The sequence below is a fragment of the Vanellus vanellus genome, assembly GCF_965231255.1.
Source record: "Vanellus vanellus genome assembly, chromosome: 3".
Classification (NCBI taxonomy): Eukaryota; Metazoa; Chordata; class Aves; order Charadriiformes; family Charadriidae; genus Vanellus; species Vanellus vanellus.
The window spans coordinates 15,199,128-15,343,306 of record NC_138907.1 but is presented as its reverse complement, the minus strand read 5'-3'; the positions used below and the strand labels follow the sequence as shown (position 1 = coordinate 15,343,306).

Here is a 144,179-nt window from a genome sequence, read left to right as displayed (position 1 = left end):
CCTGCTCTTGTTTTACTCTTTCTGCCAACTTTCCTGTTATCTAGTCTCAAGGTTAAGGCGTTCTTCACAATTTGCTATACACACGGTCTATTTTCCAAGGACTGGCTCCCACAGGCCAATACCTGTGAGAGGAGAACAGGAGGACAATGGGAACAGCCTAATCCACAGGGACGAGAGACCTGAAGTCTCAGAGGAGGTGACTGTAAGACACTGAAGTGGCTACCAGCCTGGACTCAAAAATACTCTTTGAGAAGCTTGTGATAGATCACCTAGCATCTCTGCGTTAACAGCGCTGCAAAGCATCCCCTTCCTTGGGTTGCTTCTCATGGCTTGTGGTACAGATTAAAACCTGGTCCTCTCACCTTCCTTCACCTTCCCCCAATCCTACTGTTGCCCCAGAATACGAAAACACATTGCTTCATTCCTTCCAAAACCTTCTCTCTGTACTTTTCCCAGGATGAGAGTGCGCTGCATGTAGTCTAGGATTTAGTGGGGAGGAGTAACACAGCCTTCTTCTGGACAGAGCACCCTGGTGAGCGCCTGGCTCCTCACACAGAGCTTACTTTATGGAAAACCTGTGTAAGCCTCTGCAATTTTTCACTCTGCAAATGAAGATAAAGCAACAGCCTTCCCTGCTGCCCAGATTCCCACAGCACATCTCCTCTTTTAGTTGGACTGGCTTGTTCTGTCTACCAGCCCAGATGTCCAGGAATGAGACAGCAGTGTGACAATGTTGACACTTCAAAGCCTTTCCAACCCCTTCAAGAGGGATGCCTGAAACCTCATTTCTTGGTATATCTGCTGGGGAGTTGCCTAATCTGGCAGCCTGACAGAGGCGAGGCTGCTGCAGCTCTGAACCCCCAGGTCCGGCTGTTGGTGGGGCTGGGCATCTACTCCCAGCAGGCACACACACATGCAGCACACATATACATATATATATGTGGCTTACCACCCAGACAGAGATGCTCAGCACCCACGCATGCACAAACAGCACCAACGGCCTGGACTCATCCCTCTCTGGCTCATTGGGATGAAGGTCTGTTAGTGGGAAATATATATATATACAGAGAGAGACAGAGAGACAGACAGATATGTACCGCGTGGAGCTCCTAGCAGCTGGGCTTAGACTTGCAGTCCACCCAGGAGCCAGTACTGGATCCTCACTCTGCCCTGTTGCCTCACACACATGCACAAACGAGCAGGTCAATCAACCCTGGGCCCCACAGTCTCTCCAGCAGTTGACCCTCTGGTCCCACTGTGGCCAGCTCCTCCCATGGTCTCACCCCCAGCAGCATAGACCCACACCAGGCTCCCAGGCCACCTCACCTGCTCACTGGCTGGTCTGGCTTGGAGCTTTGCTACAGATCACTCACTTGTACACCCACACTCGATCCCATTGCTGCACCACGGTCACACAGATCCTCCAACCCACGGTCTGACTGCAGTTGCTGCACTCAGATTCCCATGCACACATGTGAACACAGAATAGACAGCAACCCCTCCTCACCGAAAGTAGCTATAAATGGAGTTTAATGCCCATAATGTGTCTCGTAACCCTGCTTAGTCCAAAGGGTGCTCTGGAGAGCTGCTGACATGGACTCCCCAGGATGAGCATCACCCCTGGACCACAGGGCTGAGGGTCTGCTAGGGCAGCCCTGGAAGGAGACTTCTCTGAGTTTGTAATTTGGATTTCCCCCTACCTTTGGGACTCTGTGCTCTGCTGGGCTTGTGCAGATGGGCCTTTGATAGGCTGGTGGACCCCGGCATGGGCCCAGGAGAAGCTGGGACAGGTTATTACTTGAGATCCCCCTCCTGCCATTGCACCCTTGTGCTCCCTTGTGTGTGCGAAGACATAAAGCTTTTTATCACATAACCTAACAGAATCCACACAGGGACAAAAGTTTAGCCAACTATCCTTGTTGCTTTTTTAACAAGAAGAACCTCTGGTTCCTAGGTCATACATCCACAGGTGAATCAGGTGTGCTGGTTTTGCTTTTGGGGACCTTTTGCTTCAGGATAAACCTCAGTGGTACACACAAAGGTGTCAGGCTCAGTGGACACCTTTTCTGGGTTGTGTCTGGAGCTACTGCCCAGCACTATGGTGAGGACAGGAATGACTGTGCTGAAGTCCTTGCATGAATTTGACCAGCCTTGGGATGCTCTGAGGCTCCACCTGCAGATGAAATATTCTATAAACGGCTGGGAGAAGTCTCAAGATCGCGAGCTCTAGTCCTCGTGGGAGACTTCAATTTGCCGGACATCTGCTGGGAATACAATACAGCAGGAAGGGAACAGTCTAGAAAGTTCCTGGAAGGTACTGGGGATAACTTCTTAACACAACTAGTGAAAGAACCAACTAGGGAAGGTGCCCTGCTGGATCTGTTGTTTGTAAACAGGGAAGGTCTTGTGGGGGATGTGATGGTTGGAGGCCGTCTTGGCAACAGTGACCATGAAATGATAGAGTTCTCAATTCTGGGAGAAGCAAGGAAGGGGGTCAGCAGAACTGCCACCTTGGACTTCCGGAAAGCGGACTTTGGGCTCTTCAGGAGCCTGGTCGACAAAGTCCCCTGGGAGGCAGTCCTCCACGGCAAAGGAGCCCAGGAAGCCTGGATGTCTTTCAAGACGGAAGTCCTAAAGGCGCAGGAGCAGGCTGTCCCCGTGTGCCGTAAGACAAGCCGTCGGGGAAAAAGACCGGCCTGGCTAAGCAGGGAGCTAGTGTTGCAGCTTAGGGAAAAAAAAAGGATATACGGCCTTTGGAAGGAAGGGCAGGCCACCCAGGAGGATTACAAAGAGGTAGTAAAGCGATGTAGGGAAAAAATCAGAAGGGCCAAAGCTCAGCTAGAGCTAAACCTAGCTTCTGTTGTCAAGGACAACAAAAAAAGTTTCTATAAATATATTAGCGATAAAAAGAGGACCAAGGATAATATCTGTCCTCTAGTAGATGGGGCTGGTAACATAGTAACCAAGGATGAGGAAAAGGCTGAGGTACTTAATGCCGTCTTTGCCTCAGTCTTCAGCAGTAGGACCAGTTGTTCCTTGAATTCTCCGACCCCTGAGCTAGAATACAGGGATGGGGAGCAGAGTGAAGCCCCTGTAGTCCAAAGGGAAATGGTGAGGGACCTGCTTCAGCACCTGGAGGTGCACAAATCTATGGGGCCGGATGGGATCCATCCAAGGGTGCTGGGAGAGCTGGCGGAAGTGCTCACCGGCCCACTGTGCATCATTTATGAACAGTCCTGGATAACTGGGGAGGTCCCAGCTGACTGGAGGTTGGCAAATGTGACGCCCATCCATAAGAAGGGCCGGAAGGAGGATCCAGGGAACTACAGGCCAGTCAGTCTGACATCGGTGCCTGGGAAGGTCATGGAGCAGATCATCCTCAGTGCCATCACACGGCACATGCAAGAGAACAGGGTGATCAGGCCCAGTCAGCATGGCTTTGTGAAAGGCAGGTCATGCCTGTCAAACCTGATCTCCTTCTATGACAAGGTGACCCACTTGCTGGACAAGGGAAAAGCTGTGGATGTTGTCTACCTGGATTTTTGCAAGGCTTTTGACACCGTTTCCCATAGCATTCTCCTGGAGAAACTGGCTGCTCATGGCCTGGACAGGTATACTCTTCGTTGGGTAAAAAACTGGCTGGATGGCCGTGTCCAGAGAGTGGTGGTAAATGGAGTTAAATCCAGTTGGTGTCCAGTGACGAGTGGTGTCCCCCAGGGATCGGTGCTGGGGCCCGTTCTCTTTAATATCTTTATCAACGATCTGGATGAGGGGATCGAGTGCTGCCTCAGTAAGTTCGCAGACGACACTAAACTGGGGGGGCGTGTTGATCTGCTTGAGGGTAGATTGGCTCTGCAGAGGGATCTGGACAGGCTGGACAGATGGGCTGAGGCCAACGGTATGAGGTTCAACAAGGCCAAGTGTCGGGTCCTGCACTTGGGTCACAACAACCCCATGCAGCGCTACAGACTGGGGGCGGAGTGGCTCGAAAGCTGCCTGGCAGAAAAGGACCTGGGGGTGTTGGTGGACAACCGGCTGAGCATGAGCCAGCAGTGTGCCCAGGCAGCCAAGAAGGCCAACACCATCCTGGCCTGCATCAGGAATAGTGTGGTGAGCCGGACTAGGGAAGTAATCATCCCCCTGTACTCGGCACTGGTGAGGCCTCACCTCGAGTACTGTGTTCAGTTTTGGGCCCCTCACTACAAGAAGGACATTGAGGTGTTGGAGCGTGTCCAGAGAAGGGCTACAAAGCTGGTGAAGGGTCTGGAGGACAAACCTTATGAGGAACGACTGAGGGATCTGGGGTTGTTTAGCCTGGAGAAGAGGAGGCTGAGGGGAGACCTTATCACCCTCTACAACTACCTGAAAGGAGGTTTTAGAGAGATGGGAGCTGACCTCTTCTCCCTGGCGACAAGTGATAGGACAAGAGGAAATGGGTTCAAGTTATGTCAGGGCAGGTTTAGATTAGATGTTAGGAAGCATTTTTTCACTGAAAGGGTTATTAAACATTGGAATAAGCTGCCCAGAGAGGTGGTGGATTCACCATCCCTGGAGGTGTTTAAGAAAAGGGTAGATGAGGTGCTTAGGGACATGGTTTAGGAGTGGTGGTGTTTTTATCAGGGTAGGTTAATGGTTGGACTTGATGATCTTAAAGGTCCCTTCCAACCTCACTGATTCTATGATTCTATGATTCTATGATTCTATGAATGGTAGGGAAGGGAATGTCTGCTAAAGTCCTCTTGCTCCTGTGATTTTGTCCTCAGCTACTTGGTCCACCTCTCTCGTCCTTTCCCTCCTGTATCTGAGCCTCTTTCTCTCTTATCAAAAACACTTGAACAAAAGGGAAAGAGGACATTTACCTCAGACTGACCTCCAGCATGTGTGGCACTTCATGGACTGCAGATGGACTTGTTTCAATTTTACCAGATACCTTTAAGTCACGACCTGCCAATTCTCAAAGCTGTTAAGGATTTCTCTGTTATCCCCTTCAGGATGAATATAAGGACAGAGCTTTCCACTCCTGTGGGAAAAAGTTATTAGATATTTTTCCTGAGGAGAATTTGGCAGAGGGAGTATAACTATTTCAGTGCCCACCTCATTCCTCCTTGGAATTTTCCTTTTGAGCTTCCCATCTCCCTTCCTCCTCACATCAGTAACACACTAGTTCCATATTACCAGACCGGGCCTGATCCTGCTGAGCCTAACAAAATCCTCACCCTAGGACATGGCAATTTCCTGAGTTTCTAGGCCATGCTCCCTCATTCATTCCTGCAGGTTATCTGGCAACATGGGCAGTGATCACCTCTCCATCCAAGCAGGGGGACAAAGTTCTTGAGGACCCATAGGTGTTTTGATCTGTGCCATGGGTCTTGACAAGCTGCTTTAGAGGAGAATGAGATGGAGTCATTCAGGCTGAGTGCTCCACTAAACTTAGTGCTTTGAAGTAGTTCTTGTACCATCTTTGGAGAACATTTTTTGCATAGGGAAGTTTCTCTGACTCTTTGCAGATGTCCCATTTGGCTCCTGTATCCATGGAAATGCAGTAATTGGGAAGGCAACAGACCAGCCAAGTACTTCTTCCCCAGGTAAGGCCTCCTACCCCATCATTCCCAGGAGGTTCATAGGTGGTCGCAATGCTAAAGCAGGGGTCTGCAACACTGTGCCAACAAAAGTGGGTTTGTGTAGTGTCCTTCCATCTTCCTTGGAGCCTCAAGGGACCCGTGGGTGTTCAAGGAAGGATGTTGAGACTCCAAAACATCATCAGATCACATTAGTTTACTGACACAGAACTAGAGTGATGGCATCGTTCACATTTATGGCATGTCTATTTCTCATTCTGGGAAGCACAGCAAACAAATTAATTGAATTTCACTGCATCACTGGCGTGTAATAAACTCATTTGATTGTTAGACTCTCTCATAAGGACCCAGTCCCTAGAGTCAAGATATGACAGAACTAATTCAACTTTTGTTAACCAAATAATGTGTTTTCAGCCTTTGGCTAGGCAATCAGGCATGAAAAGGAGGTTCCTTGGACGTCACAAATCCCAAAGATGCAGAAAAGACCTCACCTTTTCTATATATTTATTTTGCAATCCATAACTGGTTAAGCTAATCTCACTAGTTGGGAGGCTGACTTGTTATTGGGGTTACGAGTACTCAGGGGAGCTTAGGAGAGCTCTATGCTTATTTGGAGGGACTCATAAACAAACTGAAGCCACAAACAGTATATGCTGACACTATAACCTGTCCAAAGCTCTGAAATAACCTGAAGGCTCTGGCCAAAACCAGAAACTGCAACAGCTCTTGAATCCAGACCTCCTGAGTCAGGATCTCAAGAAATAGCCCAGAAAGCACTGTGTACTTCAACTCCACGTTGCTTATTATTCTCCTTCCCAAAGGAGATGCTGTTATATGTGTCTAGTTTTGTAATATAGCGGGGAATTCCCCAGGAGGGAAAAAAGGAAGGGGCATTAGGTCAAATTACATTTTCCACCGGTCACAGTCCCACAGTCCTAGGCCAAAACAATCTGGATTTTTTTTCACCAGAAGATTTTCATTAGAGTTATTTTAAAAGGGAACATATACCCTTTATGAAAACATAAAAGAGAGAAGAATGGGACAGTAGAGGCAAATCACAGCTCCTGGGAGGCATTGCATTTGTCAATGGTCTTAGCCAAAAACGTCAAGCAGATTTAACCCCTTAGAAAAGAAGTACATGTGCTATCTCAGCAAAACATTTTAAACAGAAATCGTGCAATCAGCCTTAAAGGAATGAAGAAAAAACCCTAGCCTTTGGAGATTTCTGTGTCTGACAGAAAGCAGTAGCATTAAACTCCTCTTCCTCCATCCCTAGATCCACTCTTTACCACTCAACATTTCCCCAGCTAAGCAGCAATCCAAAAGTAAGAGAGCTCACCGTGGGCAGCATGACCTGGGAGCCAGGATACATGAGTTCGTCTCTCGTCTCATGGAAAAGGTGGCTTGTGAAGACGGTGAGACCCCGGTTCCCTACACTGATGCATAACAGCAAAAGAGGGGCAGGACTGGGGGTCAGGATGCCTCGGCTCTCTGCCAGGCCCTGGCAAGGAAGCAGTGTGGAACGAGCAGGAAATACATCTATGCTCGCAAGCCACCTACAGCACTTGCTAAAGTCGTTGTGAAAGAAACATGCCATGAGCACTGGAGCCTGCTCCCCACAGTTACCAGAGGTCCAGACTGAGGAGATGGAGAGGGCTGAAGGAGATGCTGATCACATAAGATGACTAGAAGGCTCTGAGGCGGCTGTAACTTTGAGTCACAGATCCTCAGCACAGGGTGGCCATAGTGGCACCCAAAAGCCATGAGTCTGCTGGGACTCATCAGCCCCAAACTGTAGCTGCACTGCCGTCCTGCAGCCTCTGCTCCAAACCAGAGTACCGAAGTCCCTGGAGAAGTGGGTGCACCACACACCCTACCAGGAGTCCTGAGCCAAGCTCTGGGGGACAAAGAGGTAGATTCAGGTGAGCTGGGACTGCAGAGACAGGCGTGGGCAAGAAGGAGGGCCAGGGAGTCTCTCCACAGCACTGAAGTAAAGGGAGAGGGTGAAGAACAGGATCTGCTCACATCCAGGGCATTAATTAACCTTTTCTGGTCCTCATCACAAATGCATCACTGTCTTCTAACTGCCCCCATGGAAGAAGGATTATTTCTAAGGATCTTTGTCCCTGTTATCCAGACCTCCATCGCCTCCTACCTCTCTACCGCCCCAAGTTTGATTTTGTTGACAGCAACAAAGGACAAGTACTGCTGTTCCAGCAGCATCAGTATGGATGTAGCCTTCAGCACCTTCGCAGGGGTGGCCGTAGTAAGCAAGAGGAGGGCAAAACTGTGGGTGGCACCCCTGGGGTATCCTAGATGGAGAGGAGGGGCAGCATGAAAAAGCAACTGTCTTGGTTGGTAGAACAGAGCTTAACAGTGGACCTAGGCAAATGGTGACCATGCCAACCACAGCTAAATGTCAGCTGGTAACTGCACCTTCAGGTCCTGTTGCTTGCTCCAGCATAGCTGAGTATCTTGTGGCTTGGGTATCTCAATAATGGTGTTTGTAAACCACATGATTGCATCTGTGTCTAGTCCCCCCACCCATAGTCCGGCTTCTGATTCATTCCAGATGTTTGTAACAGCGAGTCCCAGTCAGGTAGCACAGAGGACGTACCTCTGTCCAACCCTGAGGTTTCACTACTGGTTTCAGCTGCAGTGCACCCTCTCTGAGGCTGCATGGCAAATCAGCAGCCAGGCAAGAGTCAGGCAGGAGGGGTGAAAAAGAGAGATGAGGAGCCTTTTGTTAATCCGACTTGGAAGGACGTGAGAATTCAAAGCAGGACCTGAATTGTCCCTCTGTTTGCTTATCTACTGGCCTACTAGAGGGACTGGGCCAGAATCTGAAAATATCTGTTTACCCAGAGGGATCAGCAGAGAAACCAAAATTATTTATCTAGCTGGCTAGGTGAGGAAGGTCTGCAGAGATCAGTACTGAACCTGAAATTGACTGTCAGCCCATCTGTGCATCACCAGGACAAGGGCCCAGAGGGATCTGTACAGAATTCAAAATTACGTGTCTATTCACACTTCAGCCTATTTATTTTCCCAGGTCTGAGACACGAAGCAGGCCAGCAGAAACATCAAGTTCATCTCTCAGATGGGGGGTCAGTCTGCTCTTGAGCGGTATAAAATGTTACAGATTGTCACGGCATCACTGCAGTTGTTGAAGACTTCATGATTTACAAGGGAATTGCTAAAACATACTGTTTCAACAATATCCAGGACCATTATGTATTAAAGAAAGGTACCATATGGGCCCATTCCCTCAACTGGCTGAAATGTTTGTTTATACCAAACCACTCCCTCCACCTCATCCTATCATGAATTCCTCATGTGTCTCCCTGGCTGGATTGCATGCAGGGGGTGGGGAGGAAGGGGGATTGGGTCTAGTGGTGAGTTTTTTAGTGTAAATAAGAGATCCTCTTTTTCCCATGGGATATTAGTGGCTAAGCCCCCAGAGCCCTGTTTCCTGGGCTCCTCAACTACAAACACACCACCTCACTCTCTTGCTGGAAGAGAGGACAGGAGTCTGGGGCAGCAGCCCTTCAAGGGGTGCAATGAACCGCCGTGAGCCTGTCGTTTTCTTGGCGTTTCTTTGTGAGATAAGGGTTTAAAGGTGCTCGATGTCACAAAATGTCTTATTGACCAGATGCCTTACAATAGTAATTCGGCTGACAGGTGAAAAGGATGGATCAGGAGGATTTGTGAGTTGCTCACATGGGATGTGCTGATGGCCACCTCCATCATTCTGTTTCACCGCATTTCCAAAGTGGTGGCACATCTCTCTTTGAGGAGAGCTAAGGCTTATTGCAGTCACCCTCTATCGATCATGTCCAGAAAATAAAGCTGTATTTTTCTTGCAAAGTACTTATCGATGCCTATTTTCAACAATCTTAAGGAAAACTATGCATTCCTGCTCCTGTAAGCGTTTAAACAGCAGATTGCTTGACAGTAAGCAGGGAATTTGCTCTCCCGACAAGGTCCCAGGGGCACTGAAGTGTGTAAGGAGCTGGTGATGCTCTTTCATGCCAGCCAAAAACGTTTCGTCTAGTCAGTGCCGAAAACAAAAGCCATGATAACGTGTTGCTCTCCATGACAACTCTCTGCTCCCTCTCGGCTCTCCGTGACAACGGGCTGCTCTTCTGGAGCCGGTCCCTAAAATCGTGGAATTATGCACACACAGGGATATTGCTGAGATGAGGGCCAGAAAGGTGTGCAGGGCTTTAAGACATTTTTCTTTCTTATTGGAGAAAGCTCTGTGAGAAATGGTCGAGCCCTGGGCAGCATCGAGCAGCTGTTTCAAGGCAAATTCAAATGCAATTTAAGGAGAATAGAAATGACTTCAGAACGGTTCAGCTTTTGTAAGATTCACAGTGAATCAAATCTTTGACAGCAGACAGCTGCAACACCTATTGATCAATGTTTTGAGGGAAAAAAATAGAAAGTCATGGCTGTATCGATTGGCCATTTATCATATGAAATGCATTTTAAGGAAAGCAGAGGAGACAAGCATAGCCTTAGCGCTTGTGTATGGGAAATGGACGCCTGTTTCTCCGATGAACCCCAGTAGCTGCAGGCAGAACGACTGGCAGCACGGCCAGCTGTGCCAACAGCTGGGCAGACCGCCTCCATCCACATTTTTGGAATTCAACATTTGGATTCTTCTCCCCTCTTCCCCAACCCCTGATCACCTTCTGCAGCAGCTGCTGTTTTTTCCCCGTTACGGTTGCATTGCATTAGTGCTTCCAAAGAGTCATAATTTGGTTTCCTCACAGGCTGCCCCTGGTCCAGGCTCCCCAACCCCTTCTGTGCGGTGCTCCTCCGAGAGATTCCCCACTGTTCTTTTTGCATAGGGTAAAAGAAGGTGCAGCAGAGGACATGGAACCATGGCAGAGAGAACAGAAACCCAGAGCATGTTTCCAAGTAGGAGCACGCCAGTTATTAACCAAAACATGGCAATTTTCGGCCGAAATGTTACTGTTATTCAAATTTGCACTCTTCTTTTATTCCCCCCTCCCTTCTTCCAGACCCCCAGATAGTACATCACCAATAAAACATTTAGGAATGAGAGTAAGAAGCATGGAAAACCATGGGGCGAATACAGAAAAGCAACACCGTTATTTTTGTTTAACATTAATATGCCACTGAGACCTGGAAACAAATTACTTCAGCCCCTGCCACAATAGGCATGGTACAGACAAAAAGTAAACGGCTCTTATGTCACGAAGCGGATCCTAGCAGCATGCCGAAGCCCTACCCTCGTGGAAGGGAATACATGCATATTCAAAGCCATTTACCAAAGTAATGAAGAAAAGGGAAGCAATACTTTTCTTTGACTTGGAATTCCCACTTCTACTCAGCTGGGAATAGAAGCATAATTAATCAAAGAGCTTAAATAAGTTTCTCTTTGCCATAATCAGAGCTGTGCAAATAAATCGTTTTTCATTTCAGTAGCTGAACCAAAATAATAATAATTGTGGAAATATTTTTAAGTTGCCTGAAATGAAACTTCAGGCTTCCTCAAATATTTCCAGTGAGTAGAAATATTTGATTTAACTGAAATGAGATGGTGACTCTTCACTTTAATTGCTCTTTATTTATTTTAAACACACAGAGACAAATTTGTCCTTAAAAGGTTGTTTTGAAGGGAAAAATCAAAACAGATCTCTTAAAAGGAGGGTTCAAATTAGCAGTTCTGGCTGTCCAATTTTTTCCCCGCTTTCTGGCTTAATCTTTTCACCAAATTCACACTTAATATCACCACCCCTGACTGGGGTCCCCTGGCAGCCGAAGGAGCTTGTCCAAAACCACTGCCACCCGGCTGTGGCTGACATGTCCCTGAAACACTTTCGCAAAAGGTATTCCAGAACCGGCCACAACCAGAAGCTGTGCAGAGCAAAGGGTAAGAGCGATGGGAAGGGAAACGGATTGAGCTGGAGGGACTGCTTGTTCCTCCAGAGGTCTTTCCTTACAGAGCAATCACCTCTACTGTTTTAACGTGATGCAGAAATCATGTAACAAAAATGCTTTGTCAAAATTCCCCCCTTTGTCTTCAGCTTACATTCACCATATTTGGCAAAACAGGTATTACCAGGGCCAAGAAAACTCAAAGGCAAGTACTTAATTTGGCTGAAGCCAGCTCATGGCTATGGCCCTCGTGGAAAGGACAGTGGTGGATGTACTGGCAGATGCGCTGGGTGCTGCCCGTGGGCTCGTAGCAGTATTGTGAGATGTAGCAACGGTTGTATGGCTGCCCAGCCCTTCTTGGCCCCCAAAATGTTCATTTTAATCATTTAACATGATTCATTTCTATCTGCTCTTCTCACCCATCTTCTCTCTCCCCTGAGGGAGTCCATGGAGTCAAAGGCTGAGGGGCTCAGAGGTCTGGCAGGGTCCTCACCTCGTCCAGCCTCGGTACCAAGGTGACTTAACTTTGACAGAGCCACCCATGGAGCCACCCACCACAGCGGCTGCTGAGCACCCACAGCCCATGAGGCTTCTGAAAAAGCTGCAGAATTGTGTTGTACCTGAGGTATTTGATCACATTTGCGAATGCTGGGTCATGTTTTGCTGGTTATCTTGTGAAAGCTGTATCTTCACAAGGAGCAGGAGGCATCCTGGCACGCCTGGCTGGGCTGGGGGGGCTGCTGTGCTGGCTGGGAACCATCACCATTCATTTGACGGAAACGGCTCCAACAAACCCCCAGCGTTCATTTGCATATGTAGCCAGCCCTGTTTTTAGTAATTGTGAGGCCCAGATTCACACTGTTTAAACTCTGGTTGCCTAACAAAGAGAAAGAGGTCTTTCCAGAGAGGCTGGGGGCTGGCTCAGACCTGAGCATTTCTCTGCCGTTCCCAGGCTCATCGGTGGGAAGAGCCAAGGGATGCTCTGCGTTTCATCTGCCCACGCCCAGTGACTGAGCCCCGGAAGTGAAAATGGGGCGGATCCAGCAACGGGTGTTAAATTCTGCGGTTCAAAGTGCCCAAATTTGGAAACGAGCCCCCATGCACATGCAACCGCCACCCGGGGGTTAGAGAAATCGCCCTTACCGAAAGTCCGCAGCCCAAACATCGTACAGCAGCTCTGTATGCCAGAAAAAGCTCCCAATGCAACCGCCAATTCGCCATACCCACAGGAATCGCACCTGCTTTATTTAGCAGCACCAAGTCAATTTAAGCATAGTACCTTTTATTAAAGCAATCGATGTATTCAGTGTGAAACGAGCTGCTTTTCAGGCACACACACCTGTCTTCGGGTCTGGCATCGACATGCAAGCTGCAGTGCTAAATACAAACTGAGAATAACTGCTTATAGTGTTCAATTTGATTAATTAACTTGGTGACACCTCGGGTGAGAAAAGGTAGTTGGTACCCAGTAAGTTGGGGGAGGGACGTTTTTAGCATGAGGAGAGGTAAAAAAGCCATTCAGTCCTCTGGGAAAGAGAGAGGGAGAGAGAAAACGAGAGCGGCAGGTAATTTATTGCTGGTGGAACAAGAAGCTGTTAGCTGAGAGGAGGGGATAAGAATTATAAAGTGCCGTAAAACCAATATCTCTATAGAGCCCGTGATGTTTAGTGTCCAGAGTTATGAATTTCAGTTCCCTGGCTTGTCTCTTGCTGCTCCTATTTCAGACATGAAGAAGGACCTGGAAGCTCTAAAGCTTGTCCCTTTTATCCACCTCTGTGAATTGCTCACATAAAAAGCATTACCTCTCCTGACAAATCCTGCCTCCAGCACCTCCTCGGTGCCCAGCTTCTCCCAGCATGGCAGCGCAGAGCCGAGGGCTCGATCCTGCCCTGGCTTATGCAGTGACCCAGTGCATCGCAAGCATAAAATGCCGCCAGCGCAGAAGGAGATGGACTGCCCTGCCTTATCCCTCCCTGCACCCTGCTGCGGATCACTGGCCATAAAAGCAGAGCTATGGGGATGCACAACCTGCTGCCGTCTCCTTGTCAGGCTAAATCCAGTTTCTCCTGCAACATGCAGCAGCTCCCTTTTGCTCTGGATGTCAGAGAGTTTATATCTGCTGGTCTACAAGACTGATGTGGGTAGACCAGCAGGCACCAGTGGCCATATAAACCCAAGCCTTCACGCATCCGCCTGCCCTTTTTGTCCCGGGGACAAACCAAACTTTTAACGGGAGAACTGGTTTTCTCCCATGTAGAGCATCCCTGCCACCAAGCCCTGGCCCTCTGGCTCATCTTGAAGGAGAGGAAAGCTGCAGCACGCATGGGAACCACCCCCCGAGCGCACGCAACAGAAGAGGACTTCTCTTTGGATGGGGAAGGCTTTTCCCACCTACTTCCCACCATATGGCCTCGCGCGAGAGCCAAGAGCAGCGCTTACCCGCCGGCGGCACAGCCTAAGGGATCTGCCACAGCAGGGAAAACAGCATTCACATCCCTTCCCCATCCTGCCCTTGGCCTGGCTCCAGCTTGCTCAGAGTGACTCACTTTCTGCGAGTTACTGGCAAAAATGGTACAAAGTCAAAGCAGAAAATATCCTATAAGAAGCAATTATAACAGAGGGAGGGAGGTGTGGGTTGGTTTGGTGGGCTTTTTTCTTTTCCAGAGAGAATGAGAGAGAAAGGCTGCAAGTAAAAAAAGTCTGATGCTGATGGTAGGTAAAACCATCAACCCTTATTAAACTGCTGACAAGTACAGAGGTCTGCCGCCTTCTGCGGGTCTGCAGCTTAGCACCAAGCCCATGCTGACCTTGCGGTGCCCTATCTGGCTCTCTCTGGCTCAGTGCATGAAATCCTTTTCTCCCAAGACCTTTCCTCAATGAGAAAGGTGGCTTCCAGGATGCTTTGGAGCTCAGAGTCAGGCTGTCCCTCCCTCAGGACAGCCTTTCATCACTCTACCTTGGAGGGAGCTCTACTGAAGGACATCAGCTGACAAAGAAGCCACAGCAACTTTCACGAAGTTACTACAGAATCACAGAATCACAGAATTTTCAGAGTTGGAAGGGACCTCTAGAGATCATCTAGCCCAACTCCCCTGCTAAAGCAGGATTGCCTAGAGCACATTACTCAGGACTGCATCCAGGCGGGTCTTGAAAATCTCCAGGGAAGGGGACTCCACAACCTCCCTGGGCAGCCTGTGCCAGTGCTCTGTCACCCTCACCGTAAAGAAGTGTTTCCGTGTATTTGAACGGAACTTCCTGTGTTCTAACTTGTGCCCATTACCCCTCGTCCTGTCACTTGGAACCATTGAGAAGAGCCTGGCTCCATCCTCCTTCAACCCACCCTTGAGATACTTGTAAGCGTTAATAAGGTCTCCCCTCAGCCTTCTCTTCTCCAGGCTAAAGAGTCCCAGCTCTCTCAGCCTTTCCTCCTACTCTCAGGAGCTGAAAACCCAGAAGTCAGCTCTCCAAAATTCAATTAGCTGAAAAACAGAACAAATGTTGGTATCTTCTCATTTTCCTTGGGGCTTTTGTGTCAAACCGTTGCCTGCAGCCAAACAAGCTAGGAATGTAATGCCGAAAAGAAATAAAGTCCATGGCTCTCTCTCAACTGTATGACTCCTTGAGCTCAGAGTAATAGGTAGGGATACCACTGCAGTCACTGGAGCCTGCCACAGGTAGGAAAAGCCCAAGCTGTTTTTTGACCAGGAGGGTTCCCCAAGTCAGAGATGATACATAGGGACAGGGGCAGAGCCTTTCTAGCACTTGGCCATCTAGCTGAAGGGCTTGTTGCAAACAGCAGCAACAGTTGTGAGCAAATCTCCACTCCTGCCTAAATGCAGCCTGGAGGTCAACATGCATTATATCTCTCTTACCTAGGAGGCAGAAGGTGCTTTTGGCCAGTTTGACAGGCTGCAAAGGCTGATCTCCAAGTGATTCAAACCATCAGCCCAGGTGGTGTCCCGGTGCATGCTGTTGTCAGCCCATAAACGTTGTCCTGGTTTTCCATGCTGCTTTTGGTCACAACTGAGAAAAATGGAAATGTCAGGCTTCAGGAGACCCCAAGAAATGGTCTACTCCTTCCCCCTGCTCTGAAGGAAAATCCAACCTATCTGGACCATCCCATGAGAACTTTGTCTTGCCAGCTCCATTGAAATGCCCTGGCACCTCCTCTTGCAATGAATTCTCATTCCCCCGTATACTCTATGTCTGGCTTAAATACCCCCTGATACAACAGGACCACTGTCTTCCAGTCTACCCTCAGTAGAAAAGTCACTGCCACCTACACCCTGAAAAGAGTCTTAGGACTCTAGAAACCTTGACTCACCTTCCCAGTCACTTATCTGGGGTTGAAGTGTTTTTGGGGTCTTCCTTCCAACTTTGGATGTGACAAGAACACCACAACACACCCTTAAGAAAATGAAGATGTAAGTGAATGAAATTCTTAGTTCTCGCAAATGTCCTCTGATATCTATGGGGACACACTGGGCCTGATTCTCGATCACACGAGGAGCTGTTTATGCTGCTGCAGTGAAATAATCACTATCTAGGCTTTGCTGTAAATCCAAATTAGGCTCCTAATGTTGAGAGGATTAAATTTATCACAAGCAGTAGGTACATAATATTTTGTATCCCCCAAGCAAATCCTTCCACAGCAGGATGAAACACTAGACATTGTGCCTGTGATCCAACTGGAAGGACTTTTTTTCTTCACGTTAGGCAAACGAGCAAAAAGAAAGAAAAATATTGGAACCCCTTTCCAACTTTCCTATATTGACAGATGATTTACAATTTATATTCCCGGGGAAAAGGTGCCAAAACAAAACAAACAAAAATAAGTAAAAATAATTACCAAGGATTCCCATGGGTCCGGAGTCTTACTTATTCATTACTCTGACAAATAATAATGTTGAAGGAAGTCTACATAGAACATGAAGTTAGTAAAATGCCCAACAAATCTTGGGCTGGTGTTCAGGCATGCGAAAGGCGCCCACGGTAGAGGAAGGACCAAAGGTAAGGGTAAAGCTTTTCAGCTTGCTTTCTGAGGCCAAAGTTCGGTGGGAGGTCATCACTGATATGATGATGGGATCTCCAGGCATTCACTCACCCAGGCTATAGCAGTGGCCAAGCTACTGCACTTTTCTGCTTAGCAAGGTTGGTGACCACCAAGAAGCACTGGAAAGACTGCTGTGGATGTTTGCAAGAGGAGCCACCAGCAAGACATGGCTGTGCCGTGTGGGATATATCAGGTCTGAGGGGTTCTTTGAACACTGAACACCTGTCTTCAGGCTCCACCCAAACCATGCCTGCAGACTCACTGTCTACCAAGAAGGCAAGCACTGTCTTGACGATGGCTCCAGAAGCACCCTCAGTAGGAAAACGGATAAATATATTTACAAGGAAATCATGAACTCAGGAGAGCTAAACTGGGACGGTCTAGATAATTTATAAAAGGCAAGGGTCTGCCTTCCCTTTTGTTGCCCTCTTACTTTAGCGTACAACTTGTACTGAGCAAGGATAACCGAGCACGGTGTGAAGCCACCACGGTTGCACATGTGTGGGGGCCGCTCAGCTCCGCATCCCCATCAGGCCAACCCCCGGCGTGTATCAGTGGTCTCTGAAGGACTGAGGCTATATGCATGACTTGCAAAGACATCTATTCGGCCAGCTGCTCAGTGACCTGCTAACCGGTCCAGAGACAAGTTCCAGCGTGCTCTTCACTGAGTCCTCAGCCCCTCTGTAGCCATGCAGAGCCCACAGCCCGGCTTGCCCAACCCCCCCCACCCCCCCGCCTTCTCTCGCATCTAAGCAAGTCAAAATAACTCGTTAGCAGTCCAATTGCATTCCACTGCTTATCACTTATTCATTCTGATTTCTGAACCAGACATAACAAATACACCCACCATTAGCTCTGAATACCCCCTCCCAGGATGTAGAGCACACTGTAATCAATAAATATGCAGAGCCCGTTGCTTCCACTGCCAGAGGCTGGTAAAACCCACGTTCGCTTCCCTTCCATTGACTCAGTTCTACTTCAGTTCCCCCCTCTCTTCAAACACCCAGGCTATTGGGAGGGAGGTGCGCTAGAAGGCTCTACTCTGCAAAAGACGGGCTAAACATTTTTGGCTAAACGTTTTTGGCTTTTCATTTTTGGCTTTTTTTTTTTTCTTCTTCTTCTTCTTGCTTCTGGGTTTGACCCTGCACGTATCAATGTCTAAGGAAACATTGCCACAGGGGTTACGACCAGCTCTGAGGGTAAAGGGTGAAAACCGGGCTCCAGAAACCAGTCCATGCTTCAGTTTTGGAAATCTAGGCTCTCTTTTGAGAGCAGTAGCTCAAAGAGTATCTGGCCATCACTCTGAGAAACCACGTCCGGTGCAAATGAGAGTGAAAGTAATGGGCTCTTCAGTACGCGGGGCTATTGCTGTAATGCAAAGAGCCACATGCCTAATGCACCTATTTATCCACAAACTCAGCTCCCAAGCATCGCAGCAGGACTGCCCCTACTGTTTCTCTGTCAAACCTGGGAAACCGCAGTTATACGTGAAATAACACGAACCAACAATCCCAGAAATCCATCTGTCAGCATTTATAACACACCTAGCGATCATCTGCTGCAACATACTACCCAATGGAAGTCCCTAGCTACGCTAATAAAAGTAATTAGAAAACTAAAGCAAACCCCAGATAAACCACAAATAAAACACTCAGGCAGAAAAAGGAAAACCCACCAGAATAATCACTGCTTTTTAAAACAGCCTCTGCACTTGCAGAGGTGTTCTCGGTTCTGTTCCCGGATTTATGCTCTGGAAGAGCTGAGCAGTTTAGCTGGTTTCACCCCTGAGCTGAGGAAAAATCAGAATCAAGCCAAATTCTGAGAGCCCAGAGGACTGACCTGGGCTGGAAGAACTGTTCTCCTGCTCAGCTTGTCTAACCTGGTGCTGGGTGTTACACAGCTAAAGGCGTTGAGCAAAGCACTGTTATTTGCCATTGCAGAGTTCGGGTCTGAGAAATACACCTTCTGATTCATGTAGACTGCAAACAGCTTCAGTTTGAGCTTCAGTGGTTATTAGAGTCAGATGAGTGCTAGAAACTAATTTATATCATCACTATAAGGTGCACCTGGGCTTGGACAGCCGCTTCATCTTCTGTTGTTCTTGCAGAAGTCAATTTTGGGATAAGGCAAAAGCATTTATATCCAGTCCAAAGGGCTTTTAGGCTTACAGCTCAGGTCACGGGAGACATCTATAGATTTGTGGGGTTTTGTTCCCTTGTACCATAGCTGTGGCTGCCTGTAAAAGCCAAGGAACAGAACAAGCTCTGAAAGAGGGAGCTTTCAGAAACGTCAAAGCAGGTTTCATTTTCAGAAAAAAAATCAGTATCTTTACAAATGTCTAGCAGAGAACGAGGCGAGAAAAATGAGAACCCCGCTTCAAATCATGAACAAACATGTGAATTACAGATTCCCTGGTCGTTTTTTTTATCTCACCGTTCATCCATCCGCTCCCCAAGGAGCTCCGTACTGCAGTACGAGCTCTCAGATGTGTCAGGAATACCAGGTGACAGCTGAGCGCTGCATTAACATTCTCCCCTATCGCCAAGCCGGTTGCAGGAGTTTGGAGGGGAGGGAGCAAAGTTTTTAGCCTTTCAATATGCAGCTAGTGTGCGCTCCCGCGTGCAGAACAAAGCTCAGCCACAGAGATTCACACCATGATTAATTCATATGCAGACAGTCCCGCTTCACACAGCTCCTTCGGCAGAGAGCGTGCGAGGTGGGAGGCTCCCATATAAGTCAGCCCACGTACAATTATTAATGGTATTGTTAAAACTTTTGTGTTGTTGTCTGTCTGATGAAGACAGCCAAGTCATTCATGCAAGCGCTAACAGCTTTCATTACCGACACTGTCATTTTGCAACGCTGAGAAGAAAATGAAGAGAAGGAACCTCACACCCCCGTACCTCCTTTATCTCAGGTCTTGCCCAAAGCTCTGTTTGGCACTTCGGAGGCAGGAGGCGCTTGCTGTAATAAATTTGGGAGAGGTTGTCTCAAATGCTGCAATAAAGACTGTCTTCTGAGTCTTACCATACTTATGTTCCCGGGAGCCCCTAGGGCTGCATCTTCACGGGCAATAAGCAGGGGCCATGCCCAACGGGTAAGTGGCACCGCGCGGTCCCTGTCCGTACTGCTAAATTCTCTTTCCCTCCCTCATGCTGCCACTTGGGAATCCGTCAGAGCCACGGCGGGGGAAGTGCTAATGCTGATGACCAGTGAACAGTGCTTAAGCCTCTGTTCTAGCCTTATTCATTTAGACTTAATTGATGTCTCCGCCCCATCATGCTGGATTGGCCTGCCCAGCTAGAGGATGGGAGCCAAGCCACACGTTCAGCCTCCTAAGTTTCAAGCCCGTTACCTTAAGTTTGAGCCTGTTAGTGACACAGGCAGCGCTAGCAATCTGCTAGGCTGCCTCATACCTGCAGCCCGTCAGGGGAGAAGGGATGTGGAAATCAAGCTGGCGGGAGGAGGAGGAGGTATTCCTCCTGTTCCTCTTTCTGTTCCTCCTCTTCCTTGTGTTCCTTATTTTCTTGTTCCTGTTCCCCCTCTATCTCCTCCTCCATCCCTGTTCCCCAAACATCTCCTCTCTTACTGCAGCCTTTTATAGACAGACGTTCGGAAATGTTTTTTTATAAAATTAATGCACTGGGCAAGTATAGCTCTATATTTGCCCCGTCTATACCCTCTTATGAACACCAAATGTCAGCACTGTCGGAGGCAGGGTACAGCACTTGATGTTTTGTGCTGAGCCCCTATAGCTGGTTGTTCCTGTGTTTCATGGAGGAGCATCTGGAGGTCAAATTTCCTCAGTCCACTCCTTCCCTGCCTCTACAGAGCCCCTCCATCAGCCACATCAATGGGAGGCCCTGGAGGTGGGTATCCAGAGGTCTGGGGGCACAGAGCTCGGTGCACTTTTTCCACCCCAGGGTTGCTTCCATAGAAAGCCAAAGCAGTTTAAGAACTTTGGTCCAAACTGATATTAAAAAGCTTGGAAAACTACCTTTGAAAGCTTGTGCCTTTCTTTATGGTGGAGATCCTAGAGCTTTGCCTTGCCAGTCACAAAGAGTTCGTTTCCCAGACAGCCCTTGTTCTAATTATAGTGCAGATAGCTTCCAGCTGGGATCTTTTAGCTTTTTCCATGCCAGGTCCCAAGTGAGAGTGTGTCTGCATCTACATTTGTGCCTCTTCTCCACCAGACAGGCATACGGATTGTGATAGGGGATGGGAAACTGCGCTCCTGTCAGCCTGTATTCAGTCTGACTATAGGCAGGTCAGGTCCCCTCCACTGCCTCCATCCAGAGTACCGGGGCCAGAGGGCAGGGTCTGTTCCCTCTATACCCGTAGTGCTCCTCACACCAAGAAGCCTTCATCTCATCTGGGGACTGAATGATTAGTGGCTGCCTGCAGAGTACCAAAACCTGGACCCGGTAATGGAATGAAAATGAAAATGTTAATTAGGATTTTCCAACAAGGAACAAGACAGACTCAAAGGAACTGAACATAAAAAGAAAATAACAAAAGCTCTGTCAAAATGTACTACACTATTTTTAGCCTTTCTTTATTTTCCAGAGATGATAACATTGCATTAATATAGTGTCTTCCACATATTAATCAATTAAGCCTTCCACTACCAGCCAGGAGTATCGTCGCCGTTCTACAGATGTGAAAAGCGGCATCTTGGCCAGAGAATACCTCCCCAAACAGGGACAGAGCCCCGGTTTTGGAAACTCCACATCCTAAGGTTTCCCCACCCTGGTGTCCTTCTCTTTCTTCCACCCCCAGTCAAAGATATATTATAATGCAAGACAATAAACCCAAACAGCATTACTGCAGTAACCTCCCAGAAGAGTTACCAGGCGGCAAAACAGGGTGGGGACCTTCCTGAATGTCCACTATCATAGAATCATAGACTTATAGAACCGTTTATGTTGGAAAAGACCCTTAAGATCATCAAGTCCAACCATAAACCTAATGCTGATAAGTCCACCACTAAACCACGTCCCTAAGCCCCATGTCTACAAGTCTTTTAAATACCTCCAGGGATGGCGACTCAACCACTTTCCTGGGCAGCCTGTTCCAATGCTTGACAATCCTTTCGGTGAAGAATTTTTTCCTAATATCCAATCTAAACTCGCCAGTCTCACAAGCATGTTTTGTTGTGTGCTGCCCATACAGCTCTCCAGCCGTCCTGTTAGGATGGGATGGTGTTCTGCTTCCCTCCTGGGCTGTCTGTAGCTCAGTGCCTTTTCTCCTCCTGCTCCTACAATGTAAAGACTTCCTTGGCCTGCTCTGTAGGTGATTGATGTGTTGTAGGAGGATGAGGTCAGGATATGGAGAGGCATGGAGGTACCAAACTCCCGCTGACAGAATGACTGGGAGATCCTGATCTGCTGCCCATCTCTCTGAGAGCCAGAGACCTCTCACCTGCACATCTGCTCTCTAACCCCCAAGCTTAGAAATCATGCTCCATCCATATTTCATGTTTTATTGCTTACACTATAGCCTGTCGATGCTGCTTTCACATCTGCCCTGGGTGCCAACACAAAGTTCTTACCATCAAAGGCTCAACAACATGCTCCTCTATGCCACGGTGGCCCACCCACGCTTCTATAGGATGGCTCAATACAGATAATCTCCCAAACGAATTAAACAGAAAGAAAACAATGTAATCAATCAGTATTAATGAGCACAGCCGGATTGTTTACAAGCTCTTTCTATGTGTCAGCCACTGCCTTTGATCTCCTATGCAGATGAGGGCTGGCACTATGTCAAAATGCAAACTATCCCCTGCTCCCTGGGGCTCAGTGCTGTGTCCCTCTGCTGACAGCGGATCGAGCAAAGGGCTTCAATTTGCGGATTTATTGCGCAGTACCGGCCAGTGGTGGCTGGCAGGGAGTGAACACATTTCCAAGGCGAAGCTCTGATCTCAAGACCAAAATGCGGATAAAACAAAAGCCAATCCAGCAGGGCTGGTTTGTTTTGTTTTTTGTTTTTTTTTTTTTTTTTTTTGCACAGGGGGTGGACAAGGGGCACAAATGACTGTACGGCTATGAAATGAAGGCTGGGTTTCTCAAAAAGCTGGGGACCCGTACATTGTTATTGCAGTACTTAATACATGGCTGGATTCCCCAAAGCACATAGGAAAACTTTGGCAAGTGAAGTCTTGTGGGGATTCACCTGCTGTGGCTGCAATGGGGTCACCAAAACTAGCTGGAAAGCGAGGTGGTGAAGAAGAGGTAATGCGAAATAGTCAAGTCTGTCAAAAAACTGGAGAGCTGAACACATCACATTTGGCAGTAGCTTTCTGGTGGGCAAAAATGAATATTTTAAAAGGAGAGTAGGATACTCACAGGAATGATTTCAGAATTATTTTGAACAATGTTAGAGCTTTTTCTTCTTGTCAGGGATCGTCTGTGTTTGTACAGTGCCTAAAGCTGCTTCTCTCCTGGACCTAGCCATTATGGTAATAATGAGAATAACAACAGCAGCAGCCGTGCTGTGTATGCTAATGACCATGTACTCATGTGAGAGCAGGTTACATATTGCTGGGAAAGATTAAGAGAAAAAAACAGGAAGGTTAAGATATGACAGGAATATTTAATCATAACTATATAAACAGTAGAGACCTGACAGGACAAAACTTTGGTGAAGAAGCATAATCCTGCTGGGGGGATACATTAGAAAAACAACAAATGAGGAACATAGCGAAGAACTGTTGGAAAAAGAGAATGTCACAAGGAGAATTTGTACTTTTTTTTCTTTTATTTTTTTTCTTTAATTCTTAAGAAGAAGGTGGAAAACCATGAATAACTTCTCAAAGGAAGGATAGAGAGGGGTTTTTTATTGTTACCACAAGAAACAGGCTGTGAACATGAGATTCTTTAGGGCAAAGATGATTGGCAGAGTGTGAGACACGTGAGCAGGCCATACTGACAAAACTGATGTACTCAGGATACCCTGCAAGAAATAAGGACCAGAAATAAAAGAGAAGATGTAGGATCACAAGTAAATTAAATGAAAATAAAACCCGAACTGTAAGATGGGATGTTTCATTTGTCACTGCTCACGAGGTGTGTAAGAGGCTCCCGCATAAAGAAAGGTTTTGGTAAAAGGCAGGATGCTGCCTGACCCTGGGCTTTTCTTTGCTTTTTGAAGAACCTATTCCATGGGGCACACGGGATTGTAAGAAATGTTGGGCAAATCTGAACAATTTCAGCAGGTGCAACGATGTTCACAAAGGCAAGACTGCAGTATCCTGGGATTTAGTGCTGGAGAGTCAAAACATTGTGTGAATTGGAATTTGACTTTATTGTAAGACCACAGGTCTTTCGAAAGACAAGACTGATGGACAGGGAGGTCATCTGATGTTGAGGAAGGTAGTAGCACTTTCAGGTCGTTGTTGTCTTGGTGCAAGTTAGCTGTATCTTAGCCGTTGTGTTTCCTCTGAGGCTCTGGATGGTGAAGAGAAGGGAGCAGAAGTCAGCAGAAGACATTAGAGCAGCAGGAGGAAGCAAAGCAATTTCTTAATTAATTTTTGATCCTTCTTTCTAATGTTCAAACTTTATCTCTTCTTGGCTTAACTTCTTGAAACCAAGTGTCATTCAGTGTGCAGTGTTACAGACAAAACATGCTTCTCAGGCTGGATACCTCCCTTTTTTGGGAAGGCTTCTTCCTTCATAACTGTCGTGGTTTAACCCCAGCCAGCAACTAGGACATGCAACTGCTGGCTCACCCCCCTTTCCCCCGAGAAGGGTGGGGAGAAGAGGGAGAAAAGGAGGGGAAAGGGAAAAGGAAAAAAACTGGTGGGTTGAGATAAAGGCACTTTAACAGAACAATAACAGAAAAGGAAAATAACAATAATAACAACAATAATAATAATGACACAAGTCACTCTCACCACCCAGTGAATTGGCAGTATCTGGAGCAGTGATCGAGGACCCCCCTCCCAGCCAACCCCCATTTACATACTGAGCATGACGTCTATGGTATAGAATAGACCCTCAGCCATTCCCTTGTTTTGTTCTGCCTATATTCCTTCTCAGCTTCTTTGGGAAGCTGAAAAGAGTCCTTGAAAAGCGTAAACATCGCCTAGCAAGAACTAAAACAATACACATTGTTGACATTCCCTTCACAACAATCACTAGGAAGAAAATTAGCTCTTTCCCGGCTGAAATGAGGGCAATAACATATCAAAAATCAAGCCAAGAACTTGTAGAACTAAAACATATGAGGTGACTGCTCAGGATGAAGAGGTCAAGTCTCAGCACTGGAAGGATGAGGTAGCTCATCTTCTCCGCAGATTGGTGCAGAAGAGGAGTGTAGTGGGCCCTCACCAGTGAATAGCACAGGAGCAGGGCAGCTGATAAAATCCCTACTGAAAGTGGAGAGGCAGAGAGAAGCAAGGGAGCGAAGCAGAGATGTGCAGTCTGATCCACTATTCTCAGTATCTTCTCCTTCAATAGACTGAGTTGGTTCATCATCTTGGGTGCAAACACCCAACAATAACTTGTACACCTCTCTCCCCAGCTAGAGCAAAGTGTGCAAATTTGAGGTCACCACCCTGCTCCCAGACCCTGGTACAGAGCCCACCACCCATACCTGGGGCTGAAGCAGGCTGAAGTACACTAGTCCAGGTCACGGAGAAATCAATGCAGATGTATCTACGTACCTCTCCTGCATGTTCAGATAACCATACTATTCAGAGTAACTCCAAATCTGCATTGTGAGTTAATAGCTAGTGCACCATTAATGCCAGTAAGCATATATTGTAAGGATTACTTTCCCATGTTATCATTTCTTTCCGGTTGACATCAAATTTCCCTTGCCATTTTTCAAACCACTTGCTCAAGAGACACTTCTGCCACTCTTCACTTAATCGCAATCACCATCCTAGGTAATTCCGTATCATCTGCAGTCTTAGCAATTCCCCTACTCACGTTCTTCCTCATGTCCCTTATGAATATGATGGGTAGCACAGGGCAATGAGAAGAAGGGGAGACATCTTCAGTAATCTCCTTGCACTGTGAAAACAGAACCTTACTCCCTACCTCGAGCTGGTCGTGAATCTGTAACATGCTTGACCCAGTTTTTCCTTGACAGGTTTTATGAGGGATCTTTGTAGAGGGACCTTGCCTAATACATTTTTTAAGAAACATAGACCGGGTAAGACTCCCTGTTATCCAGAGTCCTCCCAAGAACATTAATAAATTTGACAACATGATGCTTTGTCAACTTTTCTCTGACGTATCCCACTTGTTCTTGTGTTTACTGCTTCCACTTTGCACTATAGCAACCATATTTTGACCCTTCCATTCCTCTGGGATGAGGCTGGTTCATGCAGTCAGATTACACCAGAGTGAATAGTTCAGCACTTTTGGTACTTTTAGAACTTTTGGGTGGATTCCAGGTGGTTCTGGTGATATCACAAATAAATAACAAAAATAAAGTAATAAAATTATGTTTTCAGTGTATCCAGAAATATCCCATACTGGCCATTGAATTTGGCCTGGTCCTTTCTTTGGATATAAAAAATGGGTTTGGGTTTTCTTTTCATTTCTCAGATGATGTCAGTGACCCGCTCAGCAGGGCTGATAGGGTCAGTTTATTCATGCAAGCAGCCTCTCAGCTAGGTCACCCCAGTCGCATCCCTCCAGATTGGGTCACGTCACTTAGCCGAGGTAACCCTTGGTTGTGTCTCTGTGACTCAGGTCAGGCAGGGGAATCAATCAGATGCTGCAACCACCGCATGAGTGAGTTGCCTCCAGCAGGGACCTCAGGGTTTTGTTCCAGTTGGGCACATGTGTTTTCTGTGTTTTCTCCTTCCATTTGTCATGTCAAGCACTCACCCCGGTCACTCCAGTGCCCTGGTGGCCTGCTGATGTACAGGGTAGACTGGGCACGTCCCAGGAGTGTTGCACACAGGCTACATTTCCTTGCAGATCTTTTGTCTAAAATATGAAAAAACGGGGGGAAAAAGAAAAAAAAAAAGAGTAAATTACCTCTTCATACTCAATGAAAATAGTTAATCTACAAAAATGTGCAGGGACTATTTCAGAGGACGCTGCTTACCCCAGGGCGCTGGCTCGCTTCAGTCACCAGCTTTGTTCTCGTGGGCTCTCTGCTTGGCTGAAGCCTTCAGTGAGCTGCTGCCACTCAGGTCGGACACTCACGCTAACTTCACCCACCACCTCCGTGCCTCATCTGCCACCATGCCAGTGCCCGTCACCGCCTTGGCCAGTGGCTTGGCTCAGCTCAGTGTCCCAGGTGGGAGGTGCAGCCAGCCTTCGACGGCAGTCACAGCACAGTCTCCAGCTCTCCTGGTCTCTCCTGTCAGTCAGGTAGCTTTTGCTCCAAGCATCAACCCGGGGTGGTCGCTGTTGGAGGCGATGCAAGCCAGGTCCTGCGGCTAAGTACAAACTTCACTGTCTTTGTGGAAAGCAGGCAAAAGGCAGGCTTTGCAGATGTTTTTATTCCAGATGATTTCGTAGGTTAATGGTTGGACTTGATGATCTTAAAGGTCCCTTCCAACCTCAGCAATTCTATGATTCTATGATCCTATTCTATGACTCTTTCGTCTGAATAGCTTTTCAAAATGCCTTAATACTAATCCTTAACACTAAAACAACCAATATGCTGTCTACAAAAACAATGTGAAGGGAACATTTCGTAGGTATAAGCTAACAGTTTTCCCTCCTCCAAGTCTCTCTGAAGGCTGGGAGGACCAGGACTCAGACACAGCTGGAAGAGCCTTCCTAGGCTGGTACTGAGGGAGCTAAGCCAAACCCACCTTGGTGCCTGGAGGATAACCCACAGCAGGTTTTGGGATGCACAGAAGTTGCTGTCCCCATGCCTGCAGGCCTGGAGAGACATCCTGGTTTCCCCTCAGTGGACTACTACACAGAGACGGACATGGCTCAGCCAGATCTCTAACGTGGTCCCTGGGGAGCAGAAGGCATCACCAGTTCTTCCAGTCAGTACAACCCAGTTGTTTTAAATATTAACTTTTTTTATACTGGGGTCCCTGTTGCTTCTAAACAACACTTTTTTGCACAGGGGCAATCACCTCCTGAAGAAGTACTGAAGACTCTGCTGTCCCTTGACCCTCAGTCACGAGCTGGAGACTGAGAGAGCTGAGAGTATGAGCTCCACAAAGAGCAAATGTTACAAGGAACTGATTTGGAAATAACTTCACTGAAAATATTGATTTCTGAATAGAGCATATGATGGGGGGGGGGGGGAAATTAACACGATCTGGGAGGGGTCAGTTTTCATCTTGTCAAAAAATGACTTTTCTGCCTAGTAAAAAGTTTCAACAGGTATGTTTTGCCCAGCCCTGCTTCCCATACTGAGACAACTCAGAAAATACTGCCTGACATGGATAAGACTCCCTCCCAATACTCCTTATTTAGAGTGTTGCTTCTTAATCAGATTTATAACTGCAGTCTCATGAAGCTAAACCTTAATCTAAAGATGCACTGGAGAAAGAAACCCTTCACTGCCTAAAGAACAAAAAGTGGGGATGAAAGAAAGAAGAAGTAACAGTTCCAACCTTGATCTCGGTCCTTTTTAGACCCTGAAGGGACCCATGTGGGTAAGGTATGATTTTTAAACAATTGTCTTTTCTGCTCTTGTGACTGCTTCCACTGCTCCGTCAAGCTTCCTGATAACAACCCAAGTGGTAATGGGATTGTGCTGGAGGGAGTTTCTCTTGCTCTCCTGGAGACAGTAAGGCAGAACAGATTCATCATCTGCCTCAAATCCTAATAGAGCAAGGCTGAAAAGGGACCCAGAAGCACTCTTTGGCTAGATGCACTATTCACAAGAGCGATGGGGAGTTCACGTCAACACGCCTAGATCACATCTAGTTATCAAGTCTTCCCATTGCACACACAAACCACATCTCAGTATATGCAAGAAGCAGAAGCTCCCATTTTTGTTTCCAAGCGGATTTACTATTCCAGCCTAGCCCATTTTCTCCCCTTTTGTAAGAGATTTGGTGGCATACAGAGCTGAGATTGATGGCCTGCTTAAGCATGCAGCCAGCACCAGTCTCAATTACTGAAATGAGCTAATGAGAAAAGTTTAAGAAGCCTCCTTATGTTCCACAGCATCTCCGAAACAGCCAAACCTCTCACCAAGAGAAAATTAGTTGGCCCTTCCTCTTCTCCCTGCAGATAGCATCATCAGATTGCAACTTCCCAGTTAAGCTCCCCTTAGAGACAACAGCCAATTACAAATGGAAAGTGTGCCAGGGAATTTCAAACTCCAGCCGTGACACGTGGCACAAATTAAAGGCAAATTCACATTACCAGCAGGAAGCTTTTGTTCTTTGAAGTGACCCTCAGCATACAGGCAGACTAACAATGGCAAAAGGTAGATGAGCGGGTCAGCAGCAAAACGTCCTCTGCCTTCAGTAGCTCCAGGTTTCTACCTACCACAAACGTGACTTCCCAGAGACAGAAACATGAAAGAATTGCACAGACAGTGCTGCAGGGGCTGGGGAAGCTGGGGTGCTTTCCTCCTTGCAGCTGTGCAAAGGGCTGAGGTCTGCCAACACCTCTGTCCGGCCAGGACACTTCTCCTGGCAGGATGCTGAGAAGAGCAAACATCTGTTCCCTGAGGTCCAACTGATGGGCTCTGCCATCCGTCACAGCTGAGATGCTGGCACATGATGTTGGTTGGTCTTTCACATTTTGAATGGACTGTAAAGAAGTACAATAAAAAGCACATTATTTTCTGGAAGAAATGAGCTCTTCCCATCTCACACAACAAAGCTGCCATTTGCAACTCAGTCATGTTTGCCACGCCACCTTTTCTCCTTTCTGAGCCTCCTCAGAGGTTACTTCTGAAAATCTGGCAAGACAACCACCAATCTCATCATGTTTACACAGTTTTATTTCTCTCCTTGCCTTTTTAATTAAAAAAAAAGATGCATAACCACTGTAGATAACTAAGCAAAATTTACTGTCTCTTGTGTGGTATTGACAAGGGATGCTTGTTTTTTCTTCTCCACTAGGACTTTTTTTTCCCAACTGAACATCATTTTGAGCACACACAGGTTTGAAACACTCTTCAGCACATGTGAAGGTGATTTTGAAGACTTCTGCAACAGCGGGTCTCTTCCATCCCAAGAGGAGCCCTTCAATGCTTTTTCCCACCCAGTAATGGTCCAAGTGGACTAGAGCACCTGTCGCTTGAAAAGCAGGAGAGGACCAGCTCCCAGAAGTGGGGAAATACCCGAGAAGACATTATGAGGCCAATAACATAAACACACGTAACATAATGTCCCTCCCCCGTGCTTCCTCAAGTCAGTCTCGGAGGGGAAGGACAGCAGCAGAACAGTTGAGACTTGGCCACAGCCCACAGCGGTGATTTACTGCTGCGGACAGCGTGTGCCACACCGCTGTCCCATCACGGGCCGTGGGGATGGCGAGGCAGCGCTGGCAGCGCGTGGGGCAAGCGCTGCTGCGGCTCCGGTTTTCAACGCAGGCTCTTAAGCCGTTACCGGCACGCAACGAGTTTACAAGCCGCAGCGCCGCATTAGGAAAAAACATCTCTGATCTTACGTAACAAGTCCTGGGAGGCGTGTTGCCAAGTAAGCACAGTTTAAAATCAATCAGGCAATAGCATGAAACATTTAGCACTTGGCTGCGTGTTTCCGCTCGCCCCTGCTCAGCAGCCATCCTGGAAAGGACACGGGACATGTGGGAAGGGCGAGGAAGAGGGAGCCACCGCTTTGACACCGCTTCCCATCCTCAGCCAGGACCATCCTGACTCCCGGCACCAAGTGCGCTCTCAGCCTCAGCATTCAGCTTGACTTCATTCAGCAGCGAGGACAAGTCCATACCCACGCTGAACTGCTGTGACTGCAGTTACAATGCTGTAACTGCTGCTCCTCTGTGTCACCGTACGCTTGCTGGGCCCGAATACAGGGTCCCCTGGGAGCTACAGCTCTCAGTGTCTCAGTGGAAACCATCTCTCAGCCCAGAGCAGGCTGGTGCCAGCATCCCACAGTACGCCCGGGGGCCAGATTAATTCCTGGAGTAATACCTTCCCTCCTGCTGTCCGTTGGCAGGATGCAGCAGCATCTCAGCCGGATGTGGGGCTCCTGCAAAGCCCACCTGCACACATCAGTTCTGCGATAGCACTGACGTGATTTTTACACTTCCTTCCTGAGGAGATATAAAGCTCTGAAGAAATCTACCCTTAAAGAGGGTCAATTCGGGCTAGATATGAGGAAGAAATTTTTTACAATGAGGGTGGTGAAACACTGGAACAGGTTGTCCCAAGAGGTGGCAGATGACCCATCCCTGGAAACACTCAAGGTCAGGCTGGACCCAGGGCTCTGAGCAACCCGATCTACTTGAAGATGTTCCTGCTCATTGCAGGGGGCTTGGACTAGATGACCTTTAAAGGTCCTTTCTAACCCAAACTATTCTATGATTTTATGATTCTTTGATATTCTGGTTTCAGCCAAGGGCCGGAAAGATTGAAATATATGGTTGTAAATTATCTTACCTCCCTTGGTGAAGTTTGCATTAACTTCTGCCCTTTAACCAGTGTGATTCACATTTACCTCCCACGCAGAGGTCCCCATTATTGCAAATTCCAGCAACACCAGTGGCAAGCGGCAGGCCAAGGAGGCAGCTCAGGTTTGCCATTGCTTCATTTCGGCTCCACGGCTGAGGTCTGGGGGGAATCAGAGGGGTCATGGAAAAGGCAAAGAGCCTGGCAAACAGGCAGGGTGAGTGGGATCAGATATTGCCTCTTACTTACACACTTACTCGCTGTTGCACTCAGTGCGACAGCGCATATTATGCAATGCGTATTTTCCTCACAGAGCCAGTGGAAGCAAGTACAGCTTTTATAACCTAACTGAGGCCGTGGCTCATCCTGGACACCCCTGATCTGAGCTGCTTCCCCGGAGGTGGAATTTCTGCTTCACATTCACTCTGCTGTAAAAGCATGGGGCAAGAGCTTGAAGAAGGAGCATCAACTGCCCAGAGCATCTGCTCTCCTTCTGCATTTCCTGCGCAGGTTTCTTACCGCATGCTCCTGGCTCAGAAAGGTGGGTTTGCCCTAGGGGAGATAGCTCTTGAATTACAGCCCGATGGAGAAGGATCATGTGGGACAGTGATCACCAATGGGACATCAACAAAATTTGTATCTTTCATGGCCCTGGCATTTGAAATAGATATTCTTGAAGCAAACATTGATATAAATTCCTGCTCACCTCGGGGGCTCAGAAGACGTAAGTGCTATCCCATTCAGGGAGTGTGCACTGGCCCTTGTACTTCATGCTATGATGTTCAAGAACAAAATGCTGTGTCCTAATGTTAATTTTGGCAGATGAACTCGCGAGGCTTCAAAAGCCCATAAGACAGCTATGGTTGACCAATGCATTAGAACAAAACCCCACAATGACAAAGATAGGGCTGTAATCAAGTTTCCACAGAGACTATAAAGCAAAAGCTAAGTGAAGCACAGAAGTTTTCTACAAAAGGCTGCTTGATAGCATTCATGTTCATCATGTGCTTCAGCTGACTTGTAGACAGTCGCTACCTCTGTCATTTGTTGGCGGTGGCTCCATATCAATCCCCAGGCCAGATGGTTATCTCCACTCTTGTGCTGAAGTGGCACCTGAAGATGGGCTGAGTGCATCTTGCACAGAACAAATCTTTGCCGCAGAAGTGACAGAGATGTATCCGCTGGTGGGAAAGGTTATGTTACAGAAACTCCGGTTTTGTTGAAGAGCAGAGTGTGACTCTGTTTCAGCAGCACTACAAGCCTACGCTGTTGAATCAGCCGCAGTCACACTTTGCGAGCTGCTTCGGGGAGGCAAGGGATCTGGCAAGACCCCAGCGGAGTGGAAGGGGGATGCTGCGAGATCACTGCCAACGGCAAAGGTCTGCTCTCGGACTGCAGCAGCTGTCCTCCAATCGCAGCCCTGTCTGCCCCTGGCAAAGCAATGCCCGGTTTCTCCTGGCCAAAATTCAGCTGCTGCTGACTCGTAAACCACCCAGAACAATCCAGTTTCACTGCTGGTTGATCAGCCATGGGTGCTGTTTGTCCTCCAGCTATTGGCAGAGCGACACCAGCGACTCAGCTGCCCTTTATGTGCTGCCTTCACAGCTAGGAAACTTGCTTTTGATTCCACAGGCAGAGGCAGTGAACAAGGCAGCAGCAGCTTAAATAACCTGCTGCATGCGATGTATGACCTTCACGTGGATACAACAGCAAGATGGGAAGATTTCCCTTTGGGGTCATCATCACAGGAACATCCTTGACTTGGGGATACTCTTTGTGGACATGGCCTGGGTTTTAGAACAGGTATCAAGTAGCCCAAGAACCGTCAGTGTCAGTATGATCTCATAAAAGATACAAATGATGTAGATTTCACTGGCAAGTTGGCACAGCATCTGGAACCCACACACAAATGCTCTGTGACCACAGCTGTGTCTCATTTGGTTGTCTTCTTGAACTCAGACCAAGGTTCCAAACTTGATGTACAAGAAAAATTCACGCAGAACTTGCCGAGGTTCCATTTGGGAAAATACTTATATTAGCCTCAAGCAACGTTTCCTGGGCAAATGTCTGCCAGGCAGGCTCTGAATGATTGCTGTGGCCACACTCCCAGTGACAGGTATATACAGCATATATTGCAGTTGGGCATCACACATGAAGATCTATCAGATGTTATCCTCCCGGTGTGATTATGTGGATCCAAGACACTGAAATGCCAGAGGAGCAACTGGATTAGGCTGGAGACGCATCACAGAAATTACTAATAGCATTGGCCGGTTATAAAGCAGCATGACTGTACTTAACCCAGATTGCAAACCAGACAGCAAGGCTTGAGGAGTTTGAAGTGCTGATCAGAGAGCAGCTCACGTTTCTGGATGACGCACACTTATGTGCATCCAGCCCTGCTTTCAAATCTCTGAAGCTCACCCACAGCACCAGCCCAAAGAGATGTTCTAACAAGTGGCAGAGGCCTTGTGCTTACCTCTCTCCACCTTGGTTATGCCAAGCAGTCAATAATTTGTCTCCCTGGGTGATTCATTTGGAATAAAACTATACTCACGGATCATTGTGGAGCAAGCTACAGACCCCCCCCAGTCCACAGGAATTAAAGAAATTCATGATCCTGCTGTACCACTGCCCTCAACGGGAGGAGGACAGTGTCCTTACCAGCAAGGAGTGCTAGCAAGTGATTTTTGGAGAATACTCCAGCTGGTACTTGAGACACTTGGAAAATCTGTGTTTGAAGAAGCCAAGGCGTGACATTCTCCAGAAGCAAAGGAGTAGTGGGAGGAGAAAGGCCCTCTCACACACACCAAAGGCACACACTCCAGCAAAGTGTGAACGCCTCAGCATTTTTTAAATTTGCCTTTTCAGTGAACATTTTCCTTGAAGCTTCAGATATTCACAGGGATGAAAGATAAGGATTTCCTCGGGATTTTTGCAAGATGTTTGAGTACCTTCTCATACCACCTTTTTAACCAGGCCTAAAAATGAGCCAGTTTGGTTTTCAGTGCATCCCAGAGAACTATCCCACTGAAATTCCTCAGGTGCCTCCAGAAAGACATGGAGTCATAATAACGGTGGGAGCAGAGGTGTTTTCAGACAGAGAAGAGAGATGGACAAAAGACAAACCCTTACTAAAGTCACCTGAAATCACAGTCCCTGCAGTAAAACATATGTGTGAACATAAAGCCAATTTTATGCTTTTATGCCTTTCAAAAAGTAACGTTAGGATAGGGTCATGGGTCATAGGATCCTTAGGGTACTGCATGATGAAAATCAGCCTAATCTCATCAATCTCATGCCAATTCACCCCAGCTGAAGCTGTTTTACATGAAGTGCCAATGTCTCCTTTCTTGACTTACCTGTAGGTGTGCTGCAGTTGGAAACTACAATAGCTTGAAGTGATAGAACTAGCACGCCCCAGGAAGGTTCGACTGACCAGCTCTGAGGTTAGAGCTGCGGTTGTACATACCGATTCTGTAACTCTGCTTCGTCAACTGTCTTGAGCGGACTGTGCTGATTTCTGCATTTTGTATTCTCAGCATAGTCTGATCTAAGTTTTCCTCTTGCTGAGCAGTAGAAAATTTCCCTGTGGGACCCTGCTCTGCGTTTCCCTGGAGTACAGGAGATTTTTCAACTAAAAAAAAAAAAAATATTAGTGTTTGTATATTATTATGATTCATTATTTATGAAGCGATGACTGCTATAAATCCCAAAACTTAAACTCTTTCTGCCTCCCTTCTGATGAGCGTTACACAGAAATGTAAGAAAGAGGAGTGTTACTGTCCCGGTGATTCCAGTAATTTATAGAACAGGTAGATTACAAGAGGTGGATAAAGATGGCAGATTAACTGCTCGCAGGCAAGAGGCATTTAATGGAGTTAAGTTATTTTGTATGGAAGAATCTGCGCTAATCAAGCAAAGAAAAATTTACAAGACGCCCATAAAAACTGGCATAATGTATTGGTATTTTGTCAGTAGAAGAAGAAAGGAAAAGATTGCCAATGATCTAGCTCCAAAGAGCCAGACATTTGGAGTTCAAAAGTATTGGGTTATCTATTCAAAGGATCTTTAATTGGTCAGTCCCATGAACGTAGGAGGAAGTTGCTATTTTGAAGTGGAGGCATGTAAAGCAACTCCAGGGCAAATTTTTCCTAGTACATTAAGAAGCAATAAGGTTAAGAGACTTCTGGTGTTTTATTTAGGCCAAAATGCCTGGGGATGAATTTCAAAACTGTGGATGAAATTTGGGCACCAGCGCCACTCAGATCCTGTGATATTTCTTGTGAAAATATGCCTCAGACCTTGAACACTGCAGCTTTCCATTAATAAAGAAGTGAAAAGTTGGAACACCTAAACATTGTGGAGAGGGGTTCAATTTTCCTTTTAAAAGCAAAAGTTCTCAAGGAAAACCAATGCCTGCTGCAAAGAAAAAAAAAAAAGAAAAAGAAAAAGAAAAAGAAAAAGAAAAAGAAAAAGAAAAAGAAAAAGAAAAAGAAAAAGAAAAAGAAAAAGAAAAAGAAAAAGAAAAAGAAAAAGAAAAAGAAAAAGAAAAAGAAAAAGAAAAAGAAAAAGAAAAAGAAACCACAAAACCCCCCTAAACTCTCAAACAATTTCTGCTGAAAAGCAATTTTAATGGAAAATTTCACCATTTTTAATTAAGGGCCAGATGGTGCCTGTAAAACTCAGCCTTGACTAAAGATGGGTGTATAACCCTCAGAAAATTCTACCTTAGAAATGAAAAAAAAAAAGCCCCAAAAAGTCATCAGGAAGAGGGTGGCTGTTGAACATGCACATGCATTTTTTTGCACCCAGAGAGTAAGATGATGCATGCTTAGTACCTCTGACAGTTTGGGATGCCACGGAAACTTAAGAACAGCCTTCCTGGGTTAGACTAAAGTCTATCTTTCTCCAAACGTGGCCAAAAGCAGATGCTGAGGGAAAGCTACAAGAACATGGCAAACATGGTGATAAATCCTATGCTAGCCCCTGGCCCTTTGCAGCTCCAGGCTTTTCCAAACCAGACATAATCTTTATCTGTTCAATATCCTTCACTGAACCTCTCCCCTAAACCTATCCCATCTCCTCTGGCACCCATATATCTGCAGTGTCTTTGAGCATGATGCTCCACAGATCTGACAACTGTTGTACAGAGAACCCCATCCCTCTGTTTGGAAACTTGGCACTTCTTATCTTCATGTGATGTCAGCTACGGTAGTTAGAAATCAGCCTAATTACATGTCCAAACACACCTTCTTCTGCTCCCCTCTTGCCTGGGGGCTTAATCAGCGTACTTTCCGTTTTCTTCCGTGCGCCCATATAAAGGCATATTTTATTCCCTTTATAAACAAAAAGGGCAGGCACATTCTACATACCAAAATGTGGTCCTTTTCCTCGTAAGCTCCTTCCTTCAGCTTCAGTGGATTTTTCAAACAGGCCTTAGATTGCCCAGGTAAGATTTTGGTTTTCCCCAAATCTCTTGTGCTCTGCAAGGTGCCACCCACTGAATAATGATGTCTGGCATCAGGACACCCACAATTTGAAAAGGCCGTGCTATCACTGCAGTCATCCACTTGACCGCTTCTCCTCTCCATGGGCCAGCCCTGCCATTTGGGGTCATGATGTGAAAGGTGCTGTGGATGCAGGTGGAGTCATTGTGCTGTCGCGGTGGTATGAGCACGTTGGGATCCAGGCTGGAAGGTGGGCAAAAGGCAGCTGCGGCTAGAAGGCTTGAAAGGGGAGGACAGGCTGATGAACTCTACATCAGCTCTTTTCCTGCACATATACTATAGCATTTCTGTCAAAACAGATCTGTAAGTATTTCCGATTAAATTGGTTATAAAAGGAATAGGGTATAGCAGCGACTAAGTGTGCCCATTTGGAAGAAATCACTAGCATGTTATTAAATATGTAACCTTCCAAATTTAATTTGTTAAATCTGCTGGGAGGAGCTTCCAGATTGCTTGCAGTGCACTTTGGGAGCGGTTCCAGGTCAGCAGGGACTTTAGCCCTGCTCACACTTACTCTGGGACAGAAGGAACAACATACAGTGATGATGGTTTTGACTTCATTTTCAGCTCTACCTTTTTAGAAACAATGGCTCAGCTCCCCAACCGGTTGTAAATCCAAGTCTCTGCAGTGGAGCTATTCTGATTTACACCAGCTGAAGGCCTGGCCTCTAGTTCAGAAGAAATGGGCTGCCAGTTTAATTACTTCATCCCAGGTATGGCATTAATAATATGGGAATAAATTTAATGCTGCTAAGTAACAGCAATACAGAGGATTTTGTCGCATGCATGACAATTAATGTGTGGTGCATGGTATTTCTGCTTCTCCTGAGTTCCTTTTTAAATGATGCTCCTTGTGATTTGAATTTCAAAGAGTACTTCTCCTAGTATTTCTCATTATTGATGGTGACTGTTCGCCGGAGAAGCTCAGTGCTGCTTTGTTGGCTCATCACTTTTGATTCCATGCCCAGATGCTAAGGACAGAAGCATGCGATTAATTTGGAAGCACAACCCTTCATTGATTTCAGTTGGGAGATTTTCCTTGAACACCAAAGGCCTGAACTGTCCCTGACTACCTTTAATATTGTCTTTACATGGAAAATGTCTTCCTTTTCCACTATAGATCTTTTGTGAGAAGGGATCTCAAAACTCTGCCTGCCTATAAGAATATACGAAGAGACCTATAAGCTATAGGTGGTCCCCTCACTGTTGTGGGAAAAAAGGGATTGGATTTTGGGGATGCTGCTGAGCAAGGCGAAAAGGACAAGCGGTTTGGGATCCAGACCTCTTCCCATGGACAGGAAGGACAAGAGACAAAAAGTTGCCTTTTTTTCAAGATCATGCCTTTTTATTTCCCTGGAATGATAGGGGTCTTTGAGGGTCCAGACTTCCCAAAGAGCTTCCCTGTACACATCTCTACCCACCCCCAGCTGCCTTGAGCCTGAAAGCTCTGGCTAGGTTAGGACAAGTGGAGTAGGCCCACCTCAAAAGCATCTCCATAGTCACAGCAGGGAGCCACATGAGCCAGGCAGTGAGCTATGGCGCTCTGAAAACAGCGTGTGGACGAGTCCCTCCCAGGCTTCCTGCCTTGCACAGGGCAAGCAGGGAGTCACCAGAGCACCTCTAGGGTATTTGTTAGGACATCTTCTTTGTGGAAAACCTGTCCTCTCTCTTTAACAGCTACTCCAGGGGAAGAAAACACCTCGTAATACATAAAAGGCAGGTAAGCACAATGAAATTAATAAGAAAGATAAATTCATATCCCCCTCTGCATTTTAAGGTGGCATCAGTTAATTCAATGAGCATCCCTGGCAACAAGGTATTTATCAGCCAGGTGGATTAATTCCTTTAGTGAATCTAGTGAAATATTTGTGGGATCATCCATTAAGGAGCATTCAAGCTATCTCTCCTCACATACACTACTTACTAACCGTAATGTCTTATCATTTTGGCCTGTCTCCTGAAGTTTGCCCTTCCACAAGTTTTCACATAAGCGTCATTCTCTCCCCCCTCCCCCCCCCGGAGAACCTGATCATTTCTCATGGAGCTATCCGTAACTCATCAGCTTCTCACTCTGTTAGTTCTCATGTTCAGCATCTTCTCTCATCATGCCCAGCAATTTCCCTATGGTCTGTCCAGGTAGCCAAACCTGAGGACAGGTCCTGTCATCTGCCTGCACGCCTTAACAGGTCTCATCCTCTGCAAGCTCTTGGCAGACATCCTGATGAGTGTTGGGACTGTGTCCTCGCCACGGGAGTTGCAGCAGGAGACTGGAGGTTGGAATCTGAACTTCTCTTTATTTTCATGGCTTATTAGTGCAGAAAGGAAAAGGCTTTTTCATCTGTTTCTTGCCAACCCCAAAGCACTTTCCTGATGTTACAGGACAGGCACTGAGTAGTTTAAACCTGTGGGATGATGGAGCATTTGGAAACCATCATGTCCTTCATGCACAGCCGCCTTTGAGGCTTCTAAGCTATGAGGTTTCACCAGCACTATGTAGGCTGCAGGCAGCAAGAAAAGGGCCTGGCATTCTCCTTAAATCCCAATTGCCAAGGTGGAGATCAGACCCACATGCCTCAGATCTGCTCCTTAACTATTGGGGCATCCTCCTGCCTCCAGCCACTGTTCCAGAGAGGTACAGCTCTGCCAGATGTCTTGTACCAAGTCCAATGACACTACCTGAATGACACAGGGATTCCCCACAGGCCTAACCATCTCTCTTTAAGGGGCTCGACCAACCCAATGTGACAATCTGCCATTCATTAAATTTAACTTAATGTCTGCCCAGTTAGGCATCAACATGCTCATATAAATTAAAGTCTGAGACCTTCAGTGGGACTAGGTGTCTCCCTCCACCCCCTGCTTTTCCTGTGCTGGCTACTTAAATTATCAGATCTTTGGGGAAAGGACTGTCTCTTACCATGTTTATAGACATGTCCCTACATACCTGGAGCATGAGCAATACCGTGAGACAAATAATAGGTCAATTTTCATGGCACCCAGCTCCAAAGGAGTGTCTGACTTAAACAAAGCGGTTATGCTGCAGTTTTGCAGTGGATGAAAAGGCATTTGATGTGAGATGCTGAACAACTCGGGAGATCCCTAATTGTATCTAAGGGGAACCTTTATCATCTCAGGTATCTGTATGATTCTATTCAAGGTCTGTGGCACCTAAATATTGTCACCAATGGCTGGTTCCTTCCCTTATTAAAAATCACAAGGTGGCCTTGGCATGTTTCCTGTCTGACAGATGGCCACATCTCAATTAGCACTAACCTATGCCTTTCCTGGCTACCTTGGAGGGCCAGCAATGCAAGGCAGGAACAGAAATGATACAGTTCCCTCTCCCTTGGAGCCGTCCATACTGGTCAAGGAGCTGCCTTATGAATAGGGAAGCGTTGGTGCCAGGCGCTTGCTGTAAGGCTTCCTGGAAGAATCCCAAAAAGTTCAAACATGAGAAATGCATGCAGTGAGACGAGGCACAGATGGCAAAATAAAAGCAATGCAATTTTTTTCCCAAGCTTCTGAGCCTCTCAGCTCCTGGACATATGAGAAACTGGGCCACTTCAGCTGAATTCATGTAACTTGTCTAGAGCAAAGGAGATACAGACAACCCCTTCCAGAGACTGGGCTGAGGACTTGCGTACGTAAAAAGATGGTCCTGTCTCACTTTTGCTAAGAAGTCCTTCCAAATTAATTTAGTACTGGATGTAAAGTCCTACATCTCGTTTACTTCATCCTCCTAGCAGATGACACCCAGCAGCCGCACTTTCTTGGTGCAGGTTAGGCAAAGAGTGGCAGTGGTTGCATTTAGATTCTTCCTCCGTTGCAAGTAAGCGTGCACATCCAGTTTATAAAAATAGAGTTCAAAGCAATGAAACATTTGATTTTGAGGTAAGCTACATGGTTCACTCAGCCAAAAAATTATATATTTTACTTTTCCACTTGCCATAAATACAGAATAAGAAAAACAAATGCTCAGCTTGGGTTGACCCAAGCTTTCATTTTTATTCTGGTGTCAGAAATACCAGCAAACATATCAACACAAACTTCAGCACAAGCACAGCTCAGCCATCGCAGCTAACCCTTTTTTCTTTCTCAGAAAGTTAAAAGCACTCCTGGTCATGCCTTTGGGGTCTAATCCAATTAAATTGAAAGATTCATCTTGCCTTTGGCAGGAAGAGATTACAGATTTTGGGTTACTTCCCGATTGCTCTGTACCATCACTCTGAATTATAATCAAGCAAAAGGTGGTTCAGAACACACCAGTACCTATGGTGCCAGGATTTTTGACAGACAGAACCCTTATGTGCTGACCTGCAAGCCAAAAGTCCTGCACGCTTTGGAGCACAGGGTCCTAGAGCCCAGTTGTGTCCTCTAAGTGATGACCAATTCTTGCAGTCTCGTAGACCTGTTTGGTGGCGTGGATTTTTTTTTTTTTCCTGGCTCATTATCACTGTAAATACCAGCTCTCAGCCCTTATCTCCCCAAACCTTCTCCTTTCCACCCCATCTATCTCCCCCTGCTAGCTCTGCACCACAGCAAGGTCACCCCATCACCACACCCCCAAGTTGTTAAGGCTGAGCCCATCGACTGGGCTACCTCACTTATGGCAACAAGCGTTGCCATGTTAACTGGGTTCTGTTCCTGTTGAGCTTGAGGTGACCTCGGGGGACAGTCTACCACCCAGCTGTTGCTTTAGAGGCATTAATTGACATTTTATTTCTCCTGCAGTGAAGGACCCTAGATCATAGACAAATAAGGAGCCATCCACAGAGCCAGCAGGAGCCTTTAGCACAGAGTTTGCCAGGAAAGATTTAAACCAGGTTCTTCTGCTGGAAGAAGGAAGTTTCTCTTTGGTCATCTCGAAGGTCTGGGCTCCAATCTTGTCCTGAGAACAGAGAAGGAACAGCACTTTGTCTGTCCTTCCTTCTTCCTTCTCTGGTGATAGGTGGTGCTGCTGCTCTTCCTAGAGCCCGGGGATGCACTTCTTTGTCTTTCCACTTTCCTACTCAGGGTGTCCTGGGCCTGAGAAACCCTGAGACACCAGAGACACTCAGACTTTGTTTGAGCAGCTGGGGACCACAGCCTACATTTCTGCCACCAGCTCCCATGAGTGTTTTAGCACATCAACAGAAGTACCAGCTAACGATGCTCCCCAAACCTTCTTGGCTATCACAAAGCTTGCCCTCACTTCCTGCACCATTTGGCATGTGGTTTCCAGACAGGGACTCTCTCCTGCTCCCACTCTGTGATGCCTCCCAGGTGGTTTTGGCCAGGAGGCTTTCAGAGCAGCTCTGTCTCCAAGAGAGCTCTCACAGAGTGACTGTTAACCGTGGTGCAGAGCACCCAGCGGAGCAAAGAGCAGGCAGTAGGTCAGGACTGTGTGACTCTCCAGCCAGGTGCTGTTACTCACTGTGCTTCCACTGAAGTCAGCGGTCAAATGCTTGGGCAGCGCAAGTCCTTCTAACAGCTCTGATCAGAGCCACAAGCGGTGAAATGATTTCCCTGAAGCTATAATGATATATGCCTGTGAAGTCTCATCCCTCCTCACCTTCTGCAAAAACCCCTGCTGCAGGAAAAGCTGTTTGTACATCCCTGCTAATTTCTGCTTCCAGGTGGCCTTTCCTCTTCACATCCTGCCTTGATGGCTCCCAAACCCCTAGCTCCACAGACAGCAGGAGACCGCAGGACCCATGGAGGCTCCCAGGCCAACCCGGGCTGCCCTGCATCCCTCCCACCTCTCCCTCTGCTCTAGGTGGCCATGCCTTCCACTCTTCCCCTTTGCAAGGATTATTCTTGTTCTTATTATTCATCAGGTCTTTGAACGGTAGCTTCTCAGGAGTTCGGGCCACCGCTGAGCCCTGCTCAGAGGCCCCGGGGAGCAATTACTCAGATCCCTGTTCTCAAAGCAAGACGGGGTCCCCGGCTGCTATGTAGTTTGTCCTAGCAGGTTGCTGGCATAAACTTAGAATAGCAAGCCGCTGCAGTAAGGCTCCAACAGTCATCAGACCCAAGGGAGGTGGACTTTTCTTCCTCCCCTGCCTTGCCCCTTTCAAACATCTCTTCATGCTGCTCTCTGTCACCACAGTGCTTTGCGCTTCTGTCTACACAGAAGCTTTTCTACTGAGCTGCATCTGCATCAGCCCTGGAGGGATGAAAAGTGCCTGTAGAAACAGAAAGAAAGGGTTAGTTACCATTGCTAGACATGTAGCACGAATCTCCCCAATTTCCTCCCACCCACAGCTCTTACCAAGAAGCTGAGAAATGCGTTGGCACAATGCGTTAAGGACGCACTGTGCGTGTTTACCTGGCATCGAAGGGGACTCTCGGCGATGCTGCTAGACCTGAAGAGAAACCCCCAAGTCACAAACTGCTGCAATTCACCTCACAAAAAAAAAAAAAAAAAAACAAAAACAAAACCCAACCCTTTCTATTGGTCTTTGAAAACCCTTCTCCAAAGGCGGCAAGGGCAATGCAAGACGCGGTGTCAATCTGCAGGGTACCGGCTGCACAGCGAGAGCTGCAAATATCAAAATCAGAACAGTCATTAGCTTCTCAGCATAAGGAATAGGCCAATTTATGGCAAGCTTAGTGCAAATAGGGAAGTGGCATGATTAACAATAGTTAGAGCACTGGTAAACGCCTTCCTGGGTGGTTTTTGGCAAGGGAAGAGGTTGACAAGACAACAGACGGTGGGTATGTCCTGGCCTGTAGCAACAGTTACAACCACTGGGGTTGTTGGATTGTGATTGCTCCACTACTTAGATTTTCTTGGTTCTGCTGCAAAACTCAAGTAAACCAAATTAGGCCTGATTTCCTGATGGACACAAAGGCCCATGGTCTTCCCAGACTGAATGAAGAATGTGCTTAGTTTGGTGCCAGGAACATGGAAAAGGTGGAGGAACAGTGTTAGAGAAAATGATTACTTCCCTGATGTCACTGAACCTCACCTTGATAACAGCATGGAAAACACTTCGTTTTGGAAGTGTCAGAGGGAAACAAATAGGATCACAGGATGTGGCTGCCTGGAAGCCAGCAAATTTGACTTGATGACCCAGAAATCCCTTCCCTGCTCCATTCTGTATAAATGCCATTTTTTTCTTCCAAGGAAATATCCAACAAATCCTTTTGGAAATCTTGCCACATTTCCTCCTATTTCATAAATACTTGTGGTCGGTAAGAAACTTTATTTTGCCAGGAATTTACTAGCCATCCAAGCCAGCTGATATCTCCAATCAGGAGTAATTCCTGATGATAAGAATTTGCAACGTAGCAGCTAGAAGGCATTTGGTTGCAAGCCAGCCCCCCTACAGTTTTGTTCCTGTACAAGCAGAACAGAAAGACAGTCTTTTTCCTAAAAGTCTTACTTGGTAAACACATAATGAATGTGTTTTACAGGCTTCCATTCCCAAGAAAGGAAAGGTGAAAAGCACCTTGGAGAATCTGGTTGATCATAATTTGGGGCTATTTTTTCTGTTGATTGCATATTTATTCTCTCCCAGTGCCTATTACATTGAGGAAGAGACCGTTTTCTGTAAGACACAAAACCTCCCTGAAGTCTGGAGCAAGTCAGGAATGAACAACGAACCAAATATTTAGATGGAGAGAAAAATCTTTTGCGAGTATTGCTAGGATATACTGAAAGAAAAGTTTGGAAGAGAACTAAAATGTTGTGAAAGAGGGAAAAATGGGGCTGGAGGGATTTTCTACTGAAAATCCCCCAGACAGCCTCAAGTTGGTTAATGTGTGTTTTAAACCTTGAACATTCTCCTTCAGCAAAGATTTGGCATGGGTTATTGTGGGAGTATGGATAACAACGAGCAACAAGCAAGCAGGGAGAGAACACAGCCTGAACCCAAGTAGAGAAGTAGAGGCAACAAAAATGCACGGGGGCTATAAAGCCCTGTGTTTCCCTCCCTTTCCTGCAAAGGAAAATCGTGATCTAAACCAGGCATGTGATCTTCCAACAGCATTTTGAGCCGTCGATGTTGGAGCATCTAGAAAGAAGTGGTGACAGAGAAGCTTTTAAGCAAATGACTTGGCTAGCAGGCCTGCCGGGGATGGGAAGAGGAATGAATGAACCCTACTTACCCGTATTATGCACAGTTATTAGGAAAGCTGGGAACACCCCCTCAACGCTGCCGCATGCAGCCCGGCGTGCTCGTCACTACGCTCAAAAATAAAACACATAAAAGAAAATAAAAGTTCTTCAGACCTGCTGGAGCTTCCCCATCGCCTTGGGGAGTTGGTGTGTCAAGCTGCGTGCTCACAGGTTCCGGTGTGGGTGGCCGGGGGAGCGGTACCGGTACCGGGTGGCTCTGCAGCAGGGCGAAGTGTGGGGGGCAGCCTGGCGCCCGGGGCGGGGGGGGGACACGGCGACGAGAGGAGACGGTACCCCCGGGAGGGACGCTGAGCTCCGGTGGGAGAGGAACAGCGGAGAGCCCCTGGCTGGGAGGAAGGCCCAGGGAGGAGGAGGAGGAGGAGGAGGAGATGGGGGAGGCAGAGAGGGGAGGGTTTTGCCATGATGCCCCCCCCCCCCCCCTCCCCGGGGTGTGTGGGGGGATAGACACCGGGGGATGTGAGGTTGCTCCTGCTGCAGGAGGAAAGTTGGCCGCGCTGCCACGCAGGGCTGGTTCTCCTGCCTCCCTCCGCCTGCCTCCCTCCCTCTCTCCCTCCTCCTCTTCCTCCTCCTCCTCCTCCTCCCCGCCGGTTAAGCGCACAGTGCAGCCAGGCGGTGCAGGCGGCGCAGCCCCGCCGGCCCCTCGCCCTTGCCCGGCCCCCTGGTCCCCCGTCCCCGTCCCCCGCCCCGCCGCCCCCCGCTACCGCCGAGATGCTGCCGGGCGCCGTGCCCGGGCGCTGAGCCGCCGCCGGCCCGGGAGCCGCGCCGCCCCTCCTGCAGCCCCCGGCGGGAGCATCGCGCTGCGGGTCACCTTGCAAGGAGGTGAGTGATCCGTCCCGTCCCGTCCCGTCCCGTCCCGTCCCGTCCCATCCCATCCCATCCCATCCCCTCACGGAGCGATGCACCAAATTCCTCCTCCCATCCTCCGGAGCGGGGGCGGGGGCCACGGCGGCTCCCGCAGCCGCCGCGGCGGAGGGTCTCCCGGGGGCAGCCCCGGGAGCGCAGGGATTTGGGGCCGCCCCCGGGATCCTGGCGGCGCCGGGCAGCGGGGGGACGTCCGCAGCGCGGCGGTGCTTCCCCGGTGCCCTGCCGAGAGCCGAAATTAGCAGTCCCGGTCTTTGCACCCCCCGCCCGGCCCGGGGTGGTCAGGGGAGGGGATCATGCTTTTCCAGTGCCGTGGCAAGGTTTGTATTGGGAGCAACTGGAAGAGAAACTGCGCGTGGAATCCTCCTTTTCCCTTCCCTTTCCTTCCCCAGGAGAAATCCCCTCCAGCTCACTGTGGCCGAGCATCTTTCCCTCCCAGCACCCGGCCATCCCGCCGGCCCGGGGCAGCCTCTACCCCGGGAGGGGGGAGAGGGGCTGCACTGGGGGGGTGAGCGGCCCCGGGCCGGGGACAGGCGGCAGGGCAGGCTGGGCTCCCGGCAGCCACAAGCTGCCCTCTCCCCTCAGCCCCCTGCTCAAAGGGGCGCCGGATTGAATTTCTTTTCCTTCCCATCCTTTGGTTTGCGGGCAGCGACAGACAAGTTGGAGAGAGGGATGGTTAAGGCGAGGAGACAGGAGTGGTCCTCGGTGGCAGAGAGGGGGTGACCTTGGGTAAGTCCCCCGTACCAACCCCAACCTTCTGAGTCGGATATCCTTAAAGCATCCTGCAAGGGACGAAGGGGAACCCCTTGGGTAGGAAGAGGCTGGGAAATGCAGTGAGACCTTTCTGGAATTGGCACTGCAGGAGCGTGAGCCTTCCTGGAACAGGACTGGTAGCGCTTGCTGGTCCGGAGTACGCTGCAGGAGGAGAGGTGCAAAGGTCCCCTGGGGGACTGGCGATGGTGGTGGTGGGTTTTGTCCCCCCCAGAAGAACAGGGAGCTACCTAGTGGCAGGAGTTGCTCTGGAGAGCAATCTGTTGAACTGTGCCTTCAAAATGATTGGAGGGGGAGGCTGCAGCCTCGGCATGTAATGAGAGTGAAAGAAGCCAAAAAAAAAAAAAAGATCTAAACTTTCCAGGGAGATTAAATATTCAAATCACAAATAATTAGACATTAATCCCTCGTAAACAGGGCATTAACAACAATTAAAAGATGCTTTGATATTCTTAAACCCGAGAAGATGAGTTAACTGGTACTTTCAGGGGGATTATTGTGTATTATAAAATTCAGTCAGAGCAGGGAATGCACTTTTCTACATTCATGTATTTAAATGACTTGCTCTTAATTATAGTTAATGAGCTATCATCTTCAAAGTAGCTGCATTTAGATGCTCTCATATTAGTTTCAAATTACCTCGCTCCAAAGAATATGCCACTTCTGATTTTACTGGCCAAGGTGACATTTTATTGGCAGTTTGGTAACTACAGGTCATGCCAGGGTGTATGCAGGATGAATGCATTTGTAGGAATTAAATGAAGTTTCCTTTTATTAAGTGGGCAAGCAGGCATCTCACACCACTGGTGCCATACGCTCTGGAATAAATCTCGCATGCACAGGAAGGCGCTTCGTTATACAAATGCAGATGTAATGCAGTACTAGTGTATATAGGCACCACCACAACGCATTTAACTTGATGAGCACTGCTTTCCAGATTTTAAATGCTTTTGCTTCTAAGGATATTGTTAGAGAAAAGGTGCAACATAGTTGGATAAGGTTTTTTTTGTCTTTCTCTCTACTGTAAATTCATATTTGCAGACAGCTATAAATGCTTCTGTCCAGGAGAGTTTTTGATACTGCCTATGTGGTTATTAGGATTGCAGATTACATAGTGGGACTTCCAAATTTTGTTTCCTTCACTTTGAAGACTCGACTTTTAACAGGTTATTGTTTGTACAGTGCCATTGGGAAAAATTGGAAAAGAACTGCAGAGATTTAAACGTGAGGAAAATACTCTGCGTGTTCAGTGACTTTGCTTTGACAAATGTGAATGAGAAGTGTCTGTGTGTAAGTGTGAGTGTGTATCTGCTCATGTCTGAATACGCATCCTCTGGCTATCAATTCAAATGTTTCTGAATACTCCTCTAGCAAAAGCTGGAAACTACTTTGAGCAATGAGATCACAGCAAAATGCTCCTCAGCAGATGCAAATGTCTGTGACCCTGAGGATTCAGGTGGAGCTTGTCCAACTTGTAGCACGTAAGAATCAAAAGATCTGATGCTTTGAGTTTGGTGTCATAATATCGGAAGAGTGACAAACTCCTGTTATTTTCATTGCACCATCAAAGACTGCATTTTAAAATAGCGGTGCAGCACATGAGAGGTGTGAGTCCATGCATGCCTTTAGCACTCCCAATTTTATACATGTCATCCTTGTAGATATGTATCTGTGTATGTGTATCTATATAAAACCTGAATGTGTAAAGTTCCATCATTAACTATCCATCCAAATTTGTGCTGTAAAGTATTTCTGTCCTTAAGCTCTGAGACTTCAGTTCACTGAGGCACGAGAAGAATGAACTGACTGTTCACATCAAGTTGGCATAATTCGAGCAGAGGTTTAATGGGGTTTACGTGCTTTGATTGAGTGCTCAGACCCCTTAAAAATCCCCAGGGAGAGGGAAGATCTCTGAAACGGTGCTTGCAATTGGATAACTTGCTCGGAAGACAGTCATGGCAGAATCAAAGAGTTTGTCTCCTTGAGGGGACACCTGCCCATCCTAGGTCCCACGAGACATCCAGCCTGGTGTGAGGTCCTGCAGGACAGCTGTTCTCAGTGTGCTTCTTCAGGACATCTCCTGCAGCAGCTGCCCTCCACATGCAATGGCTGATCCAGTCCTCTGCCAGTGCGTGGTGTCCCCACGCCACCCACCCACCTTCCAGCTCCTATTCTTGTGCTCTCTGCAACAAAACGATGTCCCTTCTCCCCACTGCGTGTGGCTTGCAAGATCACGGAGGCAATATTGAGTTGCTTTGCTGCCAGCCAAATGCTCGTGCCTCCCATATAGAAACCTCCTAGCTCTTATATCCCTTCTCCTCCCAGAGGGAAGAGGATATAGGATTTTTCTTCAGGCTCTGGCAATACCCTGAGTCTAATGGGCCCCATTATTCATTTCAATTCTGATTTCTACAGGGAGGGATGAGCGTGGGGTTAAGAAAGGTCTGTAAAGGTCAATCTACACCCACTGATGCTACTTCTCAGTGTTTCCCTGCCTGCCCTGTCTGCCTCCAGCTACCAGTCTCACTATGTCGAAATCACTTATTTGGTAAAGCTTTTGTCCCACAGCGTATTCCTGGCTCTGCAATTCTTCTAGAGCCTGATGAAGCAAGGCTGATTTTATTGCCCCAGCAGTGGCTGCTTAATCTAATCATCCTTGCCCTGATGAACTGGCACTAGCAATTTTACAGTATCACAGAAGCGTTTTTCTAGCAAAGTGACTTACAACCCTGGGGTGCTTTGCTTAGGGCAGGAGATAGGGAAACCTTCATTTTGTACCAGGTCTGCACCACAAGGCTGTTTTCCTGTCCCATCCTCTCTTTATTTATCATTCCTGCTTCAGGAATACATCAAATCCCAGCCCAGAGCACAGCGTTGGTGTGTAACATGCAGAACAAGCGTGAGACAGGTGTCACGTCCTGCTCTGCTTCCTGCACACAATGTGAAAACGCGAGTGGAGCCTGATGAGGAGGGTGTACACAAGCACCAGGCTCTATGGAGGCATGATTGCCCATCAGGAACGAGACTTGAGTGAGTTAGCAGGGCCAGTCCTGGAGCCACATTTGGGTGTTCCCATCTGTTGGCCAGCCTGGTTACAAACATGGTTAACCAGGGATTTTAGGTCAAAGACAGGCACTGGAGTCATCCTGCAGGCAGACCAAGAGGGCCAGGTGATGCTGTGATGTTGACATTCCTGGGTGAGGCTCCTGGGGTCCATTTAGATGCTCTGTTGTGTGCAGCAGGGACTTTGCTTTGCTGCAGGTTTCTACAGGGCAGAGCATCAGGTAGCTTCTTCTAAACTGGAGAATTTTAATTCTGGAGAATTTTAATTTTAATTCTTTAATTCACCAGGCATTACTAAAATTAGGCAGAGGGTTTTTTTGGTGGTAACTCAGTCCTTTCCGGAGATTGACTCTCCGGAACTATCCAGACTCTATGGCGTAGGGACCAAAAGAACTGAGGCATCGCTTCTTTTCACCTGAGACTGTGGCTTGTCTATCAAGTAAACACGCAGCGAAACAAGCCGTTCAGCTGTGCGTAAGTTTTCACCCAAACCATGGGTCGTGGTTAAATCCACAAAAGCAACAGTTCTGACCCCAAACTTGGCATGATAAGCGTGAGTCCCAGTCAAGTTTTCCCCAGCAATTGGAGCAGCTCTTGGGCAGAGGCTAGGAGTGCTCTTCGCTCCACACAGGAGAGTTTTTGTACTCACTTTGGATGAAGCTTTTCTCAGTGAGGGCACTCTGAACAATTAAGGATGCAATTATACACCCCAGAGAACAGCTGTGTTCACTTGCTTTGAAAGTGAAAGGAAGCACAATTTTCTGCTCTTCGAGTTGGCAAACAGATCCTTCAGCCTGACCACACTGCTGAAGGTAGTGACCTGAACTATTTCATTATGTGTCTCTCTATTTATTATGTCATGAAGGTTAGTTTTATTACACTGGACATAATCAGAGTTTTACAGAACAGCTTTTTGGGATGGATGGAGGGAGAAGAAATGTCAGCTTGGCCTTCTCTTGGGAGAGAGATTTCTTTTAAAGCAAGAATCACCCCTCAGAGTCACAGAATCACAGAATGATTAGAGTTGGAAGGGACCTTAAAGGTCATCTAGTTCCAAACCCCCTGCCATGGGCAGGGACACCTCCCACTGGACCAGGTTGCTCAAAGCCCCATCCAGCCTGGCCTTGAACACCTCCAGGAATGGGGCATCCACAGCTTCTCTGGGCAGCCTGTGCCAGTGCCTCACCACCCTCAGAGTAAAGACCTTCTTCCTAATATCTGATCTAAATCTACCCTCTTTCAGTTTCAAACTGTTACCCCTCATCCTATCGCAACACTCCCTGATAAAGACTTCCTCCCCATCTTTCCTGTAGAACCCTTTTAGGTACCGGAAGGCCGCTATAAGGTCTCCCTGGAGTATTCTCTTGTCCAGGCTGAAGAACCCAAACTCTCTCAGTCTGTCCTCACAGGAGAGGTGCTCCAGCCCTTGGATCATCTTCATGGCCCTTCTCTGGACTCCAACAGGTCCATGTCCTTCTTATGTGGGGGCTCCCAAGCTGACTCAATCTCCCCAGTTTGAAATGGGGGGCTCAGAGGGCTATGATGAGGCTGGATACACTTGGGGTTGTCAAATGGTCCTGTTCTGAGGTATTGGGGACCCTCTGAACAGCTGTGCTGCAAAGGACCCGGTGATACGAGCAAGCGCGAAGGCATCCTTTGCTGTGCCTGCTACTGGATAGCCAGGCTCAGAGTGGAGGGTACATATTTGCAGCCAGGAGAGAAGGAGAAGGCGTGAGAGATGCGTGTGTCAGGCATGTGCACAAAAGGCTTTGCTCGTGAGGAGATGCAGAGTTAGGACAGGATCCAGCTGTTTTAGAGGTTCACACTGAGCTCAGCAGCCACTTGGTGAAGGCTGATTCGTAGCACTCGCGTCCAGATGCAGTTAGGTAGCTGATAATAGCTTTCCGACACTGAGCTTTCCCCGATTGCGTTGTTGAAATGAATTTCTCGCTTAAAAAGGCACGGAGCCTTATTTTTGACCGCTTTCGCTTTGCAAAATAATTGCCGTAAGTTGTGCAGATGGCAAGGTGGTTTTATAGCGGTGCCTTCCACTACAGCCAGGGTTATTTACATTACAGCCAGGTGCTCTTATTCAGGTCAGTTATTTATTAGCTGGAAAGTGCAATTTTGTTGTCAGATGAAAAAGGTGTGAATTTGGACTGAACTCCACAAAGAGTTGAGGCTGTCAAAATTAGTTGGGAAGGAGGATTGTTAGAAAAGCCTGAATACGTCATTTTTTTATTGGAGGCAACTTGAGGCAAACTTAAAGCCAGTTTGTTCGATTAAAAATAAATAAATGAAACATTTCATTTTGGCTCAGGCAAGACGCTTCCATCTGCTCAAAAGGAAATGTTTTGTTGCAGGCATAACATTTTATGTTTTAGGTCAACACAAGGTAATTCCTTCTTTCTCCCCCGCCCGTTCTTCGGTTTAGCTACTGAATCAAGCAAGCAATTATTCAGGCAGATCTAATATGCATATGGTAATTGTTTCCACATTTAAATATACCTCTGGACAGGCAATCAGGAGACCTGGATTTTATTTCCAGCTCTGCTACTGTGTCTGACGTGACCTTGGCCATTTCACTGTACTCGGACTCCCTCCTTTTGAGGGCAGGACAGGCCCACGTCTCACAGTGGATTTGCTGCGTATTGGTAATACTAAAATAGCATGGAGGTATTTTTACTTCCACTGTTAGCAATTAAACATTTAACTATTACTAATGCATGCATTCCTAATTCTCCCAGTGTGAGTTAGTTGCATTGCCTTACGAAACTCCCTGTAGTTTACTTAATAGGTCGAAAGGAATTTCAGCTGCTGAAGTAGCAGCGTTCCTTTAAAACAAAACCTATTTTAATGAGCCCAGCTAAATCAAAGAAGAAAAATACAAGTGGGAAAGGTTTTTTCCTTCCTTTCCTTAAATATTTCGCTTTGTAATCAGCTCTCCAGATCCATACATTGCCTGTGATTTCTCTCAAGCAAAAGGTCCATATGTGTTATTGCCATTTCTAGATGTTTGAAATACCTTAAACCATGTTGAAGCCTATTGCATTCTGGATTACAAACTTCCTCATACCTGAAAGCTTTTACTGGGAAACCTGCAGCCTCCAAACCTCTCACGATGTGGTTTCTATCAGGCTGCAGCTCTCACAATTGGCCTTGCCTGCTCTTCAAGAAAGCTTTCTCCTGTCTTCTTTCTGTGTGCTGCCAGTGGGGGAACCAGCATCAAACCCAGCAGCGCTTTGTTGAATCTCGTAGTCGTGAGGCTGCCTCGGTTTCTGCTGGTGGCACAGCCCTGCAAAGGGTGGTTATTGTCCCTTCTTGCCGTGCTGGCAAGGGTCAGTTTTAGAGTCACTGAGGGGTTGGCGGAAGGATGTGGGAGCAGTGAATGTCTTCTGGGGAGCATGGGAGACAGGTGTTAGGAGTAGAGAGGTTTGGATCATAGGGTAACTCCAGTTGAAGGGACCGCAGGAGGTGTCTAGTCTAATCTCATGCTCAAAGCAGAGTCAACTATGGGGTATCATCAGGTTGCACAGTAGGAGCTTCATGCAGCTGGGTCTCAAAAACCTCCAAGGATGGAGACTGCACAGCCTCCCTTGACAACCTTTTCCAATGCTTGACTGTCTTCATGGGGAAAAGATTCCCTCTTATATCCAAGACCCCCATGCAAAAGCACATGAGCTCTTTGAACCCATTCTCCTGGCTGATGCTCTCCGAGATCTGCAGGGAATGGCAGCAGGTACGTCCATAAGGCTTGATAGCAGATGGAGACTCTGCCTTCAGCCTCCCCATGGCTTGCCTTCATCTTCAAGTTTTCCTGCCAACAAACCAGGCCTTTGGGCTGATGATGTCTGGTCTGCATGAATGAATGTCGTTCTGATCTGTTGTGGGGAAAGGGCTGGGGCTTTTCAACTGTAGCCTGGTATTTCAGAGGTAACGGAATTGCTTGTTTGCACATGACTTTTGGTACTTGGCAGGGGTCTCCAGAAGGCTGAAACACCTCGAGGCTGTGCTAGAGCTGTGCAAAGGGGAGAGCCCCATGGAGGCAGGAGGACAACAGCATCCTGCTGGGTCACAGAAGAGCGAGGGAGTTTCAGGACAGTGGGCAGCAGCAGAGCTGGCTTCTGCTCCTTGTCTGCCAGAGCCTGGGGCACAGCATTTAGCTCTTCTCTCCTTGCCCTCTCTACAGCTTGCATATCTCTGTCTCACACCCTTTGCTTAATTAGCTCGTCAGCCTCTGTCATCATAGCAGGAGTCTGCAGAACACCCAGCAGAGCGTAGCTCTCATTGCAGCTACCGTAGCTGGGCTCTGCTGTAACACAAGTGATAGCTTAATAAACCACAGCATTGCAGACTAAATATCTTGGCACTGGTCGCAGCTTCTTATTAAAATAAGAAAGAGAAAAAAAAAAAAGAAATGCAAGAAATTGGAAAGACGGAAGGTTATAATAATTAATGGCTTCACTTTTAATACCAGAGACCTGGGTAAAAATGTCTAATCCCCAAGGTAGAAATTAGATTGCAGTTTGATGTACTATTTGTCAATAGCCTGAACTTGGTTTTCCCTTCTGGTTCCAGCCTCAAGTCTGAAAATGCAGAATTATTTCTGGTTGGCCTGAGTACCAGTGAGTGATTTGTGGGGAGAAATTGAAATTGCGCCAAGACAAATGAAACCTGAATCAAAGCAGTTAAATTAACTCTGCATCTTGGAGCAGACTGAACAGCTCTCTTATTTAAAGGGCTCTGATGAGTTTCATTTTCCTGTCAGCATCATTCTGAAACCTCACTGCGGTCCTAGGTAATGAGAGTGGCTCTGTTTCGCTGTGAGTGTTGGCTCCCTGCAGAGAAAGCATCCTCCAGTTGCCTCAGGTGGTCTATCAGAGATTATCTGCTCAGTTGTGCTGCCATCCGGGGTGCTCTGGACTGCAGTTTGACCTGGAAACTGGGGCAATCTTAAGTTTAGGACCTGCCTGCAAGTCGCAGACATGTGAGCCTGACCCAAGTCAGGTCAGTGAAAGCCCTTAATGAAAGGATGGTGACTGAGTCCACCTCCACGGAGTCCCTGCAGGCAGGATACAGGCTCTGAGCCACTGCAGAAGCACTTGCTGCTTTTTGCCCCAAGCATCACTTATGGCCACGTGCCACTGTCTGTTGCTTCTCCATCTGAACCTGGGGGACTTATTTTCACCTGCTTCACTCATCTGAAGCTTAGTGTTAAGCTGAGAGGGTCTCCCCTGTATTTTACAGGTGTATTGTTACTCCAAAGGGAGGCTGAGCCCACCAGTCCTGTGCACCTTGCATAACTGCAATTAATTTCTCCCAAGAAACATCCTCAGGTGTCTGCAGTAGGTGAAATGAAGTCCAGCCTTTGAGTCTAATTCTCCCACCAACACTGGAATAGCAGCAGGTTACAAAGGCCTTGGAAATCTGATTTAACTCCCTTCAGCTGGTGGTTGGGGAGAGAAAATCCCAGGGGAGGTTCTCTTTTATCTGTGAGGATGTGAAATTTCATTTGTGTCTGCCAACGCTCTTAATCCTGCCTTTTTATTGATGAAGAGTCTCTGGGTACCTCAACTGTTTCTCAGTTTCCCTAGACAGCAATTGACATTGTTTCAGCTACGCATCAAAATGCACTGGCAATCAAGGTGCTATTGATTTAAACCTAATGGCCAGCCACTCAGGAATTGCACCCGGAAAACAAAAATCAATGCCACCTTATTATTATGATTATAATTATTATTATTTTTTCTGTTAAGATATTATAATGAAAAGGCATAAGAGCCTTGCCAGCTCCTTACCATTAAGCAATACACTTGCGGGGCCGAGAACACTGGGTCAGGCTCTGGTGAGGTTGCCAGCCAGGTACAGATTGAAATGATGCGAGGGTTAAACAATTTTCCTTGATTGCCTGCTGCCATCCGCATCTCTCGCTGCTGACCTTCCCCGAGGCATGCGAGCTGCACTGCGATGTGGGGCTCCTCCGGAGAGGATGTCTTGAGCAATGCATTAGCCCTATTACTGGAGGAGCTCTGTGTGGGAAGGATGCTCCCTATCTTGTCCTTGCCTCATTTCGGATGTTTTCTTCCCCCTCCTCCCCCATCCCAAGGGGAAAGTGTCACTCAGAATCTGCAAGATTGATTTACAAGACTGGTTTAAATGCACAGAAGGTAAGCACCGGCCGGATAGATGCTTAAATCCATGGTAGGACTGAGCCACACCACAGGCTCCCTCCTTATCTAGGAAGTGAGCCATGCCACTAAACTCTCTTACCCGCCCAAGTGAGGTGGTTTTCCCCTTTGGGCTTCTCAGGTGCACGCACGGCACTTACTTACAGCGTAGGTGGTGTCTGGGAGAAGGCACAGGCTGAAGCCAGGCTATGGGGTGTGTTAACGCTTTGCTGGTGTGGGTGGTTAGGGAGGATGCTTGAGCCTGTAATGTAGTTGTTAGTTCCTTGGGGTGGTAGAGATACCAGCCCTACCGTACCAAAGCCATCATGAGCAGTCCTGGTTTAGGTCTTTTGCAGAACCTTATCTGTCCGCACTCCAGAGACTTCAGAGCCAAATCACTTTTCCAAATGCTGTTGAGTCTTGGGCTTCCTTTTGCTCAGCCTTTAGCAAAAGGGGCTTGGCTCCTGCATCACGTAGGCTGATGAACATTTAGGAGCAAGGGATGGCAGTCCTGCCTGGGGCAGTCCTCCTGACAACGCTGACATCCCAGTGACATGCTGAAGTGCTCCTGGGTCTCAGTTCACTTAGGCATACTAAAGCATTTTCCCCTGTGGCCTCTGCTTACTTTTCTGCTCTTGTTCCTGAGGAGTGTGAGAAGAACTGAAGGATGGTTTTCAATTCCCATGATTTTGGACAGTCTCCATGCAAATCAACTTTAAAGAGAAGGGGGTGACCCTTCCTCAAAATCCATCCATTTCAAGATGACCACCTAAAACTGCATGAGGAACATGTACCAGTCTGCAAACCAGCTACCTCCGGTGTCACTATGTCTGCAGAGCCTCATTTGCACCCATTGAAAGCCAGCGTTTTCCATGAAGACAGTACAGCTGTCAGAGGAATGCCTGGGGTGAGACCTGTGTTTCCAGAGCCAAGTGTCATCTGGATGATAGATGAGTGCAGAGACAACATGAAGGGAATCTGACAGCGCAGCTCAAAGGCATGCGATAAAGCTGCTGCAAAACGGCGTTTTCCCGAGTGCTGCTCAAGCCGTACAATACCCATTTGTGGGAATGATGCGATGCATCGAGGTGCAAGGCCTGACCCAAGCTTTGCTGAAGCCATTGATGCAGTGACCAACTATTGACCTCTTCATCCATTTTTCAGGGGAGGGAATCATTTTGATTTGCACATCTTCTTCCAGTTTCTACAGCATCTGCGGCGTATTTCTGCTGACCACGTCAGTTTGCTTGGACAAATGTCAGGGCTAAGAAAGCTTGTGAGGTGGTTTAGTTTTGGGTGAAGTCTTTCCGATTTCAGTGGGGTTGATGGTTGGTGTCACATGTCAGGGAGCTTTGCACTCTTTTCAAGTCAGCTCAGGGGGAACTGAGCAAAGTCTCCTGACAACTTACTCTTTAATTGCTGAGTTTTTCTCAGCTTCTGCTTGTGGTGATTTTGTTTCTTTGGGAGGGGTGGGAGGGAGGGAGAAGAGGAAGGTTTGTGGGCAAGCTGGAGACATAGCAGAATGATCTCCTGAGCAAGTGGTGCCACCCAACCTGGGTAATGCACCAGCTCTTCCCCAGCTGAGGTTGTGGCTGGGTCCTACCCAGCCTCTGAAGCCTCCTAAACAGCAAAATAGGGACAGTTTAGCAGCTGGCAGGAGGTCTTGCAGGTTACCAGAGCTCAGTGGGGAGCGGCAAATGGAAGACTCATGCTGCAAGCACCAGTCCTAAGGCAAATGTGCGACACGTTGGCCTCCCCACCCACTCCCACCTGCTGAACGTGATGCTTCTCCAGAAGCATCTCCACCTCTCACCAATATGTCTGTGCTGAGACAGGCTGATGTTACCTCAGTGGGAGCGGGAAGAGGGCACGGTCCTCTGCTCATTTAGCACAGGCATAGCTGCATATGGAGATGAGTTTTCCTTGGAAAGGCAGGGCGCCTGCTCTCAGTCTTATCTGCTGCAAAGGGACTGAGGGCTTTGGAACTTATCCTTTGGTGAAACTGAGTCCAAGCTTCCAAGCTAACCTGCAGGTTGGTTAATTTTCCCAGCAGGTTCCCCAGGTTTGGGGCTGAGAGCTTTGTCGTGTAAATTCCATGGGATCCCACGGTGGTGTATTTTCACTTGCGTAGCTTTCCTGCCAGTTCACTTAGGACAAGCACCGAACTATTTGATAACACAATAAAACGGGTTTTCTATGTGTTAAACCAAGTGCTGTGAATGCAAACATTGCAGCGTACTTAGTTAAGCTCTCTTGTATGTTAAACAGGTTTCTTGCTTCATTTGTAGCGTAAGAACAAAAGACCAGCTCTTAGCAATGGTTTAAATATTTCTTGCAAGCCAAAAGGGAGACTGCAGATGTTTGAAGTCTGGAGTTATTTAGAGGAAATAAAATTAGGCTTTTGCTAGCCATTGCTGCATTAGAGGATTTCTGATATAAAAGGGAAATAGAGAGAAAGCATCAAGTAAAAATAATACATATGTATGTGTGTTTTTATATGTAATTCTTGTTTTCCTCCAGGCAGCACACTGAGGACAGGTAATCTTACCTTAAGAATTTGGCCTTAGAGGATCTACTATGAAGCTCTTTGAAGCCAGGAGCATTTCTGTGATTTCTGTGGTCAGGCCCAGAAACAAAACCCTGAGCTCATTGTTGCTGTGGCGGATACAGACGTAATTCAGAAAGCATTTTCCTTTGGCTACACTTGAGCAAAACTGGTGTCCTGTTGAGAAAGTGTTTGGGCAGGGAAAAAAAAGTACTTTTAGCCTTCTGAACTGTCCCTTTGATTTCTCACGCCGTATTGCAACCCACACAAAAGAGAGCCAGGCGGGTGGTCTGGTGAGAGACCAGTCTCTGGTCTGCAGAGACTGACAGCTGAACGTCCCAGCTGCCTGCCCTTCACAATTGCAGATTTCTGAGAACAGAAAATGGTTCTTTTATCTTTTATCTTTGTTTTTTCACCCCATCTCTCTTACCGGAGTGTTTAGAGGAGAGAGACATTGTCCCCAGAATGACAGTGGCGTACCTGTGGGAGTATGGAGGAGGCATCACAGCCCCTCTCTGATGGGACACACCATTACCAAGACATCTCAGGAAGTCCTCTGTCACCACACATTTTCATTCACTCCTGTTTACCCCATGGATTTGGGGTGGTTTTTTTTTGCCTCTCCAAGTGGGCATATATTTGGAGAGCTAAGGCAGGGTGTGCGTATATGTGGGGCTGTATTTGCTCATGAGGTGATACCGAAGACGAACTGATTTGGGTGCCTTGATATGTTATTCATTGCCTTTGTCCTCACCTTGGTATCTGTTTCCTTTCTTCATCAGGAAGATGGGAGCCACTGCCCCAGTGTGACCTGAGTCTAAGGTACAACAAAATAAAGACCACCCATCCCACTCCCTCAGACACCTCCCAGTATGGATGGCTTGGTTGAGCAGAACAGCGTGCTAATGCACAATAAGATTGCTGAAGCCGGGAAAAGGAATGGTTTAATTAATACAAGGAACTTAGTGGCAGAGAGCCGAGATGGTCTGGTCTCTGTGTACCCAACCCCCCAGTACCAGAGCCACCGAGCAGGCAGCCTTTCCTCTCCGAGCTGCCTGGAGAATGGCAGGAACGACCCTGTGCAGCAGCTCCTGGACCCCAACATGCTGCAGCAGACGGTGGAGTCTCACTACCGGCCCAACATCATCCTCTACTCGGAGAACGTGCTGCGCTCGTGGGGTGAGAGCATCGGCTCAGAGTGCTGTGAAACCACCTTCATCGAGGACCGCTCTCCCACCAAAGACAGCCTGGAGTACCCAGACAGCAAGTTCATCGATCTCTCAGCGGATGACATCAAGATTCACACCCTCTCCTATGATGTGGAGGAAGAGGAGGATTTCCAGGAGCTAGAGGTCAGATGTCATTTGGGATATGTGGGGAAGGCTGCGGGGAGGAGGGAACATTTGGGGTTAAGCGTACAGGCTCCAAGAGCTGGTCTGCAGAGGATCATCTGCTTTGGAAGCTGGTCTGCATGGGATTAGCTGTATCACTTTCTCCTCTGGCCAGGACAGTGAGCGATCGCTTATCTTTATTTATTGGGTAAAGTCCCAGCTCTGTGGATACTAATGACAAAATTCCCACTGGCCCAAATGGAGATCAGCATTTCCCTCCTGCCTCTGAATGGGCTGGTCAGAAACTGAGGAAGACCCATGTGCTTAAATGCTGTGTAAGGTCAGGGCCAAGAGCATCTGTCCACATACACGGAGCTTGTTTTACTCAGTGGGCCAACATCATCTCTCACTTTCTCCTGATTTGAACTAGGCATAAAGCAGATTATTTTGCATACTGGCTCAAACATAAAGCGTTTCTGTGTCTGAACACAGAATCAGAATTCTTTGGTTTTTTAAGCTGCAATGAATCCCAGGTCTCTGAAATAAAAGATTTTTTCTGATGGAGCGAAGCACTTCATTAGATCCCAAATGCAACGTTTTCTTTTAGGCTCCTGTGCTTCATTGATTGCTTACAGTAAAGTAAGATACATTTTGTTCTCCAAATGGGGAAGACTATGGAAATCAACTTCATTCTTTCTTAAATGATGCATTTTCTACTTTAAAAAGTCTTTTTGTTTTTGGCTGAAAGCAGCTGCCCAAATGCAGCACAGATTTGTGTTTGCCAGTGTGTGTGAGAATGGAGGGGGTACGTAATGCTGCTGATCCCAAAACTTTCTCCAGTGTGGGACATGGACTCCTAACGTAGCAAAGACTATTTGGCTGTCTGGAGCAAAGGTGTAGCTTCAACTCCAGTGTCCAAAATGAGATCAAGAGGCTATTTTCTTGTGTTTCTCTGTTGCAGGAGTTTTCTCCACCGAGACCTAACAAGTCCTAAAACTTCTATTTTCACCTCCTGTAATACCAGTGTCTCACCCTGTCATCAGCACAGGGGCAACCCAACAAGAGCCCAACTTCTCTTTTATTCTCGTTTCTCTCTGTATTGATAAGGTAGGGAGGGAGAGGTGTTTTTCCCAGTGTGTGCCAGTAATGCTGTATTCAATGCCTCCGCAGGGAGACAAAAAGTTTCTCTCTGAGGCATGTGAGGGTGTTAGCTCAAATCACACCCTTCTACAGCATTTCCAAATTGGCTGTGGGAAGCCTCGTTTTCTTAATCAAAACAAAATCCCTCGTTGCTGCCTTTTTGCCCTAGTTTCTCTCATACAGTAGTGATGCAAGTGACTGCAGCAGGCAAGTAATTGCCTACTGGTGTTATTGACACATCTGCCCTCACATTTAGGCAGAAAAAAAGTCTGTGGGTGCATTCAGTAGTGCAGAAAGATGGGGAGGAGAGGAGACATGCATTTCGCAGCTCAAGACCAGCAAAACAGGTGACTGCTGTGTTGTGCTCTTCTGGTTCCCGTCTGGACAGATGCTGTATGTGTGTGGCCAGACGCGTGAGAGCCTCCTGGGCTTGACTGGTACAGAGGTTCACAAGAGACATAGCTTCACATGTTGAGACTCCAGGAATGGAAGAAAAGTATTTGAGGACAGCAGGCACTGAGTAGAGGAACGAACCATGCCAGATTGTTAACTACACAAAAATTTGCCTATCTGACCAAATGAGAAAAAGAGCACCTGAATCACACAGCACGAGTCTGGCCCACTAGAAAGCTTTCTTTTTTTTCCATCAGTTACTGGCAAGAAGCAAATGCTTTTTAAAATCACTAATAGACCTGAAGTGGGGTGGAAAGGGAGCAGAAGTTAAAAGGAGAGCAGTGAGAGAGGATGATACAGCAGAGGTGCGAGGTTTTGCTTCCCCACTGTGAGAGCCTTGAAGGATTTGATTCTGCCATCGAGGATGCACGGCATGTTGCTGAGTACGTTGCCATGAGTACGTTGAGCATGACTGTCATGCTCATCGAGGGATAGGAGCTGCACGGGATAACAACAGATCAGGTCTTAGTTCTTGTAAGGGTTTTTTGTCATACCGTACTTGCTTTGGCACTTCTTTCTGGGAGAATACTCTAAAACCAGCCCCTTTTTGCCAACATTAGCAAGAGGGGAGCTTTGTGCAGAAGAGCTGTTGTCTCTTGAAAACTGGGGGCTACCGCCTGTTATCCACCTGTCAGGGCAAGGCAAGTGGATTCCCAGTAAAATGCCTTCTGGGAGACAGAACAATCCTGGGGTTGTGAGTTGTTTCCTTTCTGGCCTCTCCCAATTCTCTCTGCACTGCCTGTGTTATTGCAAAGCGCCTGCTGAGGGGTTTTTCAGAACTGGGTATTTAGTTTCTTAGAAATGCAGAAAAATCTAACGCATCCCTTTGTAGTAGTCTTCTCCATGCAATACTTGCACGAGTCCATGGGCATGTGCAGAGAACAGCTTTTATGGACCCTGCTGGTCCGTGTGTTTCTGCCAGGGTTTTGTTTTTGAAAAGAATTGGGCTCTTGATAACCAGAAGCGTTGTTGTTTTCCTGCAGAAAACTTTGCTGCTGAGAAAGTTTCTGAAAAACACCAGCTATTTTGGCTGACAGTGATTTGGTTATGGTTTGAAGAGCTGACACAGCCAAGCTGCAGGGGCTGCTGCTCTGTTACCTGTCATTCCCTTCAGGATGGGTCTATCCATCTCACCAACATCTCTGACCAGTTGCCTAGAAGGAGGCACCTCCTTCCCTCCCCAAGCCCAGGGACTCTGAAGAACCTGGGAGATCTAGGAGAGGAGCAGGAGACATCCTAAGCAGGGGTCCTGCACATCGCTGCAACAACGTGGCCATGTTTAACTTATTTATTTTTCATTTTTCACTAGCAGTGTTTCTCAGGTCCTGATGTAATGTTATTCAGACTGCCTACGAAAATCATAATTGTCTGGAGGGAAAAACATTTCTGAAGCAGCTCTGATTAGCATATACAGCCCCACTTTGCTCCAGCAGTTACCAGGCATGAAAGCAGAAAGCTACACATTCTGTCAGAGCTTTAAACTTCTCTTTCCGTGCCCATCCCTGAAATCAAATGATTCCCTATTTAGGTATCTCTGGAATGCTTATAAATATCTTATGAGTTCTTTACACCACAACTAATGGACAGACAACTTGTCAAATGTGGCGGCAGTGAAATATTACATGAGTTGCTAGCTGAAATACCCTCCTGTTAGAGTTCATGTGTAAATGCAGTGCCATCTTTTATCCAGAAACGTCATTTGTCATATTACACTCCTGCTAGTTTTCCTCCTAACCCCTAGATAGATGGCTTATTTAGAGAAACCCAAGCTATTGATGGCAGCAAATTGAATTATTCATATGTGTCGCATAAAAGAATACATCTGAGCTCTCTCTTAAAACCCTTTTTCTCTTTCCCAGCAACGTCTGAAACAGTCTCCGAAAATGAAATAAATAGAATGTTCTGGGGAATGAAAGAAGAAAGGAAATGTAGCGCTTTCAAGCTAAACCTTCTTTCTTTTTTTTTCCCTACAAATTGCTGGATGCTGCTGTGAAACTCATCCCTTTGACATGAGCATAAAAGTGTAGAGACAGAAGGTGGATCCTAAGCCGTGTCCTCTTCCATCTAACCCCTCTTTTCAACATTCCCAAACACCTCCTGCCCATGTCTCTTCTGCAATGTGAAAAGAAGGCCCTGGGGGGGATTTATGCATGTTGAGTCCCACAACATGCATGCTTTCTCTCAATGTGGCCAGCTTCCACAGGCTTGGGCTGTCCTGCATTGTTCTGAGAATCACAGAATCACAGGATGATTAGAGTTGGAACAGATCTTAAAGATCATCTAGTTCCAAACCCCCTGCCACGGGCAGGGACACCTCCCACTGGACCAGGTTGCTCAAAGCCCCATCCAGCCTGGCCTTGAACACCTCCAGAGATGGGGCATCCACAGCTTCTCTGGGCAGCCTGTGCCTCACCACCCTCAGAGTAAAGACCTTCTTCCTAATATCTGATCTAAATCTACCCTCTTTCAGTTTCAAACTGTTACCCCTCGTCCTATCGCAACACTCCCTAATAAAGAGTCCCTCCCCATCTTTCCTGTAGGCCCCCTTTATAGGCCTCCCTGGAGGCCTATAAGGTCTCCCCGAAGCCTTCTCCTTCCGGCTGAAGAACCCCAACTCTCTTAAGAGCTGAGCTGTAGTGTCCTGAGCCTCCCCTGGGAGTAGGTATCCAGAAAGCATATTTGGACACCTCCTGGGGAGCTGAATGTGGTGGGGTTCCCCTTCCAGAGAGCTCTGCAGCATGGGCAGAGAAGCAGTCTAGCACAGACATGGGAGGCTGTAGCACAGATGACATCCGAAGCAGGTCTTGCATGCTTTAGGTATTTGCTTTTATGGCCATTTCCCTTCAGGGTCTTGCACCTTGTTTTCACTAATGAATTCAGTGGTCTTTGCAGGACTCTTATGAGGTGGAAAAACAGTATTTTCTCCATTCTGCACCTGGGGAACTGAAGAAAATGGTGGAATAAATGTCTCACCCAGGCTCACCTAGGGATGTGTTGTGGATCTGGGAATATAATTTTGGTTTCTTTTGTCCTGTGGCACATGCTCAGAATAACACAGGGACATGGGATAAGGTCACAGGGAAAGATGGAGGCATTTGGGCTTTTGCTTCTGGAAACTCTTAGACCCGTCCAAATTAGTGGATTGTGCTAATTTCTCTTGGGTAGTCAGGTGGCATGCCAGTGTAGAACAACTCTGGAAGGACTGCGCAAAACTGACTGGCATAATGGTGGCAGGTGTATTTCAATGTAAATACATGGAAACTAGCACATTTATGGAAAAATAACCTAATCCATGTGAGCTCAATGCTGAGCTTGTAACTGAGCTACAACTCAGGAAAGAGCCTGTGGAGAAACATTGTCCATGCTGTGAAGTCCCACAGAACAGTGTGCAGGGCAAGCCAATAAGTCAAAGAAAATGTCAGGTGTCTTAAAGAACGGTTTTGAGAACGAGACAGAGCACTGGCAGCATTTTGCTGCTGTATCGAAGTTCAGTGCAGCCCATTTTCTTACATGGGTTGGGCGATTGTGGTCTCCACTTCTTAAGGACATAGTGGAGATAGAAAAGGGCGTAAAAAATGATCAAGTGGAAGTAGCAGCCTCCTTACAAGGAGCGGTGAAAAAGGTAGAGAAGGCCAAGGGGTGGTGTATGAGCCAGTGAAGGACGAGGTGAATGCAGACCTACTGTTCCCCAAACCTGCTATATTAGAAGCAGGGGACGCTTGAGGGAACTAGTAAGAGATTGGCTTAACACAGATAACAGAAAATCGTTGTTCACACACGGGGTAGTGAATGCTTGGTGACTGGCCACCAGAAGAGGTTATGGCAGATAAGCAAGTTCAAAAGGGAGTAGACAGATTCATGGATGAGTGATATTATGAAACAGATATTAAAAGGAATCGGCAAAGCTTTTCTTTCTAATATCTCTTACACAACAGTTGTAGGTACTGGACAAGCACAAGGGATGGACTGCCACATGCCCAGGTTTATGTCATGTCCTGCTGCTGCTGTCAAAGGCAGAGCATGGGGCTCAAAGGACCACTGGTCTGACCCCATAGGACACATTTTATGTCCCTGGACTCCTTCACAGGCACATTATTAACAGGTTACAAGAGTGATTACACTTCATTTGCATTTGATTTATTTTTCTCCCTTACAGGAGAAGCCACTGGAGTCTGGAGCTATTGAGCCCTGCCAAGGGATATTAACCTTTATTAGCCAGCCCTAGGTGAAGGGAGCATGGCTGGGAAATCACCTTCAGCAGCCTCCAAGTGTCCTTCTATGAATCTTGTTAATAGCAGCCAGGGCCCAGAGTGATTCCCTTTCTCACCGTCACATCCCTGAGCTTTCAGACTGATACTATGCAGTGAGGTCCCTGGGCTCCAGCCCGTAAGTGGCATGAGCTTTGGATGAGCTGCATGCTGTTATTTGGAGAAGGTGGGGATGGGGCACAGCTCTTTGAGGACTGGACCACAAAGGACTCTGTCGGCAATAAAGCAAAAAGAGGACAATCATGAATGGTGACCCCCCTAGTTTTAGCTGTGTACTGCTACTCTTGCTACTGAAGTGACTCAGTGCAGAGGGGTATCTCCCTAATCTTCCTCCAAAGGCAGTGCTGAGACCATCCGCTCTGCAGGGACCACCTGCTCTTCTCTTCCTAGCAGGAACCTGTGTCTGCAGACTGTGGAAGTTTTCCTCTCCCTGAGTGGGCGCCCTAAAGTGATCCCCCATGCCACAAAGAACAACATTGATGGAGTGCAACTTCACCCTTCTCCACAGCTGACAGCATAAGCTGCTGAGAGCCACTTCTCTGCGGTGGCTGCTGGCCCACCCGTAAAGGCCTGAGAGTGCCGTGATACGCATGTGCCTTCTCCATGAATGCACTGGGTTGTCACTCACACAGAGATTAGGGATATTTATTTTATGGCTGTGATTACCGCTCTCCCAGAGAACGAGCGTGATTTAGGAGGCTGTGGTAGCTGGCCTCTTTTGGCGTGCATCTGTTTGTTGCTGTCTGCAGTAATCCCCTTCCAGTGGCAATGTGTTGAATGCAAGTTACTGATGAGCTACAGGCAGGCTGGCTGTGGGCGTCCAGAAAACATCATGAGGGAGCTGATCAAAATCCAGGGGGACGGAAGGAAGAATGGGTTTGGACAGCTGCGTCCAGGGGGGTTTTCCCCCGGTACATTTTGGCTTTGCAAGTTTATATATGAAAAGCTTTCCAAGCAAGGAGAGACCTCTGTGAGCCCATTCTAGAAGGCTGGCTGCTCGACTGGCAAGGCAATTTAGACTGGGAGTTGGGGAAACAAGAGGAGCTTGGACCAGGTCAGGTTTAATGGATTATGGATCATTAAAATACCTTTAAAATTGAAGGGGAGCAGCTGCAAAACTCAAATAGGTAAAAAGAAATAAATAGGCAAACAAATAAATAAACAATACATCACCAGGACAGAGAATCCGTGATAGCAACAGGTTTTAGAGGCATCACCTCTTAAGTAAGCATCAGCCAGATGCTGCTCAGTGAGGAGTAAGTGTGTTGAGGAAGAGAAGTGATAAACTATAGCCCTTGGTGGGAGAGGTACCATGCGGCATGCTGCCTTCGCCATCTGCTGCATGCAGGTGAACTCAGACTGCTTGCAGAAGAGCAAAGAGATGCAGAGTGCTGGTCAGAGTAGGGCATCATGTTTAACTGCATTACTGAAACAGGCATTGCGTGGAGGGAAACAGAGCACATATTATCTTAGAGTTGCATCATGTTTTGGTCTTTGTCAAAAACAGACCACTGGACCATCTGGATTTGAAGCAGATCCCACAGGGCCACACCAGCAATTAGGTTTGTATGCGGTGTGTGCATGTTGCTGAATTGGTTGCTTTGCAGGAAAAAAGGAGTAATACCAAAAGGGCTGTTTCCTGAATATCCATCAAAGGTTGTTGGCAGCTGTGGTTCACAGCAGATGTTCTTGTCTGACTTCTCCAGTGTGCCTAGCGTTTTAATACTGGAAGGGACTATGTGACCATCAAGTCCAGCCACCGGTATGGTGCAGTCAGCCCACAGCAGGCTGTCTGCAGAGCCTCTGTTCACTCATAATGTCTTGGTTGCAGTAAAGCACATAGCTTTTAGGGATAGCTAGCCTCAATTTAAGGAAAGGCTTTGTGTAATAGAAAATCCATTACAACTGCAGAAAAGTGTCATCACCATCTAAAAATCTGCACCTTGTGTCTGCTCTTCATCTGTTCTGCTTTCAGTTGCTGGGGTTTCTTCTGCTTTGCTGCCAAATGAAAGAGCTGTCTCTGATCGGAAATTATCTACTCATGCAGGCACTTACAGACTGTGATGAAATTGCATCTTAAATTTATCTTACAAGTGAAGTTGGCTTCTCTACTTTCTTCCTGTGTAGATGATTTTTTGTGGCATGATGCGTGTACCTGCCTTCTGATTCCTGACTTCTCCAACATACTTGGGAAATAGCTGTACCAGAACTGGACCCAGTATGTACACGTCTGCAGTACTGTACCTTTTCTTCCCTCTCTGTGCATCACATTCACTCCTTATGTGGTGCATCACAGAGGAGGCTTATTTTCAGCTTGCTCTTGACTAAACTTTCTGGTCTAGAGGCTTTCTCAGAGTCGCTGCCTCGTGAAACACAGTCCAGAGCGCACACCCTACATTCAGCTCTGTGCACAGAGAGCCTTGCTCTGTGCCGGGTGATTCCTGCTCCCAAGCCATGGTCCTTTAAGGAATGAGTTGTCTACATGATTCAGTATGCCTTCTTAAATATCCTCTTCTCTCCCTCCTCCCTTCTGCACTCATTTGCTGAGGAAGCATTACTATCGACCGAAGCAGCTAGTTGCATTTCACGGAATAAAATTCATCGATGTTTCAGCTTCACCCTATTGGTCTCCAGGGTGGCCAGATTTGCGGTTCTGTTCAAGGCTGACTTCTTGCACAGGTCATTTGGGAAGTGTCAGAAGCAACCCCCTTGAATACAGAGGTCAAGGTTTCCTGTTGCATTGTCTAGCACTCAAATTCCAGCTGCTGCAAAATCCCACGTGCTCTGTGTCTGGAAGCAGACACATCCTTTCTCCCAACAAAGTTAATTTCTCCTCTTCATCCTTTGTCACGTCCACAGTTTCTGCAGAAATCCAGTTTGTGCCTTGCCCACATTGCTTGTGCCTATAGGCCTGCAGAGATATGCACCATTGAAAAACATGCGTAAATAAGACAAGAGTCGAAGATCTTGTGTGGGGGTGTCCCAGTTGGTTCCAAGGGAAGGGAAGGGAAGGGAAGGGAAGGGAAGGGAAGGGAAGGGAAGGGAAGGGAAGGGAAGGGAAGGGAAGGGAAGGGAAGGGAAGGGAAGGGAAGGGAAGGGAAGGGAAGGGAAGGGAAGGGAAGGGAAGGGAAGGGAAGGGAAGGGAAGGGAAGGGAAGGGAAGGGAAGGGAAGGGAAGGGAAGGGAAGGGAAGGGAAGGGAAGGGAAGGGAAGGGAAGGGAAGGGAAGGGAAGGGAAGGGAAGGGAAGGGAAGGGAAGGGAAGGGAAGGGAAGGGAAGGGAAGGGAAGGGAAGGGAAGGGAAGGGAAGGGAAGGGAAGGGAAGGGAAGGGAAGGGAAGGGAAGGGAAGGGAAGGGAAGGGAAGGGAAGGGAAGGGAAGGGAAGGGAAGGGAAGGGAAGGGAAGGGAAGGGAAGGGAAGGGAAGGGAAGGGAAGGGAAGGGAAGGGAAGGGAAGGGAAGGGAAGGGAAGGGAAGGGAAGGGAAGGGAAGAGCTACTTGCTTTCTTTGTCATTCACTGCAGTCAACATTAATCTGGGCAGGGCACTGTGCTTTCTGCAGGAATTCATGCTCTGGGGAGATGACCTCTGGGGTCTGATCTCCTGGTAACTCCAGTCTTACCTGCACTCCTGAGGTCACCTCTTCCTCATAACAACCACAAAAAGGTTGTGGATAAACTGAGACCGAGATTGCTTTGTTCTGTGCTGTCTTCTCAGCTGAACTCCAAGTGTGTTGGCGAGGGACACACAGCAGTAGTCAGTGAGAATGAGGAGGGTTTTTGTCATTGTAATAACTGCTTCTGCAACAAAGGGTCCATTCGGAGCAGGAAATCCCCGCTGTGTGCTCAGTAATTTCAGAGATGTGTCATTTCTGCTACAGGGCCATTTGTACAGGGATCTGTTCTCACAGCAGCACCTCGCATGGGCTGCAGAGAGCACCACTTGCTTGGCAAGAGGAATGAGTGTGGAGCTTGCTGAGATTAGTCTTTCACATTAAAGCACAAAGACATGTCTCCAAGACACATCTGGAAAGGCGCTGCCTTCTGTAAATATTCTCTGTGCATTGTGGTTGGAAGTGGTTGTGCAATTGCAGTGGAAACCACTGGAACCAGATGTCATATCTGAAAAGGAGTGACTCCCTCAGTGTCCTGAAGAGACTGTCAGCTGCTGCTGCTGCTGCTTCTTGGGACCCTGTGATCCACCTGTCTCTTGTCACTGAGGTGGTTGCAGCTGCATCAGGATGTATTTTGCCTTGACTCATCCTAAGATTTTTCCAGCATCATGAAGACAGTGATGTGGTCTGACTGACAGGATAGAAGAGCTCTTTTCAAAGAGGATAACTTGATTGTGTCTTTACCACCTCAGCAAAAAGCCTGGAGTAGCTGGGAGTTTTTAGGAGAGTAACGGTTAGGGATCTTTGCTCTGCTGATGAACAGAGTATCTCAACCAAAAAAGGGATGCTCTTTGCCAGGTATTTTTTCTAATGGTTGCATAAGTTCTTTTTTGATTGCTTATTATTTGGTTGGAGGATGCAGTGGTGGTACACCTGTAGAAAGAAAAACCTGATAGTTTGATATTTCAGATTGCTTTTCATCTAGCTTAACATTAAATAAAGTTTGTCTGTGCAGTCTTGCTCACCACCCAAACCTTGAAAATTAATTAGTTAACCTGTTCCCTAACTTCTGCAAGAGTTAAAAACTGTCGGTCAGGTTAGTGAAATTATGATGTAATTGTGAAAAGTTCCATGTAGATTTATAGACTGTTAATCCCTTTCCCCGGGGCCAAGTTTCTCAAGGATCATTAGGCTACCAGAATTTCCTAGGTTCTTCCAAGTCATAGCATGTTTAGAAACTTACCCTCGTGCACATGGGTTTGGTTTTCTGTCTTGCACACTTAGTAGCCTGTTGAGGAATTTCTCACTTAGAGCTCACGGGTAGAGCAATGTCACTTTAGCAGTTGTTCTGGCCTGAAGGCAAAAAACTTGTACTTGCTCAGCAGTGGAGCAGTCAGGTCCCCCGTGGACCAGTTCTAGTAATCACCATGAAGGAAAATTTTGCTAGGTCAAGGTTCCTGCAGCTTGACCATGGGGCATCTAAGAAACATGGAATCATAGAATCATAGAATGGTTTAGGTTGGAAGGGACCTTGAAGATCGTCGAGTTCCAGCCCCCCTGCCATGGGCAGGGACACCTCCCACTAGACCAGGTTGCTCAAAGCCCCATCCAGCCTGGCCTAAACACCTTCAGGGATGGGGCATCCACAACTTCCCTGGGCAGCCTGTTCCAGTGTCTCTCAGCCTCCCCTTAGGGTGCTGCTAAAACAGGGGGTTAGCGCCCTGGTGAGCCTTTTAGCAGATCAAGGATGGAGATGTGCCATGGCCACAGTCCCAACCCTGAAGTCCTCCTGGGGAATGCCACTGGCTGGTGTGGACAGTGCAGGAAGGCAGGCTAACTCCTGTGGTCCCATCACTGTGGGGCCACAGCAGAGCAGAACAGGTGCATGGGCCCTGATGAATGGGGTACAAGTGCCACCAGAGATAGCCCCAACTAGAGACCCCTGCATGGTAGAAACCGCAGGGTGGGTCACCAGAAGCCTTCTACCACGAGTGCTGGAGTGTTGATGTTGAGCAATTGCCCTGGCATGACTGGGTGGAGTTTTATGAGTGGATGATCACAGCCTTGGCCCACGGCAGAGGAGAAACAGTGATATCATTAACCAGCACATCTACATTTCTCTCTCCTTTGTTATTCCAGAGTGATTACTCAAGTGACACCGAAAGTGAAGACAATTTTCTGATGATGCCACCAAGAGATCATCTCGGCCTCACTGTGTTCTCCATGCTCTGCTGCTTCTGGCCATTGGGAATTGCTGCCTTTTACCTGTCTCATGAGGTAATGTTAAAATGTCTCCTGCTAATTCAGAGCTTTGCATCCATGGAGTAGCCATCACCCCACACTGGCAAGGAAAGTTCACCAAGACCCAAACGTGTGGAAGATGCTCTCCAGGGTAGTGGGAGGTGGTTACACAGGGTACTGTGTTCCCCACCTTGATATGTCTCTGTGACAGTGGTGGTTGTCTTGTGAGACACTTTGCTGAGGGAGGAGTCTACAAAATATTTTAGGGTTTAGTTGACAATGGTCAGGTTCCACATCAGTTTATACGATGCTCAGCCACGGATTTTCTGTAGATGTGACTTTTGAGTAGAATACTCACTTGCTATCTCAAACATTTGGATTTCCCATTGGGAAAACTGATCTATTGGTTCCTACACTGATCATGTGTAAAAGCAGACCAGGTAATATCTTTCCAGGATCAGAAAAATTATTTCTGTTCTGCAGAAGTAAATTTGCTTTCCAGGAACCATTTCCTTTCCCCCTGAAAAATTGCTCAGTCTGTTCTTCTTGTCCAATTTTAATATGGGACAATTTTTTACCAGAGAAGTGACAGTGTTTTGGTTTGTTTCCTTCATAAGACGGGCTTGCTGGTTTCCAGCCTGTGCCTAACAATTACCTCATGCCCCATCATTTATTTCGACAAGTATGTCTTCGCAAGGGCCTGCAGAGTAATTATTGAGTTTCCCAGCATGGCAGATAATGTAACGTGACATAAAAGGAGTCACACTGGAAGTCTCATCAGTCACTGCAAGGAAAAGTTCGCTTATATTTCTATCTACTGGTGGTAGCAATGCCTATTGCAAACTACAGTCTGTACTCCACAGCACCCAAAATCATTCACGCTCTCGCCTGTCTTTCTAATCTGCCTGCTCTAAACATCTGCCAGTGCTGGGTATTTGTCAAGCCAGAGCAGGCACTTCAGATCTGAAAAATCCTAGTCGTTGCTATGAAAGAAAGAGATACAGCAGTACCTTTTTTTGCTTTAAATGAAGTATCTGTGATTGAACTTGGAAACCTCTGAGACAATTAAAGTTTGTCCAGTGGAAAACAACCAGTTTCCTTGTTTGAGTGCTATTCATTTCTCAAGTTTGGGTCAAGGGATTTTCCTGATGATGGTGGTGACAGCAAAAAGTAAAGCATTGGGTGGGAGCTGCATGCTCTTTAGTATCCTGCCGTTTGGTCCTTCAGGCGGAGCTATCCTTCAGTGGTTTCAATGGCCACATGTCTTCACACACATGGATTAGGCAGGATTTTTCACCAATGCTGCAGCCAAGGAAGGGTTGGGAGTTTGTCACCATTAGCAGTGTTGTTTGCTCTGTGCTGGGGAAAATAGTGCATTCATTAATTTCCTGCGGTAGCGTTCCTTCAGGAGGCCTGGGTATTGCTAGCTGGTTTTATCTAAGCAATGAAAGCACAGCACAGTCCAATAAATGCAAAATAAACAACGTAATTAAGTCCTAAATAGCAGTAAGGCTGAGAAGCTAAATGTGCTGAGAGCCAGCGTACGAAGGACAGGGCATCCACGTTAGCTGTGAACTGACCCGAAGGACCAGCATGAATCCATGAGACCCTGCTACCTTGACAGGAGCATAAGGAAGGTGGAAAAAGTCACAGGAAGGCAGCAAAAGGTTATGATATTGTGCTGAAGGATTTAGGCCCTGGAAAATGGAAACTGGGGTGTTGGTTTGGTTTAGCATAATGATGGGGAACTGCTGAATGTGCTGCTTAAAATCAGGAGCTGTCAGCAAGGAAGGTCAGGCAGGTGCTTTGCTTTTATTAGGTTGAGAGGCAGGAAATTAATCTTCGTTAATTATTGACCTCTTGGGTTCACCAAGGCAAGCTGTGGCTGAATCCAGCCAGAGGAAGGACTGCGTTTCTGAGGAATTTTGACTTCTGCTTTTTGTTTTTGCATTGGAAGTAGATTTTTTTTCTTCTTTCCCCACTAAAAGATGGTAATAATAATGCCATGCTTGCTCCTTTCCTCCCATCTCTCCTCTTAGCCCTCTCCAACAACTGAATCAGCTGAGAACTCCTTTCCCAAATCTCCCTCAGAAAGATGTTCAAGTCCCTGCTCATCCCAGTCCAGCACAGGCCTGTCAGCCTGTCTGCTCCCCGAGTTCCCAGGCAGGTCCCTCACTGCCTGCGTTCCCCTCCAGCAGGTCCATCATGGCCCCGAGAAACCACCAGCCTTCACTGAAACGGGCACTTCGACAAAACTCCACGCCCAACAAAAAGGCCATTTTTGCAGTGGAAAAAGTAATCTCAAATTAAGGCCAAAACCTTCTATGGCTGATAACTGGCTAAAATAACTGGTATAACCCACCAAAATCTTGCACCTCGCTAAGCTAATACCGACAGTGGTATCGACTCATACTTTGGAGCATAAAACATTCAGAATGATGTTTTATATGTGAGGTAGTAAAACATTACGTCCTATTAAACATGTGATTTCTATTTTTATAGGTCTTCTCACTTAAACTCCTAATTAACATCTGAGATCTCTTGTTAATACAAAAGGGTAGTCTAACATTCCCAATCCTTTATCAAAAGTCAGAACTATAACTAAAAATAAAAACTTGGCACTTGGCGTTCAAAACTTTTTTTGCAGTTGGTTGAGCTCTTCAAAATGTCATGTTTTCAAAAGTCTCCTGGGTAGTTCTACTAAAAACACCCAGTCTGGGAAAAAAAATTGTAACACGTAGGAACTTTAAAGGTGGTGGATGGATTCTTTGTGCCAGAACTTAGGACCTGTGAATTTTTTTTAAAAAATGTGGTCTCCTTTAGGTGTGCAATGCATTTACAGAGGAAGGCCAGATTTGCAGAAGATATATTTGCAGCACAGCTCAGTGCAAAGGGACAGGCGTTCTCAATTTATTCCTGCAGCACCTGGCAGTACATTTGTGCTGCGTATGTCTATGTCACAGTGCAAAAGAATTATACAAGGATCAATCTTGTAAGGTTTCAGAGATGTTCTTTCCAAATAGAAAGATTGTCTTTCCCTGTGCTCCATAAAAGCAACGTGCTTCCTTGCAGGGGCTCTGTGTGGGACTTGGTTTTTCCACCAAAGCTCTTGCCAATGTGCTGCTGACTTAGGGCGTCTTGGGGGCCATCTGTATCGAACGATGCAGCTGTGCAGGGTCTGCCTGCATGGTGGAAACGAAGATGCGCATCAGGTTTAGCTGAGACAGCAGGGAGGAGGATTGGATTCAGAAATGCAGTCTATGAAAGCAAAAGCAGCTCCTTTCCATTGGGATATCCGATTTTCACGAGCAGGGCATCGCCTGGTGATCTTCCTATCCCAAGCAACGCTGAGAGTCGCTGCTTTTCATCCTTCCTTAGTAAAACAGAGAGCCTGAGGCCATCCCTGTGTTGTGTACTTGCTCATTTACTTGCTTCTGTTTTGATCTGTGTTTTCCTTCCCACAAGAGACTTACTTACACCCACTGCTTCTGGCTGCCCAGTCCTTCTCTCTCTCTCAGCTACTGGTAAATCACTGCCAGGACTGGGATGTTTTCTTCCCCCCATGTATCCCATCTTCCATCACGCTTGCTTCTTCAGACCGCCAGATCGGGATGCGACTCCCCTTATCCCACAGGCACAAGGCATCCTCCTGGTCACGCAGGCGTCACGCTAACTGGTGTCCGGGTCCCCGTCTGGCCTGAGCTGTCACAGCTAAGCTACAGGGGCTTTGTGCACATGAGCCATTCGGGGGACCTGTCCAGAGGCCACTGCGTTAGGGTAACCTCTCAGGAGGGGTAACGTCTCCAAATACTCTGATTTTTAACAGTACACAGTGTTTATTGGCTAATTTTGTGCTTTTCTACAAAAAAGGCATATGAGTTCTTGCGCTTGCAATTTTTTGGATTAGCTACTTTCCTAACAGCTTACAGCTGAGTCTGACGGGCTCAGTCAGAGGGGGCTTTGTACAGTTTTCTGGGAAGCCTTTGCAGAGGAAAATGTAAATGTCGTATGCCTTTCACCATAAAACTCTCCTCCACAAATGGTGTCTGGTCAAAAAAAACTCATTATGTTTAGGTTTTTGTAAATCTCCACCCTCTGGAGTCATGCAGGTACTTCACTTTTCATTTTTACAGAAGTTTTTAGCTTTGTAGATTGTAGACAAGTCTGAAGCTTTGTAAGTCAGATAAAGAAGTTAAAAAAAAAAATCTTTTTGTCTACTCAAGTTTACCATTGAACCTATCAGATGATTTATGCTGTCAGGATTTCTGCTTGGTGGGGGTTGATAATCCTGCAAGGTCTTTTTGTCTGAATCCTCTTTTTCTCCCTGTGTTTATTTTTAAGAAAGAGAGTAATACTGTGGCACACATTTCTTTCCCTCCCGTAAAAAGAAATTCATTATCAGAGACCTAAGTCTGTGCTGGTGAGAATGAGCTTCACTTTGTACCTGCTATCCTGTGGGCCATGTGGAGCCCTTCACCCCCAGTAAGTCCACACCAAAGCATCCGAGAGATGCCAGCCGGGCCAGACAGAGAGAAGAGTACATACAACACCTCTGCCCAGCTTCCATGCAGCCTCCAGGCAGCTGTGTCAGGCTGGCATAGACGTACACCTGAAAAATCCCACTGGACACTTCTCAGCATGCTTAGGTGCTCAGGTAGCCTCCAAACCCATGTTCCTCCCTGGCAGCAGGTGAGACCTGCCAGGCAGCAGACTGCGATCCAAGTGCACGTGAGCAGTCACTTCCCATCTGCTGTGCTTACTCCGCGCCCTAATTACCTCCCTCACACGGTCATCAAGGGATGCATGGCTCTGTAACTGGTTCCCCAGCCCGGGGATTGCTTGAGTGAGCACAGCTCCAAATACCATCTTTTTATCTTTAAAGAAAAGTAGGGACTACACACCGGGTAAAAGGATTTTCTCCATTTTTCATGCAGACACGAGGCATAATTGATCAGGCAATGGAGTAGCTTGTCTTTCTTCATGATAACTTCTGAACCGTTTGGTTATTTTCTATCCAGTTTTCAGAGACAGAGGCTTTGAAAAAAGTGTATTTTGATACGTTTCAGTGGTCACTGGGGTGAAGAGAGAGATAAAGTTTGTGTCCCTGCTGAGAAGGAGAAGACAGCATGAACTTAACATTTATCAGAGACCAGAGATTAGGTGCTCGGCACACGTGGATGTATTTCACTTTCTCTGCTTTTCTGCATCAGATTTTGATATCTAGCTACTGCTGAAAAGGACAGGGAAATAACAGCCAGGTGTTCTCTGTTGTTTATTCATTAGAAGTGTGGCTCATAGTCCCCACCTCAACTGCGAAAACCATGAGACGGGACAGCAGTGTGACGTGCCACACTCCACCAAACTGGCTGGTGGTGCTGGTAAGACCTTTCCATGCTCTACCAGCCCACCCTGGTTCTTTTCCTCTCTGCCCCACTTTTCTCCATCAGAAAACAGAGTATAATAGACCATAAAGAAGTTGACATCCACAGCCATAAGCATATGTTTGTACTGGTGATGCTGCATCCCCTTGTGTCTGATATGAAAAGGCACAGGCGAAAACAAAAACCTGGAGTATTTTTCTTTACTTGTTATATGTGCATTAACAGGCCAAGCTGTATACTTGCAGGATGTGCTGGTCAGCGTTGCTAAAGCAATGCTACCAAAGCAGACAGCGGGCTTTCGCATTTTCAAGAGACGTTTCTGATTTTTTCAGCATTGCATCATTTCTTGGACTGAGTAGCGCTTGTACAAAAGACCTGACTGTCAAAAGAAGATCAGCTTTAACCTCCTTAAATATAATATGAAAAAGTCCTTTATTTTTGGTGTCTTGGACCAGGATACCAAAGCACACAATCCCTGAGTTGAATCTGGGCCGTTGCTTTGGGTTGCACAGCTCGGATGTAGGGACCAGGTATGTTCTGGGGCTACCCAGCCCTGTCTCTGCTCTTGATCATGCAAAGCTTTGAGCTGTCTGTGCTGATCACTCAAAAAGCAAATCTCTGTGTTCTTTGTCTGGCTCTGGCTCTATGTGTGCATGTGAGTGCAGGCACCTGCAGGCACCCTTCTGATGAAATTTTGTAGTCTTTGAGCTGTCAAAGGTTATGAATAAAACCTCTGGACAATTAAGCCCTCTGGTGTCAGGAATGAGTCAAAATAAGTCAAAATGAGTTCTTCCTTACATGGAGCTGCTAAGGACTTTTGTGGCAGAAATCGTCGCAGCAGAGCTCTGTGCCAGTGTCTCGCAGAGGTGGTCAAGGACTGACAGTATGGCCGCTGTCCTTGCATGAGAGCCCCGGCCCTGCAAGGTCCACCGCTCAACAGGCTGTGTCACAGTTGCAAGGCAGACGCCATGACTTATGGGTTTCTCTGAGCCTGTTTCAGTCTTAATAGCCGATGAATATAGATTCTGTTTAGTCAGTATCTATTATTTCTTGATGTGCCAACTCTTCAGCTGGTGGGAATCGTTCCCCCTCCACTCAATTCTGTGTGGAAGGTCTGGTTTGCCAACTCCGTCTTACCAAGGAGGGGACCAAGCCAGGGACTTACACAGAGGGTCACGTCCCCCAACTGATGCTGGGGCAGTCCATGCTTACATGACTTCACCCCTAGGTGCCTGTGGCTCTCAGACCCTCATGTCGTGGGGCTTAGCTTCTTGCTGGGAAAAGCTGTACGCTCTGGGATTTTTCTCAGTGATCACCGTAAGAAAGAACTGAGTTCTTCCAGCCACATTCCTAAAACAGGAATAGCTGTGGAGGACTGGCATGTTAGATTTCAGGCCTGAAGTTTGGCAGGAGATTGAAACCATGGAAAACAAGGTTTTGTACAAGGAAATGTGGGGTGAACGTTGCTTGCAAACTGCTTGTACAGCTCTGCTTGCAAACTGTCTCTCTCTGAGTGCATATGTGTGTGCTCCTGTTAAAACACAGCGCTTGCAAGGATAAGCACTTCAAGATCATCAAATGACACCATAATTTCAGCTACCACAAGACATCTGTCTTGTACTTACATATGGCTTTTCAGACATACATTTCTTGTGCTTTGACTTGCATCTCTACTGGAGCCTCGGTCTGAGGAGCGTGGCCTATACTGATCACTTTTAGCTGATGGCTTTCACCCCTTGTCTACCTTGTCCACTCAGGGGGTTGAGGCAGGGGCTGCCCCTTGGCAAGTCTGATGCTAACCTGGAGGTGGGTCTGCCCCTGGAGGAGGGAGCAGTGCTGTGCACACTGGTCGCCCTGGGCTAAGCAGCATGAATCAGTCCATCAGCAACAGAAAACAGTAAAACTGCTGACCATGCGTGTTCATTAGACACAAGTGTAGAGTCTGTTAGAAGAAAATACGTCATACCAGATCCAGAAGCCCAAGAGGGGCGAAGCTGCTGCCGCTCCATGACCACAGGTCTGAGCAAGGCTGAAGACGCGCTCCCTGCAAGCACACACACAGTCACAGAGCACACATATACACCGTGTACACCATGTATTTACATATGTACATGGCTGGCCATACAGATCACAGGACACTCAGAGCACTCAACAAATGCAGACAGCACCAGCAGCCTCATGCTGCTCCTGTCTTTCTCTGAGCAGGATGGAGGTCCACTTGAATATCTATCTATCTATCCATCTATCTATCTATCTATCTATCTATCTATCTATCTATCTATCCACACATATGTATGTATATGTGTGTATATATATATGTACACACATCTGTGCAATGTGAATCCCTCCAGTACCTGGGCTCAGGCATACAGTCTGCCCAGTAGCGAGAGTGAGGATCCCTCAGCCTTTCTGAGGAGGAATAAAGGGCACGAGGGAGAGGGAAATACGCTGTGTTAGATGGGGAAACTGAGAGTGGGAGAGGGGCTGTGATGACCAGACTTAATTTAGGAGCACGGCACGGGATGCGATTGCTTGGGTAGGGCCAGCTTACTCCTCCAGGTAGGTCTTGCTTGAAGAAAAGCAGGTTAGTGATTTCCCCTGATAGGAAGGATTAAATGTAAGATTGCATGAATACTGCAAGGGCTTTTCTTAGCCACTGTGGCTCACCTGAGCACGTTCATGAGGCAGGTGGTTCCAGCTATGGGCGCTAAATAGGTTGGTATGATAATTTCTGTCCTAACTAGGACAGCTCTGTGTGGGGCTGGAGCTCTCTCTTGACAGCAAGTGTCTCTGTGCAGGCTCAGAGTGAAATGCTCAGAGGATAATGTCCCAGGCCAGCAGAGCCCACGGGGCGTTGCAAAGCACAGACACAGCCAGGGCATGGCCAAGGCTGTACTGACAAGGGCTGGTCTGCAGAAGGTGGCTGCTGGCTGCCTGTCCACGCTCCTCCCCTTGCTTCCATCAGGCGGATGGCAGATTTGCTGGGCAGAGCATGGTAGTGAATACTGAACAGCGCAGCCTGTGCCAGCATAAAATAACACGGCTGCTGTTCTCAGCGTGACACAGAGAGAAACTACCTGCTGAGATAGCCAGGAACATATGTCGTTGTGTGAGACTGCTGGGTCTCTTGTTCTTGGAAAAGCAGCTCTGAAATGGATGGGATGTCCCTGGCTCTTGATTAGGGACATTTGGGTGACACCCCTTGGCTTTGCAAAAAGCTCGTCACGTGGTTCAGTACATTCAAGGTTTGCAACTTCTGCTGCCTTCAGAGGAGAGGGAAAGGCTAGTGCTGGAGGAGTGCCAGAGGGTGTCTCGTGGCCCTTTGATTCCCAGGGTCTGCCTTAGACCGTGATGGCCGCTCTGAAGTGGGGTTCATTAGCTACCGGCACCTCTAATTCTCTGCTTCCCAGGCAGGAGCTGGCTCCCAGCCAGCGGTTTGAGTGCGTGTAGGCTTTGCTGGTGCTGGCTTTTCCCCTCAGGGTAGACGTCTCCTGAGAAGAGAGACGTTCAGTTCGTGCACACAAGAGAATGGCCATTTAGAGTGCGTTGTGCGTCTGCTGACTTTGGTGTGCTGTGGGTGAGGTCTTGGGCCAGGGAACTTCGTAAGTGTCTTATGTAATTTCCTCTTTGTTCTTCTTTGTCCTTTTGATCTTGTGGTCACATTTCCAAGTCATGAACTACAGCTACAAAAAGGGATTAAATTAATGAGTGGCCTGATTGCTTTAGCCCTTAAGCTAATTTTAAATAATTGGAAAGGTGGCTCACAAATAACATTCCCTGGAGAATTCAATTCATTATGCAGGTGTTTAATTACAAGGAAGTTTCGGGACAGAAGAGAGACCAAAGAGACCAACTCGAAATGTTTGAGGAGATGAGGGGTCCCTTTTATTAGCGAGAACATCCCGCCCAATGGCAAACCTTGTACATGAATTGTTTCATGCCAGACATTTATGCCTTGCACAAACCCCAGGGTTGTATCAATATTGCCATGCTCCAAGGGTATAAAACATTATTCCCTGCTGGCATCCTCTTTTCTTCTCGCTGTTACTTTTTGTTGCTCATCTGTTGGCTTATTATTTCACAGGCTTACGAGACAGCGAGGGTTGTTTCAGTGCAGAGTGATGCACCTCCAACAGGTTACTTGCACACCTGCCACTAAGCTTGGTGTGTCTGTAGTATTCAGAAAATAAATCATTCAGAGCCCTGTCTGGTGTAGGCATCTGAAGAGTAGGGCAATGAATCTTCCACGGCAATTGATCAAGGGGTTCAGGCCCCCTGACATTTCGGTGATTCTCACTAAATATAAACAACTTCTTAGTCTTAGGCAGTGTTTTTTGGTGGTTTTTAGCTTAGACAGCAAGGATGTCTTTTGTTAGCAGGGACACGGACTTAGAATTGTTAGCGGGCACATGCAGGGGCTTTTGCTAGTAATCCTCACATGTCCCAGCTAAATACTTGATTTTTCACATCTGCAAAGGTAGAGTGTCCAGTATGGATTATATTCCAGGAGAGGACATGGAAGGAGCATGCTCCCAGTCCAAGGGCTAAAACAGGGCACATGATTTTGCACCTCCCTAGCAGGTCGCCCTGCTGAAAGACGCATGAGAAAAGAAGAGACCCACTGCAGATCTGGGAACAGAATGTGGTTCCCCATTCCGGCCATCCTGACGTCTGCTTCAGTTGTCAGAAAAGCTGAAAAGCTTTGGATGATGCTTCAGTGGCTGCTTCAGAAGCCTGGTGACATGATGAAGCTCCTCACGTCCAAGATGGTAAATGATGTCCCCTGAATTCTCCTGTGGCACAGAGAACAGTGTGTGTCTAGAGTAGTTCTATGGGTGCTGTTTATATAACAGACCTTTCTTTAGTCTTACTCTGTGACAGCATCCTTTTCCAAAACAAAAACAAATGAAAGGAGGCACACACATCTGAAGTTTAATGTATGCAGCAGTAAATGAATGGATGTTTTCAACAGCAGAGACTTAACGTTAACCTTTTATCAGTCTGCAGAATACTCGGGTGTTTGTTTCTTCTCCTCAGAGATCATGTGCCAGAGACCGAGGGCTATATTCTAATCTTGAATATACAGCGTGCTATCTCTCAGCAGCTGTTCTGGTGAGGGCTACTGAATTACTATTTTCTTTGGATGCACAGCAAAGTGAATTGATCACTTCTGATTACAATCTACATATCTCTTTCAAGCGGGGTGCAGGAAAACACTCTGAAGTGAAGACTTGAGTCTTGTGATCCGGGCACCCAAAGATGCCTGCCAGACAATTGTAACTCCTCATTGAATCGACTGACTTCCCAGCAGCAGAAAAGAAATAAAGTTTTTATATATTTATTTTGGGATGAACTACAAGAACCAGCTGAAAAGGAAGGGACTAGGACCTACCTGCTGCTGTGCAGTTTGTGTCTAAAACTGGGCACTGAATATTCACCAGCAATGACTATGCTCTTCAGCCTAAAATAAATACTGGATTGTCTGTTGTATCAAAATAGTTGAATCTCAGGACCCACTGCAAGGCAGAACCTGGGAAAGGAACACATCTGCTCTACAAACTGGTACAATATCTGAGATGGGAAGGGAGAAGGCTCTCTGTTTTCAGCCGTTGTGCCTGAGCAGCGTGGACCTCCCTGGTAGTTACGCGCTGAGGTTTTTCTCCAGGGCAAATAGTTGCTATGGCTGTCCCAGCAGTGAGCCTGCAGACTTTCCCACGGTGTGCAAGGGTTTCTTCAAGAGAAAACTAAAACATATAAAGAAGTCACATCACGGGACCCTGGAAGGCAGCAATAGCAAAAGATCGGTTTCTGTTGCTAGCGGCAGTGTCCAGGGGGACCTCTGTAAAGTTATGCTCCATGCCAGCCAAAAAGCTCGAGAGCCAGCAAGACCAACAAGAAATAGCACTGTCCCATTAAAGCAGATGGAGAGATTGCACTTTGTTCCCATAACTCGGGACAAAATATTGAGCCCAGCAGGAGCAGCTTTCCTGAGAAACTGGGGCTGCCAGGGGCATACAGATATACAGGTACTCTCCTCCTTCAAGAACTCTGGCCTCGATCTGCAACAGTCTTGACCCTACCTCTTGCCAGTGGTACACTGTTTGCAGCCCTTGTTTCATTTGTGCCTAAAATGGTTGAGATCTTTCTCTAAGAAGTGAAAGATTAGTTAATTATCCAATATTATTGCATTGTTCCCAAACACTGTTTCCTAATCTAAACAATAGCATTTGCTGGATGCTTTGCCTCCAGCTGTATCCGCAGAGGTAGGCAGGACATTAAAATGCACCTATCAAGATGCATGATCTTAATGTACTGTTGGTAATAAAACTAATGTAGTATTTTATGTGCTTGGGGGTAAAAAACCCACTCACTTTTTTACATACTGAAAACCTTTCTTCTCCCTTCCCCCTTGCCAGTTTAGTATTAAAATACACCCATTACGGGGCACGATGAGCAATGAATTATGAATGACATTTCTTTTATTATTTCCAAGAAGCATGAAAGAGCCAGGGTAGCTTGGGTGAATGAAAGTCCATGCATGTTCGCAGAGGGACTCAGCTTCCTCCAAGAGGATGGATGTGGCCAGAGATGAAAGAGGGGTCACATCATTGGACAGCAGAGATGGAATTGGCAATGCCTGCTCTACCCCATTCCTCATACTGCCTTCCTTGGAGCGAGCACTTTGCCATCATGAAGTCCAGGAGAAAGGATGCAATTCAAACCAGCTTTTACCCAGAATTCCCAGGTTGCAGACCCGAAGATGGACAACAGATATTAGTGTCCATCCAACCATCACGAGGTCTGTCACCATGAGGGACCCTTTCCTTACGGCTACTGTCTCTTGCAAGAGGTGTAGAAATGTAATGGTGGGTGCAGGAAAGACCAAATCTTTGCTTCCCAGGTCTGCTCAGGAAGCCTCCTGTCACTGGGATTTGCACTTTTTGTTGCTCAGTCATCTTATGGGGGAATCTTTGGAAGGAATCATGTCCTCTCTTCATAATGGGGTCCGAAAATTGGTGGAGAATTTCCTGTCCACGGTTCAGGGCCTGGCGGCTGCTCCCAGCACTTCCCTCCACTATGGCAAGGACATGCTACAAAAGCTGAAGGTGGTCCTTGGGCTGATAATGGCAGACAGAGTAACTTCCAAATCCTCCCAGGTGTGACAACCCAGGAAATGGGATTTGGTGTCCAGAGACATGTGGGCCTTTGAACTAATTTAAATAGTAATTGTCCCAGCCTGGGATTTCTGGATTTCATTCAAGACACTACACTCAGTAATTGTGCTGAATGTGTCCTCATTCCTTGACCTTGTCACACAGATGGCGTTGTTCTAAGCAGGTTTCTACAGACTACAACTAATTAAGCAATTAATTAGGAGCTTGCACTTACACAGAAGCTATTGTAAAGCAATAACTTCAGTGACCTTATGGGACCTTGCCACAGCATTGGTCCAAAGACTGTCCAAATTGTTTTTGCTAAAGTGTCAGTGCTTCCACCTCATCTCAGTTTGAACCACAGCTGTGACAGGTTGGCCCAGCTTAAGCTGGACTCACCCTGAGCATCATCTGGGTCTTTCCTGATGTGTTTTCAAGATGTCTACCTTATATTTGAAAGCTTTCCTTCCTTCCTGGCGAAGACCACCTTGTCCTGTGACATTCAGTGGCTATTCCTAAATTGTGGTGAACACAATTTTCTTGTTTCCCAGGGCTTTCAGTATTCCCATAAAGATCATGAATATTTAAGTCACATGGGCAATGGGTCTTGTTCTTCTGTATCTCACTTTGTTCTGTCAACACTTTAGCATTTTTCCCCGTCAACCTTGTTTCAAGCCTTCAGATGTTCTGATTCTAATTGTGTCATAGAAGTGATGCCTTATGACTTCCTCCCCCATTTCTAATAACTTCTGTGTTGTATAATAACAACAAAGCCATAATACACATTTTATATATCTGCTGATTGGAAAACAGATCATGATAGAGGTTTCCAGCGCATGTATGCACTCTGGCTGGAAAAGGAATAAGCAGCATTAGTTCCTCTTCATTTCTTTATTAACAGCAAGGAGTCTCAAAGTATTTCAGGGTGTTTGATTCAGCCTGGGGAATTGGTAACATTATTTGCCTGTTTTTCGCTCATGGAGTGCAAGTGGAGGTTTATGTTCTCCATACAGTTCTCAGAGTTACTCAGCAGAAATGTTGAAAACAGAGAAGAATGAATTGGCTTTTAAGCAAAATTCAAGGTAAGGTCAAGGAGTAACTTTTCAATGTGGCATGGGATGAATGTCTCAGTTCAGGGTTCCTGTATTCCTGTGAGACCCAACTCAGCCCTTGCTCCATACGCACAATGTCTAAATGGGGCTTTACAGTGGCTCCCCTTCATTGAGGGAACCGGGATGTCAGGAGCAGAAAGTCCTTCATCTTCAAAAGGTTATAAGAGCATTCTTGCACCTCCTGATGATGCAGCTCTCTGTAGATGACTCCTGTCTCTAGGATCCCTTGCATCTGTAACTGCTGTGTACCTAGGACACCCCGTGCTTGGGCAGATGACCACTTCCAGTATTCAAGAAAAGGGAGCTAAGTAAAACCAGAGAATTTCTTCGATGTTCATTATTACTGGAGGTTCCTTACCTCATCAAGCAGTTTCACCAATACGCTGAGAAGGGACATTGCTCCTCCTGGTACCAGGAACAAGCTGTGGTAGGAGTACTGTAACAACAGCACCGCTGGCTCTCAGAAGTACCTGTACTCTTCTGAAATTATATGGTGATTTGACCTCTAATGCATTTAATAATGGCACAGGTTTCAGTTGTGTTTCTTTCATCTGTCAGTACATAAAGCAGCAGTTAAGTACATTTGAAGGCTGCCTGTGCCTTTGCTAGATTTGGCATGGAGGTGGCTTGTGGTACAGCTTTGCCTCAAAAAGGGCTGAGGCTGAGTCTTCCTTCCTCTTCATTTGCAGAGGAGAAAAGGAGGGGCATCTATGGGATGACTTTGGAAGGGGACCACGACTCGGAGACTCTGGCCATGGTACAGCCTTGCTTTCCCTGCGTTGCTGTCCTTGCGGTCAGGCTCTGAACACTTTGGTGTTGCTCTCTCTGTCCCTTGGGTCCAGCGCTCCTTGTATTGGAAATTTCCCATTTACTGTGGCCCAGGATAAATGAACAATCCAATCTTCAAAGCCCATTAGGGATTAATTACAAGCAGAAGTTATACTGTTTTAATTAAAGCAGCATCCTTCAGGCAGTCCATCCCTGTAATGCGGGCTTAGGATCAATGTCCTTTATACCAGAAAATATCTTCCCAGATATAAGACAATGTGTAGAAGGGAGTAATCTGTCCTGCAGGAAGCACAGATATACTGGCACGCTCTGCTACAATTAGCATGAAAGAGAAAACAGTGTCCTGCTGGGTGTAGTTGTACCGCTGCCAATCTGTAGGTTGAACTTAACTTTCCTCTTGTGCCATCCTGAATGCTGCTGGGGTGATGGGTGAGAACCATATCAATGCTGGAAGAGCTGGAATGGGAACACCAGAGTGTGGCGGTGTCAGAGGGGAAATAAATCTGCCTTTCATGATGTGTGGCATGCAGGAGGACATTTTTCTCCATGCAAATGAGCAGACCGGCCCGGTGGAGCTGAGGATCCCTGTGAGGAGCAGGCACGGCAGGGCACATCCATGGAATTGTGCCGCTGGCAGTGCTAAGACCAGCAAGCATCATTTGGTACCAGGGACCTTCCTGCTTATCTTTGAAGCCCAGAGAAGCACAGCAACACAGATCACATTGAAAGCCAGTGGGATTCCAGCTGCTGAGTTAGTTCATCAGCACTGAAAAAGCAGCCTCAAATTCCTTAGCCACTTCATAGGTAAAAAGTGTCAAAAGCAAACCTCCTGAAGATGAGAATTTTTGTTCCGTCTGGTCACCTGGCACATCAAAGACAGCCCCCTAGAAAAGAGGGAGGAAAGAGTCAGTCAGTGTTGTGGTGTTTAGTAGGGATTCAGGAAGGTTTCTGCACAGCAAAGGCAATCAAGGCATTTGAACGGGTCCTTCGTGGGAGTGCAACAACCAAAAGTACAAGCTACTTCTTAAAAAAGCCAAGAGGGTGAACAGTGAGGAGGAAGAGAAACGACTATCTCCTCTGCAGAGGCCAGGCTGGCCGACAGGCACCGCATTCATATCTGAGGTTTCTAGTTTTAGATGTGAAAGGTGCCACAGTTTGGCATCAATTTGGGATGTCTTTAGGAAAAAAGGGTCAAGTGGTGGGATTCTGAACTTCTTTCAACGTCACAGATCAGATGTGCACCTCCAGTTGGAGCTGGGGAGGTTCTGTTTTGCTTTTGAAATAGCATATGTGTGAAAATTATGTTGTCTTGCTGTTTGCCATAACGTGATTTCAGGGAAATAGCTGCTTCCGCTCATTTTGGGAAGTCAGCCAGACCTGAACAATCTCACAGTGAGCAATGTCGCAGTAAAATCTGGAGCAGAGATTCCTCTTTCCCTGCATTCGCTGTTTTGTTAGAGAGCCCTGCTATTATCACAAAAAAATCTTTTATTCCCCCCCCTGTAACAGCTCCCTTGCGGATTTGAGGCTGTAATATTTTTGTGACCACAAAGGAAACAGCATGTTTGAAAATGATTTGATAAGGCCAAAATAATTTACCTCCTACCAAGTGTGACATATTTTGGCAATTGCTAATTAAGCTGAGAGATTGCTGTCATTGCTCTGTGCAAAGGAAAATCACAACCTCTGTGAAATCTCTTTGGCAGAATGTGCATCATCTGGTATCTCCAGTATGAGTGCAGGGTGGTGACAGTATTGTCGGCATTAAATCACCCTTCCAGTATGTTCAGCTTCTCTTTTAATCTACCAGCCCATACCTCACCAACCTGAAGTCTTCACCGTATGTGCTTGCATCTGTTAGCAAAGCAAGTAAGATCATTCTTCCTCGCAATTGCTATGTTGAGGAGCAAGGGTGAAAATGTAAAAATGCCACCGTTTGGAAACCCTGGCAAATATGTGAGCTGCTTGTCCTATTAAGTGTCCAGTCTGGGGACATTTGTTGTAACAGTCAGGAGGATGCATGCTTTCCCTGCTCCTGCAGGGACCATGTCTCTGTACCACTGCATGGGTTGCTGGGAACAACCGCTTTTGCACTGCGCCACTGTGTGATTACTCAAGAGAGAACTGGGAGGTGGAAGGCAGTGGTGCTACTACAAGTAGTGATGACGAGATACCCTGCCTGGTATTTCTTTTGCTCAACAGAGATGGAAATGTTGTCTAGTTCATATCTTTCTCAGGTATCCAAGCTTCCACTTCAGTGTGACCAGATGGAGCAGGGAATTATACTAGTCTGAATACAGAGAATAACCTCAAACTGACACTGTAAGCATAGGTAAATCTCAGGATAAAACTTCATTAGTCTATATAATACCATTTTTTCCACACAAATTTCCATTCATCCCATGAAAATAGTTTCTTGGTGATCTCCGTTGCTCAGAGACATCAGGGAACAGCAAGATCAGGGCCACTCCACAAGCGAAGGGGAGCAGGGAGCCGGGGGGTGACAGTAAGGTAGGGCAATGTCCTCATCACCACAGGGAGCAGTCCCACAGTACACGATTGCAAAGCCCATTGCTGCAGTCAGAGCTGTGACAACAGGTACCTACACTTCTACCTTTGCAGAGACTGGAGAAATGATATTTGGAGCATGAGGTCTCCTGGAGACATGGATCACTGATTTGGGAAGGCATTCCTGTGTGTAGGGGTGAGTTGTAATGTCTGGACTTCTGCAAGATGACACATATCATAAGACCCGAAACCTACTTGGCCGTGAATAGTTCAGAAGAGTTATGCAGCAACAGGATCAAATGGCCATCACTCCTTGTAAACAAGAGATCTGCTTGCTATATTGCCATTTTAGCATCTCCTCATACTTGGTCTCGGTCACAGAGGTAGTTTAAGATGATGCCTTGCAGAGTCTGGTGTCTGCTTTTTTACCTTCAGCCTGTGCTTGTGAACACCCGAAAAGAAATTGCTCTTTTAGCTTAAGTGGTAGAGTTTGTAGTAGAAAACCTGGAGGAGATGGGGCCAGGCTGTGCAACAACTAAGGGACAGTGCTGGAAGAGTGTGAAGGGCATTGGTGTGAGTGGTGCAAAGCAACAAGGACAAAGGGACACTTCTCTTAGGGAGAAAAAGGAAAATCTGGCCATGTGTGGGGAAAGGATTTCTGTCCATTTTGATTAAGAAGCTCTGACAATGTAAAGAAGACAAGAAGACTAGGTAAGATGTAATGTTTAGGTATGACATCTCTGGGGTTGGTTTTACAGCCCTGCAGATACAGAAGGAAATACCGTGTTATATATAGTAACTATTTATATTTATTCTCTGCACCACGTGCATAGCAGAACCATGGAGCCTGTTTTGGGAGACAAAGAGAGAAGAAAAATCAAAGCAGCAACCTTGACACATCTGGGAAGCTCTTTCCTCATTGCCAGCATTTTAATCACTATAAAAGGGGCAAATCGACTAACGCAACCTGTGCTTGCATTGGGAGGCTCCATCTCCTCTCTCCTCATGTAGTTTCAAGGGTCACTGAGGTGTCAGGAGTGAAGGGGTAGGCTTTCAAGAGGAGGTGAATTTTACTCCAATATCCCTGTACTGTCACAGCAAACATTCACAGATGAAACTGCAGCTGGTTGCTGTCATCTGCTGCTGTGTCTTTGTCTCAAAGCTCTTCTTGTAACCAGGCAGTGCTTCAACCAGTGTCAGAGCATGGGAGAAGCAGAAGATGGGCAATGTTCCTCCTTCCATCATTCTTGGCAGGTTGTGCTCCTTCTTTTCTGCAGCAAAGACCTGGAGCAGGGCTGAGGTTAGGAGGTGTCAGGAGGGAGCAGGCTGTGCTGGGAGGAAGGGCTCCTATGCTCCAAGGCAGTGGAGAAAGGAGAGGCACATTCTGGGATGGGGGTGAGCCCCTGTCCATGAAAGGCTCGTGAATGATGTGGAGTCCTTCAACCAGCTCAGGCCCCTTTGCGGGTGAATGCCACTTCATGTGAAATTATGTGTCACTCTTGAGTTTCACTGTGCCATAAAGTCCGCCGAGGAAAATCCTGACTTCTCACCTTAAAATGAAATAAGCTAGTGAGAACAGTACTCTGAAAGGCATAAACAGCCATGCCAAGAGCATCTCACCAGGGCATTTTCACCAGCCCAGCAGGACAGGATGTTCAACTAAGCAGCCAGAACAAAAAGTGCTGCTAAAGGCTGCAGTTAAGTATTTTAGTTGCTGTTTGGATGTACGTATGGCCAAGACATTGCTGATTTGTTTGTGATGCCTGAAATCCTATTACTTGTTCAAAGACCAAATTGTTCTGCTTTGCGTATACAAGAGAATTCCTCTTGCTTTTCTCTGGTGAATTGATTTAGGAGAGAGGGGAAACGTATTTTGGAGAAAGCAAGTTAAAGATTTTTTGTTAATGATAAGTGGCTGAGCATAATTCAGTTTATTACTAATTCCAAAGAAAGGAAACAGAACCATGATGTCATGTCTTTTTACCTCCATTCAAACATTTCATCTCCTCTTTTTCTGACTGAAATGACTCATAAAATCATAGACATTAGGCATGGCAAAGACCTTTAAGTTCATCTTGCCCATCTGTCTGCCACCACCGGGTTGTTATTTAGAGTGGTAAACAAGAAAACCATGTTAGAGACAGACACAATGTTCTCTTAAAGAATGGGGAGTACGAAGATATTCTTTAGTCATTTGTGTATATCACCCTGGGTCTGAGGCCACGGACCGTGAGGTCAATGCGAATGAAGTCAGCGCCACGTGGTGTCAAATGGGGCTGAAACAGATTTCGCCTTTCTGGGCTGAAAGAGTCTTTCCACAGGGAAAGAGCTTGTTTCCACCCCTACCCATTCCCCCTCCGTGTCTTCTCGCTTACATCACTTCCCACAACTGTTTTGTCACGTGTCGCTTTTGGTGACTTCCTTTTAGATTTAATGGCTTAATTTTCAGAGCTACTGGTTTTCATGAACCACTGGTTGAACTCACTGGGAACAATAAAGCTCCACAGCATCCCAGAACAGAGGGCAACTTTGACTGGAAATGCCTCGCGTTGAACAGTCAAAAATACAGCTGCTAGAAAGAAAGGCGGTATGCTGGGAGTCCGGAGTATGAGAGGCAGGCCTTGCAACAAAAGAAAGGGTCTGCTATCCCACCTTCGTACAGAACCTGGCATACCTGGACCCTCATACCCCTGAGACAAGGCTGAGGGACACTTGTCAAATCACTGCCTTTCAGTGGGGTGGGACCCTCCTTCAGGGCTATGAGGTTATGGCGTACCAACTCACCTCTGGGGCTCCTACGTGCAGTACAGGCGAGTGGTATATTTATTCAGCAGGTGCGTTGCACCAGTGCCGCCTCGCAGGTAGGAGCTGAAATCACACGCAAGCCAGTCACACTCCCTGCCTCTCCTCCTTTCTCATTCATTACTGCTCTTCTGACATCTCTGCTGTCACTACTGATTGCAAGCCTAGGTCCTCTGGCAGCTGTCCTGAGAGCATTTTTTTCCAAAGCTGGCAATACAGCTTTCCATCAGCAACTGCCAGTGCGTCCATTTGGACAGTTACCTTTTCAACTCACTTGTTTTCTGGCCACAGGTGTTCTCTAACGTCATGAGAACCCACTGGAAATCATTATCCACAGGACAACACGTGAAAGCCTAATACATCTCTGATGATCTGCATCTATTCTTCTCTCAGGATGCTTGAGGGGTTCACTCCTCAACTCCCAGCATCACTTTTGCTGTGGCCTCAGCAGCATGTGGACATGGGCTAAGCCTTCTCTCTCTAGCACGAGCGACTGGCACAGCCATCCTCCTGCTGAGCCTCCCCCACAGGGACATGCTGACTTCTCCGATTATCTGTCTGTGGTGGGGATCTCTGCGAGAGCTCGCTGCCTCTGAGACCCTGTGAGGGAGGATCATTAACATGCAGACTGCCTGCCTGTGGAAAATGGTATCTGTATACCTATCAGCGAAGGATAACCAAATCAACACCCAGTCGGACTCCATTAACATGGCCCTCAGGAGGCAAATGCCTCTTAACATGAAATTATGGGCCACTGATCACTTCAGCGGCCAGGGCTGCCGATTGGTTCACAAGACAGTTTTCCTCTAGTGAAACGTGTTCAAACAGCATCTTTCACAGCAAGTGAATCTGCTTCCTCAGAGGCGAGCTTGAAATGAAGGGTTGTCTGTGGGCAGTTTCCCTGCAGGTGCTGCAAGAGTGCAAACATCCTTAATGTCAGAAAAATGCCACCTGTGTCCTGGATTGCAAGTATTCCCATGTAATGGTATATGTACCTCTGTTTTGCCTTCTTCATACCTCCTTTCAAGCCCCAGCTGGGAAAATGGGCAAGAGATGGGCTGAAGGTCAGTTTAGGGTCCCCCAAAACTCAAGACTGGGTTATGATGATCTACCACCTCAGAGGAGAAGCCAATGGTGCAGTGACAAACTCCACCAGCTGCTGCTCCATGGTGGTGTTGACACAGCAGCGCTGGGCAGTTTGTGTACAGGTTAGGAGCAGGGAACTCATTTCTGGTGCAAAACTCCAGCTAGGGGGAAAGGCAAGTCCTCTGGGATCGTTAAACCCATTTTGTCATGGCTTGATTCTCCCTCAAGTCAAAGGTAACAGTTGCCTTGGCACTTCCTTTGTTCATCTTGTAAAATTTATGGAGTAAGTATCCTTACATTGGAAAGGGCTGTGCCCAGAGATACCCCTGGTCCCTTCCCCTGGCTATGTCCCATCCTCAGAAACTCTCTTTCACTGAATCCCTTTCAGTTTCTCCTGACCATAAGGAAATTTCCAAGTGGTAACCACTGGACAGCCATTACGCACACATTTGGGGTTCCGACTCTCCAGGCCTCAGCTCAGCCTCCAGCTCCCAGGTACCTCCCGCAGGAGGCAACAGAGGAACTTTTGGGGATGACTTTGCAGGGCTTTGTTTACACAGCCCCTGTGGGTTAGCTGTGGCTTTCATGCCAGCGTCTCTGCGACAAAACGAGCTGCTGGTCCCTCAGCCAGCGGCGGCTGTCTAGGCCACTTGGGTTGGGGGGGTGCAACCCAAACGAGGGAGAAGTCCTTTCTGTTATCTCTGCTAGTGAAGACATGCCAGCAAAGGCAATAATGGGTCCCCCTTGGCTTTGACAGTGCTGATGGTGCTGATGTTGGATCACCATGAGGGAGCATTACATGGCTTTATATTTGTGATTTACATAGATTGCATTGTAGAGGTTTACAGTCTAATATATGCATTTGCTGCTCTGTTGGGAGCTGTAAAGAAGAAAATCATGTAATAAAGAGCCTTCTGGTCCTGACATAAAATTCAGCATAACACATATTATTATCTCTGCCTGTGCCAGCCCTTTCTTCTTGCTGTTGCCTACATTTTCAGTGTGCGGCAGCGTTACCAGCTCCTGAATGCCAGCTAAGACTCCAAGCTGCTGTAGATCAGAGCAGAGAAAAAGTCTGGAGAAGAGGTGAACAGGAGGAAATGCTCTGCAAGGCTGTGAAAGGCAGGTGCAAACAAGGAAGGAATGAACTTTCCTCCACATCCACTCCAGGACGGGTAGAAAACCACAGCCCTAGGTTGCAGTAAGGCGGGTCTGGGTTAGGCTTTAGGAAAAGCTTTCTAGAGGTAAAAAGGGGGAAATGACCCATCGCTTTACCTGGGCAGAGGATGGAGAACAGTTTCAATGAACAGTCAAGAATGGCTTTGGAGCTTTTATATATAGGCAGAGCTTAAGATTTCTACAAGCTTATCATTGGTTTTGCTAAAGCCCTCTCTGATGCCGGTTTGATATACACTGGAACTGATTTATTAACATGTCTCTGCTCTGTGCTCTGTAACTAATTTCAGCAAAAAACCTATCATAATAATGTTCAGTTTCACACAGCAGCAATCTCTCTCAGTCTTGAATTAGTTTACTGGCTACTTGATAACTGGTCCGTTTGCAGCCTTTTCCGATCTAGCCTATTTACAAATCCTGGAGTGGGCTGCTACTCCTGTCAAGATTGCCACTCAACTTTGTTAGAAAGCATAATTCCAGCACTCAAGCCACAGAGGAAGGTAGATGGGACTGAAAATTAGCTCATTTCTTCAAGGACCAGGGTAGAGTTTGCAGTAAAGACCTGGTGCCTCCCTCCTCCCACCAGTAGTTTCTCCATCAACTGGAACAAAAAAAATAATTTTCTGTCCTGAGAGGTCTTTCCAGATTTCAAAAATTTGCCTTAGGATGAAATTCCAGTTCTGAACTTTCAATGCTTTTCATGAAGAGATGGAAAAGAGGTGGGTCTGATGATTAAAAATCAACTTGCAGATGTGGAGACCCTGCCTTACCAGGTGACACTTCTCCATTGGCCATAAAAAAGTGCATTTAAGACTCTAGGGTTTAGTTTTCAACTTAAGTTCTACTCTGTTTCTGAGTAATGGGACAGATCATGACTCTGGGCTGATTCCTTCTGAATTATTCTTCTTATCTGTGAGCTGTTCTTTGTGCCATCTACGCAGTCAGATTTTGTTTGATTCCCTTGTTTTCTAGTATAGCGTTCATCTTTGCATCATAGTCTATGTCTCACTTCTTCTGCAGGTTTTGTGTCCTTTGATTGGTGAAGGTAATCTCACCAAAGTGACCGGAGAGTTCTTTCACATTGGTAACTTGCTCAGATTTGCTTGGTCTGATGTCATATGGAAACTGTATATAATGTACTATCATGGCAACTTTCCTAGATGGTGAGCTAACTGCTTTTGCAGGATTGCTGAGTTCAACACTGTGTATTTTTGGAGTAACATTTACTTATTTGGTGCTTTATTATAATAGCCCCCTATACTCTGAAAATAAAAGGTGGTTTCCTCCAGCAGGAGGAAAACAGTTTGCTATGTGGGTTTCTTAATATTCAGCAAACCCATTCTGAATGACTAAGAATAGTTATCAATTCATACCAGCAGGCAGTGTTGATGTATTTACGGCCATCAAAAAGGGTTTGACAGCTCGTCCAAAAGCAGAGTTTTTTCTTTTTTTTTTTTTTTAGCTCCCTGCAAAAAAGAGTTCAACAATAAGGAAAAAAGCTTCAGTGGGAACACACTAGGCAAAGCGAAACAAAAGAAAACCCAGGTTTGCAGCTAAAAGGCTACAGGTCTCCATATAGAATTACTATCCTGCTTTACATTTGTGTTCTTGAGTGTGTACAGGACTCCCTGCAGGAGCATCCTGGGGCTTCCTGGCCACGGTGCATCATGGTGGAGAGGCAGTCCCAGCGGGGACAGTGATCCTCAGAGGAGAGGGAGACATTCGGCAGGCAAGCTGCAGCTGCCTTTGGAGCAGCACTGCAGCAGAGCATTGGAACTGAAGTATTTTCTTTTTTCTCGGCCCCTTTTTACACATCCCCAGGAAAATCTTCACAGAGAGCAGTCATGTTCTGTCAAATTCCATATACAGGCAAACAAACATAAAACACATTGAGAGAAAATTCCCAGCCAGGCCCTGCTGTTTGCCTCTGTAAATCTAAGTTTCTGCTTTGCAAGTTTACTGGTGAAGAAAGGGCTATGATGAATTACCCCTCAGGGGTCTGTATTTCTGGGCTGTCAGGGCTATGTGTCTACGCCAGCTGACAGCTATTTCCTCCATTGCAACTTATCCACTTACAACAGGAGCACTTTTAGTGTGTGCTCCACTAGCAGTCACAGCTATTTTCATCACCTTCTTTTGCAAATTCTGCACTCTGCGCATCCCCCTTTTGACATGCACGTCCTCTTCAACCGGATTGTGCAAGCAAACAGCTGCTTTTGCAGCACCCCTGTCTGGAACATTGCTTCAAATTACAGAAGGCAGATATGTTTATTAATATTTAAGATCTGTCGGTGACTATATTAGCCAGGCTGATGGTTCTGCTGAGATCTTCACTGCAAAAAGAAATGAACAAAGGAACAAAATGAACAAAGGGATCTGGGATCTCTAAATCACTCTTGTTCCATGGCAACCTTCCCTGAAGACCAGAGGACTGTTTAAGGGAAATAGCACGATGTCCTTGACCTGCCTTTTTTATACTTCATCAACAAGGCATCAGTTGTTTCCCACTGCTGGAGACCATGGATAGGGGAGCCTTGCCTGACTTGTTGCATCTGTTCTTTCATGTTATGCAAACTCTTCTTTTTCCCTGGTTCAGACCATCTGAAGGACAGCAGTACTGCCAACTGAGTAAGCAGTGATCTCCAGCTTTTTTGTATCTCAAAGAATGGACTCTCCTCCAAGCCTGGCAGCATTAGAAATGACATTTCCAAGGATTCATATATGAAATGAGAGTACTATTGTCAATCTTCACTTGGGTTCTTGGGTACCAAAAAAGCAGCCTGAACGCCATTTGGGCAGAATCAAACTTGCCTGGAGGTGTCCTGTCCTTGGGCCACCTCAGCTCTGCCCCACAGGCAGCACATCTCTGTTGCACCACTGGAGAAACTGAGGGAGCACTGGCAGAGGTCTCCGGGAGCTTGCTGCTTGGAAGAGTCAGGCACTCATCCCACCAGCTGTGCAGACTGGGTGAGAGGATGCCAGAGAAGAGCCTAGGGAAAGAGCAAGGTCATGGTTGCTGTACCTGCAGTCTCCCTGCCTGTCCCGCCTCTCTCTTCCCCAAACCTCTTGTAGGTTTTCTATTATCCCACAAGGACTCACCCATTGCTTTCCCTTTGCAGGGACCATGATAGGGACCTCTCATATATGTGGCTGCCAATGTTGCTTAAGCTCATAGGGGATCCTAGGTTTTTTGAGGCACACTTTGGCAGACCTCTTGAAAGACTTGATGCACACTGTCCCTCTATCTCCCTTCGCCTCCTGCAGAAGCCTGTCCTAACCTCTGTGCGCGTGGAAGGAGTTTGAGAAACCTTCCACGTTCCTCCGCAGCAAGCAGAGCATTGCGCACCAGAAACATGGACAAAGTCCAGTGCAGTTTAGGCTGGTGCTTTAGCACATTTGTATCCTCTCCCAGCTGCAGCTGTGCCTCATCATCTTGCCTTATCCTTGCTCTGAGGAGCTGCCATTTCCACCTGTTCATGTTCAAACACCAACCAGAGGAAGAGCAGGCCTCCCCAGCTCAAGGCTGGGACTGAGGGACCTAAGGCTTGGTTCTGCTGTTTGACCTGCGATTTTGCTTTCCCCTCCTCTCCACGCACTGCACTCTGAGATGACTGATGTAAAGAATAGATCCCATTCTTTGAGGCAAGACTCCTGACAAGGCACGTAAGCGTCCCTGCGGTTGTCTAAGGGAAGGTTGTGGGAAGAGCTGGTGCAGGCACCAAGAGGTGTCTCAGATCAGGCTGCTGCCGCCTGTGTGGCTTCCCAGCAGAAGTGTGTTGCTAAGTTCCCCAAACAGCCCTGGGAGTGTGTCATTCTCTGTGTGGGCGGGTGTAAAAAAACTGTTTCAGAAAGTTTCAAAGGAAGCTTAACAACAGTGAGAAGAGCTGCAGCTCCATGCAAATAGCCCAGGCCCATTTGCAAAACACGAATGCCACCCCCGCTCGGCACAGAGATCAGCTGACGATGGCAGGGAAGCTGTAATTTCTTCCCTAAAAACAAGAACGATCCTCACTCAAAACTTGATCCAAAGGGTTTTGTCCTCTTTTCACCACTGTCATCTGGTTTACAGTAATTTTATTTATATGAGATATTTTACATATATACATATGTGTCTGTGTCCAAGTGCACATAGGTTTGTATGCACCTAATATGTCCCCTTGCAATTAATTCACGCAAAGGTTGGATGTGTCCCTTGGCACACCCTCAAGAGTCAAGCGCAGGAAGAGCTGAAGGGAGTTACACTTAAAACTGTGAAGTGGTTGCTGAACCTGGCATGCGAGCCATGTCCTGAGTCTCCCAGATCACTCTGCCCACAAGACCAGTGATGACCAAACTGGGATGATGCTTTCTCAGAAACTCTGAGGATGGGTGGTGGTCCATGAACCATTGAAGTGGGAACCAGTGGATTAGTCCACACTGACTACATCCTTGTTAATAAATTGAATGTGCCCAGGGCTGTTCTGTGGCACTGAAGTCTGTGGGCAGGAATGGTCTATGCCCATTCTGCTCTGTTACCTTTCGTCAGGATCATCACGTCAAAGATGAACATAGGGAGGGGTCCTGCTCTGCTGTAACTCCTTCACCACACAGAGACATCATCAGGCACACTGATATCTGGCAAAACCAAAACTCCACCAAGGATTTTTCTAAGTATCTCAAAGTCTGAACAGTCAAGTTCCAGTACCAGAACATTAACAAGGACTTTCTAATGCTATTGCAAGTGCCGACCATTGGGTTTTTGGCTGCTGTTGCCCTTGTTTGATGGTGCCTGAGTCTCTTTCTGGTCAGTGTGTGGTTCTTAGGGTAGTTCATCATCACCATATTTTCCCTCTGCTTGCATGTGTGCTCTTATCCAGTTGCACATATGACTCTGCTTTTCTGTCCTCTGCCTTCAGATGCATCGGTGAAGCAAGAGCGAGGCAAGGAGAGAATAACACTCCTGGCACTGGCCACGGGTGCTGGTGAGAGATTCAGTGCTAGGATTCCCATGGGTTTGAGAAGGCTGCTGTAGCGCAGGGTAGAAGTCAGAGCTGACCAAGTGCTCAGTGCTTTTCTGGATCAAAGCACCCTTGCCAGTCCACTGTGGGAAGATCTTCCCATTCTGTTGAATTTTCCAGTAGGAGATTTTTGGATATAACATACAAATGACAATAAATTTCAAATTCCAGAGAAGTTAAGGGTCATCAAAGAGAGCTGCTTGTGTTCTCTTGCTATTTATTCTGGGCCCTTGATTGCAGCAGAGCTTTTTATTTTTTTTAAGTCTCTTGCAATTACAGAGTACTTCCCCAATGCTATGGTTTGCAAACTGATTTCTCTCTTTCTCTCCCCTCGCCTTCTCTTTCACTGTTTCTCTCCTTTGCTAAAATCTTGACTGGCATAAGCAATTAGCCACCTCTGTCCTCTCTGCATTTGACACTGTTCAACTGCCAGATAAGCAGCTACGTGTAAAATGAAAATATCAATGCTATCCTAACCATCTGCATGTGTAGGGGAAGTGTCATCGACGTCCTGAATGATTGGTACAAATGCAGGCTTGGTCTTCAGGGAACATGCTTGACTTCTCTTGCTTGGTGGCTCTTCTCCTCCCACAGACTCAGCTTGAGTCCCTGTTTGTCCCAAAAGAGTGAAGTAAACAGCAGGAGACAACCAACAAGCTAGTGAGATGTCTACCGGCAAGATTCCCAATCTCTCCTTTCCACACTTTACTCACAGGGAGTGATATCCAGGTTTGGCACATGGAGACAGACAAACCCGGATCCGCTCAGGGAGTTCTTCCACACTGTCATGAATAGGCTGCTCTCCAGTCACCCAACTTTCTACTTTATAGCTGGACAGGTATCCCTATGCAGCAGAAAAAGCTTCACATGCCTCCAAGACAACAGGTTATGAACATCTTTGGGTTCAAGCCCATTATTCAATACAATAACTACCACCCATCCACCATATTAACTTGTCCATCTGATTTCAGAAGTTGAACTTCTGATAACAGAAAAAGACTGCTTTCCCACATTAGGGTATCAGCCTTGATTTCTAGCCTATGCATCCCTGGATTTCCTTGGAGGACCTTCACATGATTTTGGTTTGCAGACATATGTCCTGGATGCTCAGCCTGGCTCCACATGGGTAGGCTGCGTCGCTGAAGCATGACTTTGTAGCCGTCATACAGCCCTGCGCTCAGCAGCTGATGAAAAGTCTGACTTGGTGAGAGAGGAGGAGGGCATGCATCTTCTAAAAATTCCACTGACTTTATATTCCTCAGCGATCTTGTAGCACCTGGCATGCAAAAAAAATATTATTACTGAGGTAATTTAGCATTATTTTTAATAGCAGAAACATTGAAAGCTGGCAGATTGTGTATCCTTAGACCCTGGGGAACCCTTCAAAGAGCTTTCTTGCTTGCTCACCTGTGCTCCTGTAGCGTATAAAGAAAAGTACGTGTTGTGCTCTGGCCCTTTATAAGCAAGAAAAGAGCTTGCCTGGAATTAATAAGTTAATTAGAATAATGAGAAATTTTAGCAGCAGGTGCAGCTTAAATAACTATATCCTTTTCAAGAAGGAAACTAATATGTATTATTAACCAACTGTATTATTAAAGCTACTGCCCAGTATTTACAGGGACACTGGTTTTACACTGCTAATATATCTGTAACTCATCCGCTCACTTCAAGACACTTAGAGGGATCTAAACGGAGCATTCTTTCCACAGATAGATTATTCATTCCAGTGTAATGCGAGTAAGTATAAAAACTGAGACCCTTGATTAAGATACATGAATGTTCCTAAACGTTACTCTTGTGTGTAGCTGGCCTGAATTCAGTACTCTATATGAGATGCAGTTATTCTGCCACTTGAAGCCCAGTGCTGGTTAAAAATGCCTTCTGCCCTTGAAAGCCACAACTATCCAAATGCATATATTTTGTAAAAACTGGGGGAAAAAAAAAAAGATAAATTACTGAAATTCCATCCACTCACCGTAATTTGAATCACGAGCTCTCTTCTCAAAACTCTCTGCTTTTAAGACTGGTGTTTCTATGCAGTGATCAGTCTATATGTCAAAACTGCAGAAACAGTTTTAACTTTCAGCCAGCCACAGAATGGTGGTAACAGTCAGTTAATAAAATACATAAACAAGTCCTGATTTTGCAAATATTCAGCTTAGTTGCTGGCTGGGGTTAAGCCACAACGTATATTTAAATATTGGCGGGTATTAGTGGCCATATTTTGGTTGTTCAATATGTGTCAATAAACTATTGTGCAGCTGCTTTTTCCAAGTCTATCCCCATCCTCCAACATGTGGAAAACGATGTTTTGCCACTCAGCTTTAGGATGGCAGCACTGAGACGGTAGCTTCTTTTCTTATAGGAGAATTTTTCGCTGTTTAACTTAAATGCCATTATAAGCACATAGACTTGCACTGATGCAGAATGTGAATATGGATGTTTTATCCAAGGTCAAGAGCAGCACATTTCAGTGCACATTGTTTGAAAATTAGCTGCTATAATTATTTCACTGAACCTGGTTCACCTTTCATCTGCCATTAAGCCGCGTTGGGTGTGCTAGTGGTCTCCTGCATTTACATTTGCATCGCAAAGAAAAGCAGCTTTGCGGCAGATCTGAATAACACCATTCTTCCAAATGTCAAATGGTTACTGCCCTTGGAAGTTCAGGCATGAATTCTTTCCTGGCTTTCTTGCAGCAAAATTAAACTGATGGCTGTTGATAGGGAGGGCTCCAAGGAAGGAGAATCTCTCCGCTCTTCAGAGTACCTAGTGCAAGAGGGACAGGTATGCCAGTGGGGGAAGACCTGGGCCGTAAAGGTCACTGCTGTCACCTACCTCTTCTGGGTACACATCTTCATACCCTTGTTTGCTTTTATTTCAATAATTTCAGCAATGCCCACATCCAATTTTCTATAATTATTACGTTCCCTTTTAAATATATATTTGTTTTCTAAGTACTAACAGGACTTTATGGCACATAGTCTCATGAGGTGCATTTCTGCTTTTATGCTTTGCTGTAGGCATCACTCCACCTTGCTTCCCAGCCTGGGCAATACCATGTGCATGTCCTGCCTCATCTGTCCATACGCTACATTAAAAAGTGTTCACTGGGGCTCAGTAAGAGATATCCTTGTGAATGAACACTTCCAGCCCCGTGGAGGTGTTCATGCAAATGCGTCAGGTGCCCTCTCTTTAGCTCCCCATGTTCTCCCAGACATCACTATTCTTTTGACCAGGCATTGAAAACTTCAGATTTTGTATTGCAAATTGCAAATGCAACAATAAATCACAGTAAAATGTTAATGGAAGTAAAGAAAGGAGTTGGGCATCAGAAATGCTATCCCTAGGTGAATATCCTTATGACATGAAGAGGTTGATAACCTGTTGGAGTAACCTTTCCAGCAAGCCTCCATTATGGATAAGCTTCACATTGCCTTTGCTACTATGAAAGGAAAGCACTTCTTTAGTAGCAAGGGGGAAATTGAGCGATACTCTTGTCTGCAATTGGCTTAGTCAGTCTGCCTTTGCAGTTGCTGAAGTAGGAAATCCAGTGTTAGAAAGGAGCAGCTGAACTGAAGAAGGAAGAAATTGCCACTAGAGCTGAAGACCAAAGGCGTTCTCATCAACATATAATCCTGGGCTTTAAGAAGTCACACATGGACAGCTTCAAGAGGATTATTATTTCCTATGTACACTCAGCCAGCCCCTCTCTGCCACCCCAGCCAGATTAAACAGTGATTTTCCAGACCGAAGCTGAGAGGTATCAAAAGAGCTGGCCCCCAAATGGGCACAAACCTACAAATGAATTCAGATCTAAAGGGCGTCTCTAGGGAATCAGATTTAAAGAGCTTCTTTAAGGAACCTGTTCAAAGTAGGGAAGCGTCCCCCCCATTTCGCCCAACTTCAGATCAGACCCCAGGAAAGCCAGAATTGAACAGGACATCTTGGGAAAAGGGCCTGAGCTCAGGACCCCACTCGGGACCAGTCAGTAGACCTCACAAGCCCTGTTGCTGGCAAGTGTCAAAAGACAACCATCCCTCAAAGGCTGTGAGACTGGTGATGTAAATTCACGCTCCTCCATCCAGCTTGTATGCAGGGCCACAATGCCGTAGGGGTGTCAGATGCTGCTGCATGAAAAGCAAGGAGACAACACGACGGATGTAAATCTGCCTTGTTCCACTCAAATAGGCACAACTCCCTCGCTTTACCCTCCCAATGGTGTTTCTGCAAAATCAAAAGCTTTAGGGACCAAAGAGAGAGGGAGAAACAAAACAAAGAACTATCTGAGAAGGTATGCCCTTGCACTAGCACTCCGGTGTTTCAGAAAGCCAGTGTTTTACCCTGGAAATAATTTAAGGCTCTCCAAAAGCACTGGAAGTCTGAAAGCAGAGAGCAAGGTAGTCTCAAATTGCTGTAGATATCCCTTTCATTACTTTCCTCACTGTGGGCAAGGGCCGGAACCTTCGTTCTCTCTCACATGAAGTTAAAGAGAAAGCAAGATGATTTTTAAAGAGCACTGAAGTGACTCAGCCTAATTGCTCCAACAGCAGCAATGGCAACTGAAACACACTCGAGATTGCTGTCGTGACCTGGTGCTTTGCTCCAAGCCACATGCTTGCAAATAATAAAACCACTCTTTCTTCCTAGTGAAGGGCTCATTTGAAAGGGGACTCATTCCAGCCTGGTGACATAGCTTCTACATTCAATATTGATGTTTTTCTTTCTGTGGAGCCATGTCACTGCCTGTGTCTCAGCTGGTGCACAGTTCACACACTGTCCAGCTCAAAAGGGGTAATAGCCAGAGAAGTGCCCACCTATGTGTGCCAGAAAGCAGCTCCCCTGCTTTGGTACATATATAGGGTTAAAGGTGCCCTGTTCATCACTCATCACCCAGTGAACAGCTTAGCAATGGACCTTTGCTGCCTGGCTGATCCAGTGGTCTGCACATCACTAGCAATCTGTCCTGCTGCCCAGGGCTACCAAAACTGCAAACAGCTGTGGCTGTTCCATACCACCTTCCAGAGATGTCAGGAGGCCTTCTGGTTTCAAAACTTCCTGGTTCCTGGCACTCCAGTCCTTCCTTATCATCCCACATGTCTCTGGACACTTGAAGTCCCTTTTTCTGCCCAGTACCAGCCTGTGGGACATATTTGCCGACATCCCCTGAAAGCATTCCTTCAAGTGGATACTTCTCTCAACTGCTTTTCACCCTCCGGCATGCAGACACCACAGAGCACATCTTCAATCTGTCTCAGCTGGAGGTTTGAAATGTCACAGAGTCGTTTGCTGAGGGAGTCAGGGAGAAAGCCATGCAGCACCCACTCCTGTCAGGAGTGGTGGAGCTGTGCCCTATGAGAGTGATTTCCCATCTCAAAGTTTCACATATGGTGCTGCTGTTTGCACGAGGAACCACAAGGTAACTCCACTGAGGAGGAATAGCTCTACCTATAATTGTACTGGAAAGAAACATTTCCTCCATCAGTAAACAGCTTTTCTGTACTGGGAGATAGCAATGTAAGCGTGCAAAAGCATCTTACCTCATACTCAGAGTGTTTTTGCAGTTAGCATCCTTGCTACTGTGAGAACCTCATCTCTGAATTGAAAGGGAACAAAGGCTTGGAAAGCACCCTGTAATAACATTTGTATCCTGTTCCAAAAAGGGTTAGAGCCTGGCCTTGTCCTGTTTTCTAGTGGAGGAGAAAAGTGTGGACAACTAACTTAGCTAGGATGCTCTTGATAACATCAGTATCTTTTTTACTGCCACCAGCACTTGTCCAGGACAAGGATCCCTATTGTGCTAGGTGCTCTACAAATCAAAGCTAACACCTTGGAAATGATAAGAAAAATGTATGAGCCTGTCCCCAAGGGCTTACAGCTTAGAAAAAGTGAGAGAGAGACAGAGAGGGAGCAAAACGAAATGGTGGGGGAGCACTGGTGACCATGGCAGACGGCTGCTTTAGACCTCTGGCTGCACAGCTATCATGAAGTCATTTAGCACTGAGCAAATAATGAAAACAGTCATTCATGAATATTTTAGTGGAATGTTTTCAGGAAGTATGTATTTCAATCATGAAGCATGTATTAGCTCAGTGGGGCAGAGAGATGAAAGAGAGAGAGAGAAGGAGAGGGAGGAGAGGAGAGCAAGCAAGCTCTGAAATAATTAATTATCACACCCCTCCACGTGTGAATGACTTCCTGCTGAAATCTTCTGATGGACAAATGCAACAGAGATATCAGACCAGGGCAGTCTTTGTGCCTTACTAGCACAACCCTCCTTTTGTAGCTCCACTGTTGTGGTGTGGAAGATGTTGAAGCGTCCACCTGGTCTGTAGCTGCATCCAGACTTTCACCCTGCTCACTTGCTGCCGCCCCTGGACGTGACCCATCGTGTCCCGTAGCCTTTTGTGTAAAACTGCTGCTGCCTGAATGAGGTGGGGCTGATGCTCTTCTCCTCCCCTTGCCACACGGTTGAAATCACTCTGAGCGAGCTCTGAAGACTTGGTCCCCAGGGGTAGACCAGATCTTTTTCACTTACTCTGCTCTTCCTCAGGGACACACCTAGGAGGCAGGTTTTAACAGCAGTCTGGCATTGCCCGCTCCCTCCCTCCCTCCGTCCCCAGCTGGCTGAGCTCTTGGGAAAAACTCTGGCACGAGTCAATTCACGATGTGTGGCCTGTGAGCTGTCAGATCCCAAGGTCCACCAGTCTCTAGCCTGCCCCAAGCCGAGGTGGAGCCCACCAGCTCAGCCAGCAATGAAGGCTGTCGTCCCTCTGCACTCCTTGTTGCGTGCTGGGATGGGCAGAGGGCACCGGCTCACATACTGTCGGCAGCTCAGCCGGTGGATGGCAATTCATGCTGCAGCAGTGTGGCACACTGATCCCTACCTCGAAAAGTGGCGTATTTAACAGGCATGAAGGGTTTTCAGCTGGGTTTTGCAGGGGAAGCAAAGGCAGGCTTATAGCATTCCTCTGCCTGCCTGTAGGCAGTGGAGTAGTCCTGGACACGAGATGGCCAAACTAAAGGGACTCAGTTTGTGACAGGGGTTTTCTCCGTAGCGGCTGCCATCCTGCCATCTGCCCAGGGTAGCACACTCTGCTCCCAGTACCTTAAAGGGAAGGGGCTGGAGAGCAAGAAGCAAAGTATTTTCAAATCAAAGGGAGCCTACCCTGACTCCTGAGGTTTGCGCTTGACGGAACGACTCCTCTGTTCAAGCAGGGCGTCCTGCCGAGGCTTTTATCCCTCTTCACAGAGAGCGCAGGGCATACGGGTCGCCTCCTCCTGCAGCGAACGTGTTTGTTCATTCCCTGCCTCTCCGCAGCGGTCCCGCTCGGCGCGGGAGGCACAGGCGGGGACAGGCACACAAGTACACCACTCTCTTGCTGACAGGGACCTGGCATCTGCGGCGGCCGCTGTTCGGGCTTGACCCGCCTGCTGCCAGACAAGCCACCTGGCTGGGGAGGGCGGCTTTTGATTTTCATTTTTCATTACTTTTGGCAGACGCGGCAATGCCAATTAAATCGCGCGGAGCGAGGTGTTTGTTGCATGTATGCAACAGAATGAAGGAGAAGGAAAGAGAACAGTCTTCGTGTTCTTGTTTGTGCCCTCCGGAATAATTTGATATTAAAAAACTTGGCCAGGTTGCTGATGACCCCTCAGAGCCACTAAGAAGTATCCTTATTAGCAATCTGTGCTCTCCCGGTTGGACAATCAGGACTTACGATTGTATGCTAATGGGTTTCCACTGAGGAATAACCCTACCCCTGTGGAGCAGTTTGTTAAAGGGAGAAGAGACCTTAGGGATGGCCTCTTCCTTCCACCCGTTATCATCAAAGCAGCAAATATTCTGACTGGGGGGGCCATGAATGAAGAATAAAATGGTCCCAGCACACTGATGTAAGAATTGCTGCAGCTCTGCTCCATTCTGCTCCTTTCTCTTAGTATGGTAATAGGAGATCCAGGGAGCAAGCCTGCAGTGAGAAAACAATATTATAAGGTGGTTATTGCAGGCGTGAGTAAAATGCTGGAGGAAGAGGAAGTACCAAAGCTAGAGAATCCTCAGGGATACATGTCTCAAGCCTGTTTGCTTTCTTCCTGAGGGCAGGAACAAGAGGTGACTCAGGCTCGATAAAGGCACATTAGCAGGATGTTCTTGCCATCATGGAGGTGAAACCAGCAGCTCTGTGCTGCAAGACCTGCAGGGGTCCCTCGCTTACTCTTTTGCTTAAGGCACTGCAGGTGTGAGATCTCGCTGGTCTTTCTGTGTCACCAGCAGACCAACTGGGTTGGGAGAGGTTGTTATTAGTGCTCAGGCAGGTGACTCACTCCTCAGCAGCAGCTCTTCTGGAGAGCTCCCGCGATCTCTCACCAACGTTCTGCCCTGCTCACCGTGCAGCAGAAGGATGAGCAAAGCCTTTCCAGCTCACTCTGGCTGCTGCTGGGCTCCTTCCAGCTGCCCACCCCTGGGAAGATAATGCTGCTGGATGTCTTCTATACACCCACACCCCAGCTCTGCAGAGAGCTATTTTCCTGCTGAAACACTCAGCATAAGAATGCAACATGCAACACCTTCCACCCTTCGGGCAGCCTGCACCCGTTTGAAAGGGTGGAGGTAATGTCCACAAAATGCAACAGCAAGATTGCTGTTTGGGTAGAAGAAAGAGAGTGAACCAGGAGCAGAGGAGCAACAAGAGAAGCAAAACTCAGTTACAGGAGATCAAAGGGGAAGAAGTCTACAGGGGAAGAGCAAGGGCTGAGATAAAGCCCGTCGATAGACTCCTCACACATGCAAGCCACTGCATTATTGAAACACATGACCATGTGCCTGGGAGTACTGTACTTACAGAAGAGAAGATTTCTGTACACAAGAGATTAGGGGCTGGTATCTGCTGGCACGGCAACACTGTGGTGTGTTATTGCTGGAGAACATGAAGTTCTTGTCTTGCAGACGCTGAGTCATAGGAAAGACGGGATAGTCATTTCAGGGTGTTGACAGCTTAATACAAGGTTAGACCTTCTATTTCCATGCCAACAGCAATGGTGACAAATACAAATGAATTGTTTCAGATCAGCCGATGAACCTGCCCTGTACTGAAAAATGAGATCTTGTTGAGTCCTCCTCTACTGAGTATGGAATTGAGTCAAGAGATGAACATGCCCTCCGGTTTCTTCAGCCTGTGCAGAGGTGTTGCTGGCATTAGTAGATGATGGTGGGTGTTTGGGTAGGACGTCTATCTTACAGCATGTTTTTTTCTCCTTATTCATTCTTCCCCCATCCAAGGATGGTTTTGGGGGCTAGTCATGAAGGACGGAGAATATCTTCTTTATCCAATAGAAGATGAAGCATCTTCTACCCTTTCCCCTGCTGACTGACTCGTGTTGGAGGGAAGAGAGACCAGGGCCACTACAGTGAATTTAAAGTACCCACCAACATGGTCTTCCATCACAAATGAGGAACAGGACCAGAGGTAGACAGAAGCAACCAAAGCAAAACAAAGACAGGTCACCACAAATGGCACAGACCTGGTGCTTCATGATGTCCCTCTCACTTGGTACTACAGACATTTTGAATTGGAAGGATACTGCATAATGGCCTGTTCATACATCCCAAGGCATAGCAAACTGAGCCAAAACGATGAGCCCCCAACTTGGAGCCGGGGATTGATGCCACTGCTCCACATGAGACACATACCCACCTAGCTTGGTGTGGGGTCATGTAGCCATCCTCATGGACAGAAAAGGTCCCAATGGTGAGGTCTAGATCCACTACTACCCAGGTTGGGACCACACACTGCACCTTGATACAAATGAAGCTGGAGGGTCATGGGCAGTAGGGGTGGATGTGGACAGAAGGAATCCACGCTGTACACCACCCTTATCTAACAAGATAGAGGGAGAAAGATATGAATGCAGCTTTTTCCAAATTCAGGAACCTACCTTCAGCAGGTCCTTCAGTGGAGCCCTGACAAAGTTGTCACAGGGCTTTAAAAGCTCTGCTTTTGCCTGGGAAACAGAGAGGAACTTCTCCAGGCATATTTGTGTATAAGGAAATTGACAGTTGAATAACACTTTGTCCAACTTTGTACGACTGTCAGTCTTCACAAAATCACAGAGTCACAGAATGGTTGAGGTTTGAAGTGGCCTTTGGAGATCATCTAGACCATCCTCCCTGCTCAAACAGGTTCAGGTAGAACAGGTTGCTTAGGACCACTTCCATTGGAGTTTTGAATATGTCCACAAAATGAGGCTCCACAGCCTCTTGATGACCTCTGTTGCTGACCACACACCAGATGCAATATCAGGAGACTCTTACAGTCCTGAAATGCAGACTCATCTGTGGCACTGGCCGATCAGTCCCAACCCAGATCCTGCAACAGGAGTAAGGGCACCACAGGCAAAAAGTACCTTGTGATGTCCCCTGAGCTAAAGGCAACTTCTTGCCACTCACAAAATGGAATCTGAAAACTAGGAATCACTTCCAGATTTCCCTTCTTGAGTAACGCTCACATTTTAAACTCTGTATCTTCAAACAAAAAAGAAACAAACAACTATCTAAACAGGAAAAATAAAGGAATCTCTGGGGACTGAATTAGTCACTAAAAACTGGTTCATAAACTTAAGTGGTACCTAGGTAGCTGCATCCACCCTCTAGGCAGATCATGTATTTGTCTACAATTTGTCTGCGTGTGTGGACACGAACCCATCAGCTGTGTATAAGTCTGTGTGAGCACACGTCTCTGTGTGTGTGTGTAAACTAGGCTTCACCCCATGTCACCTTTCCCAAATTTACTTCTCTTTCTTGAGAAAATGGCAACATCTGCTTAAGGGCTAGAAGCAGAGCAGAGGGGGGAAATCATATTCTTTACCATAAACATCCAAATTCCTGTATCCAGGAAAACAGAATTGCCCTCGTATCGCAGGCTGAGGTCTCATTTTGAGGCACAATCAAATGAACTGCTGTTGCTGTGGAGCTTGTCTAAAAACATCTCTCTACATTCTGCTCATTCAGGCCTTTTACGCCTGCTGTTCTCATTATTATGCTCTTGTTTTTCCAAGTGCCGAAATCTCACTCGGACATTTATAGTTTTATCTGCACTTGAATACACAATCAAACGCCACAGGCAGCACCAGCCAGGGGCTGAATCACGTCCTCACCTACGTCATATTTTCAAGTTCCAACAGAAAACATTGATACCAAAATGATCTGATGGCTCAAACCCAGATGTTATGAAAATTGATCATGCAGAAGAGGCAGACTCATGCTGGTCTCCATTTACACCCTCTTCTCCCCATTCACACTCTCTTCTCCTGAGCCTTTCATGGGTTTCCAGGAACAAATATTGTTCCCAGTACATCTCCTTCCGCCAACACAGCATCATTTAATTTGGTGGCAGTAGAAATCTCTGACCTCGAGCCACTTGTTTTCATCTGCCCCATCACCATTCGGAAGCTTGGTGGGATTTTGGCCGGGCTGGAAGGTCTTATGCTGTTGCAGAGCAAAGGTGGTGATGCTCACAAAGAAGGAAATGCCACGGGAAGGGCTTGCTGGACTAACATTTGGTGTAACTACACTTGTCCTTAAAGCGCAATACAAGAGACTATTTCAGACAGAGGATGGCCACCAGCCTGTCCTTTTCACTGCCTGCCCACAGGTGGCTGTTTCTGCCTCCACGGTGATGTGCCTGTTGTTTGTTCCATTGCTTTGCTGAACAGTCATGGTGAGGCAGGTCAGAGGGGCTGCTGATGGGAAGCAGCAAGTGTCCGCAGCGATGCACTCACGTTGCACAGTGCTGTGCTCTGGCGGCGGAGGGCACCAGCCTTTTTACTAGAATGAGGATTTGTTGTTGAAAGAAACCCTTCAGGGGTAAGTTTTCACACTGGATTTTGTTTTGCCACTCTGAGGTGCAGCAGAGCACTTAGGAAATCTGGCAAAGCCTGGAGCAAAGCAGCAGCAGCAGCTGTATATGCCAGTTTATCCCCTCTCCATGTGTTGATGAAACTCTGGTGACATCCCTGTATCATCCTTTTGTCACTGCTACCCAAGTACTCATAGTACCTCAGCACTGTCCCAGGGGAAGTTCCATGTAGGCTAGGCATTTGCTGTCTCAAGGTCCTTATCAGCCATCCCAACTGGATCCCAGTGCTGCCAGACAGTGAGAGAGCAGGATATGGCCAAGATCTTTCGCTTTTTGTCTTGTAAATGCTCAGGGTGGGGTTGACCCCTCGCTGAAGGACAGACATCAATCTCAAGCAAGTTATCTAGTCTCTACCTATCAACACTGGAGCATGGATGGGAATTCCTTGGAGACGATGCAGCAATTGGTTTGAGACACTGCAGTCAGAAGGCTAGCTTAGACTAGGTTGGATGCCTTCCTTTGAAGAGGAAAAGAAATGTAAGCATCAGCAGAGATTAAGTGCGGCATTGAGGTTTGTGTATCTGTTTAGGAGTGCCTGTGTTTCAGGTGATGCCTGCTCCCTGCTGTTTCCACAGCAAGTTCCAGACAGGGAATGGCTGCTTGAGACTTGTGTCCATTTCCTGGGCCAACTTCCCAGCAGAAATGATGGAAACCTCCAGAAGAGCTCTTCAGTACCTGAAAGGCAAGTTGCCACAGGCTGAAGTTTTTATTACACGATGGACTCAATGGAATTTGCGAATGCTGACAGAGCAAAGAACCATTTTTCATTTATTTAGATCACCATTTCTGCCTGTGAAGCTGTTTGATGGGACTCCATAGTCCCTTTGATGCTCTCCTCAGGTCTGAAAACTCTATTGCCATGTCCCAACCCCTACACTGGATGTCTTCCAGCCCCATGCTTTCCTCTGCTTATGGACACCTCCCTGCTGTAATTCATGGTTCAGAGGAAAATCCTAACTTCACCCTTTTCCCATCTGTATCTTTAGCAAAGACTCTAGAGTCTTTTTCTCACTGTCAGTGAAAATAAGTGGTGTAAGCCTGAATATATTGCCCAGAAATTTGAGATCAGCAGTTGGGCAAGTTAAAAAACAGTAGCCAGAGCTTTTGACTAGAAGAAAGATAGGAGACAATATGGGAGCAGAAGCGCTTTCTTTATGAATGGCTCCTCATTCTGTGTCATTTTTTTTGCATGACACTTGAAGAAGTAAGACTCAGGGTCTGGCCAGTGGCTGCACGGAGCCTGTGGATCCCTGCTCCCTGCTGGCCATTTCTCCCATGAAGTGAAAAGACATCTTCTCATCACCTGACCAAAGAGGTCAGGCTACCCTCTTCTCCTCCTACATGGAGCCATTCCTACTCTCCAGCACCAGGGAGATGAGGCAGGATTAATAATTGTGATCAATGTGTTTCTTGTTTCCAGATACAGCGTACCAGGAGGTATTTTGTGCGTATGATATATGAGTCACTGTGGGATGTAGCAGGATTTTTTGGCCTTGCAGCTGTGGAGGTACAGTATTCATCTTCTCTCAGCTTATAAAACATGCAGCCCAGAGACATGATGAATATGTTTTGCAGAAGCTCAAATGGAAACTCCAGGGAAGTGCCTTGAAAATGTTTCTCAACAACAAGACATTCATTTTGTTAGTTAAACAAATTAAGATAAACCTTCCAGATCTCCTTACCCCTTCTTCCCCTGCCCCTCCTCACTTTCCTGGCTTACTTCCAAAGCCTCTAAAGAGAGGATTGATTGGGGGCTGGTATTTGCTCAAGCCCCTCTTTGCAGTTTTGGAGTACCCAGTCTTCTTTAGAACCTGGCTGGCAAGTTGATAGTCATGTCTGGGCATCCAGAGGACGCAGACCAAGGGAAAAACAGGAGGCAGGGGTAGTCCAGGGATCCAGACCCTTTGCAAGAAAAGTATCTCTCCTGGCTGTGCAGTGAGGGAACTTGCCTGGTGCTATGCAATGAATTATCCCCCACTCATAATTCATCCCATGTCTTGCACTTGTCCCCTGCTCTGTTTATCAAACCTGTTGGTCCCGCTGCTGCCCAAAGACTGTATTAAATTGGTTCATCGATCATCTGGCTGCCAACCACAGTCCTGCCAGGGAAGGGAAGAAGTGAATGGATAGAAGTACCATAAAACTCCACAGATAATATAATTTTGATTAGGAAAAGTGCTTACCACTGCAGCCACTTTTAAGCCCATTAGAATAGCTGTTTGTATTCCTTACTACTTAAATTAAGGCACTTAGCTTGAAGAGGCTGTAGTGAATCAAACCCTTTCTTAGTAGGGCATCTGGATCTTCATTCTTGCACCTGTCCTGGCTGTGTTACCCTCCAGAGTCAAGCATGATGGGCGAGTTAATGCCAGCTAAATATTCAGCCCAGTAATATTAATAGCTGGGGCTTTGCTTTCCAGGGCGAAGAAGTAACACAAGAAAACCTTGCTTTAGTGAGTTCAGAGCTGAGCCTGCGAAGAGGAGCTCACAGAAATCCATTTGCAGGCTGGGTATGAACGGCTGGACAAAACAGTGCCTTTGTACCATTTGGCGTGTCAGCCCCAGGGGCTTGGCAAGGGCCCTGGTGGTGCACAATACCCCATCCCCACCTCTAATTGAGCAGAAACACCTGGACAGATGCAGGGGTTTGTCATCTGAGGCAAGGCTTCTGCATAGACTGGGGTACCTGTGGCAGCCGGGGCTGCACGGAGCATCTCCTTCGCAGTTACTGGGGGCATCCAGGATGGGGATGTTTGGTGGAAGTGAAAACAGCATCAGTCTAATGCATCCTGCCTTGCACTAGTGTGCAGACTAGCACACCATAAATGTGACCTTATTTTTAACCAAAATTTGATGGGGTCTTTTCCTTACTCAATATTTTTATCTGAAATACTTTTATTTTTAAATTAGCTAAAATGGATTTTTTTTTTTTTCCTGAGGAGTTTTAACCACAGTGGCATCGTGAAAACATTTATCGGTTGACCCAAAAACATGTGTCAAAAAGGAAGACTGAATTTGTTTTGATGCCTGAGGTCCCGGTGCTGTGGCGCGGAGCAATTACCAAGAAGTGTCCACAGCAGATATCTGTACTTGTGCCTATTTTCACTCTGGAATCTTGAATTGCTGCATCTGCTTGTCTGTCTGCGGTGTTTGATTGTGGGATTAGGTGGCTACTCCTTCTAAGTAGGCAAGTTTTATCTTTCAGCTAACACGTACAGACACTATGAAGACAAGCCAACAGCCTGACCATTGTCTGCATTTAGATGTTTTGGTTTCTTTTTAGGTTTAATGAACGCTATTTTCACCTTTTCTACCACGTCAAGGAAAAGCTAGTGAGACTGGGTCTGACTGGGCTCTGTGATCTACACAAGACATTTCTTGTCCTCATTTCCCACATGGAGTGTGCTAGAGCATCCCTGGTGTGGAAGCCCCCAAACAGATTGTCACTTCTCTGTGTCAGGCGTCAAATGGGCTGGGTCATAAGCTGTTGGATGGGTACCAAAACCAAGGGACTTACTCAAAGTGCATGGAGATACCAAAGATCTGATCCCTGTTTAAAAAAAAAAAAATTCAAGAAAAACCGCTTATTAGTTGCCAGATGCTAACCTTTTAAAATTGGCTTCAATTGCATTTTGTGTAGTAACTATTTTCTAAATCTATTTAGCTTAAACTTGCAGAAAATTAGTTTTCATATAGTGACACTGGGGAGTAATGGGATGGTTTTGCTAATTAGGGAATCACAACAAAGAATTTTTTTAGTGATAAGTAAATCCCTTTAGATTAGTCTTACACTGATGGAGGGCGGTTTCTGTGTTGATGATTTCTCCATTTCAATGGAGACCTTTCTGAATGGAATAAAGGAGTATTGTCCTTCCTATGTGACCTTTTCAATGCACTCTACATTCAGAATTTGATGTAGGATGGATTTGATTTTGCTAAGTCACAAAATATGCATTAGGTTAAAAAAAAATCCACATTCGGATTAGGTAATTTGTTGGAAACTAAAACTTCTGTGAAGTTGCGGGCCTGTTCTCCAAACAAAATCAAGCTATATCATATCCCGTATCGTAATGCTGCAAAATTCAGCAACTCTATGGCAGCACGTGACTAATACAAGACATCTGGTTTTGGCTGGGCTGAACCTTTTAACGAGAAGCTGGATTTTCACCACAGGTCCAATCCTTTCACAAAGGTCAGGGCTGTCCTCAAAGAGCTCATCAAGAAAAAAAGCTTTTCTTTGTGAGCAGGTTTGTCGCTAGGTTGAAGATCCTACCAGAAAAAAAGGCTATTAGTGCTTGACGGGTCAGCCTTGTGAATCCCTTTGAGTTGCTCAACACATCATTTTGGGTAGATCTGACCTCTTTTATTGAATCCAATCAAGACATACTGTCAAGTTTTCAGATTATTTGACATTTTGGTTAATGGTTTCTTTTCCCTTTGAGTTTCCATCTATTTTTAAGTGAAAAAATACTTGTTTGAAACTGTACAGAGTTTTATTTAAAAGAGGTCAACCCAAAATGTTGCAGAATTTTCAGTAACATAACATTTCAGAAATGTCACATTGAAATGTTCCAGCATTTTCAAACTTTCCCTCCATTTTGGGGTTGAAACTTTACCTCAGTTTATCCAAAAGCTCAAATAGCTTCAGTGCTGTGCATTTAGCTTCTCCTGCCAAATCTGACCTAACTTCAATGAATAGGAGCCTCTCTGTTCAAGCCTTTTTATTTAATGCTGTGATGGGTAGCAGATGCTTGAAGAAAATATTTGAGGAGAGCTGAATGACCAACTCTTTCGAAAGTTTTCTCTGCTTTCCTTACCAAGACTTTTAAGCAACCCTAATAAATACATCCCTGATGCCCAAAGCCCCTGGCATTTTTCCAGAAAGGGCTCTTCTTTTGAGTGTTTGGAGGCCCCTGACAAGAAGCTTATTAAATCCCTGGTCACCCTGGTGAGAGGTCTGGCCAAACCTCCTTTGCAAAGTGAGCAGGATGCCTTCCCCATCTAAACTAAAGGACATGACACTAGGTGTAAATCTGGGAATTCTTTATATGTTGCTGTTTCGGAGTGATCATTTTCCTCCTGCCTGCAGCCTAGTCTGTTTTGCTTTTAATATGTATTGTTTGACATTGTTTCTGCCTGAAACTTTTATAAGGCATTACGCTTAAAAAATTAGGTTGATGAATGAGAAGAGACGGTTCTTCTAATAAAGTCATTGACAGAAAGGCCAGAAGCCTTTTTTTTCAGCGTGGAAGCTTGTCATTTGGCTTCTGTAAATCGCGCCAAGTAGCAAGATAGTAAAAAAAAAAAAAAAAGACAAAAATAGAGCAATAGATGACACCGAAGTAGAAAGTATCCCAGCAAACCGAGTATTTGTGGAGCATTAAAGCATTACGAATTCCTCACTCATTGTAACGAGGGAACAAAAGCTGTCTCAGAACTTATGGAGCTCATATGTATCTACAAGATCTTTCTTGTCGATGACAGATTTGTTACTGGCTGCCAGGTAACCCTGCTGATATCACACCATGGTCTATAAAAATGACATCCTCCTTTCATTGTGCTGCAGGACTGAGATCCACTGAAATGGCATTAGGTGTTCTTGTCAATGGGTAGATCAGTCCTGCCCACTTTTAGCTTTCCTTTGCCTGTTTTGAGCAGGGATTTTGCTTTGTCTTGGCTCCTGGCCTCAAAGGTGCCTGGAAGGTGTATGAAAAGAACTGATATTTGAATACTTCTCAAACTCCAGGTGTAACTTTCTGCAGTGGCCATCCTGTTGATGTCAGTGTGACTGGGGGATCACCACAGGAGGCAATCCCCACTCAGCTGTAGTCCTGCTTTCTGTGTTCGTTATTGACAGCTGTACTAACAAGCGGTAACTTTGTGAGGTTTTTTGTCCTCAAGCCTAAATGCCTTGCATATAACTTTGGGAACTGCAGCTGATCAGGTTGAATACAAAGCACCTGCTTGGGTACTCAAAGCTACATAGAAGATGGGATACAATTACCAGAGTTTTGGATGAGTCTTCTGAGCTACTGGGAAGCAAGAGACATAGCAAGAGACACGAAAGTCACTGTAACAGCACCAAAATGGAAATTCCTCCTCCAGCTGACACATCCATCTGAATGCACCACCCCTAAGAGAGAAGACCGTGGCTCCAACACCAGTGGAGCATGTGCATCTTCCCTCTGATAATCAAGGGAACTGCCCTGCTCATATGCATAAGTGTTCATCTGAATCAATGCTGAAGGAGTGTCTGCTGGCTCTGGTTTCCTAGGTGTTTGTCCTGCACTAAAGCTCTGGCCTCAGGTGGATGCAAGGTAACTGGTGGTGTCTGTCCTCTCTGTGGTGGTGAACCTGGGCCAGTCCTTCCACCTAGGTCGTATGCTCAAAAGCACTGCACTGGCAGGGAAAATTCAGCCTCTCTTGCCCATGTCCAGGTAAGAACAGATCGAACATCTCACCTGACTGAGAAGAACGTTTTTTGTGCAAGTGGCACGTTTAAAGGGCTCTTTACTTGCTACCTTTCCCAGGCAGGCTGGAATCCAGCCACCTCACAGAAGCAGGATTGTAGTTGTGTCTGGAGGGGACATGGCAGACCCTCGGCTCACAGCCTACCTGTCCGTGTTCTCAGGGAAGGCTGAGCCACCGCAGAAGTCATTATGCGTAATGAGTAGTATTAAATCCTAGGATATATTTAGACTTAAAGGCACTTAAAATTACCACTTGGGAAGCCATTGGTTTCATCTCCATCCTAATTGTGCAAATAACCTAATTCAACTGAAAAAGTATCTGATTTCCAACCAGTTTACTGTCATATCCCAGGATCATGTTTCAGCCAAGAAATGAGCATCACATCTTCATTTCCAGATGAAACAAATAAATACATTGCGTTGTTGTTGTTGTGTGTCTTGCAGACAAACAAAGCAGTAGCCAAGGGGGACTTCCACCATGCAAGCTCCAGCTCCCGGCGAGCACTCTTCCTGGCTGTCCTGTCCATCACAATCGGAACTGGCATCTACGTTGGGGTGGCCGTGGCTCTTATTGCCTATCTGTCCAAAAACAATCACTTATGAGCCTCAGGAAAGGGGGAGAACCAGCCACCCAGCGCCTGCACCGCAGAACTCCCCGGCAGATCAGACTGCATGATTTTCCAAAAAGATCAAGAGACAAACAAACACCTTCTGGGGGCAGGTACAGGATAAGATGGGCTTGTGCATTGTTGTAGGGTGGGAAGCTGGCTGGGGTGGGGATAGTTCCATCATTTGTGATGCACAAGTCTTGCTTCTCTTCATGAACCCCCGTGCAAGAAAGAAAGAAGGAAAGAAAGAGAGAAAGAGGGAAAGAGAGAAAGAGAAAGAAAAAGAAAAGAAAGAAAAAAAAAAAGCTGAAGGCGGCTGGGGGAGGTGTGGAGAGGGGTGTTTTGCCTTTGCCTTCTTTGCAATATGGTGTTTAGAAGAAGCTGGCAAACCGAGCTGTTCTCTTAATACTTTCTTGGTCACCTGAATTTTGCAGCCAGCATGAGCTTGTGCTTAGTTTGCTTGTTAAGCACAGCACTGAGATCTGGGAAAGCACGGACAGTGGCTGGTTCTCTGAAAGAGCAATATAACGACAGGAGGAAGAATATGTTTTCTTCTTTTTGAATGCAGGACTCGTTTGCCTAAGAATGAAGCAGAGATCTCAGCGTAGAATGGTATTGCCTACTCTTCTTGTGTGGGTAGGTTTCCATGGAGGGAGAAAAGGAAATAAAAAGTATTTTTTCTTTCCTATCCTTGTTTTTGGATTAAGATGTGACCCACAGGCCCACCCAATGCAGAACAGCTGAGGTTACTGCATGACTTGGCTCCGCAGACTGAGTGTGAGGTCGAAGTAGCATGGGATCCGTTGTAAAATGAATTCTTCCATCCAGTCACATCGTGATAATGGCACATTCCTGTGGCGTATTGCTCATCTGGGTTGCTCCGCCTCACCGTGGAGACCTACATAGCAGCCGATGCAAGAAACCTGGGGGAAAAAATGCAAACTGAAATACTAATCAATTTTAAATTAAAAATCATGGTAAAGCATGGGAATTAACCAGGAGAAGGAATGCTTCATACATTTCTGAGGTACTGCTCATACACAGAGCAGTGGAGGAGACCACTCAGATTACAAGCTCACAGCTCATCCGTGGACCAGGAACACAGCATAGCCATGGAGAGACAAGCATGTCCCTCGATAAGCAGTGCAATGGTACATTGTAAGGGAATTGAGCATCATCCTTACTTCACTGACCGAAGCGATACATTTATTTTCTTCTTTACTCCTTCCCCACAGTCACACTTTTATTTTTTTTGTCTTAAAGATGTACCATTTCATCCCACCAAGGGTGTATCAGCAGAGATATATATGTATCTACACACACATATATATATACAGAGAGAGAGAAACTGATCAAAACAATAAGCATTTTATTATTCACTACCTTGTGTTTTACAAACATAGTTTCTTTACCCAAGAATGTCATCAAAGACTTTTTTTCCAACTCTGTATTGTGTGTCAGCTTTACTCTGGGACATTTTTTTTTTCCTCTGTTTTGGGCTTGGCGTTATTTTGGTTTTAACTTGAGTTTTTTTATTTTAGGGGGGGAGGAGGACAAACACATCCAAAACTATTTTTCTGCTAGTTATACCGTTTATTAAAACACATGGTATACAGCTGCTGATGCTCCGTGTGACACTTTCTTTGGATGGACCTGAAGCGTTAGACCGGGTGAAAATTGCCCCAGGACCCTGAGTTCAGCTACCTGCAGAAATACCCATATGGACCATCCCATACTGCACCTGGACCCAAAAGCCTATTGCAGTCACTGACAATTCTTCTTTCGCATTGATTTGTTGGGCTTCAAACTAAGCCTGGAGACCAGCAATGTACTCGTACTCATCTTCATCAGTTCTCAGCCACCACTAAAGCTGAGGGCCCAGTAAATGCAGGTCTTTGGCCGGGTTGCCCTATTAAGGTAAAGTCAATTCTGTGGCTCTTCCCCTTCAGCCTTTTTTCCTAGCAACTGCCATGGAGGCCCCTTCCCTTTGAAGCAAGGGAGTAGTAAGTGGGCAAGTTAGAGTCCCCACACTGTATTTGGCCCGGTGGACAGTATCTGGGTTTGGGTAGGTGAGGGACAAAGGCACAATTTTCTGCCTCCTTATTCCTCCAGGAGGATTCACAGAGTTTCCAGCTACACTGCTTACAGCAGACTCTCCAAAGCAGTGTGTCATGCCTTTAAAAACCCATCTGGGATGTGTGTTGCAGTCCCTGCCTCACACTACCCTGGAAGACAGGTGGTTGTGACCGCTTTGGTTCACATTTGTCCCATTTCAAACTATTCTTCCCATTCAGGAAGAACGGGAAGTTTCTTTCTTGGTTGTTTTTAAGGATGGAGTGACGTGTTGCTAGACTTGGATGACAACAATGTCATGTACGCTAAGCCTGGACTTAACTCAAACGTGTATCTCCACCCAGTTCTTATTTTGCCTCAGTTCATAATGCAGTAACACCTTCACAGAATCACAGAATCACAGAATTTTCAGAGTTGGAAGGGACCTCTAGAGATCATCTAGTCCAGCTCCCCTGCCAAAGCAGGATTGCCTAGAGCACATTACTCAGGACTGCATCCAGGCGGGTCTTGAAAATCTCCAGAGAAGGGGACTCCACAACCTCCCTGGGCAGCCTGTTCCAGTGCTCTGTCACCCTCACCGTAAAGAAGTGTTTCCGTGTATTTGAACAGAACTTCCTGTGTTCTAACTTGTGCCCATGTCACCTTGTCTGAGAGAAAACCTTGTCTGGGGCTAGGAGAGCCCTTCTCTAACAAGGAAAGACAAGGCCTGGAGATACCGATCATTTATTTAACTTAAATGAAGAGATTTCCATCTGGGCCTTTTCCACTTTGTTTTTAATCTAAAATAAACACAAATACCCGGGGGGGGAAGGAGGTGCAGCTGCGCTCCTAGCAGTACCACCACGGCTGTCTCATCTGAGGTACAGCACAGGAGGCCTTCAGGGTCCTGAGAGATTCAGCAGAGCTGGCTGGTCCTGTGGGTTCAGGTGTGGGTTCGGGTCCTGTGGGTTCAGGTGTCCCTCTGCCTCACACTCCTCAGCAGCCAGGCCAAGGTCTTGCACTGTTACGGGGCAGAGACACAGCCCTTCCACGTGGTGCCTCCTGTGCTAGTCAGCTGGGTAGGGGTTGTCTATGGCTGCAGGTCCTTGGGAGCTACATGTCAATAGGAGGGATCAACTCACAGCAAAAGCCCCATGCTTTGCCAGTAGAGCTCTTGTCTCACTCAGCCCACGGGTTACATCCAGGCTGGGGAGCATGTGCTCCTGTTATCCATCACCACCTTGGGAGCCTTTGATGGCCATATAAGCCCCATCCAAGACCCCAAAGCTGAGCACTGCACATCCACAACTAATCCATTTGCTAAATAACTCAGATTAAAGTGTGTTTGGGTGAGTTTCATCACAAGAAAGGAGAATGATGATTCAGATTCAAGCTAGCACCCCAAGGACACCACCCTACCCCTGTGTGAAGACCCTTGCAGCACGCGAGATGTGCAGTGAGACCTGTCAGCACGCACATTCACTTTTGCAACACACAGGTGCTCAGTGAGCTTGAATTTGGGTAAGGTAACATATTTCAGTTAGGACCCGGTTTTCACCATGGGCTCCTGTGCTTTGTCCCTGACACACAGATCAGCCGAAAGAACCACGCAGCCAAGGAAGTGGATTGCCACGTGTGATGTGTTCTTCCCTCATGTCAACATGATTTGCGGGAAATTAGCTCTTTCTCTCAAAGCCTGAACTTTGGTATTGAAGAATAAACTCAGATTTTTCATTTATAAAGAAAGGAACTAATATTTCCTAGCCCTGACCTAAATTTAACCTGTAGTTCAAAAAAGTACAGAGGCTAAGGTCCTTATACATGCCCAACAATAATAATAATGTCATTTTTAAACCAATCTTGTGGTTGAAGAGTCTGCCTTATGATTTTTGGTGGTGGTTCTACAGGCTGAATATTGACCTGAGAGGCAAAAGCCAGCTCTGGAGCTAGAAAAATCTTTCCCAGATGGGCAGCCTTAAAAATGCCATAGAGGCCCTTGCACCTAACCTTAAAAATAGCATCCCAAACCGGGGAGTGCAGGCTTGTATGTGTCTCCAGGATCCCCCAGGGAACAGTAAACAGGAGCAGCACTGTGGGAAAGACCTGCCTAGTAAGAGCACTCCTGAGAGCATCACCTGGCTGAAAGTTGAGGCTGAAAGTTGCCTCTGTGCTGCACATGCTGGAGCAACCCACCATGCGACGTGGGGCTGGCACTTGGCATGGCAGTCCAGGGGGGTGAGCAGGGAACATAAAGGGGGCTTGCATCCCAAGGAGGTAGACCTGGGCCTCACTTCAGCCCAAAGCTGGGATAAAGCTCCCATTGATAGCTTTCATGCCTTAGTATGGGTCCAGTTCGCTGAATATCTGCAGCACGGGTGAGCCAGGAGCTAGACAGGCACCTGCCTCTTCCTAAGGTAAGTGATGTTGGCATGGCCCGCTGCAGCATCTCTGGCAGCAGAACAGATATAATCCTTCAAAGAAAAATCTATGTCACGAAGACTACTAGAAAGTGCCACCGACACCAGTGCTACAGTCTGAGCTTCTGCTGAGCAAGGACCTGTGAAGCTGGGTGAGACAGGTTTGCTCCTCAGTGTCAGGAACGTTCTGATGAAAGAAGGAGAAATTTGGAGGAAATGCTGCAGAAGTAGCATTTGACTCAGGATTCGAGTTTGCCACATGCTGTGATGTAGCTGAAGCAGAGGAACTGCCTCTGAGCAGGGCCAGCTGGTGGAAGAGCAAGAAGGACCGTGCAAGAAGGACCACATGGGGTGCGCTGGTACTGTCTAACAGCTTGCAAGAGGATGCATTTGCCTCAGAGGGTTCTCTTCCTGCAAGAGTATCTTCTGCTCAGTCTGCAGCAGGTGTGAGGAGCTGATACAGCACTTTAGCTGCTGCCTTTCTAAACGTTGGCTCTCAAAACACTGTCCACGTCACCTCACCGCACCAGACTGAGGAGGCAGCTATGAACTACCACCCATCTGAGACACTGAGGCAGCCTGTTGCAGAAACAGACGGTAGAACCTGTCTTTGCTTTACCTGTGCACCTGAAACAAACTTTTCTGTAGGTTTGTGACGCGTCCTGGGCCAGCAGCCTCAGGCCAACACACTGGTGGGGCCATCCCACTGGTGGGGCCATCCAGGCAGAGAGGGGTTGACCCTCACAGAGCTGGAGGAGTAGAACGGGTGACCTTGCAGAGACGTGTGGTTTCACAAGAAGTCAGTGCATGTTCACACACACACAAGGAACATCAAACGCTTTCAGGTTTGCAGGCGTACGTGGCCTCTCTGAAGAAAAAGAGGCTCACCCTGATTTTGGGTGTGCTATATATCTCACCATCTGCAGTGATACTCCTGGAAGGTGCCAGCTATGGAAATAAATTTCACTACTGCATACCAATACCTCTTTCCGCATCAACCCGGGAGATGTGTGAAGTCCTGCCATCCTGATGGGCCCAGCTAGAAAGCGCTGAGAGAAGCGCTGCTTAGGCACTCGTAAGATAACCGAGAGCAAGAGGAACAGCAAGAACCAAAGGTAAAAGTGGTGCCTTGGGCTGCCTATGACCTTGTTTGATGTTGATGAAAACCTTAGGCTGGCAAATCCAGAAAACAGCTTTTCAAACACACACACGGGGGGATTTCTAGCTTTTTTTTCAGCAGCAGAAGGGAGGAGGGTCTGTGCAAATGAAAACACACGTCCCTGTTGCTTAAGCTGGAAACACAGCTCTGAAACTGGGCAGCCACGTGAGATTCGTGCCCTTTTATTCACAGAGCACAGCCTGTGTCGCACACACTGCAACTGAAACCACACCACCAGTTTTTGCTTTCTGAGTACCAGCTCCAAACCGCTACAGGCCACAGGCTGACAAGCGCGCCACTGGTTCTGCTGTATCAAAAATAAGCTGCCTTGTTATCTTTCCACATATAAGCTCTGTGTCAGAGCACATCTCACCTGTCCTCCCCCAGCCAGAATAAATCTGGCATGAATTTTCTATTGTGGGGTCAGGCACATTTGGCAGAAAGACCAGTATGTGCATCTGCCTTACCCGGGCGATGTTGGTATTTCTGAGTGATGCCACAGTGTACAAACCTGTATGAACTGTCAGATAGAGGAATATCTTCATAAATTGCCTTAGCAATTACTCCTGCTGTTTAGAGCTATCCTATTCAAGACTGGCTATGAAACGTTGTCAGCAATTGTTGAACTAAGTGTTGAACACTCTGCAGACAATCAGTATTCATTGTTGGCTGCCTGTTCCTCATGGTTATTCTGTTTGTAACCCCTCCTTTAGGAAAGGAAGGGTTGTATGACCAGGGAGGAGAGACAGGATCCTACATCTGCTGCGAATGATGAATTGGAAGAAATCAGGAGGAAGTACTGACGGGTAAAGATAGACCCTTGAAAGCTTACTTATCTGTAGAAGGGCACCAAGAAAATTACTCTGGGTGTTTTCCTTTTTCAAAGCAGCTTTTTGAAACTCAGTTGATGTGCCTATCATTCAGTTCAGCTCGAACATGCCCCTTAGATTTACCTGTTACTCAGAAGCCATTGCTCCTTTTATGCTTTCTCCGGGCTTCATGGCAACTTTATTTTTAATAAACATCACTTTTGGGGTAGGAGAGTGCTCTTCCCTCCTATGTTTGGACACAGGGAGATCCTGTTTAGTTTATAAAAGAGCTCTGCCATCCCAGAGAGAGGGGAGAGAAGCCAGTCCCCCAAAGACCAAAGCTGCCTCATTGCTTCCCTCCCTTTCTGAAGTAAAACCTTTGTCCCACATTGGCTCAATCAGGAGGTGTCAAAAAAGTGGCACTGATATCTTTACCACATGACAAGCTGTAGTGATAGCTGAGATTTACTACAAGGAAAAATATCAAGCCGTAAACTCCGGGGTCTGAAGGCTCCAACTTAATCGTATAATGTGGAATGTCATTGTGGATTAACCTCAAAAGGTGCATGGGGAGTGCTAGAGACTTACTGAGAGGGAAGAAAAAAAGCCCTTTTTATGAAAGTCTCAGAGCTCGAGGGAACAGAGAGGCTCTCAGCAAATATGTGCTGGGTCAGAGACTAATTACACATTACATCTGCCATCTGACGGAATTTCATAAGCCCCTGATACCTCCATTGATTCTCGGTGCCTTCATTTGGGAATCTTCCTAACCTTGAGCATTTTTTATTGCTCTGTCAGTCCGAAATGAATTTCTCCCGTCATCCACGCCGCACCCGCCATACAGCTAGCTTGCGAGAGCTCCCTGTTGAGGCAAAAAGAGGGCATAGTGAGGCTGCTTGGGAGCGTCACTGTACACCAAGTCTGGAACAGATGTGGGGCAGACACCAGCCTGCCTGCCCATGGCAGTGGCAACCACCTTCTCTGGGCTGGCTGCCAGGCACCCTTCACAGCCTGGGAAATGCCACCCGCTGAGCTGCAAGGGAAATTCACAGGCAGCCAACAACCAGCAGCTCCTCTGTAATCTCCCCTTAATTTCTTCCTGCATCAGTGCATACAGTGATGGCTGGCCGGAGGGTGTTTCTAACCTGAGGGACTTCTTAATTTAGTAAGCATTTTCAACAGAACTTGACAGAGGGTGTGGACATCTTTAATACAATTAAGTGCCGATAAACTTCACAGTAAGGAGCAGTGCAACAGAAGAGATGTACCCAATCACTCCCCAGAGAAAGGGCACAAAGAGAGTGTGCACTGTGTATTAGACATCAGAGAACACACACTCAGGCTGCTAAGAGCTCCAACCAGTGGTGGAGCTTCTGTCAGAGCGCACAACAGGCCATGATGCACACAGTCTTCAGGAGAACAGGTTTCATTAGTCTGAGTTCGTTACACTTGCCTGTTAGCAACACAAGACCACAGGGTGAATATTTGCAGAAGGGCTGTGCCTGGGAGAGCTTGTTACGTGCCTGGTTTCTTCAGAGCAAGAAGTGGTCCAAGTAGCTAGTCCTGGGCTCAGACAACTTCAGATCCAAGACAAGAGGCAGAGATGGAGATGGATGACAAGAACAGTGTCAGTTTTCTGAAACGAACCAATCCAGCCCTTTTCAGCATCCTGCAGCGACTCTGCTTTCTGTATCAGGCCAGCGCAAAGGATGCTCTTTCCCGGCTGCGTGGTTTTGCTCACAGCTGCTGCATTACTAACACGCTGTGGTTCCTCAGGCAGCCTGGTCACTGCAGCCCGTGGTCCCACTTCTCTTGTGCAACACAGAACATTGGGTTTTGCTTCAGACATCATGGGCAGGAGTCAGCGTTGCAGACACCAGGACCACAGCTGTGTCAGAGGAATGAAAGCAGGAGCTGCCGACACTTGTTGCAGCTCATGGTGATAGGGTGAAGACAACATACGTTTCGTTTATTGATCATGAGGCAGCTCTGGTGACCCTGCTGCATTCAGTGGTCAGAAGGTGGGTGCTACTCCTTCGTGCCATCACATTTCCTTCTTTGAATATGTCCAAGTGTACTTAGGACAGGCTGCTCTAGCCATTTCACAGTATAGGTGTCTGCAGAAGGAAGCAGAGGCGTGGGAAAGGGCTCCGGGAGACAAATTTTATGAGGTGGGAGGTAGGAGAGAATCTACAATTTACCACATCCAATCTATGTTTGCACACAACCACAGTGCCATATTCCTGGGGAGAAGGCCACCTTCTCTTGGCCGGAAACTCTACGGTGGGCTGTTTTGCAGTGGCCAACCCCCCTGCCCCCCTACAAGTAACAGCCTGTGCTTGTGCAAAGGTGAAGCATCTGAAGTGATGCACCAGGTGGGTTACAGTGGCCCTCCCTTCCCAACACAAGGTCAGGTATTTGCATGCCTCTCAGACTGAATTCGTCCTTCCAGGAAACTCAGGGGTGTTCCCCCTCATTCAGATTCATGCCAGTTCTTAGTCAGCGCAATATACGTATGCATACTTGTGCATATGTACATATACATACATGTGTATACATACATATATATGTACACATACTTATCTCACATATATGTATATGTGAGATACTGAACAGAAAGACACAGAGAAATCAATTGACTTGTTCTCCATCAAGGAGAATGCTGAAGTGGATTTTAACAGAAAAAAAAAAACCAAACAGGAATACTGATCAATAATAATTTACAAATGGACAACAGATCACAAGTGCTAGGCTTTGCTGGTCCCCTGCTACACGCTTTTAAGTCAGCTGTTTGCTGCTTCTTTCTCCCTGCCACCTTTGCCCAATACATCTTTTGCTAGCATTGGGTGGGGGCAAGCTCATGGTCATGTATGGAAGGGACACATCCTTAGCAGCATGCTGCCCACTATTTTGCAGCAGGAAGGACCCAGCCCCTAGAAAGGCAGTTCTTGATCCAGCTTGGCCATGGATTTCCTCTATTTCTTTAGATAAGCATTAAGAGAGCCTGTACTGCCCTCCAGGGACTGACAGCTCATCTGAGCTATCTACCAACTCTCCGGAGTCATCCTGTCACCTGAAATCTCTACGAATTAGAGATGATGGTCTGCACATAGGATCATAGAATTACTCAGGTTCACAGGGACTTCTGAAGGTCTCCGCTCTGGCCTCCTGCTCAATGCCCCGTGCTTCAGCTCCCAGCCATCTTGGTGGCCTCCACTGGACTCATTTCAGTTTGTTCTTCTGTCCCTTCACTGGGGAGCCCCAGACTGGGCAGGATCTCACCAGTCATAAGCAGAGGGGACTACAGTCACTATTATCACTATAGTCACTCTAACCACTCTCCTCACACTGCTAGCTGCCCTCTTTGCTGACACAGCCAGTTGGCCTCCTGTGTTACAGGGGCACCCGCTGACTCCTGATTAACTTCCCTCACACACTTCTGTCACTACTATTGATTTCTACTCCTCTGTGAAAACACTGGAAAGCCAGAAGGGTTTGACCTGTTGGATTTCAGCCAGAAGACTGGGAATCCCAAGTCCCAGTTCCCTGTGCCCCTGAGGACTGGTCCCAGGGACTATGGGCTCCAGTAGCCCTGAGAAACTCCTGTGCCACAGGTATGCAAGGAGCAAAAGTTGTTGGTAGCCAATGGCAACTCAAAAAACGGAACCGTTAAATAAGTAACCCAAAACATCTCAGGAAGGCTGAATACTTGCTTGAATGTAAGAGGAAAAGAACTTTTAAGATGACATCTAACAGTGGGAGTTATGGAAACAGTTGGTTAAGTAGAACCTGCAGAAAAAGTCATATATGAAAGTAATTATGTGACCTGAGCCTTGAGAACAACGATTGGCATTGAATCTGGTAGCAGACTGGGGTACTACAAATTCTTTTTATGCCAACTTCCCTCATCACATCAAAGCTGCAGACACCTTCTTTAATCAAGAAAGGAGACAGACACGAAAATGCAGACAGTCCTTGGTTCAGGAAATTGCTCGATATACTTTTACATGTTCAGGTAGAGGGGTGTACTTATATACTTTGTTGCAAGGCTCCTTTCCATTCTTGAGGGTCAGAAAACACGTTGATAAACCACTGTCTATCACGTTGTATGGGTCTGTAAAGCATTGCCCCCACCCTAAATGTTACACGCAAATATATGTTTCTCCCATTTCTTCATATTTTTGTAGGATTCTGGAAAGGAACTGAAATGAGTCTACCCATTATGACCTATCTTCACCTTCCTTTATTATTTCATTTCATTAATTAGTTCATTTGATCATTTCTGGAGCCTTGCCTGTGAACACTTACCAATAACTTTCAAGTGACTTGTTGAATCATCAAAAAAAAAAAAAAGCCCAGGCAACCTCCTTTTTCCTGCTGCCCTCCAAGAAAGGGACCTGTTGGCATACTCTTGGCACACAGCAGCAATTAGAGCTGATCACATTTTCTAATCATTTTATGTTTGCTTAGAACATTTTCCATCAGAAAATGTCATTTAATCAAAGGAAAGCTTGGCTGCTGGAAGATGCTGGTTCAAGGACATTTTATAATTGAGAAAATAAAAAGCAAAACCCTTTCACAATGGCAAAATATTTCACACTGACCTTTTTGAGATGTAACACAGACTATTTTCTTTTGAAACTATTTGTCTCTAGAATATTTGATACTGATCAGGCTGCAGTCCAGCTGGCAAGAGCACATCTTGAATTTTCTTTTAATTGAAACTTTGTTTGACAGATCCAAACTGAATTTGTTAAAAATATTTTGTTTGTTTATTTCTTTTTTTGTGAGAACTGCCAAAATGCTATATTTTGCTCTGTTTAGAGCCAGCAACAGATGCTCAGATTGTAATATTACCTATCACATAGGAAGTCCCATTCCTAGATTTTTATTATACTTCATTGATCTGTAGAGAAATTCTCCCTGACCCCATGAAGAATAGCTGCCCTAAGTCCTCTGCATTGAGTAATCTGTCCTTGGAAGCACATAATCCTCTGTTTCTGCACTGAAGACCACAATCCTGGAGCTGAAGGGTTAGACGCTTTAGCAGACTGATGCGCAGATGCCCTCCTCATATAGTCAGGCAGAAAGAGGACAGGTAAAACACGTCGAACCAACACGGACACGGCTGCACCAAGAAGAAAGCAGAGCGTGTCCCGAGTCATCTGTGTCAGATGCCGGCTGTGCTGCGTGCCCCTGTTCAGCAGGGATGTGGAGCCGGGTTTCTGTTACGGCCAGCTGCAAAGGCAGACCTGGCTGCTTTTACCTTCCTTGTGCCACCGCGGTGCAGACCGCAGGATGGTCTCCTGACACCTTGCATTGTGCATCAAACTGTGGAAGGGAAGCAAGGACAGCACATCTGGCAGGGGGGCCGAGCCACGCGCCCAGGCTCAGCCTGCACCTGGTGGAGAGAAAGGCAGGGACTGGGGAGGGAAAGAGCGAGCAATGGGGTGAGCTTCTCGGTCAGTGGAAGGTGCACAGGGGAAATCAGGCTACCTCCAACCCAAAACACATCTCGAGGTAGCATCAGCTGACCCCCATTCAGCAACAGTGGGAAGGAAGGACTGAGAAGCCTCCCCACGCCAGGATTTGGCCGCTGCTACCTATGTCTCCAGGATTATTTACTTCTGCCTGGGAAAGACTCCCCAGTGCACGCAAATGCAGTTGCAATGCAATTGCTTGCTATCATATATATACCTTCTGCAAGTTTCCCTTACCCTAAAAGACTCCCCAAGTTTGAAGGGGATGGCCAGCAGGGGCCTGAGAGCGATCTGTGCAGGGAAAAGGCTCTAAGCTGAGTCCTTTGGTTATGTCCTTCTCCTCATTTACTCTTCTCATCCCCTGGTCTCCCCTCACAGAGGCTGCTCCCACACATCTGCAGCGAAAACAGAAGCCCAGAGAAACAAAACCTCAGTGCTGGTTGATGGGGCCCATGCTGGACAGACCTAGGGCCTCATGGAACCGAGGACACAGCAGAACGGCTCCACACTGGTGCTCTCAGAAGAGAAGCTACAGGCACCAAGACACACACTCCCTCCATGCAGGCCACGCTGCCCAAGCCCCTGGCTCCCATCCAGTTCTGACATCAATCTTCTTTTGGAGGTCAGACACGGTGCCTTCAGCTGATCTGGCTCTGCAAGGTCAGCAGGCAGCTGCCTTTTTCCTGGCTCCAGGATCTCGCCAGACCCTGGACTCCAAACACTTGCAACTATTTGCTAAGCTCTCATGTTGCTCAGGAGCTAGTTCAGCATCCTTAGAGATGAGATGAAGATCACGCCTGTATCTCTGGTGCCTGTCCTGCAGCAGAACACTGAATTGTTGGACTCATGCAGGGAAAGGGTTTCCTGACAATCAGCTTCAGCCCAGGAGGGCTAGTCTGTGCTGACTTCTGCAGTAGGTAATAGATAGAAATCAGTGCCTCCCGAGGGCAATTCAGAGCAAGAGATTAATGCTCTGAATTACGTGTTGGAGGGCTGTGATTCCCTGCTGGCTACAGAGGAAACCTTGGGAGACATACTCTAGTGTGCTCAAGGTGGGCTCTTTGCACCTGCAGCACCATTGAGATACTTACTCTCATTTCCTGTGACCTGTGCTGTAGTCCTTCCTAAGTCCCATGCCCAGGCGCATTTTCAGGCTGCTCGTCCCACCACATACGCCTGGGCCTTCCTATTCCAGCCATTTCTGCAGCTCAAAGTTGCCACTGCAGCACTGCAGTTACCTGGAGATGAGTGGGAGCAACTGCTTAGGAACCCTTTCCCAAATTCCCATGCCAAGGTGCTGCTGGCAGGTGGAGGAAGGCACTGAAGTGCCATCATCACTTGTCATCATCAAGGGATAGTCAACTGGGAGGCAGCTTGGGAAGGTCCCTTTGGCTGAAGGTACTCTGCATGCTGCTGTGCTGGACCTTTGTTTACTTCAGCACCAAAGCATAGTAAGAGCCGTGAGCATTCAGGAGGGATTCAGGGCAGGGTGTGACAGGTCAAAGTGGAGTATATTCCAAGAACCAAGCTGCAGGGTGATGACTATTGCCTAGAGGATCTCTTAAGATCGCCTTCTTGTTTTCTTTGGCAGGAGATTTCTCTTGAAAATCAATTTCCTGTTATTTTCACTTCTTCCCTTATCCATCAGCACAAATTAGCTTTTCTTCGTTCTTCCTCGGCTTTCCTCACCACACACACTGTTGGCCAGCTTATTCATCTGGAATCTGCCATTTGCTAACTGATCTGATTAGAGTTAATTACTAATTATTTGTATTACTACAACCCTGATGTTATACGCACCATGGGAATATAATTTAATTACAGCATAATATCAATCAGATGCATAAATTAAAATGTTCACGTTTTAATATGAGCCCATTTTCTACTTTCAGTTGTATGAGCTGCCAAGCTTGGAGGAGAAAAAAGCTGTTGCTCCAGGCTGTTGCACAGTGAGACATGGGCAGTTCTCCCAAATCAGGTGGAAGAATGGGGCTCACAGTTCCCAGGTGTGGTCACCTTTAAGAATAATTCTTTCTGGAAGGATTTTTAACAAGACAAGTTGTGATTGTACACAATTTAAGTTCTACAGCATCTAGCAGCAAATATTTTAACTACATGGTCTATGAAGAACCACCCCTTTGTGTTCACTCTGCCCTAGACAACAGCTGGGTCTTTTGCTGGAAATAGAAACGCAAGCCAGTCCCTTTATGGCCTCTCCTTCCCATTCATCATTTTTCATATCCCTGGCATCAGCCCTTTTTTTCCCAGCTAGGCAAGTTAGCTTATTCTTTGTGCACAAGCTGGTCTGTAGCTTTGTTGCCCTTTCTCAGCCATTTGCGATCCCGCCACCATATCTGCTGCTGCTGCTTTCTGGAGGACAAGCAGAGAGGGTGGTGCATCTAGGAAGGCTTTTGCCTGGGGTTCCACGTCTGCTTCACCTGCAGGGCCACGTTGCTCTTCCAAAGGCAGCTCTGGAAAGCAAAAGCACGTGCAGCAAAGTGACTTGTTGGAAGTGGACAAAGCTAAAGCAAAACCCACCCAAAGCCCTACACCAGCTTTCTGCTCAGCCTGTGACAACGCTCAGTCCCTCCTCATACCTGTGGATCTGTTCATGGGCACTGGCAACTCTTCAGCTGAGGGATTGGAAAGGCCAGCCATCTCCCCAAAGATTTCGCAACGGTTTTCAATCAGAAACTCCACCAGCACCTTCACCTGCACACATCACGGCTTTGGTCTCAGGGCGGGTGGCTGAAAACGTGTCAAGCTGCCCTTCCCACTCCTGACCCCTCCCTCTGTGCAGAAGGCTGTGGTTGTGGTGCTGCTCTTCCAGGCAGCCACCCCACCAGCATTTGCTCAAGAGAGGGGGCAACCAGGGACCTCTGAACAGCCAAATTCTGATGGGCTGCTCCCCGAGTGGCACGGCGGGACCTTTCCTCCCTCCCGCACAAGCTCACCACACATCCCAACACAGCCAGAGGCCAGTGAAAGGCCATTCTCACCTCTGCCTGGCCCTCCATCAGCCTGTCCAGGTTCCTGGTGCTGTACATCTTCCACTGGGAAAGAGAGGAGTGGAAGAAGGTGAGCAGCAATGCCTCTGCTGCTTGGAGGACTAGTGCTTCGGGACAGAGCCCAGACCAGAGAGACACTCACAGCATGATGGTGGCTCAGCTCCTTCTCCAGGAGTTTGATTGATGGGAGACGGCTGACTCAGGCTTTCTTTGCTCCTTCTGGTGTCCTGTGGACCCAGAAGGGACAGGGAGGGAGCTGGATGAGTCCCAAGCTACCTCTTCTCTCTTGTCATGCAGGTCTGCCTGAGAGCTGCCCACAGCTGTGGGGGCATCTGTCCCCAGATAGGAAGCTGTGTTCCCCCATATGGCTGTGCCTGGAGCATCCAGAACTTTCCACCTACAACCATGGTGAAGTTTTCCTCCTTCTCAACCACTCGCTGGTGCCTCTTCTCCAGGGAAAGTCTTTCCTCTGTCATTCTGTGGGCATACATGGTCATAGGCAACACAAGCCCCAAGACTCAACCACCATTTCGAGGCCACCATCCTCTTTCAGCCATGAGCGAGACCTCAAACGCCTTTTCAGCTGTAGGAGAAGGGTTGTTAATAGACGTGGATGCACATGGCACAGTCTATTCCAGAATGCCCACAGTTGCTAAAAGCTGTCCATGCCCTGGATTGGTGGTTTTCAGGACCAGATCCTTGGTCCACTTGCACTGAGGCTTGTGATAGCTGTCTTTCATGTAGGCAACTCAGTTTTAATCTTTTGTTCCCTGACCATCCCTACAGGCCCAGCAGCATAGAAAGTCACAGTGGCCTGCGTTAGAGCAATCTGCCGCACTGGACTTATGGCAAATGTTCCGTCTGCATCCCTGCTCTTCTGTTCTCCCTCTGGGGTCTTGGTCAACAAAACAGGCTGTTTTCCCTGGAAATGACCACTGTGTCTAAAGACAGACTGCTCTTGGTGGAGACCAGCCAAGCTAGAGGAATGTCTCTGGCACACATGTCATGCCAGTTTTCAATCCCCGAGACACTGGAATTAAGGCAGGTCCAACAGGAGGAAAAATTGCTGGTTTTCCTGAAAGAGGGGAGGAACCTCCAGCGCTGCAGAGCCATTCATATCCTGCTGAGAGCCACATGGAAATGGAATGTGTGGTGACCTTAGGCAGGAATACCCATGTCCATGGAGCAGCACAGTTGGGTGTTAAAGCTTTATTACACTTGTGTGCTAAAGCTTTATCACATTTGGGTGTTAAGGCTTCATCCTTGGCATACCCAGCTGGAGGAGCGCCAGAAAAGAGTCCTACCCTGTTACCTGTGACCTTCACCCACCGAGTGGCCAACACGGCCAGGGACAAGTTTGTGTGCACAGCCCTCCCCATGGCAAAAAAAGGATCCAAAGTCAGCTTTTGATGTCGTGTGCCATGTTTAACTGTTGACACTAAGCAATGCCTTGATTAAAATAGAAGGAATTAAGAGCATTAAAAAACTGCCCTTTTCAGGAAAAGGGCAGGAAATCAGAGACATTTAGAAGAGTATTTTGGGGCTGTTTTATCCTCCAGTGAGAAACAGCGTGGGGTCTGGTGGTTAATGCTTTAAGGGAAATTCAACACTTTGGGAAAAGGGATATAAAACCCACTCTTGTGGGCAGCAAGTCACACAGACGGGGCTAGGCTGGGACTGGAGAGCCTGGGAGGGTCTGCGGGGTCCCAGCTTTCCCGCCGTGCTGCCTGATGTAGCTGCTGCCTGTTCTTTCTGCAATGCTGACGGCAGCCACCTGGCGGGGCTGTCCTTGGGAAGGGCACCAGAGCTGAGAAAGCCCCTGGCAGAGGTGGGGAGACAAGCTCTTCTCCAGAGATTTGCCAGAAACTCTCCAGAGCACCCATTGTCCAGCCCATGAGATGCTCTGTGTGACAAGGGAAGGTGCTCGTTGGTCCAATGTATGAGGTTCTGCAGGGTTCCCGTCAGGATCCTTTGGCCTACCCATCATCCAGCCGCCACTCCAGGAGCTGGGCGTCTCACGTATGTCCCCTGACACGTCCCATAGCCCTACTCAAGGTCTCATGCCTCAGACTGTGCTTGCAGGGCATGTTTCCTTCCTGCTGGCGAGGGCTGAATTCCAGTTAAATGTCCCTTGGCAATCTGGAGCTAAGCAAATCTTTTTTCTATGTGTCCAATTGCTTTGCAGTCCATGTGTGTGATTCATCTCCTGCATGGCAGCTGAGGACACGAGCTGACCTAGTTTGGAAACTGGCCTTTCCCTCTCCAGGCAACTCCAGTCCCCTGCTTTTTCCTTTGTCTTCTCCAGCCTGATGATTTCCACCGTCGTCTTCTACCTATCCTACGTTAAGTGTCTCTATCACAGATATTACTACAGTGATGCAGCACTAAAAATCCCACCAAAATTCAGATCACTGGTAAAGAAGAAGAATGACAGAAGAAAATAAAAATTCTATTTTAAAAGAAATATGTTTTTCACCTTTTATAGCTACCAGTAGATGAGAAAAATACGGAAAAATATTCAGGTCAGTCACAACGCTTGGTTTTAACTCTGAGCTTGTAATTTTGTGGCTGTTCTGGAATTTCTTACAGTGAAAGAAGATTTTAAAATTAAAACTGGCTTCCAACTCCCCTAGAAATAATTTCTGGTTTATTTTGGTGCCATCAGACCTAGAATGGTTTTGGATGCCTTGATTAATTTTCTTCTTAAAAAGTACAACAAAAGAAGAAAAAAGTGACAATCACAAAAGCCCTTGGTGTCACTAAAAAATGCATCCTCCTCAACACAGGCAGCAAGAAAGAAAAGTTTTGCCTGGCTTTACTGGTTCTGTCAGCCCTCAAAGAGCTGAGCACTGCACTGTTTCCTTTCTGGTTTGTGCCAGTAGGGAACGAGAAGAGCAGCCAGGAAAGCCAAGGGACTGCTAAGGGACCTGACTGGGATGAGAGGAGGAACCTGCAATTGAATCCAGAATTAAGCATGCGCTTTCTAAATGTGAGGCCAGGAAGGAAACCGGAGCATTGGCCTTTCTCTTCTAGCTGCCAACTTTGAGGAGCCTTTATGTCCCTCTGTAACGGACACCACAGCTCAATACTATGTGGCGTTATCATCTCAGACAGCAGTCCACAAGTTATTTATGGAACAGATGGTGAACAGCTTGTTTCCAGCTCATGTTCTCCCAGTAGCCACGGTTTTACAGGGCCCCACCATGTTCCCCAGCCCTGGGTGCTGCCGGGGACAGCTGAGAATCCATCTCCAAAAGACCACCCCGTCTCAGCACTGCAGTGATTCAGGGCAGCACCGTGCCCCCACAGTTTCTCTGGGACAACCAAATTCTTTAAGAATAAGCCCCACTAGGGGAAAAGAGAAAGATCCTGTCTTCCAGGGCTGGGGACAGCCCTGAGTTAGGCTCAAATACACCATCACTCCCGTGTCACATGCTTAACACCATCTCCATCTGGCTCTTCTGTCTTCGCAGTGAGGTAACTGAAGGTGGCCAGTGGCCAGGCAAGTTGCAGATCACAGCAAATAGGAGTCCCCAGCCATGTCAGGCAAAATTCATCTAAGAGCAGATATGTGGGCTGGAAACCCTTACTTCTCCAGAAAGAACATCATTCTCTAATGGAAAGCTGCCCTGTTCAGGCTCCTGACACCTTGGTTCTGCTTCAGACTCAGATTTATTTTACAGTTCTGGGGCAGCAGCCTTTTTTCTATTTTGTTTTTCCGTCCTGTGTGATCATCTGCTTAGTTTCCTTTTCCAGTTCATTAAAATCCACATGGCATTTGATCCTTTCAACATCCTGGACAGTATCCAAAGCTCCTAATAACACCTGGGAACGCTGATCTCTCCTTGCCTAATACATCCTACTTCAACATTGCAAACTGAAACACACAATGATGGAGTCGCAAAACGTTGTAGTTCAAAACTATACAACCAGGATTTGCAGAACTTTGACATGAGTATGGCATGTGCTAGCCCGTGATGCCACCAAAACATGGGACCAGGCTGATAGTCTTGCCAAGTCTGTATAATTACACCACACTCCAGGATAAACCATCTCAGAGCTTCCAGGTGTTTGTCACAGCTCACACCCCAGCAAAAGAAGAGCTATCTCTACCCATCAAGATTGTATACCCCTGTCCTGCCAACTCTTCTGCCAAGAAAGATAATGTCTTGCCTTTGTCATTAGCCAAAGGTGAAAGGATGATTTTATGTTCTGTGGGGTCTATTCAGAGATTACTTGTAGATTATATAAGTGTCGTGGTTTGGCCTCAGCCAACAACAGAGAACCACGCAGCCGCTCACTCGACTCCCACAGCCGTGGGAAAAATCAGCAGAAAAGGGCAAAACTCGTGGGTTGAAATATTATAATTTAACAGAACAGACAAAGGGAAAAAGAAAGAAAAGAAAGAAAGAAAGAAAGAAGAACAATAACACCGGTAAAGGAATACAAGAACGCGATTACAGTATCACCGCGAAGCGCACCGACCGGACCCGCACCGCCGCAACCCGCCCCCGAGCGGCGACTGACTCCCCCGCCCCGGCTAGCTCCTTTTATAGCGGGGCATGGGTCACGTGGTATGGAATACGTGCCTCCCCTGCCGGCTCCTTGGAAATTAACCCCATCCTTGCCGGAACCAGGACATAAGAAATTATAGATCTATTTTTATCTTTAGCTCTGCTATCACATCCCCATGAAACCCTTGGACGGTCACTTTGTCTCATTACCTCGGTGGTAAATCAGGGCTGTAGGTATCCCTGCTCCAGTGGCACTTCAGCTCTGGCAGACCCAGAGCAGAGAAAGAAGAGGGTGAATCGCTCGCTCGGAGGAAGGGACTCCACTGGCGTCTGGATGACAGCCGGGCTTTGTGCATCGGGTGTTGTGGCTTCGTGGGTGCCAGGGAGCAGCATGAGCAGGGGATGAGCCAGGACCTGGGAGGGACTCCAGCGCTGGCCATGCCCTCAGCAACAGGGCACAGTCCCACAAGGTCTCAGCGCATCCAGCAGGGCCAGGGGTGGTCCATCAACAGCCCCAGACACAGCGAGGGGATGAAATGGGACCACCGTCCCTCGAGGGAGCCCTGTCTGGAGTAGGAGATGGGGTAGGAGGCAAGGCTATAATGTAAGTAGGAGGGGACCTTCCAGGAGGCAGAGACATCTACACATCTACAGCACATCTCAGGCTGGGACCAGGGACCCAGGCCTGAGTTTAAATGAGTTCCTGGCTCATGGGCAGGGTGCCTGGGTTGTGGTCCCTGTTCAGGGCCAACTAGTGCCCTTAGGGCTCTGACAGTAGGAAAACAAAGAAACATTTCTGCAAAGAGAGGCTCAAAAGTTCCATTCTACAGGGAGAAAAGCAAACACTGCAGCACTGGTAGAGTGACACGTCAGACATCCCTCCAGAGACAAGAATTTCCAAACCTGTGACGTACCTGGACTTCAGTTCCTTCAGAGCCATGAGAAATGAGGGGTGCAGCAGCATCCCTGCACAGGTAGGCAAGAGCTGTCAGACAAGGTAGGCAGGAGCAATGCCAATGGATCCAGGCATATGCTTCTGATTACAGGTTGCCCGGCAGAAGTGCCCCAAACTTGTCCAAGTCCTGAGCCCGCTGGGTTCTGCAGGAGCCCTTTGACCTTCTGGGCATTGGTTCTTTAAAACAAGAGTGAGCAGCAATCACCACCGGTGCTGAGAGTCCATATTGCTTGTCCATCTGAGGTAGCTTGCAAAAGAACTGCAAGAGGCAGGTGATACCCACGAGGCTAAGCTTGGGCCAGGACTAGGTGCAGGAGTTACTGCCACTTCCCAGCCTTGCACAGGCACCCAGCACAAGGCTGCCTGTCCATTCAGTGACGCTTGGGGCAGAGGTGGGCCCTGGATGCTGAGGCCAGGAGAGACAAGTGTAATGAGATGTTTCTGGTGGCAAAACCTGATGCAGAAACTCAGCGCAATTGTTCCCAAGCTCTCTTGGCTTACAGCTTGCTGCTGCTGCTCTAGGCCTGGGAAAGGCCAAATATGCATCCAACAGTTTGTCTGTCTCACCTCTATCAGCCATCTACCAAAAGTCACCACATGACCTTCTGCCGTGCAACCAAGATGGTGCTGTGGCCACATATGGCCTTTGAAACACGTAACACCAGCCAGCCCACAATTCCTGCATACACCTTCCAACCAAAACTGGGCAGGGGCAGCAGTCTTCCCCCAGAGTTCCTCACATGTGACTCACTAGCAAGCTATTTTGGTGCTCCTTCAGTATACACCTTTTTGAAAAATTTTTTGATGACCAAACTCCAGGCAGGTGCTTTTCTTTATAAGCACCGAATCTCTCATGGTAATTGTTTCTTCTCCAGGAGGCCACCAGACTTGAGGTCCCCTAAAGATTTTGGCCTTCTGTCCCATCCCAGCTCAGGTCCAGCACTGCAGCAAAGGCTGGTGGCTAGAAGACACTTCCCAGCTGTGTGGGTTGCCTGGGAGAGCTGCTCAGGCTGGGTCGGTGGAACCAAAGGTGCTGAACACACAAGGGTGTGGGTGGGAGTCTCTTGCACAGTGGTTTGCAGGTAGTCTGCGACACCTCCTAGGGGGAGGCGGCTCTTCTTGGGTCTGCATTGAAACCCACGCATGGGGCAAGCTGGCTGAACAGGCACAGGCCAGTCAATGGGACAGTTCAGTGGCTCCCTTTCTAACCACTCTTTTTGGACCCAAACCCACGAGTCAGCGCAACAGCTAAAGCAGGTGCCCAGCTTCTCCTGGGAATGGGGCAGCCTTTGCAATATTCTGACCTCATCTGCACCCAGTCTTTTCAGAAACGCGAAAACTCATCCTTCCAGAGGACTTCCACAGAGAGTTTGCTTAGGGAGTTATCAACTCTACATAACCATATGAATACCAATTTGCCTTTATTGTATATTGCACTGTTCACGTCTATTGATGAAAGCGGCTATGGAACAATACCAGGTAATGAATATATTGAACCGAGCCGTAGATATATCTGGAATGTATAACTAGATTCTGCTTTGACTGTTCAATTTTTCTGAACAAGCGTGGGAGTACGGTATGCGTTCACCATCTACAATAGAACTAATACCAAGAACTGTCTGTTTGTAACATTTGTTACCTCTGGAGAATTTAAAAATTGAGTAAAGGGAAATGTACTTTTGTTTGTAGAGTGTCAGCTGAGTCCTGAATTTCAAAAGCTCAAACACAGGCAGGACCTGCAATATCAGCAACTGTTGCTTCTTTCTATACTTTGTTCCTTTCTTCAGAATTCAGTCTTTCCTTTCTTCCTTTGTGGCTGTTGTTGCTGATGTGGGTTCCATCAGCAAAAAAGCTTTGAAAACACCAGCACGGAGCTCAGATATCCAAACACTCAAACCATGATACCTGTAGGATACAAATGCCTGGCAAGAAATAGTTTGCTCCATGCAAATGTGCATTAACCGTGATACCTTGTTTTCTTTGGTTTTCAGAGGGTTTGGTGTTTGCTTTTTTTTTTTTTTTTTTTTTAATAACACGGTTTTTGTCCTTTGGACCAAAAAAATAATGTTCCTCTGTTATGAAAACAGACTATTTCCTGAGCAGCTCCCACAGCCTTGCCTGGGAAGCCATTTGCCACTGAGCAGTATTTAGATGGTCATCTGTCCTACTCGGCCAAGAGAGCTCATGACCTGGGGGTTTTTTTTGCTGTTCTTGGGTTACGTGAGCCACTCAAGCACAGCAGTACAGAAAGGGATCCATTTTCTGCCATCCCTCACTGGCCCCAGGAAGGACGACGAGCAGGCTCTGCCAGAGCCAGAGGTGGGGAGAAGCGTATCTGGGGAGGAAGCCAAAGCAGTACTTCCCACCCCCAGCCTGAGGAAGGGATGAAGAGGAGGCTTTGTGCGCTGTGCTCACAGGAGGATAAAGAGAAAAAGAGAGGGGATGAGTAGGACCAAGGGCACAGCCTGCACCCTATCCTTGGCACATGCACCCCAGGGCCTTTAAGGACTCCAGAGAGCCTCAGCGGGGCTTGTATCAGTTTCACACTCCCACCATCAACCTGAAGTACTAGGGGCTCTTTTGCAGTTGTCTCCATTCGGATGAGGCACTAACGCACGTCAGGCAGTGCTGAGCATGGCCAAAGTCGGCTCAGGCCTGCTGCTCAAAGCCCTGCGTGGCAACCACCACTCTCTGGTTCCTGCTCCCTTCCCTGCCTTTTGTCTCTCACCTTCACACTGCCAACCTCAAAGCCACAGGATGGTGCTCTGCTGCACACCCCACTGTGAGCAACACATGCCGATCTAATAGAAATAAGAAACATCGCTTTGCCTATGGGTTTGGATCTGGTCACTTAAGAACCCAAGTTATCATTATTCAGGAAAAACAAACAAACAAGCAAGCAAGGAAGCGTAAAGACACTCACGTAATAGCAGGGCTCTGGGAATTCTGAGTAAACCATCTAGCGTCAGACACAGGGAGAGCTGTCTTTCTCTCCAGCCACCAGCTCTGTGGCGAAAACTGCAGGGAGCTTCTGAGCATCCTTACATCCTGAATGCCGCAAATTCCAAAGCGAAAACAGCCCACGCTTGCAGAGGACTTTGAAATGCTTGGGTTTGTTTCCATGCACTTGTGCTAAGTGGTTTTAGTCTTTAAGATAATGGCTATTCAGCCCAACGCTATTTTGTAAAAATCCAGTCATAAGAGGCAATCTTATCTCCTAGGATACATAGGTTTTGTTTGAATATGATAAAGCTACAGAGAAATTAATTTATTCTCTTGAAATAGTCTCTCTTTCTGTGTATATATGTACGTATATATATGTATGTATTTTTAGCTAATGAAAGAAAAGGTACAAAGTTAGTTTAAATATTCAGCTAACAGCATTATATGGTTTTATGCAGAGACAGAGCTTTTCAGCTCCTGCTAATTAGCAAATCTCTGACTCTGATGGAGTGGTTTGGCTGAAAAACTAGCCCAAAAAAGTGGCATTTAATTTTCTAACTTAATTTCAAGCTACAAATAGGACTCTCTGATAGGTTATTTAATTTTATTTTTAAATGATAAAGGAGTACGAAGGAGACGTGTTTTCCAAAATTTGTGGCTGCAAATGTTCCTGAGACAAGGAGGCTTGGTTTTATCCTGATTCCTTCATGTTTTGTTACTAAAAGTAAAAAAAACGGACACATGGAAATGAAGCTGTTGAGGATAAAGTTTCAAGTGAAGACAAACAAACAAACACCAAAGAAAATAAGCAGAGTATGGCAAAGGATCTATCAAAGTTGCCTTCTATGGATCCTTTAATAATAATAATAAAAAAAAAAGATAAGTTTTTGCATCCTTACCTATTTCTTCTCTGTCATCTATGTGGTGTTCCTTTGTGTCCAAAAGTTACACTTCTCAAAATCCTGCCAAAATAACTTATTTCCCTAGCTTCCACAAGCTTTCTCCAACCTTGGAGCTGCCAGGTAATCCTGTTCTCAGCATTAGATAAATTTTCAAAGTTTAGATACTTGAAATCATACAGTTCACCACGATTTTGTTGCAAAACTTCAAACTGCACGAAAACCTGCAAAACCTTCTGGTACCTTAGACCAGTAGAGGCGAGCGTGGACAGAAGCGCCCACCAAGACCTGAGTGCTTGGTGTTGTGTATGTGTTTAGGAGAGACCGTATCTTCCTCTAAACAGACAGGAAAAGCAAAATAGTGATGGATCCCAGGATTTAATACCCCAGCATTGTAGACAGGGCATGGAGGCACCAGTCACAGATATACTTTTGACAAATATGAAGTTTGAAACCAAAGCCTCAGTCTCAGGAGCCCGGCAAATAGAGACTCCAAAGTCATTCAGACTCTGCTGTAAAACATCACCCCAAAGTGTTCCTCCTCTGCTTTACTACTCATGTGCAACACAAACAAACATGCCGTGAAGGCTTCCAGTCAAACCAATTCCACTTTAAAAAAAATAAAATACATTGTGAACACACTCATATTCCCCCACCTTTCTTTGACTGTGATGAAAGTTCATAACGGTCTGTGTCAGCAAAGTCAGCCGAGGACCTGCTCCACTACTCAGTTTCTCAGGATTGCTGCCAAGAAAACAAGCAGAACTGTAGTTATTTTGGTTAAAACATGCCTTTCTGATGCCAAGAGACACTGCACATTAGCAAACCTTCATTCAGAGGAAATTTATATCAATTTTCTATCTCCAGTGAGACCTGTGTGAGCAGTTCCCGCTACGTGAAAAGGATGTTTAGCTGGTAAATATCGTGAGAAGACAAGGGCCAAATGGAGCTGGCTCAGGCACCAGGTGAGGTGCTGGGAATATCTTCGATAACACAGGCTAGCTGGAGTCCGGCCAGGCTTTCACCCTGGTTGTACAGCTGCCATGCACGAACACAGCAAGGAGCAGACCCTGCGTCAGTGTCACTAAAGCAGACAAAACACATAAGGAAAGAGGTATTAGCTACTGTGCATCAGCAGCAGCGTGAAGAGCTGCGGCAAAAGTACGTGGGGAAAAAGGGACGTTCCCGAGCAAGGAGAGTCTCCAGACTTGCTCACACATGGTGGTAGATACGGTATAAATACTAGAGACATCTAGAAATCTATATAGATGTGGATATCAACACAAAACACAGCTTGGCTGCTGCAGTGGGGGGAGCCCACTGCCCGAAGGCTAAGGAGAAAAGCTGTGTCCCCTGTGGTGGTGACACCCGGCTCTGATGGACTTGGCCACCAAGGCTGGCTGAAGACAGGCACGAAGCATTTAACAACAGAGGTGACTAGTGATTTGGAAGGAGTTGTAAAAAAAAGGTCAGCCGAGGAATCTTAATTCACTTGCAGCTCCATTTCTTAAATTAGTCTTGAGGAACGTGGCTAAAGTTACAGTTACTGCATCCAAAAGATGAATGAACGGGACTTCTGAGGTTGAAGGCAGGTGGTTTCGGAGGTATTACCCACAAACATCAGTCTGTTCCCCTCCCTCCAGCTCTGCTCTTCCCATGGGGCAGATTTCTGCTGAGTGAGAGATCACAAGCTCTCCACGAGGCCAGGGCAGAAACCTGGATGTAGACGGGTACATGATGACAGGGTTAACTGTCTGGAGGCACTGCTGACCCGTGATTTTCAGTAACATCCACAAACAAGAATGAAAATGGGTTTTAAAGCCCTGGGCTAAGGTAGCAGCCTCAAACCATGGCACCACAGCTCCTGCAGGAAGCGACAAGCAGAGCTGGACAAACACCCCATGCCTCAGGGGGAGCTGCCCCAATTTCAGCTGTTCTTGGTGGCGTGTCTTCCTCTCACATGTCCTCTAGCTCTGGTGTTTGCGGCAGCTGCCCAAGTTAGGACGTACAGGTCATTAAAACTGAGCTCAGCGTCATCAATATAAACTGTGTGACAGTAATTTAGGCCATGTTCATCAGTGGTGGAGAACAATCCGTCATAGTCAGGTTATGTCTCACCCTGCAGACAGAGTGTCCTCTGCAGTCAAGTGCCTTTCCTCTCTCGCAGCCTTTCCCTACACACTGTGGGAAGCTCTGCTGCTTCTCAGCTCCTTGTGACATCTCCTGTTTGCTGAATAGATCAAACTGTGGAGGACTGTGATGACCTCCATCACACCACATTCAGCTGCCTCTGACTGAGGCAGGATAATCCACCCATCACTCCTCACCTGTGAGAAAAGCCAACTGTGGGGCACAAACTCCTCTCATCCCTCCAAGTGGCATGGCTGAGGCCACCCGTACAAGACAGACCCTCTCCACATAATGTGTTTCTACCTCTGTAAGTTGGCTGAACCTCTTAGAAGGGGACACCGTCAGCATTCAGGCCTGACCCAGCCCACCCGATCAAGCTACAGGTGATGCTGAATAACAAAAGTGTTTGACTCCAGCATGAACACCAGCTTCAGTCTCGAGCACATCACTGCTGCAAGATGTTGCCCTCTAATGTCTCTTCTACTCTGAGCCTTTCTCCTTCCCTAAGCTGTGTATCTGGAAATTTTGGCAGCCCACTGGCAATGAGAAAGGGTTATAACATACAAGACCATTCCAGTAAATAAGATGGGCAAAACCTGATCTCCTTTCAGAAAAAAAAATCCACAGAGTATAAAGTTCTTCTATGGGAGACAACCATCCCCGGTCAGTCT

General features: G+C 47.0%; 1 protein-coding gene across 1 annotated transcript; it reads left to right on the top strand.

Annotated features, from left to right (window-relative positions):
- Window positions 1–58,976: 58,976 nt before the first annotated feature.
- SYNDIG1 (synapse differentiation inducing 1) lies at window positions 58,977–117,137 on the top strand (the record flags this gene model as incomplete). The annotated part of the gene is made up of 3 exons (XM_082480485.1): window positions 58,977–59,456; window positions 71,043–71,180; window positions 116,979–117,137. 3 exons carry the CDS (start codon window positions 58,977–58,979, stop codon window positions 117,135–117,137), a joined length of 777 nt encoding a protein of 258 aa, XP_082336611.1.
- Between the last annotated feature and the right edge of the window lie 27,042 nt (window positions 117,138–144,179).